General features: G+C 48.4%; 4 protein-coding genes across 6 annotated transcripts; 3 read left to right on the top strand and 1 right to left on the bottom strand.

Moving 5' to 3' along the window:
• Positions 1–5,846: 5,846 nt before the first annotated feature.
• On the bottom strand, positions 5,847–7,093 carry LOC131564902 (neuropeptide Y receptor type 2-like). The gene is given in 2 exon segments (XM_058815519.1): positions 5,847–7,039; positions 7,042–7,093. Coding segments are annotated over 2 exon segments (1,245 nt in total).
• Positions 7,094–24,027: 16,934 nt separating this feature from the next.
• Positions 24,028–29,707, top strand: LOC131564871 (zinc-binding protein A33-like). The gene is made up of 7 exons (XM_058815483.1): positions 24,028–24,072; positions 24,558–24,832; positions 25,455–25,550; positions 27,159–27,392; positions 27,769–27,788; positions 28,498–28,613; positions 28,710–29,707. Exons 2-7 carry the CDS (start codon positions 24,560–24,562, stop codon positions 29,252–29,254), a joined length of 1,284 nt encoding a protein of 427 aa, XP_058671466.1. The 5' UTR covers positions 24,028–24,072; positions 24,558–24,559; the 3' UTR covers positions 29,255–29,707.
• A 4,780-nt stretch (positions 29,708–34,487) lies between these two features.
• On the top strand, positions 34,488–91,575 carry FLT4 (fms related receptor tyrosine kinase 4). 2 transcript variants are annotated; one of them, XM_058815210.1, is made up of 30 exons: positions 34,488–34,555; positions 55,387–55,483; positions 61,393–61,664; positions 65,276–65,388; positions 66,290–66,452; positions 66,701–66,840; positions 67,540–67,708; positions 68,252–68,369; positions 68,957–69,108; positions 69,763–69,925; positions 71,678–71,816; positions 74,361–74,469; positions 75,510–75,869; positions 76,118–76,264; positions 76,917–77,048; positions 77,326–77,432; positions 77,737–77,872; positions 78,645–78,749; positions 80,145–80,258; positions 80,494–80,582; positions 80,816–80,963; positions 81,522–81,616; positions 81,948–82,070; positions 82,449–82,560; positions 82,925–83,024; positions 83,514–83,619; positions 84,537–84,676; positions 85,275–85,395; positions 86,144–86,229; positions 87,551–91,575. In XM_058815210.1, exons 1-30 carry the CDS (start codon positions 34,498–34,500, stop codon positions 87,768–87,770), a joined length of 4,134 nt encoding a protein of 1,377 aa, XP_058671193.1. In that variant the 5' UTR covers positions 34,488–34,497; the 3' UTR covers positions 87,771–91,575. The 2 variants fall into 2 exon arrangements, with proteins under 2 accessions (XP_058671193.1, XP_058671192.1); XM_058815209.1 differs by having other exon boundaries at positions 71,672–71,816.
• A 3,468-nt stretch (positions 91,576–95,043) lies between these two features.
• On the top strand, positions 95,044–137,957 carry RNF130 (ring finger protein 130). Of its 2 annotated transcripts, XM_058815305.1 has the most exons (9): positions 95,049–95,906; positions 105,731–105,925; positions 118,836–119,086; positions 122,569–122,640; positions 124,452–124,534; positions 131,282–131,378; positions 132,790–132,994; positions 135,019–135,112; positions 137,766–137,957. In XM_058815305.1, exons 1-9 carry the CDS (start codon positions 95,639–95,641, stop codon positions 137,779–137,781), a joined length of 1,281 nt encoding a protein of 426 aa, XP_058671288.1. In that variant the 5' UTR covers positions 95,049–95,638; the 3' UTR covers positions 137,782–137,957. The 2 variants fall into 2 exon arrangements, with proteins under 2 accessions (XP_058671287.1, XP_058671288.1); XM_058815304.1 differs by lacking the exon at positions 135,019–135,112 and having other exon boundaries at positions 95,044–95,906.
• The last annotated feature ends 887 nt before the right edge of the window (positions 137,958–138,844 follow it).

The raw sequence follows: 138,844 nt of genomic DNA, 5'->3' as shown, positions 1-138,844 counted from the left end.
GGCCCTAGGTTCAGCTGGTTTTGGAGATGAAGCTCTGGCTCAGGTGCTGTTCAGGAAGCCCTGGAACCAGCAGGCATTTGCTGAATCTAACAGGGGGTTCGTTTTAACAAATAAAAGGAAGTGCTTTTTCACATTGTGCAAGTGCACTTCTGGAGCTGGCTGCCCTGGGAAGCAGACAGAATTGTCAGAGTTAGGCAGCAATTAGACAAAATCACAAGCAAAAAGCCTAGACATGGTCACTAAATGCCCTAGGCAGGGATGCCCGCTTTAACATAGCTGATACAACAATTGTGGCTGTTGTTAGAGGAATGAGGGGAATGGACCACTAAAGTGGCCAAGCATGTGTGCTTTCCCTAAATAGCATCTTTTATTGCCTCAATCTGCAACAGAGCCCTGGACATGATGGATCCAGCTTTGCTGTTATTTCTTACTTGTCTCTAATTTGATAGAGGCTCCATTCTTCCTGCACCATGACAGAGTTCATTACCTTTGATCCTGCTCCCAGAAGAGCCAACAATCTACCCCAGCTTACATAAAGAACCATACAACCTCCAGGTTTCATCCAAAGGTTCATCTTCTCCTGAATATCTTGAAATCTTTGTCTGTCCCCTAATTTCCTTCCTTCCACACACCAGCAAGAAGCACCATGTGGCTGAGCTGCTAGTGAATCTTGAAGATGAGCAGTGTCTGAAAATTTGTGACACATTAGCAGAGCGACACGGTGACAACTCCATGTCTGTGCACGTCAATAAGCTAGTTATAAACAAGAGGGTTTCTCCTCTAATGTTCCCAGTCCTTGCTACCACACTGGAGAGGACTGGACTAATGAAGATTTCCTCCTGTGAGCTCCATGAGGCATGTGCACTATTCCTTCTGAACTCATTACAGCAAACAGAACATACAGCAGAAAAAGCATTTTTTTTTGCTGGCTATAAATCATGAGTGACACTAAAGTATTGCTATTAGCAGGAGAAAAATGCTTTCCTCCCCCAACCTCATCCAGCCCTGTGTATGTACAACACTATGGCAAAGGGTGATGGGGTGTCTGGATGGAAAATTAAATAGAGGTTGTGTTGTCTGAAGATAAATTGGTACCTCCCTTGACGTGAGTGACTTTGTCTTTTTCTGATTTGTCTTTTAACTTAAAAAACACTGAGACTAGAGATAAGGATGGGCTTTAAAACCCTAGCCTTTGTCCCCTCCCAGGCTCTCCTGAACAAGTCCTGTCTCTGAAATGAGCTCAAAATGAAGATAAATGTTCTGGCAGTAATATGCAATATTATTTTTGGCATTTGAAGAATCCCAAGCTAGATAAGGGAAAACTGAAAGGAAAACAAAGCTCTGTTTTTTTCAAATGCAAGCGACCAAATTCTGCTTGCCCACATGAACCCAGAATCCTTTCTTTTTCTTTTCAGATTATTGCAGTAATTCCTGATTTTCACCAGAGTATCTGATTATGGGGCCTTATTTAAAACCCAGCACATTCAGAGACCCTGGTGGAATCACACAATAACACAACTGAAAGTCAAAGGCATGAGAAGACAGTGCCAACTCTCCAGCTCCTGCCCAAAGGCTAATTTGGTTTTGGACTGTGTTAGCTGTAACAATGATAAGATTAACACCTGATATCAAGGGAAAGGCTGAACTGTCTGAGACCTCCTTCAGCAGCACTGAACTCACTCCAGCTCCTCTGGCACATTAGCATATGTTAGAGGAATGGCCTCTTTCCTGGACTGGTGTGTATTTCCCTATAGAGCCTTTGTGCAAAGCTCAGAGCAGTGTTTCTGCTGATACAGTTGTGGGCATGTTGAATAAAACATGTGCCATTTGACATTGTTTGCTTGGGCTTCCATGGAGAATGGGAGAGGGCACCTGTTACTGTAAGGCAGAGAGCCATGAGAGGCTGAATCTGGCCTTTCCAGGAGCAGGATGAAGCCCAGGCAAATGCAGGAGCATGTCATGTTTTTGATTCTGAGAGAGCCCTGACCAAAGGACACAGCTGACCCTGCATTGATTGGAGTGCCAGCTGAATGTGTTACCTTAACAAGGAAAAGTAAAAAGTAAAAAGCCAACAATACAAACCTTTGCTCTCTGTACGTGCATTGCCTCATTACAGACGTGTATGCTTTGGAAATTAAATGGGAAGGGATTTTCAGAATAAGCCAAGTGTTTTAGAGGCAAAATTTCTAGTGCTTAAAAGGCTCCTGTGTCCAAAGGACAGCCTGTGCTCTGCAAATTTCAATGTGCTTCGTCAAGACTGGAAGCTTGATAAGAGACTCTGGTTCTCAAGAGCTCTTAGGGCATCCTGTTCTAAGGAACAACAGCTATTGATGCTGCTGGTTTTAAACTAAGAAGTTGTCACATCTCAGCTGTTCTTGGATTTGACTGGCATGTGAGGAATGGTGGCATGGAATAGCTAGAGGCATTGCCACCTGTTGTGTCTACTCAAAGTTAATAATTTTCTAGGCAATTAAGAACTGTGCAGCGGTACATTTTATAATACAAGATTTGTATGATGTGACCAGAAGGAGCATCCTAGCATAAGAAATAGGATGCTTCTAAAGGAATTCAGAATCTCACTCCTAAAAGCTGTGAAATATTCTCAGGTCAGTTCAGAGAAGCAGCATATTGAGAAGGATGTCAGCAAGAATCAGGAAGAGCCCTAGGGGAAATTCGTTTGGCCACCAGGTACAACACTGTCTCCCAGATAAGCTTTGATGAAACACTTGTTCATTTCATTTCTGTCACGGTGTTTCCACTCTGTAATGAAATGCCTCATCCCTGGCAGCTGTTGTGCCGGTGACAGGAGTTGTTCTGTCCCTCGTCAGTGACACCAGGGCCAGCTCTGCAGACAGGAGAGTCCCTGGCCAGGCAGTCACGGATGTGCCTTTGGCAAGGAACAGGCAGCGGGAAGATGACTCCGAGGTTATCTGTAAGTACTAAAGGACGTGCCCTTGACACCCCAGAGCAGGGTCATGCCCTGCTCTGAGCCCTAAATAGTTCAAAAGCTGAAAGAGCTGCCAGTCTTTGGTTTCACTGAGCTGATCATGGCAGTAAGGCCATCTTTAGCAGGGTATTAATATTTGGGGAATCTTCATCTCCAAGAGATTTCTGTTTCATGGAAACAAATTAATTCTTGTCTTCTATGCAGTCACAATATTCAAAACATACTCTTTATCTACTCTGACACCCTTTGTTAAGCAGCTTTGCTTCCTTGCTTGCACCTTCTCTTGTTCAGTTTGGTACAGGACACTAAGGATCCTTTCCCTCAATAGAGGCATCACAGTTTTCCACAGGAATACACACAGTGTGCACCACTAAGAGCTGGTTTCCTTGCCAGCAGTGGGTGTGCAAGGTTGTAACTTTTTCCAATGGCAAGGACAAAACAGCAAGCTCACTGGCACAAATCTATCAGTGAAGCTGCACAAGTGTATTAAACAGAGCAAATAAGAACTTTGCTGTTACCTTTCAAGTAAATAGTTTCTCCTTCTCAGTTTGCTCCAGCATAAAAATGCCTCTGCCCTGTACATGCCACTACCAGTATTTCTTCTTTAAGAATTTGGATCTATTTATTTATTTATCCATATTTAGTTTAAAAGTCTGGGCTCAAAATTAAACAGTCATTCATAATGTCATTATCTGCCTTGCTCTGCAGTTAGATACTGTGTGTGGTGTCATAGGACAAAACCTTTGGCAAGGCCTCTAGAAGAGCAATTTAGCTCCTCATCCATCTTGCCTGGCAGCATGATTGGCTTCCAAGCTTGCACTGCTAAATTTGTTATTTTACTCTGACTTATATTATTGAGTGTTAAATCACTTTCTGAAGTGTTTATTGGTAATAGTTGAATTCTTTCCACCCATTTGAACTACTTTTAAAACATAAACATTTCCTTGCATCTTGGAGCTTGATGGAAAGGTGGGGAGAGTTCCTCAGGAGGAACTGTAGAAATGACCAGCTCTTTAAGTAGGGACAGAATTTACCAGTGCTGTGGAGGAGAATATCCTCCCCCTTCCATCAGGATAGAACAGGAAACTCCCACTGCCACTCCACAGCACTCACATGAGGAAGGTTAACTTGTGTCTTGGTTCTCCCATCATGGCTTGGCCTGTCAGGAAGCAGATGACCTGTTAACTGGAACCAGTGAGTTCCTGACAGGATCCTTGTAGATCCTGAATCTCCCTGGGCAGAAGGCCAGGCTGTGACCTGTAGGGCCAGGTGCTGAGGAGGTTATTAACACCAATATGCTTCCAATTGTGAAGTGTGGTCTGCAGCCCCTCCCTGGCACTGAAGTCTCTTGGGAAGGAACCAGAAACAACTTTCTTATACCTATTTAGGAAAATGGAGCAGAGATCAGAAATAAACAAAGAGCTTAAAATCTACTGTGGCAGTTAGAAGCTGAGCTGGAGAACAAAGGCCAGAGGCAGGTAAAGCTAGAGAGAAGGCAGAATTTCAAATAATCCCTCTGGCAATTGATCTCTTGAGGACCCAGATGTGACAGCCCAGCAGCCTGATCCAGCCTGGTGTACTCAGTATTGCAGGTCCTCTTACTTCTTGCCCTTGCTTCAGTGAAGACCTACAAATCAAAATTTTTCTTTTAATTTTATTTTTCATGAGGAGATCTGTTTGGTCTCTTTCCTGCATCTGGGAGTTACTTTCCAATCTGATGAACACTGACTTTTAGAGATGACACCAAGATCACAGTAGCAATCAAGACTCCTTTGATGGCAGAGCTAAAAATACACTCCCCAGCTGACAGAAGCCTTCAGGAGGAGAACATAGAGTTTGGTTTGAAAGAGCACATCTTCCTTACTCTCCATGTCTTCTGCAGAGGACACCAAATCTGTGAAAACCATGCAAGCAGGTTACATCTGAAAGGAAGCACCCATATACAGACCTACACTACCTTCAGCCTCAGCAAGGGGAAAGCTTTAAACCCTCTGAGTGCCTTGGAGAATGGTTTCATTGGCAGTTTTTTGCCTCTCTGGTCACGTTGTCAAGTTATTGCATGGCAGGAGCCACATCTTTATCTGCTTGCCCTTGACAATCCCTTAGGAAAGGGAAGATCTGGGGCAGCTGATGGACAGGACTGAAACTGAACCTACTTCCCTTCCTGCTCTCCTCCCTGCTAATCCCAGGGTGCTGGCACACAGGCCCTGGCTAATGAGGCATTCCCAAAGCCCTGCTCCTGCACTTGGAGAGGAGACTGTGGTAAGTAGTGCCACTGCCACCTCCTGGGCTTTGGGAGCACTTTGAGCACATCCCGTGGGTTGCAAATGCAGATTTATGCAAACGTTGGGCAAGAGATCATGGATTGCCCAGCTTCAATCTGTGCCAGCCCACTCTCTCCCCAGCTCAGAGGAGTGATGGCACTAACAAGCAGGAGCTTGCAGAACAGAGTGCAGGTCTCTCTCCCCTTGGAGGCATTAGCTAAGATGGATCATTACAGCTTTAGGGTAGGAGACGTACAGATGAACAATCACACACAATATCAGCTCCACATTTGTAATGTGTAATGTGTCAGGGGGTAAAAGGTTGAGCAACCCACTTTGTCAAATAGAAATAGCAAAAAGGGTGTATTTTTCTGGTGAAATAAAAGCCTTCTCTGTGTGTTATTTTTTCTTGTGTCTCCATGCATAACTTGAACGCAGTGAAAGGAAAAATTAATTTATTTGCTCAGACAAAAATACACCAGATTTATTGTTTTGAGAGATACAGGGGGTATTTCGTATTTCTACATGGCTGCTGTGGCTATAGTTGGCAGCACAATGTTCTCTCAAAAAAAGGCTTTCACCCAAGAATGTCTCTGGGCCCAGCCAGCCTCAATCCTGGAGGTGATGTCCCATCCCTAAACCTCTGTGGGCAGTGCTCCATTGCCAGCAGTCTGTTTGATGCTCCCATTTAGGGTGTTGGCCCTGAAGATGTAAGACCTCCCCCTAACTGAGCCTTCAGTGTGGATGCTCTCGGGCTTGTTCTGGCAACGGAAGAACATAAGGAACCCATTCCTGTAGTTCTTGTTCATCCATCCATAGAGCAGGGGGTTGACAAACGTAGAGCACATGGCCCCAACGTGGAAGACAGTGTACAGGAGTTTGTACTCATGGAAGATAAGAACCAGATCAAGATCAATGGCAAGCTGGAATATGTGGAAGGGGAGCCAGCAGACTGCAAACACCACAACCACCATCACAAGCATTTTGGTTGTCTTCCTCCTCCGGCACTGGTTTTCATTCCTAGAAGTGGGACTGACATGGTTTTTCAGCTTGAACCAGATCCTGGTGTAGGCATAACAAATAATGGCAAGAGGAAGAACATACTGCAGGAGGAGCATGGACAGACTGTAGATGGTGGCATCTCTGTTGTTAGCAGAGGGCCATTTTTCTGAGCACACAGCCATTTTGAGGTTAATGGACGGGATTTCCTCGTACCGGTACTCCCTGAAGATGGCCAGGGGCCCTGCTAGGACAGCTGCTGCCAGCCACATGACAGCTATGATGGTGAAGCTGAGCCTCTTGGAAATCCTGCTGTCCAGGTGGAAAACAATGCAGCGGTACCTGTCCAGGGCAATGACAGTCAGGGTGAGAGTGGACACGTGGACACTCAGAGCTTGAGCATAAGGAACCAGGTGACAAAGCACAGCTCCAAACTTCCACTCGTCCAGCAGGGTGTACACCAGGGTGAAGGGCAGGCAGAGTGTGTCCACCATCAGGTCTGCCAGGGCCAGGTTAGCTATGAAGAAGTTGGTGACAGTCCTCATGGTCTTGTACTTCACTATGATGTAGATGACCAGGGAGTTGCCGATGAAGCCCAGCAGAATGATGAGGGAGTAGGCAGCAATCAGGATGACCTGGACCCCCAGGATCTTGGTGCTGTCCATCATGACACTGCGGGACCCAGAGAGAGCATGGGTGGGAGTGACAAAGTCCTTGGCAGGCCAGCCCTGTGACAGCTTCTCATCTAAGGCTGTCTTCTCCATGGTGAATGAGCTGTTGGCTCCCTCCAATGGGCCCATGCCTGGCCTGAGACTTTCCATAAGGAGGAGAAGGGGGTCTGGAACACAGACATAGCAGAAGTGAGAGCACAGGTTGCACTCATCTTTGATGAGATTTACTCACCTACAAAAATTCCCTAACACCTTAAGAATGAGGAAAGGAGAGAAACACAGCACTCTCAAAGTCAAGGTGTTCTCCACCTCCCTGTGACAATTTATTTATTTCCAGATTGCACACTAGGTTTTTTTCTGTTTCTTATTTCTCACCTCTCCAGGTGAAAATATCTGTCTCCCTTGCCTCTGCATGTCTCTGCCACTGCTCCTGCTAGTGATGCTGCCACTTAATCCCCCCAGTACTGTCTGCTCTCCCTCCCAGTAATGTGGGTAGCACAGCTAATGACATTTCATGAGCCTCTCTCTGTGATCAAATGTGTCTCACAGCCATTCCCTGGCCCTCATTATCAGGCTCTCAAGGCCCTGTGGAACAACTTGACAAACCAGTTTTCTTCTTCCTTCCCCTGCCAGTCTCAGGGTTCCCAGGCATCAGGCAATCCTGTCTGCCTTGCTGGCTTTGAAGGGCACAGGCACCCAGCCAGGCAGGTGTGTCCCCATCACAGGAGAGGGAAGTGTGACAGCACTCAGAGCACAGGTACAAGTCCTAAGGAAGGAGCTGCTGGACAGTGACACCCATGAATCCTACGGCCAGGAGACATCTCCACCATCCTCTGCTTTCTCCAAGGGTTCAGTGAGTGGCTCATATTCCTTTATAGGATTTTTGAGTCTAGATTATGATTGTTACAATGATACAACAAACCATGTATTAGGATTTGGCCCAATCTGAAGAGGGTCCAGGTGATTATAAATTATAAATTGAATTATAAATTCTGTATTACTTAGGTGATTATAAATCATAAATTATTTATAAATTCTGCATTTTGCTATTTGTAGGTTGTACTAGGTTGATTCTCCTTGTAGAAATCTTGTGCTGTTTCAATCATAAATTCAGCTAATCATAATACCCTGATAAAGAAACAAATCTTTAACTGTCACCATGATTTAGAGCCATCTCCATTCTGCCCAGGATCCCTAAAAGAACCTCTCTGTCCCTCTCAGTGTTGGTGACACCCAAGCATCCTCTGGCTTAGCAGAGGAGGAAGCTCCTACAGGGACGTGCATGGGCAGGGCATAAACCCCTGAAGCTGTGAACAACCTCCCACAGAGCTGCTGCTGAGCACCCAGGCACAGAGAGGCCGAGAGCCACAGCCCCAGCATCCCTCAGCCTCCTGCCATGTGGGGCTCAAGAGTCTCTGTGGCAAAACATTGTGTTTTCTCTGACCTGCAGAGAGGGGAGGAAATGCCCTTTCACTAAGGGAGGGAGGCAAAGAGCTTAAATGAAGTGAGAATTAGAGGCAGACTGCTGGGTATCTTCTCAGGATCCTTGAGGAAGGAACTGGCTTTGTCTCAGAAAAGATGTGAGCACTGCTGGGTGCTGGTGGGCTTCCTGCAAGTCCCATGCAAGCCAGCCTGTCCTTGGGAAGGGAGAATGCTTTGCAACTGCATTTCCACCTAAGCTAAAGCATCTGCTTGTCCTGTCATCCCTCCTCAGGGCAAGGGTTGTGATTCCCCCCAGGAGCTGCTCCCAGGAATCTGTCTGGGCATGTGCAAAGCCAGGACCCTGCTGAGGCCCAGAGAAGAGCTGCCTGCACTAAAACCACCCCTGCTGGACCCTTTCCCTCTCCCTGCCCAGTGCCTGCCTAACATCTCACTCTGCAGACTTGATTTGTGCCAGTGGTTCCTGTAAATGAGGTTGTTGGGCTCAGACACTCTGAGATAGGGGACACCATGTAGCTGCTGCCAGGAGGGTAGGAAGCAGAGTGAAAAATGGGTGGATCTGCTAGGGTCAGGGTTTGTTTGAGGGTGATCTCAGACCTCCACAACACCCCTGCTCCAGCCTTGGAAAGACCAAGGGGAATCTCAAGTTCTAAGACAGGAGAGAGGAGCTCAGAGCCATGCCATGCAGTGGTGCAGGGGAAAGCAGAGCAGGGGAACAGGGCCCTGGGAAGGTGGCACAGCCACAGCCCCTTTGGCTGACACCTGGCCCTGAGCAAACCCCACTGCCCAGAGCCAAGGAAACAGAGCAAGCGCTGAGGACACTTTCAGTGACTGCACTTTCCCTGCTTGCCACTCATCTGGGATTTAAACCTTCTGGATTGTCCAGTATTATCACTTGTTATTGCCTTTTCTGTGGCTTGCCTGTTCCATTTATCTTCAGCACCAACTCCTGGCACCAGGCCAGTGGACACTCCCTTCTCTTTTTCTCCATCTCATCCACCAACTGGCTGCCAGTTCCTGTGCTCACATCTCAGCCCATTTCCCTTTGCTGGAGACTGGCAGCTGCCCACCATCTGAGAGGAGCCAGGAACATCATGGCTGCTGGAGCTGCTTCCCTTCCTAACAAAATGGCCTTAATGGAATCACTATTTGATTTTGTTTGTTTTGTTTTTTTTTTCTCCAAAGGGGAATGATTACAAATCAATTAAGACATTTTAATTAAGAGACAAAATGATTATAATAAATGTTCCCACTCCAGGGGCTGCCTGGAGGTCGCTGGGATGCTGCTGGGAGTGGACTGAGGTCTGTTCCAGCAAGTAATGAAGTACTGGCATATATGTAGGCTGCTGTCAGGCCCCATGCCTAACAGGCCTGCCAGACATGATGAAAAAATCCTTGGAGCTGAGAGACAACTGTTTTTGGGACAAGACAGCAGCAGGAGAGACCAGGAGGAGGCAGAAGCACTATCCAGGACCCTTCCTCTGTGCTGAGTTGTCATGAAGGGATGCAGAAACAGAGTGCTGCCTATTTCAAGATAACCCTCACCCTCACCTGAGGCAGGGCTGGGACCCAGGGAAGGCTCCCAGTGAGACAGAGCTGCCCCCTGTGCCAGCAGGACTCAGCCTTTGGGAAGAGAGGCACAGAGGGGCCCTTCACTGAGCACACTGCTGTCACTGACTGGACAGTGACCAAGTGACAGCTCCATTCCTGCACAGGGCCCAGAGCAGCTGCCCTGGGACTCATCCCCCTCTGCTTCCTGGGGCACCCCAGCTCCCTCCATGTCCCTGCTGCAGCCCCAGGCATTCAGCCAGGCTGGAAGAGGCACACCCAGACCTGGCAGAGCCATCTGTAAAGGCTGGCAGGGTTCAGAAAGCAAGGCTGGAGGGGTGGTCAGAGGGCTGGAGAAAACAGAGCTTGCTAATTAGAATTTCTCTTTTTTGTCCAAGCAGTGAGGCTGGAGTCCATGGCCTCAAAAGGAGGGAGTGAAGGGACTTGGGCCAGTTCTGCTCTTTGGTTAATGACAAACTCTTTCTACAGCAGTGCTGGGGTGTGAGGGCTGAGACTGATGGATACTTCCATGGCTTGGCTCACTGATTTATTCCATGCTCAACTCCACCAAAGCCCTCAATTTCCAGCAGCCCAGTCAGGAGCACCGACTCATCTCCTCCCCAGACCCATATCCAGACAGACATCCATGACAAGGAGGTCTGAGACCATCCCTCATCACGAGAAGCTGGTGGTCACCCTGGGACAAGCCACTTTCTACCACCTTCATGTTCCCTTCAAGAGGCAGCAGAGTTCAGTGTCCCTGCATCCCACAGCACTTAAGGGAGGACAACACAATAAATGGGGGTATGGATGTTAACCAGCCTGCCAGACACAACACAGCACATCCATGAGGGCTTGGGCAGAGCCCAAGGTTTCTAACTCCAGCCTCCTGGATTCACCAGCAGAGAGGACTCTGCATCTCAGCATAAAAGCTGAACATTGATCTCAGGAACTGCATGAAAATGCAAAATGTGACTGATGGAGGGGAATGAATTTTATCTTCTCTGTGCAATGGGCAGGTTTCAGGACAAACAGCAGCTCTGGATGATTTCCTGAAGCCAAAGCACAGACAGAAATTATCCCAGCTCCTTTTGTCTCCAGTGAAGGGATGATTGCCTTGTTATGATACTCCAGCAAAAGAGAAGACCCTCTGACCAGCCCACCATCTGCTGCAGCTTTGTAAGTTATCTATCCAACTCAGGGCCACTGCTGCAGAAACCTCATGGCATCAGACACTCACTGCCACCCAGAACTGCTCCTGGGGACCCCAGTGTACAACTGGCACTGGGAGACAAAGTGCAAGGATGAGGAACCACAAAAACACCAGGGAGTTCTTGTGGGTCCTCACACTAAATATTTTCGTGTCCCAGCCTAGCTGGAGCCATGGTAGACTCTGAAGGGGACAGGGCAATGAGGATGCCATAATCACCCAGCTCAGGACAGGATGAAAAAGGAGGTGGTGAGATCTGTTTGGCAGGCATACATGCTTTCTCATGGGAATTTATCCTACAGAAAGCAGGGAGGAGTAGTGCAGGGCCTTCTGTCCTGTGGGATGTGCCATGGGAGCAGAGCAAGGCTGGCTGGGACACCAGGATCAATGGGTGACACTGAGATAGAGACACACCAGTTGTTGGGGCTGCAGAAAGGAAGAGACAGCGTGGCGGATGGATCCTGGTTAACCTGGGGAACCTGTTACCTCCTGAAATTATGGAGTCTGGGATAGGTGAGGCAGTGGAGCAGAGGGAAATAACAATTCAGTGACAGAACAGAAAAAACACAGTATCCTGCTTTGGGACAGACCAGAAACTCTGTAGGTGAAATGCATCTGCAGCAGGACTGTAAGAGGATTTCTCTGTTCCAGGACTAACATGCAATGGGTGCTGAGAGAAAGCAAACACTGATTTTCCTCCTCCATATCCCCTCTGCATCTCCCTCTCTGAGGACCCTGATCTGTGGCAGAGAGCCGAGTGCCAGCAGGGTGTGCAGCCCCAGCACGGAGGAGCTGACGGGTTTGTGCCAAACCACGAGGAGGCAGACTCAGGAGAGATCAGGATTGCTCAGACAGCCTCACCTGCACCTCTGGAGCTGCAGCACCCTGGAGCTCTCCTGACTGCTTTCACTCAGCATCCTGCTTCCCACACTCCTGCTTCTGCTCAGGGATCTTTCAAAACTCTCCTGTCAGTATCTCGTTTGCTTTCTCTATTCCAGCTCTCAGGGCTGTCAGTCCCCAAATCCAGTTTCCCACAGATTCTTGGACCTTTTTTGCCCAAACCATCTGGCATGGACAAGACCTGGCCCCCTCTCAGCCCTGCTGCTCAGATGAGCCCCCCTTGACCCACCTGCAAAGGCCAGAGCTTCCTCCTCCTCCTCCAGGAGCCGAGCTGCTCACTGCAGTCACTGCCTCATCGCTGGCCAGGACGGAGCGCTTGGTCCTCTCCGCTCTCTGGAAGTCAACCTGTGGCAAAGGAGTGAAAAGCACTTTTCTGCAACTGTCCTCGGAGAAGAGAGGAAGTCAGGTGAGGATCTGGGCTGCTGGAGAGTGTTTCATGGCCAGGAGAAGCTCTGGCACCCCTCTCTGAGCAGGCTGAGCCCCTGTGGCAGGGTGACTGACAGCCCTGTCTCACGAAGCTGGATGCTGCCTTGGCTCCTGAATGAGAGAAAGGCAGAGAGCGTGTGTTTAACAAACAGCAAGGGAAAGGGGGAGGGAGCCTGCTGCTGCTGTTTATACAGTGTTCAGCCACTGAGGGGCTTCTTGCATCGAGCAGAGAGAAGCTTTGCCACCACATCCAGTTTCCTCTCCAGAGAGAAGCGCTGGGAGCTGGAGCTCTGCAGGCTCCCTGTCCATACCACGGACCTGGGCAAGTGTTGTCTGCCCTCACCCCACAGCTGTCCCAGATCCTCAGGCTTTGAGCTCATTGGGACTGGCACAGTCATGTCCAGAGGGGGATCTCCCCTGCAGCAAGAGCTCTGCAGGTCCTGCAGCTCAGCAGAGCTTTCACAGGCCTCTCTCCACCCTCCTCTGTCCCAGTGTTTGCACAGGGCTCAGAGCAATCTGCAGCTTTGGGATGGGACTTCAGGGACTCCTGAGATACACACAGAAGTAATACTGAAAAATTTTAGCCACTTTGCAGTGGCTTGGTCTGCTCCAGAGCCACATTCATTGTGGATGTGGAAACCACATGAATGACTTTCAATTTTAGGATGCTCAGCACTGTCCACATACCTGAAGTAAGAAATAGGGAGGGACAGAAAAGCAGCATCCTCATGTCCAAATCTGCAAAAGGAAAGAACTCTAAAGGAACACAGGGAAGAGATAAGCACAGATAAGCCCCACCTGTTCAAAGATTTTGCCCTCAAGGAGAAGTAGTGTATTCTTAGCATAAGATTTCCAACCGAGGCAATGTGTGAATTTGCAGCTCACCTGGGCTGGGAGATGCTCCCACAGGCTGAGGGGAAGGACAGCTTTCCTTGGCTTTGAGTACCTCCAGCTGGAATTTTATCAGAGAAGTCTTGCTCTTTACCCCCACAGTGAACTTTGGTCTCCTTTGCTTTGTGAGAACGGAAACAGGGAGGCTTTTCAAGCACCCCTTTGTGCCAAAAAATCACAATACACCAGGAAAAAGAAAACACTCTAATGGCTCAGCAGAAAAAGAGGAATGAGAACATTCCTGACATCACATGGAAAGTGACACTTGAACCCAAGACTTGGACAAGAGTCCTTATAAGTCCCATCTTCCCCCTCATCTCTCTATCTCCCCTTCAGAAGGAAAGGACTAGACATGAAATCCACCAGCTGTGCTAACTGGATTTTTGTGGGAGTTTCATGTCTTCTCCCCCCTCATTTCCCCTAAGGCTGTTGATTTAGCTGCTCAGGAAAACTGGGAGTGGAGGGAAGCAGGACAAGACAAAACTGCTTGGAGAGAGCCATTGCTGTCTCCCAGGGGGTGCAGAGAGAGGGAAGGAGCAGCAGTGAGTGGAGCATTCTGCTCCCCTGTTCCCAGTGCATGGACACTCCTCCTCTCCAGGGTCCTCAGCAGTGGATGGTTGATTTCAGCTCAAAATTATTTTTCCCTCCTTTCTCTTCTGTGTGAGATTTTCCTTTCTTGTTCCCCAGATTCCTTTGCCACCACTCCCCTCTTCCCAGGGCTGAAATGAGATGCCTGGGGAGAAGCAGTGATTGACAGGAGAGAAATTTGTGCAGCCTGGAGCTGTGAACCTTCATTAGGACCATGGGGTGAATTCCTGTCATTTTTGGCACGTGGTCTTTGCTGGATGATATCAAATGCAAGCTCTTAAATCATGGATTAGTCAGTGCAAGTCCCCAGAATGTCCTGTCCCACATCTCAGGGGTCCAGGGGAGCACCAAAACCTGCTGTGCTCCCAAGCATCACCTCAGCTCTTCAACCAGACAGAGCAGTGCAAAAAGGTGCAGCTGAGCCCTCAGCACACCTGGACTGCCATCCCAAATGGCACCCACCAATCTGGAGTTTGGTCCCCAGTCCCTGGGTGCTGCCCAGCCCTGTCCCTGGGGTCAGGCTCCTCTCACAGTGCCACAGACAGGGCTGCCTGCCAGTCTGCCTAACCTCACCCAACCACAGCACAATTACAGCAGCAGCAGGTGCATCACTGCCTAGCTCCTCCACAGGACAGGGACACCTGGGGGCTGCAGTGCCAGACCCTCTCACTCCTGGTGGCTTCAGAGGAGCAGTGGTGGCACAAACTGCAGCACCTGAACACCAAACAACCTCCCCACACAGCCTACAGATCCCAAAGCAGCTGAGGTCTTCCCAGCCCCAACCAGCAACACTCTGAAGAAGGAGGATGGGGGAATACAAAGATGGTGCCTTGCATTGTCCTGGGATGTGGAAGCTGTGCAGCCCCGAGCAGAGATGCCAGGACCCACTGCGTGCTCTGTTGTCACCTCCAGCCTGGGGTATTCTCACACACAGACTGCACGGGTGTCCCAGGAGCCTCATGTCCTTCCAGACACAATGGGATCATTCAAAGCATCTTTGCAGCTCAAAAGCCTTTCCCAGTGGTTGGGCTTTTATTAGGCAGTGAGTCTGCTCACCCGTGCTTCTGAGAAATACAACAATGAATTTTGTACTCCAGGGAGCAAAAATGATGTCAAAAGGCTGAGAAATGGGGCAGAGAAGAGAGCTGGCTTTTGGCCTGTAATCTGCTGTGCCTCTGTGAGCAGGCAGGTTCTCAGTCTGACCACCCTGCAGCTGTAAGCCATCTGCTGTGGCTTCACTTGTGTCAGAAAAGGAAGGTGGATTATCTGTTCACTCCCTGGGAGGAATCTCTAAGAAAACTGTTACCAAGGCTTCCAGATGCTCTGGTTCATCCTGCTTCATCTGGAGCAGCAACAGTGACATACTTAGAAAAGCAGCTTTTCATTTTTTAAACATCTGTTTAATTCCACCTGCATGTAACCAAAACATTTCCACTGCTCCTTCCTGAGGTGTCGTGCCTGTGTTTTCCTGAGCAGCTTTGCATCAGCAAGTTTTGGTAACACAAAAGCCCCTTTTCCATCTGAACCCCAGAGTTCATGGATGCAGTGGATTTGGGAGTCTGATGCATTTGGGAACTAAATCAGCCACAAAGAGACTCAGGGGTGGGAGGGCGGATGGAAGCTGTCTGTACCTTCTCTGAATTTAAAAACAGATTCTCATTTCATAACAGCTTTTTGTCCCTGTGTGAACATTCCTGGAACTAGTGAAGGAGCAGAGCCACCATCAGGGGCAAGGTTTGGCTAAAATATCTGAGTATCTGACACTGATAGTGTCAGGGAGAGGCACTGGAGAAGCAGGAGGAGAGATGAACCATGGGTTAGCCTGGGACTGGCCTGGGTCTGCCACAGCTCTGCTCACCCTCAGGGCAGGCAGAGGTCAGGGATGCTGGGTATGTCTGCAGGATGAGGGTCAGTGAGTCAGGAAGGAGATGGTCATATGGAAAAAGATTTATGGGATTTGTCCTGCTGAACACATCACACATCACCACACCTCCGCTCCTGCCCCACTAGGGGCAAACCCACAGGGCTCCTCTGATTAAACAATTAATGCCCAGGAAAGTTTACCCCTTTCAGCCCCTTCCCACCCCTGGATCTCACTCTGACACACAAAACCCCCTTGATCATCCTCACATCAGGACAGAAGGACTCCAGAGAGTTTGTCCAGGCAGACATGAGCACTGCTGAGCCCAGAACTGGCCCCTGCATTTAGCTGCCATTTCTGCAAGTCACTGCACTCAAAGCTTTGTTAATTTATTAGAGGGTTGCTTGTTGTTTGTGTACTGAGCCAGGTAGAAAACAGCTTCGGCAGAAGAGGATAATTGCAGTCAGATAAGCTCTTCAGAGCCGGGATTGCAAAAATACGATACGATGTAGACCAGCAGTTGTCTGGGTAAAACAGAAACATGGATGAGATTTTGGGGGGGAATATGTTTCCCCCATCACTCACAGACTCCCTGTCTACCTTTGGGCAAGTCATTTGATGTATATCAGTTCTCTGTACATAAAAAATGTTATAAAAATGCTTCACTCTGGCAAACTCACCCCTGGAACAGAGGACCTGGTGCTCGGGTGTGCAGCAGAGGCAGCTGCTTTCCCACTTTGCCCTGTGGCATTTCTTTCTAAGCTGCCCATCTCATTTAGGCAGCGTGTTCTGTTATCAGGGTCTTGCTCTCCCAGACTGGATACTCCTGCTGCACAGTTCCACAAAGACATTTTTGCCCAGGCTGTCACTCCTGAGATGACAAACAGCTCTATAAATGTTGGATTGTGCAATGAGAACAGCCAGAGCTGGATGGGCTGATGGCAGCCCCAGCCTAAACTCTTCCAAAGTGTCAAGACTGAAAGTGATGCAAGTGGCTGGAAAATTCAGAGCATGACTTGACTTCTCTGGGCTTGGTGTTGCCAAAAGGCACCAGGTACCCAGGAGCTGGGATCCAGGTCTCAGCACCACCGTGGCAGCAGCAGGATCATGTTTGCTCCTTCACTGCCTCGTCCCATCTTTTCTGGTCCCGTGGGGACCCACAGCAGCTGTGGGCAGGGAGCAGGTTACATGTGGGCTGGGCTGGGCTGGCAGCACTGTGTGAGCAAGGAGGGTCAGATCTACTCCTGATTTAAACCCAGGGTTTTGGCTGAAAATCCATTTGGCTGCTTGCTCCCCAGAAACATGACTCACAAGCCAGTGTGTGACACTCAGAGATAGGTATGACACCGAGTGCCCCACGGGGAAGAGCTGTGTCCCCAGGGTGTGAGCAGAGCACACAGAGCTGAGCAGAGACTGTGCTGGAAAGCACAAAGCCTTATAAAGGCAGAGCTCTGGCTTTGTCCCTCTCCCAGCTCTTCAGGCGATGAAAAGGACGACTCACAGCCCTAATTAACTGGAACATGCTAATACCACTGAGCTTCCCTGGCCAGCAAATTTGGCACAAGGCATATGGGACTCTTTCCAAACAACTGCTCAGGGGAGCGCGTGCCTGCAATTTATTATTGGAGGAGCAGTTTCCTCTCTGCCTTCGCTGAAGAGCTCACACCAGGCACGAGGGAGGTGAGTCTGGAGCCTGCAAATCTACTTTGAAAGCCATTTCGTGCTGAAGAGGGAAGAGACTTATTTCTCCCCAGGCATTTAAGATATTTAAGGTATCAAGGGAAATGTGGCTTTGCACAGCATTTCCTCTGGGAGCACTCAGTGCCTTCGAGTGGTGCAGCTCACAGAGCTCAGCTTCCCATGGGGAATACCACGCTCCTTCAGGGTGACATTCACTTTGGGCAGGAGAGGCAGGACCAGACAGTGTGCATTGTTATTTTGCAGAGTAAAGCAGAGGAGCACAGCCAGCCCAGGTAGCTGGAAAAAACTGGACAAAAGATAGCAAGGGCCCTGCTGCTGTGTCTCCAGCCATTCCCTCTTTTGACAACTGTCCTGGGCAAGGCAGTATCCCAGCTCATTGCCCTGAAAAAGGAGTAGGAAGGAGCCTCCTCATCTCCTATTATAAATAAATCAGTTTGTGAGTTTGGATGGGAAGCAAAAGGCAGGACTTTGTAAAAGATCAATTCATCCCTGTGGTAAGATCATCACTCTCAGTATTTTCTGTACTGCCAACACCAGAGGCAGGAGCTGCAGCCACCCCCCGTCCCTGTCCCCTTCAGCCTGGCTCCCACGGCAGCCCTGGCCCCAGGACAGTTCATGGCAGCTCTGACACAGGGTTTGAGTGGCACTGAGCTGCCCAACCAAGCACTGCCACAGCCTCACCCCACAGCCACTGGGAACAGCTCAGGTTTGTGCAATATTCCCAGGACTATGCTGGTTTGCCCCTCAGCCCTGGCATCCCCTGTGGCCATCAGCTGTGGGGCTGGGCAGGGACTCTGTGCTGACAAAGGGCACATCTCCCCTGCTCCCTCCCCACTGCATCCTTTGCAAACATTCGTTGTTATGGTGACAGCTCCAGAAGGAAAAGCTTTTTGAGGATTTTTCAGATTTTTTAACAAAGGTACAGCCACTTCAATTGTTTTCTTTAAGGGAGATGGTTATTTCTCTCAATGGCAACTGAATGTCTTCCATTTTGTTTCTGGTGACCACTTTGGTGATTGTCAGGCTCCAGCTTTCAGTGTGTGGCTGTGAGAAGGGGGAGAAGTAGAGCCAGGTTCTAAAGAGCTGCTTTCAAATCCTCTTGGGAGCACAGGAGGTGCCTCCAGGCTGAGGCTGCTGAGCTGCAGGCAGTGTGGAGTCTGAGTTTCTCCAAAATTAATGAGATTTGGGAGCACATCTGCATCTTTCTCAGATAGAAAAATGTGAAATGAATAGCAAGGGGAGACATTTATGTCCAACAACCTGTGCTGTGTGTGAAATGCTGCACTGAGAAATACTGTTCTTGTGGAATCTTCTTCTGCAGAAACGTCCCTTGGCTTTTGAAAGCTGTGTAATGGTAAATGAATTCTCTCTGTTTCCACCGAATGGGCAGAAGACTTTCATATGTGACATCAGGGAGAGGACTGGGCTCTGCAGATGTCTCTAATGCAAGTAATGAGTATAGCAAACAGCCTCAGCCCAGGCAGGAGAAAGCAATCTGGGTCTGTGATGTGACCACAGGCAGGGGTTTCGTGGCTACTGTGTTCTGAGCCTGGAATGTGGATCTAATGGACAAGACTCAGCAACCTGAGCAGCCCAGCCCGTTTCTGTAAGATGAAACAGACCACACCCCTCCTAGAGAGAGCTGAGGTCAGAAACCTAAAAAAAACATTAAAAATCAAAACCTGCAAGTGCTTCAGGCTCTGAAGGGGCAGCTTAGCACATCTATGAACACTCAGCACCCTGAATCAGAGATCCAAGTGAAAGGGAGGAGCATTCCAGGCATCCTGCAGGCAGTGACCAGCAGGATGGCTGGGGGCTGACACACAGCCCATCACAGGGAAGGCTGGGAGGACAAAGCTGCTCTGGCCAAGCCCATGCTGTGTGTGGAGTATCAGAGAGGTTTCACACACAGCTCAGAGTAAACAGGCACACAAGTGGCAGCCAGAAATGTTAATATTTGCAAAAATCTCCTGGTTTTGGCGCCTGAGTTTGGAGAGCTGAAGGATCTGGTGGAATGCAAACATGATGGATTCTTGGCTGCCCAGAGGGGTGGCATGGGGAATCTCACAGGGCAGGACAGACTGCCTGACGGGCCCGCTCATGATTGTTCACACGAGGAGTCCTGGAGAGCGACACTGGGCTGAGAAGTTCAGTAGCACATGAAACTGGTCTCCGGGGATTGAGTTATTTGAGCATCCCTAGAAACAAAAAAACAAAAAAAACCCAACAAAACAAACAAAACAAAACAAAACAAAAAAAACAAGAACAAAAAAAAAACACCAAGAAAACAAAACAAACTATGATTAGGCCATGTTCTTCCTCCTTTGCCTGTTTCAGACCTTGTTTCCCTCCTTCCATGTAGTAGGAGATGGATTTGTCCATGCTGATCCCCAACCCTTCTCCTGGATACAGGAGGGCAAAAATGACACAAACGTTCAGACTCCTGCCCTCACTTCACCTGGGTCCTTTCATGGCGTGTTTAGGATGGTTTGAACCTGCTCAGCACCACCTCTACAGGGCTTTCACCTGGACCATGGCTGCCACTTCATAGTCAGACAACTTCAGAGGCTCCAAAGCCTTGAAGACTCTGGCTTTAGCAAAACAGCAATATCATTTGGGACTGGGAAGAAAATATTGGCAAATAATGGCCACCTCTGGTCACCTTCCTCCTGCAGCTATTTATCCAAAGATACCATATCTCAGAGCATTGCTTCATTTCCTGCTCACCTTTCTAACCGAGGCCTCTAAATCACATCCCTGCAGCTGAGCTCACGGAGGGAAGTGTAATATCCATTAGCAGCGATGCTGCTGTTGCTTTGATTTACCTCCTGCCTTTTTCTTTCACTCTTTTCTTTCTGTTTACAGCAATCCCTTTCCACTCCTTCCCCCTCCAGGTCTCAGTGCAGGGAAGAGCTGGCAGGAGCCCACAGAAGCAGAGTTTCCTGGGATGCTTTTGGGGATGTGGAGAGTCTGGGGGTTTCCCTGGACCAGCAGCACCCCACTCCTTCCTGACCAGAGATGCCAAGGGCACTGGGAAGGGCTGGCTTCAAGCTACCCCATCCTCACCCCAATGGAGTCCTTCACCTGGGGCTTGTCCAGGTCAGCACGTGGAAAAGATCGACCCCAATTTACCCCTTGGTCCCTCTCCTGCCCCACAGCTGGGCACTGCTCAGGGAGAGCCACAGGATCCTCCAGGACAGACTCCAGGACAGCAGGATCCAGAGGAATCAAAGCCCTCGGAATGTATTTGCACTCAAACCAATGTGAAACAGGGAAATCAAAATGCAAAACTTCTTGTCCCCTGTGGAATTTCCCTGCCTGCATCTGGAGAGCCAACACCAGGGACTGACACTGGGATCAGTGGTTGCTTCCCCTTCCCCTCGCGTTTCACTGGCACCCAGGGAAGCTCCCAGACCCACAGCACTTCCCACTTCATCCCCCTCCTCCAGCAAGGCCAAACAGCTCCTCTGATGCCATCTCCAAGAATACACATTTGCTGTATGGGATGGAGAATGGTGAAGAGGTTTGGACCCAATCCATGTGCTTTGAGCCAAACCCTTCCCAATCCATCTTATCCTTCACCTCCCCAGTGCATAATCAAATTCTCCAAACACAGCGTTCTCAGGTCCCAGCCCAGAGCTTGGATCCCTCCAAGAGGGATGTGCTAAAAAAAGAAAGAAAAACATTACATTGCCAACTGAAGTGAGTGCTGAAAGGAAGGAGATGCCAGGAGCTCTTAAACAGGAATCTGAGACCGGGGCACGCTCGGGTGTGTTTTCAATCCCCAGAAGGGAGACGTGCTCACTGGGAAATGACTGCACTCACTGCTAGATTTAGCCCTTGTAGCTGATGTCCCAGAAAGTGAAATGACCATGACAAAGACATCCCCATCTGTATTAGAACTTTCTTCTTGGATTGATGGATTAGTGCATGGTAAATGGTGCCACTCCTCCTTTGGCTCCAAAATCTGCATTTGCAGCTCAAACCTGCAAAGATGGAAATAAGCAATTTTACATGAGTGGCAGGTTCTGTTGGCAGCAAGAGGAGTTATTTGGGGAAAGCTATACATCAGGGGGTCTAGGACTCTGCTGGATGCTGAAGGATGTCCTGCAAGGAGCCCAAACTGGCAGCTCCACAGCCTGGTGCAGAGCATCTCTTCCAGGAGAGCAGCATCCCATAGCCCAGTCCTGGGCAGGGTATGTGCTGGCACTGCCCAGCCTGGTGCCATGCCAGGGGATGCTCCTGCTGTTCCCACTGCACAGAGGGATCAGGACTAGGCTCCAGCTGGGGCTAAAAGGGGAAGTTCAACATCAACTGAGCTATCCCAAATTCTGCTGTTTCAGGGTGACACTTCAGTTATCCAGCTACAACCTCTCCAAACACTGGGCCCACAGGTGCCCCTGCGAGGCTGTCACCTCCTGGGCTCCATAACAGGAGAGATGAGCTCTGACCACAGCACAGATCTGATCCACAGGGACACCTCCCAGTGCTGTTGGCTTGGGCTGCTGGGGGAGTATAACCTTCCACAGCACAGTCCAGATCTCTGCTAAAAAGCCATTATTGACGCTTTTACCTGTCACAAATAAAGGATCACCTGGTCCTCCCATGACCATATGAGGGAGCATCCTGGTTCCCTCTAGACTGTGTGTGTGCTGGGGTCTTGTCTGTGTGTCTGTGCATAGTTTATAATGTCTCCTGGAGGAACAGTGGCAAAGCCAGGAGGACATGGATAACAAAGCCATTTCCCTCTCAAAAGGATGCACCTAAGCAGATGATTCAGCTCCCATCCAGAATCCATGAGCTCAAAGCCAGCTGTTCCTCAGGATTGCTGGCACGTGGCAGGAGGGTGGGAGGTAACACCAGCTGTGATGGGCTGGCACTGGCGCTGCTCCCCTTCAGCCCTGGCATGTTCTCAGGGTGAGAGCCAGCCTAGTGGAAGCACAAAGATCTAAATGTGGGGACAGGTTTTGCTGCATGAAGTCACAGCTGAGAGGGGATTGTTCAGGCACCCATGGAACCCAGTGTCATCATCCTAGTGATGCTCCCAGGGCCACTCTTCTGTGTTGTGCAGTGGAAAGGATAAAAGGGCAGCAATGGGAGCAGGTTCAGCCTGCTGGAAATAATCCCTGCCCAATGTGTTCTTGTCCCCCTGTGAGCAGGGGAGACTGAGCATCCCTGTCCCAGAGCCACCATGGGTACTGGAGCAGGAGAGGGCAGCCAACACCCACCTTGCTCAGAGAGCAGTCCTGAGCCCCCACAATAACTGTGTGGAGCTGCCAGCCCATTTGGCCATGGCCTGGCCCTGTTGGTGTCCATGGATGTCACTTGTTTGGCCACCCAGAGGCCGCGGGGTGAACCTCACTTGCCCATGGCCAACATCCCCCAGGACTGATTGCTCCTCATGCACGCAGTGCTGGTCCAAGCCCAAAGATCAGCACAGGCCTGTGGCTGAGCGTGTGAGCCCAAGGGGCTGCTGGGGACACGGCAGAGGCCTTGTCCCCATTGCCTGCAGGCAGAGCTGCTGTGGCCACATGCCAGTGACCAAGCACGCACAGTGTGAGAGAAAGCCTGGGAAAATCCCTCAGACAAGCAAATGAAGATGGGCAGAAACACTTTCTGCACTAATTGAACTGCTGTAACAAGCAAATAGAGCACCAGGAGAGGAGGGCAGTAGCTGGACAGTGCCTGGCACATTGCCCATTTGGGGGCATGCTCCGGTTCTAATGGTCGTGAGGAAGGAGACAGATGGTCCGTGCAGCTCTTGTGAGTCCCTGTGTCCCCTCTCCTCTCAGTTTTATTTGTTTTTACTTCCAGTATTGAAAGTTCTTGTGATTTTTCACATGTCCACCAGCATCTGCCACTTCCCACATCACAGGGCCAGCATCAGGTGACCACACAGGGATGAAAACCCTTCTTTCATTCTTTATTTTGCTACCAAGCCTGCAGCCCTCGTGATTTCCGAGCATTGACCAGAGCTGTGTTCTGAAGACACCGTGAGCAGGGGAGAGGGAGGGAGGCTTTGGCTGGAGCTCATTTCTGCTCTCTTTACTGAATGCAGCGGTGGGGCGGGAGCTGTGCAGCGCAGGGCGGTGCAGAGCAGCGTAAGGCCAGTGCAGGGGAGGTGCAGGGCCAGTAAAGGGGCAGTACAGGGGCAGCGAAGGGACAGTGCAGGGACAGTCCGGTCCGATCCGGTTCGGTCCAGTCTGGTCCGATCCAGTCCAGTCCGGTCCGATCCAGTCCAGTCCAGTCCAGTCCAGTCCAGTCCAGTCCAGTCCAGTCCAGTCCAATCCAGTCCAGTCCAGTCCAGTCCACTCCGGTCCAGCCCAGTCCGGTCCGCTCCGGCGCTCTCCGGCCTCGCACGCGCCTTCCCGCGGCCGGCGCGTGAAGCCTCCAAAGCTGGCCCGGGGCGCTCTCGCACGTGACCGCGTCACAGGCCGAGACCCTGCCCCGCCCCCTCGGCGGAAGCCTGCCCAATGAGCTGGCGGGTGCGCGGCGTGTCCGCACTGTGATTGGTCAGGACGGGCGTCAGTCCGCGGGAGGGGCGTGGCGTGGCGGAGGACCCGAGTTCGGGGGGCCGGAGGTGGAAGAGCGACGGGGGTGGACTGGACAGAGCTGGACTGGACTAGGTTAGACGGGACCGAACTAAGCTAAACTAAGCTAAACTAAGCCAAGCCGTTTCAGCACGGTGGGGGTCCTGGGGCGGCGGGCGGCCGGGGCTGCGCTCAGGGGAGCGGGCGGTGCGCGCCGTGGGGCTGGAGCCGGCGGGGACCCGCACGCGGCAGTGGCGGTGCCGCACCCGGAGCCCCTCGAGGTGCGGGTGGGTGCAGGCAGCCCTCGGGCCCGGTGGGGACACAAGGCTGGGCCCTGTCAGACTCACTAAGCAGTGTTGGTGAAGTGACGGAAAATTGAAAGTTGTTACTCCAAAGGGAGTGACCTTCGGCCGGGGCTGCTCTGTAACTCGGGGCTTTCCAGCCCTGCACACACCCGCTGTACAGGCCCTGTCTGGTAACCAAGGTCTGGTAACCAAGCCCTGTCCCAGGGCGGCGGAGCTTCGGTCTCCAGAGGGCTGGGGATCTGTGAGGGAGCTCAGGGTGGGACCGTGTGGCCGCAGGCATGGCCGGCAGCAGCCAGGAGCGCAGCCTGCGGGAGGAGCTGACCTGTGCCATCTGCTGCGAGCTGTTCAGCGAGCCCGTCATGCTGGACTGCATGCACCACTACTGCCGGGGCTGCATCGTGCGCTACTGGGACAGCTGCGCCCGCGGCCCCTCGTGCCCGCAGTGCCGCCGCAGCTGCCCCGGCCGCGCCTTCCGCACGCACTACCTGCTGGCCGGCCTGGTGGACAAGGTGCGGCGCTGCGGCTCCCGGGAGCACCGGCACAGGATGCAGGTGAGTGCCTCCTGCCAGGAGGTGCAGGTGAGTGCCTCCTGCCAGGCTGAGAACAAGGGGACAGGTGCCACATGAGCCCTGTGCAGCCACCACCCCTCCTCTCACAGGCAGTTCCCCCAGTGTGAAGCCTCATCTGACCCTAGTGCGCTGACGTTTGTGTCTCTTTCTTCTCCCTGTTTCCTTACAGCTGTCTGTTATATTTTTCTTTATTTTTCTTTCTTTCTTTTCTTTTGCATTTGTTTCCCTCACTGCTGTGTCTGATTCCAACCACAGCTTTGTGATTTCTCATTTAAGGATGTGTTCCCTAAGTGAGAGGGGGCTGAGGGCTGCTTGGGCCAGGTGCTCTGCTTGAGGGGATAGTCCCTTCACAGCATGCAGCATTTAAAGCTTGTGCAAACAGATATCCCAGGCTGGAGCTCCCAGTCTTAAAAAAAAATTGCATTCCTCACATGCACCGATGCTTAATTCTCAAGGCTGTGCATCAGGTGCTTGCTTCTCCTTACAGCCCTTATATGAGATCCTGTTGTATTCTCCTTCTGATGCTGACCGTAGGAATTGGGGCTGTTCCTGAATCAGAGCACAGTGCTGAAATGGCCTCCTTACCTTTTTCTTGTTCCTGCAGAAGCACCTGGAAGATGCTTTGCAGGCCCGTCAGAAGGAGCTGGAGAAGTTGCTGCAGAGGAAGCATGTGGTGCAGGAGGACATCTGCAGCCTGACGGTAACACCCTGTGGGAGCTGCTCCTCAGGCAGCTTCTGGGCAGTGTTCACAGAGGATGTGTGTATCTTCAGCTGAGGTCTAGCTCAGCTTCCTGTAAGAATCTAGATGAATAACAGTGGGGATCTACACAAGCTCTCTTGCATGAAGGCCCAAGCTCATCACTGCTGGATATCCAGCAGAGGTTTTGGGAGGAGCATTAGCACTCATTAAATGCAATGTTTGCAAAGTGCATTGGTGCAGCAGAGCTGAGACATGGTGAGTGGTGAGAGCTGTGGGCAGCCTGCTCTGGCCCTGCTGTGCTGCCTCTTTGGGACAGCATTAACTCCTGGCAGATCTAAAATCCTCTCATGTCAGAAGGGATGGCAGCAAAGCTGAAGGAACTGGGTCACTGGCAAGGTTGGCACTGCAAGAGTGGTGGCCTTGCCACAAGGACAGTGTTGGGATTCGCTGCAAAGCTCTGAGGTGAATGAGGAGCCTGAGTGCTCTCCATGGGCACTTTGAGAGGGACCAGGCTCCCTGTTGGTACAGATCCATGAAGTGAGAGCAGCCACAGGCTGACTGTGCTGCTTTCTTAGGTGGCATAATAGTGTTAAAACCAAGGAAGGGGAGTTAAAGGAAAATGGAAGTAGTTCAAAGATGAGTTAAAACTGACAGGGGAAAAAACCCCTGTCTTCTGACTGGAGCCTCTGGTCCCCCAGCCTGCTCCATTTCAAACCTCTGTCTTCTTGCCAGATGTGGAATAGACCTTTGAGATTAATGAAGAAGTATTAGCACATAAGCATGTGTTTTCCTGTTGCTGTGCAAGAGCCAAGAGGTGTCTCAAGAGTAAAGGAGCAAATCACTGATGTGAACAGGGAGGCCCTGCACCTCCTCTGTGGTTCTGGTGTGTCAGCACAAACACCTGCTAGAGCAAGAGGAGGCTGGTGAAGCTTCAGATCCCTTAGGGAGATGGGTTTCCTGTGAGGAGAAAGGGATGTGCACTTCAGGAAGCACTCCTCGAGAAAGTAATGAGGGCTAAGGTTGCACTTGGAGATTAAAAGCTTAAAGATTTAAGGAAAACAAAAAGTCATTGGCTGTCTCTTGTAAACAGGCAGAAAGGCAGTGAGAACACAACAAGGTTGGCTGGTGAGTAAACAACTGGAAAAAAGTGACCTCTGGATAGAGCTGAATGGGATTTTATCAGCCTTAATGACAGAGATTAGGTTGTGCAGCTTGCCCATCAGGCAGCTCTGCTCAGGGCCTGGAATGATGTGAAATAAACGCAAACTGACCTGAACAGCCGAGTCTGCAGCTCCACAAAATTTAAAGAGCACCAGTCTTGCCCACAGGCAAATTCCTGGTGGTGTGGGAGAAGGCTGTGGCTACATGTAGTTACAGTGACCACACCTTTGGTGGAGCTGGTTTTTTGTGTTCGTTGTTGTATTTTCCCTTGGCTCTGCAGCCTTGCAGGTTGTCCATGTGTCCTGTTCTCCATCCAAAAACTCATTGCTATGTCTAAACCTCAAATTTCCAGGGCTCTGTAAGCAGAGGAACAGGCACAGCCATCCTGTGCCCCTCCTTGTGTGTTCTATCTGTTGGCCTCACCTTCTGCCTCTTCCCTCTGCTCAGAAAGTGTCTGGGGAGCTGAACTTCAAGATTCGGGCTGAGTTTGCTCGCCTTCATCAAATCCTGGAGGAAGAGGAGAGAGCTGTGCTGGCAGGGCTGGGTGAGCAGGAGGAGCAGTCCCTGGCCCAGCTGCACAGGCAGGTTGGCCAGCTGGAGGAGGGGATGGCAGTGCTGCAGAGGGACATTGAGCACGTCAGGCAGACCCTGAGCAAGATGGAAGATGTGTCACTGCTGGAGGTGAGGTGCTTTGCTGACTCTGGCAGGAGGCTGAGAGATATTTCAAGAGCTCAAATTGGGATGGGGGTGTCTTAAATGACAGCACTAGGCTGTACCCCACAGTTATTCTCGCTGCCATCCCTCTGGATTATCTACCCCATCCCCTGGATACTGGAGATTTTAGCCACAAGGGATACAGTGGTATCAGATGTGGTGGCTCTTGGGAGCCTTCCTCATTCTCCATCCAAGTGCCCAAACAGTTTTCTCCAGGCTGCAGTTTCTGGTAGCTTGGTTTCCTCTCTCTGTGCTGTGTGGCAGCAGGAGGGAGGACAAGGAACTTATTTGTGCAGCTGCATGAATTAGAGTTGCTGCTAATTCTCTCTGCTTCTCCCTGCAGGTGGAGAGCCTGGATATCAGGTACGTGTGTGGCATGAAAGAAGCTGATTCCCTTTTCAGGAGCTTATCTTAGTCCCTGGCTGGGACCACATGGGAGAGGCACTTTATCTCAAGTTTTAAAAGCACCACAAAGTGTTCAGGAAGTTGCTGGTGCTGTACAAGGTGGAGGTTGGTCCCCAGCATACACTGGATGCTCTTCCTGGGGAGCCTCCTGTGTGTTGACATGGCTGGAAGTGTGGGTAGAGGAGAGAGTGGAATGGGTGCAAGAGCCATGTGTGCTGCAAGAGGGAACAGACTTTGGGTGCCTCATCTTCCCCCTGCCCTTCCTTACTACTCATGAGGCTGCCAGAGTGACACGGAGGTGCAGATTTGTCTGAAGTGGGAGTAGTTGAGGGCCAGAATTGCCATAGGGGAGTGTGTCCCTGTCCCCTCCCTCCCTGGGATGCAGCCTGACTCCACAGGCCTGCCCAGGAGTTCTGTTGGGTGTGCTGGGTGTGGGTTTGCCAGGAGTCACTGCTCCATGGACAGTGCTGCTGGCTCTGTCTTGGACACCTCTGCCCTGAGCCACTCACTGCACTGGGGCCAGAGCAAGCAGAGACATTTGTGTCCTGTCTTTACCGAATCTGTCACCTGCAGCACTGGCCTGCAGCCCTGCCCGTGCTTTCCCTGCCTGCACTGGCAGTGCCTCAGCAGACGGATGACCCTGCCTGCCTGCCTCTCTCTGCCCCAGGCCCTCGGTGAGCGTTGAGACCCAGCCTGCCCTGGACCTGCAGCACTACAGGGACAGCCACAGTGGGCCCTTGCAGTACTTCTTCTGGAGGCAGATGCTGCGCTCCATCTGCCCTGGTGAGCACGTCCTGGCAGGGATGGCTGTGGTGGGACAGGGATGCTCTGCACAGGGAGTGTACAGCCAGTAACATGTCACACTTGATGTCTCTGCAGCTCCTGCCCCGCTCACCTTTGACCCTGAGTCAGCCCACCCCAACCTGGTCCTGTCCAGGGATCTGACAGCAGTGACAGAGAGGGACCGAGCCCAGCCTGTCCCCGCCAGCCCTCGGCGCTTCCGCCAGTGCGTCAACGTGCTGGGCTCGCAGGCCTTCGACCACGGCCAGCACTACTGGGAGGTCTGGGTGGGCAGCAAAACCAAGTGGGACCTGGGGGTGGCTGCTGAGGCCGTGGACAGGGCAGCCAAGGTCAGGCTGTGCCCAGAGAACGGCTACTGGACGCTGCGCCTGCGGAACAGGACTGAGTACTGGGCCAGCGCCAGCCCCTGGGTGCGCCTGGCTCCCCGCCGGCCCCCGCGCAAAGTGGGCGTCTTCCTGGACTGCCAGGAGGGCACCGTGGCCTTCTTTGATGCTGGGGACATGTCCCACCTCTTCACCTTCCGCCAGGTCTCTGCAGAGAGATACTGCCCCTTCTTCAGCACCTGCTTCAGTGACGGGAGGGACAACGGGGAGCCCATGCGCCTCTGTCACCTGGCGCTGTGAGGGACGAGGGTGGGCTGGGGACACCAGCCTGGCTCCTGCCCGGGGCTGTGCTGGGGGCCAGCTCTGCACACACAAGCCTGAGGGTGTTGGAGGAGCTGGTTTGTTTTGTTTTGGGAGGAAGGAGGGTATGAGTCTTTTCCCAAGTCCTGTCTAACCTCCCTTCCCTGTGCCGTGGCTGTGGTTGCCACAAGGCATTCACAGGGGTTGCTGGCACCCCTAGCAGAGCAACCTCCCGTTCCTGAGCCCAGCAGAGTTCAGTAACAGCAGCCACGGGGCTGCAGGGCAGGGGGCTGTGAGTTGCTGGCACCTCCTGTCTCTCTGTGCTCCCACCCATCAGCCCCGTGGAGGAGGGCAGCGGTCCCGGGCACCATCGGGTGCCTCTCAACCCCACATCCCGACCATCCATCCATGCTCTGCTGGAAGGGCTTCCCGGGGCAGGGCTGCGGGCCGGCAGCAGAGGGAGCTCGGTGCCCAGCTCAGGGACTGCAGCGCGGCTCCTTCACCTCGGTTGCTATTAAAGCTCATTAGAAAGCCTCTGGTGCCTGCTGGGGCTGCTCGGGGCTTGTCTGCTGGGGGGTTCTGCTGCTCTGGGGGGTGGCACAGCCTGGGGCACCCAGAGCCCTGCTCCAGCCCTGGCTCTCCTGTGCCTGCAGCACAGGAGGCTCAAGCAGCCACTGCTCCCATGCATCTCCTTGGAGTGCTCCCTGCACATCTCACAGTGGCTTTTCACCATCTGCTGTTCGAGAACAGGGTAGAGATGCTCTGAGCCTAGCCCGGATCTTGGGCTACAGCGTTTTAAGATTTGGCCATTTCTGGCCTGGCTGGGTCTTAAGGATTTTTACATGTGGAAAATGCCAAGTCCCAATTCTTCCCAAATTCAGCAGGAACGTGGCTCTTTTTTCCTGTCAGCCCCCTGTGGCCCTGCTGGCAGTGCTGCTCCTGCAGGAGGGAGGGCAGCGTCCCTGTGGGGGCAGGTCCAGGGGTTTGGCTGCTGTGGTTGTGACCAGGAGGTGCTGGCAGTGTCTCTGCCTCACAAGTCAGCAGAGGTGCTGGGATGGGTCCAAGCCTGGCTGATGGAATGATGGGTGGGAGGGAGGATGGCAGTGCCTGGAGTGGGTGGACATGTCATGCTTTTCTCACCCAAATCCATTCCAGGCTCTAAGCAGAGGCCAGAGCTCCCCAATACTGTGTAGTCCCAGTGCTGGCTGGAGCCAGATACCTCTGGCAGAGGCTCAGCTTTCTGTGGCATGGGAAGGGCCAGGTGTGAGGCTTTCCAGCTCCCACAGCTGGGCACAGGCACGCTCCCTTCACTGCCCATCTGCCTGCCCAGCAGGGATGGCACAGGGGCCCTGTGGTGTCACAAGGGCTGTTTCCTCTCCTGCACAGCCCTGCTGCAGTGTGCCAGGGCTGGGGGTGCCTGAGGGCAGGAGAGGAAGGCAGAGGTGAGGATGTCCTGTGCAGGGCTCAGGCAGATGTGTCCTGTGCAGGAGGGCTGAGCACAGCCCAGGGCTGCTCCCAGTGCCTGGGAAACCTCTGCTCTGTGCAGCCTTGCTCAGGGGCTGGGTGTGGAGGGGATGCTGGTGTTTGTGCTCCCTCCTGGCCCCTGGTTGGCCTTTAGCCAGTGAGTGCTGAGCCCATAGGCTGGACTCAGCCTCCTCCCAGCTCTCATCTCCTCTCACTGCCCCACAGCCTCAGCTGCAATGAGAGTGGAGAAGAAAGGGCTGTTGGCTTGGAAATGCAGGGCTGTGTTACCCCCTGCAAGGGAGCCTCTGGAAAGGTGAGGCTGGTCTGATCACAGCAGAGAAAGCTGAAACCCATCAGCTCCCCAGCCTGCCCCAAGCTGCAGCCAGCTCTGGCTGGGCAGCAGCAGGCAGTGTCCCTGAGGTGTGACAGGTACTGGCAGGGTGAGCACAGCCAGGCTTTGCTGTGTGCCAGCTCCCACTGCCCAGTGCTGCTGTGTGCCCTGTGCCGCATGGGCCAGCGTGATGGCACTGCCAGTGTGTGCCACTGCCCTGTGCTGCATGGGCCAGCGTGATGGCACTGCCAGTGTGTGCCACTGCCCTGTGCCACATGGGCCAGCGTGATGGCACTGCCAGTGTGTGCCACTGCCCTGTGCTGCTGTGTGCCCTGTGCTGCGTGGGCCAGCGTGTGCCACTGCTGCCACCTCCCACACCCCGTGCCCAAGGCCGAGCTGGAGAGCAGCCAAACCCACTTGTCCCAAATGCTCCTGAGGGAGCACATCCCTTTCTCTCCTGCTGGGCTGTGTGTGGTGGCCATGGTGTGGCTGCTCCCAGGCAGAGCCACATTTGGGGTATAATGTCCTTGCCTGGCCCTGCTGGTGGGGCAGGGCTGGGGAGGCAGAGCAGCTCCTACATGCAGGGAAAATGCTGCTCTGGGCTGCCAGTGTTAGCCCAGTGAGGAAATGCAGTCTAGATGCTGCCTGAAAAACACATTTCTCTGAGAAACCAGAGCACTGTGGAGTAGGAACCATAGGCATGAATGCAGTGACTACCTGAGCTTGGCCTGGGTTCAGGCAGGAGGGGATAGGGATGGGAGAGTGGTCATGATGGGGTTAAAGCACCTCTCACCCCAGCATCCAGACTCTGCACCTGCCAGGACTGGCTCACACCCATCTTCTCCCAGGTCCAGGCTGTGTTTTTCTCGTGGGTTACCTCATTGCTTTGTCCCTGGGTGTTCCCAGAGCCACCCCATTGTCCCTTTCCCATAGTTATGCTAGGGCTGGGCAGTGTCCAGCAGCTCCTGCCTTGGCAGCCTTCTGTCATCTGTGTATGTCTTTATCCAGTGCTTTGGGGAAGCCTTTGCTTCCTCGGGTCCCCCCACGTGCTGGAATGGGGACAAGATTTTAAATTAAGATCCTTTTGTTTCCCAGGGCCACAACAATGGAAAGGTCCCATCGGTCCCACAGTCGCCCTGCGTTTGTGATGGAAAATTCCCCGCCGTGGCGGGGCTCGCCCTGCCCGCTGTCCTCCTGCCTTCACTGCCGTTAGATGGCAGCATGGACGGGCTGGCCCGCACCGTGCCACCTTCGGGCTGCGGAGGATGCAGGGTGCCAAAATCCCTTGATTTTGGGGTGCTAGAAGATGCCTCTCCCCTCAACCACGGGTCAGACCCTCTGCTCCTCTCGCACTCAGCGTCTCCAGGCACACTGTGGCTGTGCACTTCGGCAGCAGCTCAGTGGTGCCATGTGATTCATTCACTGTCCATCTCCAGCTCCTCACCGCTCCCCTCTCAGGGGCACTGACCCCGGTGCTGTCCCCAGCGTGGGGCACTGCGTGGCTGCACCGTCTCTGATCACAGCCCCTGACACTGGGGAGGGGTCTGATCACACAACTTCAGCTCTTCACTCCTTAGTGCTGGGCAGTGACACCCTTCTGTGACATTCCAGCTCTCCCTTGTCATGGCAAATTTTGGAAGTCTCTCTTCAAACTTGTAGGGCTTGTACACCCACCTGGGATGAAGGGACATGGCCACTTGCGGCTCTGCTGAGATTCAGGAGAGAGGTGATCCAAGATGAGTGTGCTGAAGAGTGATGGAGTTGGCTCTCTGGGTTAAAATTCACTAATCAGGAAGGGGAGAGTCGGGTAAAATAAATTCTGTGACTTAGAGTCCCTCTGAGGGTTCCAGTAGAGGAACAGGGTGATTTCTTCTGCGGATTTGGCAACGTGAGCAGTTGAGTGCACCAGAACTTTTCCTGCCTTTTTGAAGCCATGAGCACATGGCTTTCATTCAGGTTCTTTCTTCACTGCCTAAAAGTGAGCCTAATGAATAATCCTCGGGGGCGCTGCGCGGGCCGCGTTAATTTATCCGTCCAGCGCTCGTTGGGTGCACGGGCAGCTGGCCAGGGCTGAGCCGGCTGTGCCCCCGCGCTCCCAGAGCTCTGCCATCGCCTCCGTCTGTGCCGCGTTCGCAGCCAGTTCGCTCCGAGCCAGCGCCGCTGTCGCTGGCGGTGGCAGCGCTGTGGGGGCAGCGCCGCTGGCACCGCTGGGGCGGCACCGCTCGTCTGCCGGCGCCACGGGCTGGGTTCGGTGGGTACCCCAGAGAACCGTGCGGGGTTCGGTGTGTACCCCCAGAGAACCGTGCGGGGTTCGGTGTGTACCCCCAGAGAACCGTGCGAGGTTTGATGTGTACTTCCAGAACACCGTGCGAGTGCGGTTCGGTGTGTACCCCCAAAGAACCGTGCGGGTTCGGTGTGTACCCACCAAGCACCGTGCGGGGTTCGGTGTGTACCCCTAGAGAACCGTGCGGGAGTGGGTTTGGTGTGTGTCCCCAGAGCACCGTGCGGGGTTCGCTGTGTACCCCCAGAGCACTGAGCGGCTGCAGCACCGAGCGGTGCCGAGGGACAGCGTGGCTGTTCGATGCTGCTGGCACCGCACACGCATGGAGGGCGTGAGTGGGGGACCCTGCTGCACCCCCGCTGAACAAGGGTGCGAGTGTGAGCACACCCAAGTCCGTGTGTGTCTCTGTGTGCCCCGGGGAGTGCGGGAGGAGGGGGTTCAAGGGGTGTGTGCGGGACTGTGTGCCGGGGTGTGTGCGTACAGGTGTGAGGTGTGGAGCTGAGAGGGTGCACAGGCATGAAGGGATGTGTGCAGGCAGGTGCGAGATGCGTTCCATCGCATGAAGTGCGTGTGTGCTGTTGTTGAGAGCGTGTTTGTGTGCATTCCCTCTGCTCCGAGAGGCCGGGATGTGCACCCAGGCACAGACAAGAAACAGGCGATGTGTGGGCATTCTCACACAAGTGCAGGGAGACACACGGAGTGCACACAGGTGTGAAAATACACACAGGTGTGGGGGTGTCTATGTGCCCATTAGTCAGGGATGATGCAGAGCCACGCACACGGGTGGGGAACACAGTTTTCCCCCTGATGCAGGGGGTGCAGACTCACACACACAAGTGGAGACACCCAGGTGCGAAGGGATGCGCGCACCCCCTCTGTTGCGGGGAGCGCGGATTGCCCGTCGGTGCCCGGAGCCGCAGGTGCGCTCCCCCCAGCCCCCTCTGCCTCCCCGCCCGCCCCTCCCCGTCCCGCCCCGCCCGCCCGGCGCCCCGAGGCTCGGCGGAGGGCGGCGGGCGGCCCGGGCGGGCGGAGGAAAAGGAAGCGGCCCCGGTGCTCCCCGCCCGCCGCCGCCGCGCGTCGCCGCAGCTGGGGCGCGGCGGGAGCAGAGCTCGGGCGCGGGGCGCTCGCACCGCTCCGCATCGCACGGACCTGCCGGCAGCCCCGGAGATGAGGAGAGTTTGCACGCTGCCCCTCTGGCTCTGGCTCGGCATTGTCTCGGAGGCAGGTGAGCTGCCGGGGCTGCGGGCTGCGCTGTCCGCTCTGATGCCCGCTCCGCACCTGCGGGCGCGCCGGGCACGGGGCTGCTCCGGCGGGACGGGACGGGACTCGGCGGCTCCGCCCGCGTGTCGCCCAGACCCCGCAGGGACCCGCTCTGCCCGCCGCGGCTTCCCTCGCCAGGACCGGGATGTGCCGTGTCCCGGCGCTGCCCGTCCCGGGCTCCCCCATCCCCGGCGGGGACCGGCGCTCCCGGTCCCGGCGACCCCAATCCCCGACGGGGAGCGGCTCAGTCCGCCCCGGGGTGCCCCGTCTCCCACCGGCTCAGTCCGCCCCATCCCCAGCAGGGACGCACCGCGGTGCCCGCCCGGGTGTCCCCGACGGCGGTGACAGCGTACCCGCAGCGACAGGACGGGACGGGACAGGGGGACCCTGCCGCGGTCCCTGGGGTGCGCGGCCGCGGGGAGCCCACGCCGTGCTCCTGCCGCGGATGTGTCCCTGCGAGCGGGGAGAAGCCCCACGGGACACTCGCGGGAGGGATGCCACTGAGCGGGGACGCGCCCGGCCGGAGGGCAGGCTGGAGGCCAGTCCCGGCTCTGTTTATTTATTGTTTCACGCACAGAGCCATTAATTTGTGTGCGCCGGGGAGGAAGGCGCGAGGAGGAGGCGGGGGTCCGTGCGAGGCTGTCCAGCCTGCCTGTCCCTGCTCTGGTCCGCCTCGGAAGTCACCGAGGCAGATCCCAGTGAAATGCTTTCCCTTCCTATTGCACTTCTATGGCAAAAGGCTGTTCGGGCAGGGAGTGCAGAACCACGGCAGAGATTGGAGCTGCAATGCCCTTCTAGCAAGCAGAGCCCGTGAGACGGGGCAGAGCTGGGTGGGCGCTTCCAGGGCAGTGGGGACAGGACACCCCACCAGATACCCCCAAAGGAGCTCTTGCTCGCACAAGTAAAGCATTTATAGCCCAGATCAGAGCAAGACTGAAAGAAAGTTAGTAATGGTGGAAGCTTGCAACGTGGGGATGAATTTTGGGAGGATAAGTAGAATACTCTGTAGCATCAGCTCAGTGACTCGCTATCACCAGTGGCATTTGCTGCTCTCGTTGAAATGAGCTCACAGGAGAGCTGCAGGTGTGGCATCACCAGCAGTGTCACTGTCAACCTGCTCTGCCCAAAACCCTGCTGATGGCTCTGGTGTCCTGGGGCCAAAGAACACAACGGGTGGCCAGAGCTCAGGGGATGCTCACAGAGGCTGGGCAGAAAGGAACCTGCTGCTGGTAGCATTGCAGCAGGAGCAACTGTTCAAAGCTCTCTTGTTAGCTTTGTAATTTGTAAAGCACAGTGTAGCTGCGCCTGGGTTCTTTCATCTCCTGGAGGTGCAGGAGCAGTGCCTGGGAGGCTCTGGCCAGCGCAGCTGTGTGGCCTCGCCGGCACAGGGCTGAGCAGAGCTTTGAAGCTCTTGGTGCTGCCTGATTAGTGCAGTGATGAAGGGCGATGCGGAGCTCAACTGGGGGATGGTACCACGGGGATTTTCTTCCCCTCCTTCCATCCTATCAGTGAGGACAATTTGTCAGCGTGTAAAGGACCCACAAATTTCTCATTAACCATAATCCCAATGGGCTGCAAATATTTGGTCCCCTTGGAAGCAGGTATGTGTGTGTGAGACTGCTCCACCTGTGAAGGATGAAATAATCATCTCAGGATCATGAAAGGTCTGCTCTGGCACCACTGTTCTGGTGCCTGTTTAAATGGGCCAGCATTAGAGACTGCTGTGTGTAAGAGCACAAAGCTCTTATACATTCCAGCTCCATGGTGCTCTCAGGATGGAGAGGAGCTGGGGAGCTGCCCTGTGCAGGCAGTGAGATGGGGGCAGAGGTTCAGCCCCAGCATTCTAGATCATCTTGGCCTCTCAGGGTAACCCTTTGTGAATGGTGAGGGACCTGTGCTCCCCGAGCCACTATCTTCTGGACACAGAGCAGTGCTGAGCCCCCCACAGCCAAACAACCCCGCTGGGGACACTTCCAAGGGTGTATGGCTGTGGTGTGAGGGAGGGGCCCGTGCTTGTGTAGGACCGGAGCCGATTGCCTTGGCCGCTGCTGCCTGCTCCCCTCCCGGGTCACACCGAGTCCCGGCCGGGGCTCGGACAGCCCCCGCTGGCCGTGCCAGCAGCAACAGTTGCCTGTGCAGCTGGGATTTGAAGCAGTTGCTTTATTGCAAGTAATAAACATGGGCCATTTCAGCAACACCCTTTCATTCAATAGCCCTGACTGCACAGCAGCCCCAGCAGGCTCAGCCACAGCGATGAGCCAGGGCCTCCAAGGGGAGTGGGTGTGTGCAGGGATGCAGCCTGCGGTCCCTGGGGGCTGCCAGGGAGGGGACAGCCACAGCTCCTGTGCCCTGCTGTCTGCTTAAGGATGATTTCACATGAGTGAGCTGCAACTACCGCCCTGGGATTTGGCTTGGGCAAGTGAGGCCGCGGCTCAGTGCCTGCACAAACACCCACCAGGGCGTCACTGAGCTCACACTGACGTCTGGTCAGAGGGACACTCCTCCAGCAGCACAATGTCCCCAGCCAGTGCAGGCAGGGTGGCCGGGGTTTCCTCCAGTGTATCCCATTCCACTCTGCTGCCTGTGTCCCATGGGCTGCTCCATGCAGGATCGCTGTCCCCAGGGTTTCTCTTGGCCCTGCGTTGCTGCGGTGCTTTCCGGGGCAGGCGTGGGAAGGGCAGGTGCTCCCAGCCAGCCAGGAGGGAACAGGCTGTTCCCAGCATCCCGAGGCAGTTCCTGGAGAAAGAAGGGGAGAGCGGGATCCCACGGGAACAGCAGCAGGAGGGAGGGGACCGTGGCCAGGGAGCAGTTTCTCTAAAACCATGGGGGACACCCACCATGCTCAGGAGGTTGCCTTGCAGAGCAGGAGGGACTCTTGGTGGGTCCCCAGGTCTGTCCAGCTCTCAGCAGCCTTGGGGAGCAAGCTGAGCCCTGGGGATAGCACCTATCTCACCCACCTTTCCCTCAGCCACTCCAGCTGGCACAGCAGAGGTGACTTTGCCATTTAACCTGCTGGACTGAAACAGCCCACAAGGATGGGTGCAAGGCAGGGGACTCCTCACTCCCAGTTTGGGGGGGGGGGGGGCTGTGCATTTAAACCAGGTGGGGGGGAAAGCTGCAACGAGCTGGGGGTGATGGGGAGGTCCTGCAGGTGCGGGGAGAAGCAGAAAGCCCTGTGATGGCTGGAGCCCACAGGCTGCACTGCCCAGGGAAGGTGGGGAAGCAGCAGTGCTGGTGGTTTCCATGTAAGGAATGACTAAAGCTGCAGGGCTCTTCTGCTGGGATTGACAGGCTGGGGCATAGTGCCTGAGGGCTGCAAAATCACAGCTTGCCTGGAGAAGGCAGCTCCTGGTGGATTCCTGTGTTGGGAGGCTGGTGTATGGTTGCACACTGCTGAGCAGCAGTGGAGCTCACCTTCACAGGGCCTTGGGGGTATGAGATGTTTGCCTGGGTCTACGGGCAGTTGTGCATGGAAAAATATCGGTTTGCAATGGGTTTGCAAGGAGAAAATCCGTGGTTCAAGCTGAAAGCCCCCCTTTCCCACCTTGGACTGTGAGCCAGAGGTGCCCAGTGCCGTGTTTTGCCTTGACCTGCCCCAGCTTCTCCTGCAGCTCCTGCAAATCTCCAGCTGGGCGAGGGGCAGCAGCCAGGTACATGTCCCACTCCTGCTGTGTGCTGTGGGGGGAACATGACCTCCTGGTGCATGCCACGGTTTTCCGGGGAGACCAGAGCTGAGCCTTGCCCTGGGCCAGAGCTTTTGTCCTTCATTAGGAAAGAAATACGGCTGCAGCTGCACTGGCATCTAGTGACTGGTTAAATGAATTCCAGGGGTTTTATTGCCTCTGGCTATCCCAGACCTTTGTTTCTCGTTTCACGTTGTTAAAAGAGGGGGTTAGCCAGGTCCCAGGGGGGCTTTTTCTTTTGGTCAGAATAGTTCTGATGTTTTCGGCGCAGCATTATTGCCCATCTGCGGTGCCTCATTGTTAAGGCAGAATAGTGGAAGCGGAGGTGGCCTGTGGTCAAGTGGGCGAGGAGGCACAAGCCCTGAGCCCAGCGTGGCCGCTCCTTTTGTCCAGCAAATCACTCCATCTCTAGGTGCAAGTTCAGCAGAAGGAGGGTGAAAAACCTGGCCCTGCAGCAGCCGGTGCTGAAACTCCCACTAAGTTTTATAAGCTGAGGATATTAAGTGGGGAGTCTTGGAGTCTCTCCTGGAGTCGTTTCCCTGCTGAGGTAGCAGAAACAGGTCTCAACCAGTGACTTGTATTTCACCTTACAAGTTCTCCCACGAGTGAATTGTTTTTCTTGCTGTGTTTCTGCCCCCTCCTTCCAGGGCAAGGATTCCTTGCACAGCCTCTGCGGCCAAACCTGGAGGTGCCGTGGGACGGACGTCATGTGCTAATGAGGGAGGATCGGTTTAGGGGGTCAGGAAAGGCTCTTTCTGGGCAAACAGGGAGGACACAGTGATGGGGGAAGGCAAACTTAAGTGCTATGGTCTCCTGTATCTGAGCATGTAATAACAAGGCAGATGCTGCTCCCCTGCCTGGGTTCTATGCAGTGAAAGACAGCAAAGACTCCAGGGCTGTTGACAGGAAAGACCAGGAGAAAGGGGCAAGTGGATTGCAGGCTGTCCTGGTCCCTGTTACTGATGGGCACAGCCCTGGAGTGAGCAGAGAAAAATGAGATAAAATTTTACCTGTGTGCTGGTTACAACTCCTGGCAGAGCCTGGAAAACCCCAGTTCTGTTTCAGAGGAATTGGTGAAAGAATAAGCTTGACTCTTCTCCTAGTGTAGGTGCATGCAAAGAGGGAAGCGATGGAGCAGCTCACCGATGTTTCTGGGACCTGTTGTCTCTGTGTGAGGTGTAGCTGCCCACCCATGTGCAGGTGTGGAGGGCTTAAGCCTTCTCCTGGCTGGGAAAATGCCAGCCAGTGCACCGAGTGTGCCTGCCGTGGTCTGCAGTGCCAGCAACAGTGACACAGCGCCCAGGCTCTGTTCCACCATGGCCACACCGCCCTGCCTGGTGAGACCACCTGCTCAGCAGGCTCTGGGGGCCAGGGTATCCCAGGGAAGGGTTAAGCAAAGAGGAGCAGTGCCAATGCCAGGCTGGGTGTCCAGGTTCTCCCTTGGCAGAGGTCAGTGGTGGTTCATGGGAAAGGAAAAATTGGCAGCTGGGCCGGATGTCCCTGCATTTCCCCTCTTCCTGCAGCCGCCTGAACGATGTTCTTTATTTAGCTTTCCTGACGGACAGGAGGAATCTGATGGCGGAAACTGTCACTGCCTGATAACAGTTCAGGGACCCCTTTATGATGGGCGGCACGGCAGGGAACAGGGCAGCGCTGCCCTGGCTGGGAGGGGACAGCCAGGGCTGCCCTTTGCTCCGGGTTCTTGGGGACGGCCAGGCAGGGTGGGAAGGGCACTCACAGCCTTTCCCTTTATGCTGCTCTGTGTACAAACCTTCCCAGGGCTACTAAAAAGACTCTGAAGACCAAGAAATGATGGTGTGTGTCTCTATATCTGAAATACTGGCTATTTTACCTTCTTTTTGGTGAGGCATCTGAGCTGGTTGGAAGGGGCCATGGACAGGCAGAGGGAAGGCATGGAGCAAAGCCACCCTGCCAAGGTCTGAGGTCAGGTACTTTGTACTCACTGGCAATGGGGATGTGAAGGGCAGCTAGGGTTGGGATGCTTCAGCAGGAGCTGGGAGGGATGACCAGTGCCACAAGCTGAGCACACACATCAGTACTGGGAGCAGATCCCATACAGGAGTGTGCTGCCGAAGCAGATGAACACAGCAAAGGAGATGTTCCTCCATGTTTTGTCCCCAGCTTTTTCTCCATGGAAGATGGCATCTTCTCAGTGTCTGAGCCATTCTCTCATATGTGCCCATGGTGACCAGCCTCAAAACCACAAAAGTCCTGAAACACATCTTGTATGTCAATGTATCCATTGATTTTTGCCTTGCATCTGTTGGGGCCACCACTGCCATACCAGTAACAGCATTGTTTCCATGGCAATTAATGTACTTTAGAATGTACAGCAAGACTATTTACTCAAAGGCACACCCTAAGCACAGCAGCCCTTGCCACTGGCCAGGGCATTGTGCTCTCAGTCTGTGGAATGCCCAGGTTGGCGTTGCTGTGTTTTGCCTTGGGATGCAGGACATGGTGAGCTGGTTCAGCCAAGGCTGGATGGCACAGGGCTCCCACACACCTGTGCAAAGGCTGTGCCACAGCCTGGCACCTTGAGACCACCATTCCTCTGCTGCTCAGAGTTCTGTGTTCCCTATGGTGGTTAGAGCTGCACACTCCAAAGTGAGCCTCTGTTTCAGTCTTAGCTGAGGAATGCTAAAAATCTCACTGCAAGATGCAAAACCTCAGCAGGAACTCACAGGGGTTGTGTCAGTTCTCCCTGAGCCTCTGCTATCTGACCATGTCACCCACATGAGCATCCATGAGTTCAAGACTGAGGTTTGGATCATCAAGCCATGGTGGCACCTCAGCACCAAATGCTTCTTGCTTCAGCCGAGTGCAAATCCCTTTTGTGGTTGCTTTTTGCCACTAAGCAGCACAGGCAGGGAGACTGGTGCAAAGGGAATTTCTGTATCTGACTCTGTGTGCTCCTGTGCTGCTGTGTCAGTGTCACACGTGTGTGCAAGGCTGGCGGACTTGGCAAGGAAGCAGGAGCTCCTGCTCCAAACCCCAGTGCACATTTCAGATGGTGATGCTGAGGATGAGATACCCTTGGGGAATGACAGGGATTTGCATCCTCCTGGCTGTTTCGAGGCAGAAAAAGCAGCAAAACTCATTTTGCAAGTTATTTGTTTAAAGTTATATGTGTTTCTTATGGTGTCACTTTCTAGCATGTGTCATTGCAGTGAGATGAGTTAACTTCCTGCTGCACTTTCCTGGGCAGGAGTCATCTCACCCATTCCCTCACATAAGTTTGGTGCAGAGCCCAAGGCATTTGCTCTATGCTCAGCAGGGGGAAGAAAGGCTTTTTTGGAGATGCTCCAGCCGGTCCTCAAGGAGGCATTGAAAGAACTGGGGAGGTGATGGCACAGCCAGCTCCTACCCTGCACAGTGTCTGCATGCATCCATGGTCCCAATACTGGCTCTGTGCCTCAGCCACGCTGTATTTAACCCCACAATTTCCCCCTCTTCCTCACTGGCCAACCAAACTCCCTCCACCTCAGCTGCATGAGGGGACTGGCATGGTCTGGCTGAGGGTAAAATGAAAGAGCAACATCAAAACAAGTGACAGCCCCAGCCTCTAGAGACAAGGCCAGGAGGGGCTGGGAGGCAGTGGGATCGTGTGGAGTGAGCAGTAGACAAAGGAAGGAAGTTTTTATTACTGGGCCAAATCCTGAACTCCTTCAGTTGTATTTAGGCCAATATCTCAGTGACTTCAGTGGAGCTTGGTCTGAGTAGAGAGAAGGAAGAGCTTTAGAATCTGGCCCCTGAGTTATTGTGTCACGTGGGAAGTTTATAAAGAATTTGCAAGCTCATGGTGCCTTTGCTGAGCAGCTGGTGGTAGGCAGTGAGCAGTGCCCCTGGCAGCTTCCCCTGGTCACTGTCCCCTTCCTCTCTGGGTCCTTCCCCATCCTGCAGCAGGTTCTCCATGCCAGCTGCTGGCAGGGCAAGTTGGGTTTTGGCAAACCTTGCAGGGCACAATGAGGTGCCCCGAGCTGGGCAGTGGCTCCACAGATTTATGAAGGGCTGTCTGCACCTTCACAAGACTCACGAGTCCCATGGAGGGTTTTGGGGTCATCATCCTTCTGAGTTTCAGAGGCACTTGAGCTCTCCATGTAGCAGGGAAATCTGTAAAAGGTTTACTGGTTTTATTTATTCCACAAAAAAACACAGAGCCATGTAGCAGAGCCTGGAAATTTCTCCACAAATTTCTCAAATTGATTGGGGGCACCATATATATGTCTGCACAGACACACGTGTGTGCTGATAGTGAAGCTTGGCTCCAGGCTTAGCTCCTCATCTGTAACTTGTTTTCCCCATTTCTGAAGTACTGATGTCCACTGAGATGGATGTTAGATGTAGTGACCTAAAAAAATAAATACTGACATAAGTGTGGGTCAAGCCAGTAGTTTCCATGAATGACAGTAAATCTTGACATTTACTGAGGCAAGAATGTTGGGCACAAACAGTGGATTATACTCAGATTTGGAAACTGCCAGCTCAGAGTGATGGCAGCAAGTGAAATGGCACCCAGCAGAGGTGACGGCATCCAGCGCCCACAGAAATCCATCACTCACACCCTGCCTCGTCCCAGCCCCAGCAGAGTCCCCAGAGGGACATAACTGGGTCTGAGTGGCCATCAATCCCCTCCCCACACTGCAGCCTGGCCCTCCCTCGGGAAGCAAAGGGCAGAGGTTTAACAGCATGTCTGAGAGCATGGCAGCCAGCTGCACAGTGGGATGCTCCCACAGGAGGGGCACACATCCACACCAAGGAGATCACTCACCCCTGGGCAAGCAGTGCATGCTCCTTGTGCTGGGATGAAGCACAGGGGAAGAAACTGCCTTCAAAAGGAGTTACCTGGCCATGCCTTGTGAAGCAGTTTAGTTAAGAGTGTGCATCTGGGCCTGGTGCCTCCTCACAGGGTTTGTTGGCTGTTGCCAAACTGTCAGACTTGGCAGATGCTGGGCTGTAAGTGCTGGCTCTGGCAGTACTGCTGATGCTGGGATGGGATCAGGGCATATCCTGGTCTTTCATCTCCCCTCTGTGCCATGGCATCCCACAGTGCAAGGGAAGGGCAGCTGCAGCACATCCTGCAGTGCCCTGTTCTGGGCAGGCAGGCTCAGACCCAGGATGTGTCCCCTTGGGTGACAGTGTTGAAGCTGGATTCTCCTGACCATGTTTGCTCACTCCTGTGCTACAAGGACTGACAGGAGCACCACTGTTAGTGCTGCACTGGGTGTAGCATGGTGTCCACAGTTTAAACATGGGGATGGAGTTTGATATTCCTCAAAGCCCCTGTATTGTAGGGATCCAGGAACCTTTCCAATGACATCAGTCACACCAGGACTGTGTCCAGCCCAAGATGAAATCCCTGCTGCCAAGGTGCCTGTGCTGCCCAATCATGCCGCTCCACAACGTCCAGCATTTCACAATATTTATGGCTGTTCCTCACCCTTGGCTGCTTAGACAAATAAAGCTTGATGTAGTCTGAGGCTGTTAATCCCTGGCTCTCCAGCCTCCCAGCAATAACAAGGAGTGGGTGGCATTTGAAAGAATGCACTGGGGGAGAGGGGGAGTGCTGGGATCTATTTTTTATATGGAGGGGGAAATCCAAGCCTGCCTTCATTGAAGATAAGCGACGTGGCTGGGCTGAGCTCTGGCTCAGAGGTTTTAGTGGTGATAGAAGGCAGGAGACTTCGCACAGCGTTGGCCCCACCGTAACCTTTGCCAAAAGAAAAACACTTCTTAATACAATAGTGATTAAAAAAAAAAAAAAAATAAACAGGACCCCACATGAACTTAGGAAACCTGTTCTGGCATAAAGAGAGATGTGTATGATGAAATAAACCTGAGTGGCACTTGGAAGGACTCTGGCCTCCAGACACACATTTCTGGGAGTGGGGAAGGGCCAGTGTCTGTCCCGGCCCCTTTGGTCCACTATGGTGCCAAAACACCCCTACTCCCAAACAGCTTCTCCTGCATTTGTGGACCAAGCCAATGTGTTTTTCCTTCATCCACACCTTGAATTTCCAGGGAGCTGGAGAGGCCATCACCAGCATCACCCCACAGCTCTGAGCATCAAATGCCTCATGGTGACCAAAGAGGGAGAGCCGAGGAAGTGGCGTGTTGTTTCCTTAGCACCATTTCCCTGTTGGTGCTGGTGCTCCTTGGCTGGAAGTCATTAGCATGTGTAAACGCTTCCTCCCCAGCGCGTCCGCTTGCGTGCTCTTCCCACTGCGCTGCGTGGCAAGGGAAGCACCTTGGAGCAGGAAAACAACAGTCAGCCTCTGCCACTAACAGAGAGTAACTGCTTGTTTATGCAACTTGGTCACCCTGGGTGTAAGCTATTTTTAAAAAGCAGAAGAAGGAGGTTTAGCTCATTGGCCTTCAAAGAGCGTCAGAGTCCTCTAGTGCCATTTAGGCTGGGCCTTTCATTGTAGGAATTGTGCTGTGATATACAAAGTGTGACATTTCCAGCTCAGCCTTTCTTGGAAGGGAATTAAGTTAGTTTCATAGCTGCACAAGGGGTGTTATGTGGAGGTGGAGAGAGAAATCTGTGCAGATGTTAAACAGCCAGCTAATCTCAAGTGACGCGAATGCCCCAATACACTTTGGCTCTCAGAGATGATGATTATCATCTCCTGCTGCAGCGGGTCCTGGCTTGTGGTCACAGCTCTGTGCCAAGAGAAACTGGGAGCGTGTGCATCTGTGACTTGCCATCAACGCCCTGGACAGCCCCACAGGGCCAGGCCTTCCTCCACTGCCCTGAGTCTCTGCATCTTCAAGTCTCTGCCCAGCAAGGAGCAGATGGGATCACTGACCCAGGGCTGAGGTGCAGCCCAGCAAAGTCCTGTGTGGGGGGAGAGCTTTGCTGTGCTCTTTAGAGCCCATCCCTCCTGGGGATTCTGCAGAGAACAGAGTAAGATTTCATTAACCACATCAGGGAAGGCTCTGGGTTTGGGCAGCTCTGGCTGCTTTCAGGAATGGCAGAAAGCCAAGCTGAGCTGTGCAGCGGAGAGTTGAAATTTCTTATCTCCAACGTGCTGTAGGTGCATTTACCCCAGGGATCCCACCTCCCGTCCTGCTCGCACCGAGGGCTCTTAGATCTGCAGCGAGCGCTCAGAACTCCTCCGTCAGCGCTCACTGCTTGTGTCTGACCTCGTACCTGAGCCTTCCTTCCTCTGCCGCTACCTCTGATGACTAATTCTGCTTTGAAGAGTGTGTGCTGTGATCTTCCTGGCCTTCCTCGTGCCCACCCCACCCAGGGTCGTGCTGATGCTCATGTGTGCGTGTGCAGGTGTGCACGGAGAGGCTACGCAGGGAGGAGGGCTCGTGCTCCCCAGGCAGCAGCTCTCTCTATGCTCCTGATCACTCTTCTCTTTGCTTTATTATTATTATTTTTAGATTATACTCCATGCTTGAAGCCCCCTCTTTGATAATCAGGAAGTTTAAATTCCTCCTGCATTTTGCTTGTGCTTCCTACTTTCTACGCCCATCCTCATCTAACGTAGCTTTTTCATGTTGCATTGACTCTGGGCTAAATTAATTTTCTTTGTTCCTTGTGTACCTTTAATTAGAAAGAATAAGGATTCCTCCTTTCTTGCACCAGTAAACATTTTTCCAAGCCAGAGCAGCCCAGTTTCTGCTGCCCTTCCCTCGGTGGCTCAGGCAGGGATGGAGGTACATGGAAGCTGTATGACAGCCTGCCAGGGAGCCAAAAGCAGATGGGGAGTTGAATGCAGGTTTTCCAAGGCCAAGATAATAATCTAATTGCAAAACTATTTTTTCCCCACTTACTCTGTTTATCAATCAGCTTCACTTGCACCTCACAGCTGCAGATCAGCTTGAGGGTGGGTTATGCTGCAGAGGACAAGCACTGCCAGCTCCAGGGCAGCTATTTGGTTTGAGGGCTCTGAGTTGATTTCAGTTCACAGCTAAGTAGCAAACATCTGGATGAGACTCCAGGGACATGAAGATGGGGGAGCAGGTCTTTTCCACTTGGTACACTGTCTCCCAGCACAGCTGCAGGTCTTGCAAGACCCCTGAAAAAGCCCAGCACAGTCAGTCTGGCACAGCAGGCTGGGCAGGAGGCAGGCAGGGCATCCAAGGCTTTGCTTACAAGGGTGAAACCTGCCCTGGGTGGCATACAGGGTTTTTTCAGTGTCCTGCTTAGTTTGTCCATAATCCAACAGTCTTGGGAAGAGTTAAACTTCAAAGGCCAGCAATTAAGCCCACACACATCAAGGAAAAAGCAAACCTGTGATTTGTTTTTTTCTTTCCAAATGCTACTGCCCTTTTCTCTCTGTGCTCAGTGCCGACCCTCGGGCTCTGTCTGACTTCCCGGTCAGCTGCCTCTGCCTCCCCATCTCCCAGTGAGAGTTGGATGCTGAGGCCTCACATGGCTTGAACTCCATCTTCCCTCAACAGCACACCTGCAGTTTGCTTCAGCAGGAGTTCACCTGAGCCTCTGGAAATGGCTCATGATGGAGCTGTAGTTGATGATGTTGAATCTAAAAGTCTCTCTTTCTCAGGCTTTTCCCTTTGTGTTCAGGCAGCAAAGTCCAGGTGCTGTGGGTAGAAGCCTTTTCCCAGGGGCTGAAACGGGTCTTGGCTTTGCTGGACTGCCAGCAGCACCAGCAGGGGCAGCTGGAGCTCTGGTAAAGGGGATGTTGCCCTGGCATGGACAGGAAGATCCTTGATGTATCCACTCTGTTGTGGCAGTGGGTGGTTTAGAGACTGCTGGACCTGGATGTCCAGGACCATGGTGTATAAGAGCTGGTAGTGACTTCTCTTCTGGGAGCTATTTCTCTTTGGGAATCTCTCTGTGGATATCCCACAGAGAAAAATCTACAATTTAGCTGAGTTGCATGGAGAGGCACTTGGTCATCTGCCTCGTAACTCCACAGGTACAGTGTAAGAAGCAGCGGGTTGTAATTTCATTCCATCATTTCCCTTTAATCACTGATGGGCTGCCATTCCTTCTCAATGGCCAAAGATGTGTCCTTAGGGTTCCATGGGTTTGTACTCACTGCTGCCAGAGGTACCTCAGCCCAGCAAAGCCCCTGGGGTTGCACCTGGATAGTCACAAGGTAGAATTAACCTCTGAATCCTGCAATGGTCAGGCAACCCCCAAGCAATCCAAAGAAATGAACTGGAGGGAGCAGCAGTACCAGCCTTTCCCAAGGCACTCACCCAAAGATCCCAGACCCCCAGGGCCCCCAGGGGATGTCCTTAGCCCACCCTGGCCATGCATTTGTGCTGGCATTACCTTATGCCAAGTAGTGGACTTGGACCAACACTCGTTTCACACAAGCTATGGACCATCCTTTGCATCCCTTCAAGTCAGAGATGTAATGAACAGTGTTAATTGCTGATATCAGTCCCCTAAAGCCATCTGATCCCTCTGCTCCTTCTACACCACGTTAATCACACCCTGCTGGGGCAGAGAATGTGAGCAGGGCGAGATTTTGAAAGAAGTAAATTAAAACAGGAAGAGAAGCAACCTGACAGTCCTTAAGATGTGGGAGGATAATTTTAATTGAGTTTTGCAAGGGTTTAGCCGTGCAGTTAATAGGGGCCACTGGAAGAGGGCTGGTTATGTATGCAAAGCAGGACAGCTCGCCCAGTGCTCCTGCAGAGCCACGGCGGTGGCAGAGTGGGAGCTGCCACAGGCTGTTGGGTAGGTCTGAGGATTTCTGCCCCTTAGGGAGTGAATCCTGCGGACAGAATAGGTCCTGTTCCTGTCCGAAGGCGCTGGGCTCCCCCTCCCCTCCCTGCGCATCCCGCTGAGCTGGAGCTGCCCTCTGAAATGTCAGGGAGAGGAAGCAATCCTTGGCTTGTTAGTTTCTACAAGGAAATAAAACACACAGATGGCTCGAGCATCCTCTATCTCAAAGGCAGGAAAAGGATTCTCCGGGCAGGAGCAGGCAGCCAACAAACGCGCAGCGATCCGGGGAATGGAGGACCAAACAAAGCAGCGTCTGGCCAGGCCTGGCCGCAGCAGAAAGGGTGGGCCGGCGGCCACCGGGGGGAAGCCAGCCCTCTGATGTGCCGGAGCATCCCTCGCCGGAGCGAGGGCAGCAAACAGGCGCTCCCCTGGGGCCCGGGGAGGCTGCTGACAGCAGAGATCCTGGAGGAGGTCTGCAGGGTGGCCCCGGCTGACCCGCTGCCCCCGGCCGGACATGTGGCTACCTGACACGGGCTAACTTTGGCTCAGGACGGAGCCTCTCGGGGAGGATGGAGCGGGGAGCGAGCGCGGGGGGGCGCGGGCAGGGAGAGGAAAGACGGCAGGAGACAGAAATGCAAACATGGCCTGACAGCCGTGGGGCAGGGGGAGGGGAGGAGGAAAAAGCAGGGTAAACCTGGCAGGATGGAGCAGGAAACCGGGCTGGAGCGAGCAGGGCGATGGTGAGATAGTGCTTCCTGCCAGGGAGAGCGGCAGACAGATAAACGCTCCCAGACAGGCGCTCGCTGACCCCGCTTTGGGATGCTGTGGGATGACGTGGGGCAGGACCCTGGGGCACTGCAGAGTCCAAAACCAGGTGAGAGCATGGTCAGGCACTGGGTGTAGCTGTGCTCTGCTGCCCAGGGCAGCTGGCTCGGAAATGCCCTGATATAAATCCCTGCCTGGAGGCACCGAGGGACCGGAGATACACGGGTAACTGCTCCTCGGGACAGCCCGTCTCTCCTGAAAGTGGTTTCTGCTTTTGAGCTGCTCTGTTTCCCTTCCCTGACGGACACCCAGCTTGGAAGATGAAATGTTGAAGGAGCCCAGAGACCATGTGCCTTTTTTTGCCTCATTACCCATTAGTGCAGGTGGTTACAAGATACCAGAAAAGAACCAATTAATTAAAGTTTATCACCCATGAGAGGCTAAAGAGACCTGTTGGGGTGCATGCGGTGAGGCCAAGCAGATTTTCAGACTGAGGCCTGTTTGGCCAGAGCCACAGGCCCTGGGTGTGCAGCTGTGCCAGGGGCTGGGGAAGCAGGGAATGCCCAGCCTCAGGGTGATGCTGCTCTGGCTGTGGCTTCTGAGATGATGTCTCACACTTCTGGTGCTGGACAGGAAGGATCAGACACCCTGTAATGATGGTCACCTCTGTGTTTGTATTGACTGAGTTTCTATAATTATTTTTCCTTTCTGTTCCCTGAGAAAGGACACTGGTGCTTTGGGAACGTCCCCATAAAATGTTAAGGATACAATTCTACCCCACTTTGATTTGGTGGTGTTGCAGGGCTTTGAGGTCCATGGACAAAAATTTGTAGACCAAAGGACCAATGCCTTGCCATTGGCACTGCCCACTGTGAGAAGGGAAAGGAGCTGCCCAAGGCCTGAGGGAGCCCCTGGTGTGTGGGTTCAGCTGTGGGGTGTGTGGGACTGTGATGGGGGTGTGGGATCAGAGGGGCTGGTCCTGCACTGAGAAGCACAGCCCCTCTGTTTAACCCTTCTGAGGCAGGTCTGAACTGAGGGTCAACCCTGAGTTATGGGACAGGGAACATGAACCTGAAAAGGTTAATAAAAGAAGGGGTCTGCTCTCTTTGTCCTTGTGCACACACATAGTTTGGGGGCGATTTTCAGTTTTCTATCATGATCTTTTTTCATTTGTACATTTGCCTGTTTCCATCTCTGTTTTCCTCCCATCTTCACTGTGGGCCTGGGTGGCTGTCACCCTACCCTGGCAGTCTTTGGGCACAGGCTGCTGGGCAGAACCTGCTCTATTTTGGTGTCAGTTCCCCCCATTGTCTGGGGCTCACTTTGCCCACTGTGAGTTTGGAGAAAAGACACCTGGTGTTTCATCCCTACATCGGCTGGAGCCTGACATTTATTTCTCAGCCTCGTGTGATATCTCACCTCTCTGCAAAACAAGCCTTCCTCCCTGCTGGAGAGCACTGGGAGGAGGAAGAGGAGGAGCTGACAGCCCTACTTCAAATTTCCCCTGCTGCTCTGCCAGCTGCCTGCTCCTTGTGTGACGTGACACTCACGCTTTGCCGCTCCAACCCACAGTTGGATGCTTGCCCCGTGCATGAGAATGAGCTGCTCTATGGGGGAACTTCAGCCCTGTAGGTGGGAATTGGCCTGGCTCTGCCTCCAGCACAAGGACTTCCCACACGTCTGTGGGCAACCATGGGTCCTCCAGAACAAGGGCAGTGAGTTGTACCAGCACAGGGCAAGTGGGGAATTGTAACTGGAGTGGGGGGAAAATGGTACCTGAGGTGCTGGAGTTAGTTCCTGTGGGGCACATGCAGTTTTGCCAGAAAATGCTGCTAATTCAAACAAGTCCAGCTTGGAAAGCAGGAGAAGTCTGCAGAAAGAGCAGAGCAAAGCTTCTCCTTCTGTCCCAGTGCTAGCTACTGCTGCTCTTTTGAATAGTCCCTCTTGGCTGGAGAGGTACCAGAATTTTACTGTTGCCTGTTCAGGAGCAGAGTTTTACTCACATAGTAACTGGCACAAAAAAAATTTTCCTTTTTAGAAAGTGTCCAAATCTTGAGTTCCTGCATTGCTTTGTTGGACAGATGCTCATTGTCTGGGAGTTTTTTCTGAAAACAGCAAAGTAGAGGTGAGGCAATAGCAGGGTCAGGGGAGCTTTTTGGGGGAAAGGACGCTCTTTTCCCTTCCAGCCTCTCTTTTGCCCCAGTACAGCACTGGGGTGGGCAGGCTGGGCTGGGCAAGGTGCAGGGAGACAGGCTTCACCTGTAGCAGCTTTGCTTTGTGCATGTCATCTTGCAGCTCTTGTCACAGGACCCCAAGGTGGGGTGGCAGGAGCATGAGCTGGGGCCATGTGATGGCTGTGAGCAGAGTGATGCAGCCCAGTGCCAGGGAAGGAAGTCAGAGAGAAGGACAGAGTGTGAACAAAATCCCTGTCCGGAAAGGCCCCGTTAATCAGTCAGCAGGGCCGACTCAGCAGAGAGGGAGGGAAGGGGAAGCAGAGAGGGGCTGAGGTGGTGTGTGGGGGTTTGGGGGAGGATCCGGTGCAGGGCTTCCTGTGAGTGGAAGCAGATGGAGAGCAGGAGCTGTGATGTGCCATTCTGCACCACACCATGCTGTACCTTGTCCCACACACAGCCTTTGCTCTCTTCCCAAAGTCACAGCACGCTGTGGCAATGCTGGCTCTGGCACCAATGCTGCTCTGCAGGGATTTAGCATTTGCAGCTATTGCAAGGCAAAACCAGACCCCGTGCAGGACTTTCCCACATGCCCAAGGGTGGAGAGAAGAGGTCAGTCTGTGAGATGCCCTGGGATGGATAGTACTTTCCAGGGTGAACGTGACTTCCCCACGAGGCAGGGAGAGCCCTGGATGCAGGATGCAACTGAGAGCAGCAGTGGAGACAGGGTGCAGAAGGAGGTAGGGGGGCCTGAAAGTGAAGCAGCCATCAGTGATAAGAAGGCCCTCAGTGCAGCCTGGCCCCTTTCAGAGCCATGCTCTGCAAGATCAAGGCAAAGAAAACTGCTGGGAAATGTGCTTCTCTGGAAATAGACAAGGTGTGACTGGCTGTGGGATCCTGCTTCCTCTCACCGCATCCCATCAATCCCCCTCTGTTTATTTTAATATCCTGCTGCCAACTTGCTTAAAAAAAGCTGCAACCATCTTGAAAAAACAAAGCCAGAGCTGCTGCATGCCTTTTTAATTACATTAATGCTCTCCCTGTGCAACGGCACAATTGGGTGTACGGGAGAAAGCGGGAACTGCTTGGAGGGCTGAGGAGATAAAGCATCACAGGGGTTGGAGGTGGGGAAGGAGGGACTCAGAGGAGAGGAGACAATCCATGCTCTGGAGACATCTCCCTCGCACCCTGGGATTTGCCAGAGACACAAACCATCTGTGTGTCGGTTAGCAGAGATTTTATGGCCAAACCCAGCACCAAGTTCAGTGCTGGGGAGAGTGAAATGCAGGAGAGAGCCATGGCAGGGCACACGCTCCCTTGGGGAGGGAAAGGGCAAGGCCAGCAATGGGGTGGATCCATCTGGCAAGCACAGAGTGATAGAGAATTTTTGCAGGGAAAGCTGATGGCTTTGAAGATGATTTTGCAGTCTGGGAATGGGTCTGTGCATCCCTTTGCCTGTCCTGGATGCCATGGGTGCCTCTGGCCATCAGCATCCCAAGATGCCAGGCATCAGCGTGAGTAGTGAGTCCCCAGTGTGAGCCAGTGCAGGGAGTCCCCAAAGTTCCCAGCAATGTGGGGCCAGTGAAGAGGCTGGGTGGCAAGGAGAGCTGGCCCAGCAGTGCTGCCAGCAGCAGGAGTGTCCCCAGCCCTGCACCACGGTGCTTTCAGAGTGAGCAGTGGTTCCTTTTCCTGTTGTACTCACGGAGGGCCATGGACAGGATGCATCTGCAGGAATCCCACAGCCCCAACCTGCACAGATCGTACTTTTCCTTTCTTCCCCTCCACCCCCTGGTGTTGTTTGCTAACAGGTCACCAGGCAGCACGTGAAGGGAGGCAGGGGGTTATTTCTGCCACCATCCTGCTCCCCCCAGCCCCGGTGGTGAGGCACAGCATTGGCCAAGAGACTTCTGCCACCTTGGCACTTATTTAGTTGTTCAAGCAGAGGGACCATGCCAGTTTTAAGATCTAATTCAGTGCCTGCTGCAGCCAGCCCAGAGCTGGCCATGCCAGAGTTTTGGGGATTATCTTTCTGCTTGCTGCCCCAGGGCACAGACAGGATGAGAGGTTTTGCTGTCCCCAGCCAGCCCTGTGCAAGCCAATATTTTCTGCATTTTGGGCTGAGCACTGTGGGGGGACAGGCACCCCCAGCTGCTCCCGGGGACGATGGGCAGGGGAGCTGTGGCCATCTGGAGAGCAGTGTTTGCACGGGGATAAGTGTGTCCGGCATTAATAGGAAACGCAGCTTAGCCGACAGATTCCTTCCCCCGCCTCCTTTTTTTAATAAACCTTGTTACATTTTGAAGGGATTTTACAAAAAATGCGGTCATTTATTTTCACAGCCCCAGGGCACATTTTTTCTGTGTGACATCTGACGTCCCCTCCTCAGGGGAAGAGGAGGTTGGAGGCACATGGCGGGGTGTCCTCCATGGTGGCCGAGCACCACGCAGCTCAGGGACCACAGTGACCCGTGTGTTGAGTGACAAGTGATGGCTGTGCTGCTGCTGTTGTTGTTGAGGGAGAGGTGTTTGTAGATCAGGCCGTGGCAGGGGGACACATACACAGGAGGTGGCCAGGACTGCCCCTGGGCTGACGCTGCTTCGTGTGGGTGAGTGGAGGCGAGGCGGGAAATGGCGTGGGGGGGGGAGATGGGGAAATGGCTGTTGCCATGGGGGCAGACATGGGGACACCACCTCCGGGGGGGAGATGGCTGTCACCCTGCTGTTGCCATGGGGGCAGCCATGGGGACACCACCTCCGAGCCGGCGCAGGCGGGAAGGAAGTGGAGAACAATTGGGGAGAAGGAGGCCGGCAGGCCGGGCCTGGCAGGGCTGGCGGTGCCGCTCCGCACGTCCCTCACCGCCCTGTCCCTCACAGCAGCCTCTCCTGGTGGCACTCTGGCTTCTCCACGAGCCTGGAACCCACCCATGCCACTCCTGTGGCTGAGAAGCTGGTGGCCATTTCTTGTCTCCTGGGCCTGGGTTCCCCATAGAGAATCATGCCTAGAATTATTGGATGATTAAAGTTGGAAAAGACTTCTAAGATCATTATGTCCAGCCATTAACACAGCACCACTGTGTTCACCACTCAATCATGTTCCCAAGTGCCACATCCACATGTTTTTTGAACACTTCCAGGGATGGTGGCTCTACCACTACCCTAGGAAGCCTGTTCCAATGACTGACTACCTTTTCAGTGTAGAAATTTTTCCTAATGTCCAATATTAACCCTCCCTTGTGCAACCTAAGACCATTTCCTCTCATCCTGAGGCTCTCAACCTGTAGTCCTCAGGTCACAGCTCTGAAGGAAAGGTGTTAGTTATAGCTGCTTGTGAAACACGTGGAGACACCACATCCCTGAGACCTCTCCAACCCTGCCAGATCTCTCTGATACCTGGGTTTGAATGTTACAAGGCAAGGAAACAGACATACACAGAACACAGTTGCAAAAAACCTCATGTTTTTGTAGAAAGTCAAGCCAGCAGCATATTTTTGCATTCTTTTCTTCCTTAGCATTTAGCACCTACCTGAGTCACAGCCTCACATTCCATAGCATTTTTCCCCCTCTCTATTTCTAGTTAGTTTGCTTGTTTTTGCAGTCAACAAGACTTCTTTTGAATTATCTCACATCTCCAGAAGCCGGAGTTTTAAGATAAAGATCATGAAGTAATGACAGTTGGCAACACTGTGCTGACAAAAAACAACAGTAGTCTCTGAGGGTAACCGGTACTTCGAGATGTTTTGTCCATGAGGAGCTCACTCAGGTTGCATGTCTGGCATGCCAGAGATGCAAACACACAAAAAGTGGGACTCTCCCTGAAAAAAGCTGGAAGAAGAACATGAAAAGGTTTAACTGCCTGTCCCTGAGCCTGGATAATTTCACTCCTGGAATGCCTGTCTGGTGGTACAGGGAAGGGGCTGCTGCAATCCACTAAGGTTGGTCCTACTCAGGTGACTGCACCTGAGAGTGCACCACAGGAGAAGGGCACTCCATGAATGCCTCTTTGCTCTGGAGAGCATCTCACACAAACACATTCGTGGTATCTGGGCATCCCTGATTTGTGCCTCTGATTACAGAAAGCTACATGTGTATGGAAAATCTCCTGCCAAACTCCTTCTGGTTAGCAGAGAGAATCATTTCAGAGCCCTAGTCCAAGCAAGCCCAGTATCATTCACCTGGTGAGGAATGGCTACAGTTGAATTCCCCAGTTTCTGGTCTTCCATTCTTTTTCTGGCCCTCATCCGTGCTAGGCTGTCTATCAAAGCCCAGGGGCTGTCTGGCCCTGGCCCAAGATCTGCTCACTGGAGCCAGAGGGCTGCAGGCAAATCTCTTTTGTCCCACTGAGCCAGCATTAGCTACCCTGTGGGAGCAGACCCCAGGGAGATCGAGGCTTCAGGAGCCTCTGCCCCTCTCTGGGCCCATGGCACCAGGATCCCTGCTGCCCACAGCGCTGGGCCCAGGCTTGGGCATCCCTGCATCATCCCCTGTCTCCTTTCTCTCCACAGATCTGGTGAGCAGCTATTCTATGACCCCTCCTACTCTGAGCATCACTGAGGAGGAGCACGTCATCAACGCCAAGGACACGCTGACCATCACCTGCAGGTAGGCACCAGCAAGTGGGGCCCTGTCTACTCTTACCTGGTCAGGGTTGGAGCACCAGGCAAGGAGAGCCCGCCAGGGACACCATGGCTGCAGTACTCCAGCAAATTAGCATGTCTGACTACAAACCTTCCACATGCCCCAAGTGTGAATTCATCTAATTAATTGAAAAAGAAGCAAAAGACGTCTCAGAGGATTCAGTGATAACCTCTGCTCTAGTCTTTCGGAGAAGAAGAAAGATAAAGAAACATTTTGCGTGATTTGATAACTTTGCTATAAGCTCTTCAGGGAAACTGATCCTCCTGACTCTCCTTGTCTTTCTCTGATGTTGCTTATTCTCACCTCACTGGGGCCACTGAGATTGAAGTTCTGGTTTCTAAATCTAATGGGACATTAGGGGGACACTGAGAAATATCCATGGGAGAAGGCAAGGCTGCAGTTAGTGGTAGTTATGAGAGGGCTCCAGCATTTCTAGGAAGATGGGATTTAATGCTCTCCCTTCATATATGTGGGTGAAAAGAAGCTCCAGCCAGGCCAGGTGAATAGCTGTGAGAGGAGCTGGAGAATATCTGGTTGCTTTGGGCACTGTGGCTCTGAGAAGGTGGTGTGTCTGAACTGATTTATCTATGCTGGGACACTTGGCTGTGCATGTTTTCTGCACTGTCTCCTGTCTCAGAAAGCAGAAAAAAAAAAAAACATAAACAAGTGAGAGAATTGCCCAAGGTCAATTTTCCTGGAGTTTCCCTTCAGCTGCTGAAAACAGATCCATGCTTGGGATCTGAATGCTGGGTCCAGTGGGGATTAAATTCAGCATGGGCCTCAGATGGGTGTTTCTCAGTGTTATATATAACCACAGAGCAATTACTGCAAACACTTGGCTGGCATTGTGCTCATGTCTTGTCACAAACATATTTAACTTTTCCTGGAACAGATGGCATTGCTTTTCCTTTGTGAATCAGTTCATAACCAAGGGAGAAGGACAGAGGAAAGGTTGTTGATATTAATTACTGAACTGCTTTCACTTGGTCTGGGAATCTGAGTGGTTGTGGGCTTCTTTTAATCTGGTGACTTGAGGAGCCATCATGAGTGCTGAGATGTAGGAAATGTGTGAGTTGGAGATCTGCCCATGACTGTCCTGGGGATCTGTGGTCAGCCATAGAGCCATTGTGGGAGCACAGAGGAAGAGAAGGGAGTTTAGGGATTCCAGTGCTCTGCCATGGTACTTTTCCCCACAGAGGGATGTGGAAACTGACACTCTCTATTAAAACCTTGGAAGAGGTGAGACTCTCTGAGGATATTCTGAATGAGTTTAGAATCAGGACAGAACCTTTCTCAACAGGAGTCCAGAAGGAGACACAGAAAGCACTTTCAAGACTGTTGTCTGTAGATTGAGCCAAGTTTAAAGGACATGCTGAAGTTAGAGGTGTGGTAAAAGAAAGTTTCTTCTGCAGCTATGACAGACTGAACTGGCCAGCTGAAGTGCCCAGGACCATCTGCAAACAGCACTAAAACCCATATACCCTCTGCCCATGTTGTTCTTTGGTTTTTCCTTGCCCCTGCATCCTGCTGTCCCAGATGTGCTCCCTGGGGCTGTGCCGTGTCCTTCACACCATCTGCAGATAAGTCTCAGTATCTCCTGATGGCTCAGAGCATTCCTCTTTTCCTTCTGAGCTCTCAGTCCTGTGTTTGTCTGTCTTGAGGAGAGGACTTTGACTGCAGGACACTTATTCATTTGAATGAAGAGTAAATCTTTCCTGGTCCCTGGATCTCTAATTACACCCAGCTGCTTCTCCAACCTCCTCTGGACCACGGCCCACCCGGGGAAGACCTGGCTTGTGTTAATGGGAGCTGAAGGGAAAAACATGCAGACCACCAAGAGAACAGGCAAAGGAGAGGGTGGTGGGGCAGGGTAGGGCAGAAACAAATACAAAATCAAATCCAGGATTCAGGGATTTCCTGCTGAGCATCGTGTTGGAGGTGACTTCAGTTTGACCCTGGTCTTCCCTTGAGAGCAATGTCCTCTGGCTGCTCTTCGAGCTGCCCTGGAGCCAGGAGCGCAGGCTTGCTTGAAGCAGTGCTCCAGCAGAAAGATGAGCTCAAAACCCCCGTGTGAGACTCCCTGGAGACCTTTCAAGCTTCACCCACTGAGCGTGAGAGCCATGCAGCCAACTGTGCTCTCAGGCTCCCTCGCAGCAGCCTGGATCTCAGACACCCCCTGCTCCTGCTCCACAGCCCACCAAGCCTCATTGGTGACCAGAGCCAGACCATGGGACAAGCAATGCCTCTGGAGCTGGGCATGCTTAGCAGATACACAAAGGCACAACACACACAAGGAGTCACCAGATGCTGGGACTCTGCTTTTGCAAATGCCATCCCGTGCAGTCCTGTTCCCTTGTCACCCAGCACAAGGCACCCTTGAGAGGCCCAGACACAGCAGGGGACCAGTGCAGGAGCATTCCCCAAAACAGAGATTGTGCCAAGGCTGGCTGAGAGCCCATGGGATGTTTTGATCCAAGCATGTGGCAGAACAGGGAGAAGGGGCTGATGCCCAAATGGACAGTGCAGCTTTTATTAGCTCCCATTCCTAGAAGGAAAGAATATTGTGAATCTCTGCATTCATGCCCTCAGCAGCCTGCATGGGGGGAAAGCAGAGAGCTTGTGCTGTTCCAGCTCATGAGCATTGGAGCAAATCCCACAACAGCAAAATTGTATGGAGGGATCAACTTGGTCCTGTCTGTGCTATCCCATCCCATCCCATCCCATCCCATCCCATCCCATCCCATCCCATCCCATCCCATCCCATCCCATCCCGTCCATCCCATCCCATCCCATCCCATCCCATCCCATCCCGTCCCGTCCCGTCCCGTCCCGTCCATCCCATCCCATCCCATCCCATCCCATCCCATCCCATCCCATCCCATCCCATCCCATCCCGTCCCGTCCCGTCCCGTCCCGTCCCGTCCCGTCCCATCCCATCCCATCCCATCCCATCCCATCCCATCCCATCCCATCCCATCCTGCAGTTGCTGGGCACACAGGTGGGGAGCAAACCAGGAAAAAGAAGGGCAAGGATGTCCTTTGCTGCCCAGTGACCTGTTCCCAGAGCTGACTCACAGATGTGCAAACCCATCTGTGGCAGAGAGGAAATATTTGACCCCGGAGCCCTCTTGGCTCCCATGGAGGAAATGAGCAGTGTGGCAGTGCTGAAGGAGCCTGAGGATTATGTGAAGCCCCACAACCACTGCTCCAGAGCAGTGTCCAGGAACACACAACACCTGCTGATCTCTCCTACATGTGTTTGGCTGCTCTGAACATCCTCCATGGTGCTGAGGGGAATCTGGTTTATCCCAGCTAAGCCACAAAGCCACAATCAGCTTTGCCCATCATACCACGCATGGGAGTTTCAAAGAAGATTGAAGAAGAGTGGTGCCAACTCAAACATCTCCCTTGAAGTGCATCTATCCTGAAAAGATTGAGGAAAACAGCTGTGGAGAAGACTACAGTGCATTTTTTTCCAGCTGGCATCAGCAGGCTCCATTGCCAAGAGGCAAATTACCACCAAGCTGAAAGAAAACAGCTTGGGAGTAAATCTTGGAAGGTGGCAGATAAGAGAGAAGGAACTGTCCAAAACTGCTGCTTGGACCCTTCCCCAAATGCAGGGAGTAGATTCAGAAATAAATCCATGTGAGCCTGGCCTACCCTCATTCCTGCCTTCTTCTGGTGCTCTTAACACACCAGTGACACTAACTTGGACTCACAGTAATGTCCACATCTTCTGTGTCCCCCCAAGCCTAAGGATATATGAAAGGAAATGAAAGCACATCTGAAAGGAATGCCTGGGCTGAGCTGCCCACGGGCTGGTTGGCATTGGCCCATCCATGTTTATATAAATATGTGTCACTCAGCTACTGCAGGCCTTGATGGTTAATGGAACAAGTGGATCTGATAATGTGTGAAAATCCCAGTGGGTAAATAAACAGAAAGAGGAAACACTGGAGACTTTCACAATTACCCTCCTGCAAGTGGAGTGCCAAAAATGCCTGGTCTGAAGCTCTCAGCTCTGGGCTGAAAGCAGGGACAGCCCCATGGTCTGTGCCAGTGCTGTGGGGCTGTGGACACAGCAGCAACAGCTGTGGCAGAGGCCACCAGGTGGTTTAGTGATCAGTTTCACTGTTATTTTCTGAGTGCATGAATAGGATGGGAAAAACTCAAAATTTAGTTCTTATTTTTATTGAAGTGTTCATGAGACTATGGTACTTGGGAGAAGCTTACCTCTGCTTCATGAACACAAGCTGCCAGAGCTGTACTTACAGTTCTGCCTCAGGCACTGATGGCATTTTTAGTGAAAGCAGAAGTTTGAGCTGGGTAAGAGGGGCTGTGTGTCTGTCCCCAGGGGCTTGTCACTGCCTCCAGAGCCCTTGTGCTTGGCAACACGGGAAGAGTGCAGCACACTCTCTCCAAACTCATCTGCAGCGAGCTGGAAGAGAGCAAAGTCTGCTCTATCCAGGGAAGATAAATCAGCTGCTGAAGACAAACAAAAAGGGGCAGGTCTTTCCCCCATGCTTGGACAGAAATCCTGTCCTCATTGCATCTGAGCCATTGTGCCCTCTCTTCCTCCTCACTGTCCCTTTCTGTCTGGTGATGGTCACAGTCTGCCTCTGCTTAAAAGCATCTGCCCATGGAGCTGCCCTGGCAGAGGTGCTGCATGTGCCAACATGTCTATTCCCAGCTTGCATAATAGATTAACCCAGTTTCCCCTCACAGAGCTGATGGTGCTGACAAAAGGCCATTTTTACCCCACAGCTGTCTCTTATGATGGCTTCTTTTCTCCCCCGTTTCTTTTCTTTTTTTTCCACACGTGCTTAAGTGACTTTCAGCTATTTGGCAAACTTTCAAGTGGGGGTTAGGCCTTCCTCTGAAAGGGGCTCTGATTTCACAGAAGGAAACTTCCAGTGTGGAATAAAAGCTTGTTTTGTTTGTAGTAAACAAGTGCAGTTATAACAAGCTACGGTGGCACGTGTGTGCACATGCAAGGTCCCTCTCTGGAGATCCTCAGCTATATATAAATACACACGTGCGTGTTCTGTCTGCAGCTTTCTGGAGTTCCTGGATGGACTTTTCTGTCTGTCCTTGGGCTGCTGGTGAACAGGCTTTGTGGTCATGCCATCAGAGAGGTGTCTGCAGCCCAGGGTCTCTGCAGAGGTGGGAAGGGGAGGCAGCCCCAGGCCAGCTGGGGTTTTGAGGGGCTGCAGGGTGCAGAGCAAGGGGAACCCCCTCCCACAGCAACGGGGAAAGGAAACAGCTGGCAGCTGGCCAGAAGGCAGTCAGCTGAGCCTCCTCTTGTTTTCCCCTTGCTGTCTTTTATCCCTGACTCCCTCCTGCTTTTCTCTTTCTCGCTTTCTTTCCAGTCTGCTCTCCTTCCCCCATTCTTCTTCCCACTCCATTCATCACACAATGAGCCCCAGCCAGCAGCTACACTGAGCCAAGGGAAATCATCACATCTATGTGTTTCCCTAATAGCTCTGGACCCTTTTAATAACGAGAGGGAATAGAAAATAAATGGAACCTTTCCCCCAGGGCCCTGTGTGTTTCCTGGTCCTGGCATTCATACCAGTAGGACAGTGCCATGGGACAGAAGGGTCTGCTTGTGAGTAGGCTGATATCCTACAGCTTATCATGGCCAGAGAGGTGACCTGGGGAAGGGGATGAGCCTTTGCTTGCCCAGCACTTAGGGAATCTGCTTGCCATTTCCTTGTGCCTGTTTTTTCCCTTGGACAATGGCCATTTCTCCAGCCCCAGGCCCAGACTGGTGGCGGGCTGGGTGCAGGTGTGCAGACAGTCACACAGAGCAACAAAACCACCATGCTCAGCCCAAAGCTAATGCTGCTTTTCTTTTTCTGCCCCATGTCTAGAGGTCAGCACCCTTTGGAGTGGTCGTGGCCAGGAGGCAAGGTGGATCCTGCTGGGAAGGAGGAGACTGAGCTGGTAGCCTCAGCAGCCCCCAGCAGCGGCCGGGCAATCCAAGAGGAAGAGTGTGAGGGGACCGGCACCAAGCCCTACTGCAAAGTGCTGCTGCTGCCGGAGGCACAGGCGAACCACACGGGTTACTACCGCTGCTACTACAAGTACATCGAGGCCAAAATCGAGGGCACCACAGCAGTCAGCACCTATGTGTTTGTGAGAGGTAAGAGCTGTCACTGCTGTGCACCTGCAGGCTGCGGGCCTCAGGGCAGCCAATGCACCAACGTAATATCTGAAAGATGAAACATCTCAGTGTGCCTCCCAGGGCAGAGTGTGGCTGCTGCAGCTGGGAAGGGGGCTAAGGGATGATTCCCTACAAGTGCAGGGGACCAATATCCGTCCGTGGCGGCAGCGCCTGGGATTCAATTATGTCCCATCCCGGGGGCATCGATCCAGCCAGGCTGGAATGCAGGAATTCAAGGAGTGAGAGCCTGGCCTCAGAGGCACTCCAGCACTAAAAAAAGCACAGGAGTTATCTTCTGGGCAGCTTGGGGCTCCCTGAGGTGCTGGTGGCCAGGGGTGGTAGTGTTTCATAAAGCTGAGGCTGAGAGGGAGAGGATGAGTGGTACAAACACTCCATGTGCAGCCTGTTCCCAGACCTGCTGCTGGCCTGAGCTGCTCCACAGTGACAGATCCAGATGCCCCTCTCCACATTGTGCAGGGGCTGCCTGTGCAGGCAGGGTTATGAGGTGTATTTTGGCAGAGGAAGGATGTTCACCAGGCTTGGGGCTGGGCCCTCAGCTTAGGGAGTGGCTGCGGGGCCAATACTCAGCATCTCCCTGTCCCAGGGGTTCCTCCTCTGTCCTCTCCCCTACTGCTCACAGCAGGCTCCAGCAAGATAAATGAACTCTGTCCTCTGGAAACAGTTGGCTGAGCTATTTCTCTTTCTGCCCCCATTTATTAGTTGGTGCAGTTGTCATGAGCCAGGCAGGTCATGACATATAAGATGCATTTTTCAGAAGTCCCGGGGCAAAGCCAATTTTGCCTCTGCAGCTATACAGAGAAAAATGCAGGGGCAAATCAGAAAAGCTGGGCAGCTGTTGGAGAGGAATTGAAGTCTATTTAGCAATTGCTTCCTCTTTCTGTGGACTATGCTGCCCACCCTAAAACAGGACAGAGCCTGCCTGGGTTTCAGACATCTGTGAGTTGGACAGGGGTGTTCAGACACTCTAGAGGGCTGTATCAGGACAGAGGCAGAGAGCTTCTTAAATACACTGAAAATGAGTACAACCCCACAAGCTCACATGCAGGGAGTGCTTTTGCAAGAACTGATTTTCTTTGTGATCCAACAAACATCACTTTGCCCCCTGATCCACCATCTCTCACCTCCAGCCTCTGCAGCTCAGGAGCTGCTCTACTGTTTACCAAAGAGTGCACATGGTGCAGGTTGGGGGCAATAAATCCCACACTGTCAGGGCCCATGGGACTCACAGTGCCTGTGGACAGCGAGTGTGCAGCAGGTCCTGCCAACAGCCAACAGCACATGGCTGCACAGCACATGTTCATACTCAGTCCAATCAGGCTGTCCCCTCTTAGGGTTATCAAACACCTAGAAAACCTCAGAATCTGCCCTGCCAGACCGGCTTTCAGGCAAGAGAAGGGACATGTCAGGAGAATTCAGGCATATGGTAAGCACAGCCATTGCAGAGCATTCAGATAAAGCCTGTTCCTGCTGAACTGGGCTGCAATGTGAGACTGTCCCTGGAGAGCTTGGAAGGGCTGATGTAAGTGTTGGGGATGTTTGGAGACAGGATGATCAGACCACAGGTTTATCCATCAAGCTCATTTCTCATGTTAAGGGCTTGGTGAAATTGCCAGGAACAGAATATCTGTGCTTGCCTGGAAAAATGGGTTCTTCTGTATTTTACCTGCAATTCAGTGGTCAAATGAACTCTCCATGCATGTGTCTCCCTCCCATGTGTCCGGTTAGGTGTGTATTTTATTACAACTACAGATAGCTCTGTAGACACAGAATGCCTCATCAGGGTAGGACAGGCTATGCACAGCCCACATCTCATAAAGCTTAGCCTGTATTAATGAAGAAGATGCTAAATTATTCCCATCCGACTCATTAAGGCAGTCTTAAGGAAATTTGTGATGTTGTCAGAGAGGGGAGTTAGTGCATGAATCACAAGATCACTGGCAGCTGGACCAGCCCAGTAAATCAGTTCTTGGCTGCCATCTGAGCTTGAAGGGGACCTCATAGTCTCTCACCTCTGACAGCTATGCAGCTCCTCCTTCTCACATGCCCAGGGTTTGGGAGAGGAATGAGGAACTTCTTCACACTGGGAAACAAATCTGTGGTTTCAGAAGTCAGCAATCCTGTGGCAGCAAAAAAAACCCCAGAAGATAAAGAAGAACTCACTGGGCAATCCATGTTTTCTTAAGAGGTGACCAATACAGTTTTTTGAGTGTGGGTTGCTTCACCTACTCTGTAGAAAAAGTGCTCCACACACAGGAGAGGCCTTTGCAGCATGACTATCACTGAAGCAGCAGCTTTACAGATCAAAAATGAAAGGTTTATGCACTTCACAGGGGGAGCACTGGGTTGGATTGGGTTGAACACAATGTGACGTGAACAACAGAATCCTCAAGTGAGGATCATTTCCAAATTCATCTTTGACTTGTCCCTTTAGATGGGTCTCTTTAGGAGTTGGGTATCAGAGGGAAAGAATCTCAGGTTGTACAAATTGTTGTGCTCGTGCTACACTCCCTTGAAATCAATGGTTTAGCTGAAACACAGGTGAATAAAACTAAATGTAGTCCATTGGGATAATTTGGTCTGATTTCAGTGTACCAAGAACTGTAAAATCTCCCCTAACAGGATGCTGAGGCAGCCCAATGTCTCCCAGATGCAGACCCATCACCCCCTTATAAAGCCCCCTTCTCCCATGGGAAATTTCCATGAATAAAGCCAATCATGACCATGTGCTGGGCATTTGCAGAGGAGAGATGCTAGCAACACCATGCCTTCAAGACACCAGGAACCAGTCTGTATTCAGAGCATCCTGTGAGAGCAGGAATCCTGTGGAAAAGGGCAGGCAGGGGCTGATAGTAAAGAATAAATCATCTGTCACTAAGGCCACCAAGCAGTCTCACAATTCCCTGTGTCTTCCAATTTTGTCTTCATCCCATTTACTCAGCCTGGGTCACTGCTCTGCACAGAGTTTGGTGTAACATCCCCAGCCTTGCCAAGTCATTTCATAATGATTATTTCTGGGTGGTTTTGCTCTTCCTGTCAATATTTGTGCTTGCAGCAGTTGGGGAGCAGTGGGGTGGCAGCCCTGGAAAGCTCAGCTCATGTGTTTATCTGCCGGCCGGGATTCTGCAGGATGACATCTGCATTCCAGCGCGCCGCGGATCACTTCCTCGCCCGGCAAGGTCGCGCTGCCAGCCCTGCGCGGGGACACAGCCACCAGCTGGGCAGGCGCCGAGCCCGGGACACCACACACTGCTCTCACAAAGGGTCAGGCTCAGGCACAGACCTTGAGGGCTGCAGGAAAGGGGAGGTCATTTCCCGCTCTGCCCAAATGTCACACAAGTGTCGCTGTGCTGGTGCCGTGTTTGGTGCGGAGGAGCCGGCCGGCTTTGCATTCCCATCTCCAGGTGTCTCCTCTGACTGTCACATGTGGCAGAACAGCTCAACACCACTCCCTCTGAAATGCTTGTGCTGTGTTAAGGAAATTCAGGAAGCCTCCTTTTCTATTGGTGGTTGCCTTTTCCCTGTTTTTTTCTTCTTTGTTAGTAGTTGTTCTCTTTGTATCTTTTCTACAGATTTTGAACAGCCATTTATCAACAAGCCAGAGACCCTCCTCATCAGCAACAAGGAGAACACCTGGGTACCATGTCTCGTGTCCATCCCAGACCTTAACGTCACACTGACCTCGGTGAGAGCTCAGCTGCTGGGAGGCTCTGCACTGAGATGTATTGCATTTGTTCTGCATTTGTAATTGCCTGAGTGGAAGCATGACAGGCACTGCCAGGAAAGGAAAATGCATGGGATACATTTTCCATGGAAAGTACAAGCCACTGGCTTCCTCATTTTATTTGCTGGTTGTCCAGTTCCCTTGGGCAGATCCCACGGGTTTCCTGCCAACCTTGCTTCTCTTCCCTGGAGCTCTATGAAACAAAACAAAACTTTGTTTTAAACCCGTTTCCCCACAGCATCCCCTGTTTGCCTCATCTCTGTGATCTACACCCCTCTAGGTGGTCAGCATCCCCACAAGGGAGGAGGCTGCAGCTCTGGGGCTCATGACTAAAAACAGCTCTCTTACCAGTTTGCTTTTGCTTTTGCTTTCCCCCCTCCTCTTTTTTTTCTTTTTTTTTTTTTTTTTTTTTTTTACAATGCAAATACATCCTTCCAGGATGAGTGTTACTATTACTGTTACTTGTACAAAGGCCTCCAGGGACACTCTGGGGGCCAGGGGCCTTTCCCTTGCCCGGGAAGGACACTACCCAAGGTCAGCACTCATCCCAGTGGGGCTGATGTTTGGGACATCAGCATCAGTTTCCTTAGCTATCTCTAGAAATTTCCATTCCTGGAAGTCTCTGGCCCACTCTGCAGACAGGGAGGCTCATGGTGCAGGATGCAGCTCCTTGGGGTAGAGGGGAGGCCACAATTCCTAGATGGCAAACCCTTGGGGGGAGAGGGCAGGAGGCCAGCACAGCATGGGGCTGCATCATTTCTTCCCACAAAAGGGATGTGTTAGCCAGCATAAAGCCTGGGAGGGGTGGAGTGGAAATGTTGTTACCCTCTGATTTCAGTCGGCAAAATGTTGATTTTTCCAGCAAAATTTCTTCATCCACCCTGATGGGAAAAGCACCTTCTGGGACAACAAGAAGGGAATGCAGGTACCCACACACTTGATCAGGGACTTATTGTACGTCCACTGTGAGACTGTAATCGACAAGAAGGTCTTCAAATCCAATTTCTTCATCATCCATATAGCAGGTGAATATTTGGGAAGCTTCAGGGGAGCAGTTTGGGTGGCTCTGAAGTCCACCAGTGTGGCTCATGGGATTGTTATGGTCCTCTCTAGCTACACAGACTCTGCATGGTACTTATATCTCTTCTACTGTGTATTGGACAGAGATACACCATGCAGCAGGAGGTCATTCCCAAACCTCCTGTAACTGCACAGTCTGAGTCAAAGAGTTAACTAGATCAGAAATCTCTTTTCATTCCCTCTTCTGCATCAGGGAGTGAGCTGTATGACATCCAGCTGTATCCCAAGAAAGCCATGGAGCTGCTAGTGGGAGAGAAGCTGGTCTTGAACTGCACAGTGCAGGCTGAGTTCAACTCTGCCGTCCAATTCCACTGGACTTACCCTGGCAAACAGGTACCAGCAAGCCAAGCAGGTCCCCATGCACTGAACTGTGACCCTCTGAGTCACCCCCTCCTGACCCTTCATTGTTCCTCTTCACATCATTGGCAGGGCTCTGCTTCATACTCCAAACCATGCTGTGCCCTGGACCTCTTGTCAGAGTGTTCTCCCATTTTTTTTTCTCCTGCAGCAGAAGGCAGACAGAATGAAGACCCCTTTTCCTCACAGAAAGCTCCCTTCCTGCCAAGGTGTTACTGCTCTGGGGTTCTTGAGAAAACACTGGCTTCACTTTCACTAGTGCAAATCCAGAGCAAATTTGATAGGTTTAAAATTAACTATTCTAATCATAGAGCCCTTGTTACCAAGAGCCTGCAAAGTGGTCCCTTCCTCACTGTGTTTTCCCCCTTTTGTATCTTCTGGCTTTTTTGAATGGTGTGACAGGGGAGTCCCTTGAGAACACCACTCAGTTCATGGGCTCCCAGACTGGTTCCTGGGCTACAAGAGCAAACCATGCTAGAGATCTGAGCCCAGCCTCAGGCAGTCAGTATGCAGAACATGTGCCCTTCCACCCCTGAGGATGGCAGTGAGTAGTGCAGAAACCTGTCCAGGTAAAGGCCGGCACTGAGCATCAGGAACCACAGCTGTGAAGGGCCCATCCTCACAGCCTCATCCCATTGCTGTCTTTCATCCCCTTCTCTCTGTCACCTCCCACAGACGCAGCGAGCAGTGATCGACTCTGAGCGCCGGTCCCTGCAGACATACACAGAGCTCTTCAGCAGCCTGACCCTTCACAATGTCAGCCAACAGGACCTGGGGAAGTACACCTGCACTGCCACCAGTAGTGCCCAGATGCTGGAGGAGAGCACTGATGTCATTGTGCACGGTATGGCACTGCCAGTGCCCTGCAGAGCCACAGCCAGAGCCCAGCTGCAGCAGAGCCAACCCCTCGCTGCTTGGGCAGAGTGGCTCCTGAACCTCCCTCCACTCTGCTTTAGTGAAACCCAGCCCTCCTCCAGCCCCTCAGCCTCCTGTGTCCCAGCACCATGCTGGGAGCAGAGTCACGTTCAGCAAGGTCCCAAAAGGAGAGAGATGCCAACACCAAACTGGCCCAAATGCAGTAGAATGGCAGGACACACTCATCTTGCAGCCCTATGGCAAATGCAGTGCCCCTGTGGCATGCCTGGCCTGAGGGACACCAGCTGCTTTGGGTGGTCATTTCTTGGCAGTAGAAACTCTCAGGGCAGCCCAGCCTTCCTGCATTCCCAATGGTTCCCATGAAGGAGACAGGAGCTGCCAGGATCTCAGCTACATTGTCATAACACCCTCATGTCCTTGGTCATTTCTGTTGGGTCCTGTGGAGAGCAGCAGAGCTTTGTGACACCCTCTCTCTTTGAGTTCTCCTCCATGGTCCCTTTTTTGCTTGCAGAAAAGCCCTTCATCACTGTGGAGTGGAGGAAGGGCCCAGTGATAGAAGCCACTGCAGGAGACGAAGCTGTGAAGCTGCCAGTGAAAGTTGTGGCTTACCCCACACCAGACTTCCAGTGGTAACTCACCTTTCTTAGCTTCAGCCACCTTCTCCTTTCCTCCTTTCCTCTGTCAAATGGGGAAGCCTAGCCTGGCTTCCTTGCTGGTCCCTCTGTCACCAAGGTTGTCACAAATGTCACTTTTTTCCACCCATGGGGGCCATTTCTCCCATATCCTGGCTCTCAGATGCACAGCCTGGCTTGGCAGCTCTGCACAGCTGGAAGGGCCAAGTGGGGTTCCCACAGGAGTTGTCCCTCTTGTCCCTCTGCTGTGGCAATCACAGCTGCCCAGAAGAAAAAGGTAGTGGGATGGGTTGTGCACCTCATCATGCTGCACTTCCATCAGAGCTGACTGGAGATGGGAGCTTTGCACCCACTCACTGCTTAGGCAGAGCTACAACACCCCCAACCCCACACACAACCATAGCACACAATGTGCAGACCCATCACCTGGGTCCAGGGAAGGCCCAGGGGTCTCTCCAGAGAGGTCCTCAGTGCTAGCAAGGGGCACCTTGGCTGCACTCTTGTGGGGACCAGCAAACCCTTTGCCCAGCTGCCAGTGGGACACTTCCTCCCCATGGCTGCATTTTCTCTCTGCCTCCCTGCAGGTACAAGGATGGAAAGCTAATTCCCAAGCAATCTCAATCTTCAATGCAGATCAAGGATGTGTCGGAGCAGCATGCTGGGACTTACACGCTGGTTCTGAGGAACAGGCTGGCAGGGCTGGAGAAGCACATCAGCCTCCAGTTAATTGTCAATGGTAAGGGGGGGCTGGAGCTGGGGGGAGAGTGCTGAGCCTGTGGTCCCAGCCTTTGGGCTGCTCCAAGACCAAGTCCCCACTGCTGTCCTAAAGCAGTTGGTACCTACATCACCTCTTCCTCCCCCATGGCACAATTTTGTTCCTGGCTCCCTCACTTTGGGCAGGATATGTCATTGCTCAGGGGCCACTTCCCAACTGCAGTTGGAGATGCTGCTGAGGGTGACCCTGACTGATGTGGACTTGAGAGCAGGGCAGCTGCCACACAGATAAAGTCTTGATTGGAGTAGTTCCTCTGGGTGGGAATCCCCTATGGAGGTTTCCCACAGCTGGTCCCAGTCATGCAGGAAACAGATGCCAGCTAAAAAAGTGCTGGAAGGGCACTGCTGCCTCGAGATGTGTCTCCAGCAGGCTCTGTGGCCCTGTGCTTTAAGGCCTGCAGCATCCAGACAGTTCCACTCACCAGAAAAAGGAAAGACTATGTCCCTTGAATCTGCTTAGGTATGACCTGCTGTGCCTTGCAGGCCTGAGCTGCCCTGAGAGCCAGAGCTGTAGTGCCCAGGCTGTCCATAAACGGGCCTGGGGAGGGCTGTGCCAGGCCTGGGGATGCAGTGCCTGAGCCTGCAGCTGCTCACAATGTCACTCTGATCCTTGCAGTTCCTCCACGCATCCATGAGAAGGAGGCCTCTTCCCCAAGCATCTACTCCAAGAGGAGCCCCCATGCCCTCACCTGCACTGTCTATGGCATCCCAGCACCAGAGGTGATCCAGTGGCAGTGGAGGCCATGGATGCCCTGTCGGATGTTCTCCCGGCGTAGCCTGTAAGTGCCATTTCCTCCAACACTTGTGTCTTGTCAGGACACCCCCGTGGTGTTATGGGCTTCTTGTGACCATGGCTGTGCTCCCAACCATGTCTCACTTTTGCTCTCCCACCCACAACATGGTACCTTGTGGGAAGGCAGAGTGTCTCCAACACTTGTCGTCCACGTGGCAGTTTTGCCCAGGCTGGCTGGTCCCAGATACCCACAGCTTGCACAGCATCCTCTGCATCCTCAGTCACCTGCATCTGTCAGTGGATGTCCATGGCCCAACCACACCTCACAGCACCTTCAATGAAACCACTGATCACTGTGCTAATGGGGAAACTGAGGCAGATTGCAGGAGGAATTGTCACAGCCCCTTGGTAAGACCTCAGGACAGCAGCTGGGGTTCACACCATTTCTGCCCTGAGGTCCCTGTGGTTTTTCTGTCCTTTCTCTTCTCCTGGGAAGCAAAAGTGCTCATAGGCAGCTGCTGCTTGTGGGGAAGAATTGCTGAATCCTGGGGCAGTGCCAGATCTCTGCCAGCTGCTGGGATGATTTGCCAGCAGGGCAATAGGCAGGCAGGAAGGGTGCATGCCCACAGCCTCTGCCCTGGGAAGCTGAGGCAGCATCAGGCAGGGCTGCAGTGGCATTTTTAATGACAGTCTCACTGAAAGAAGGAAAAGGATGCTGTGGTGTCATAGCCAGAGCAGTCAGGGTGGAGGACATCAGGGTGCCTGGAGGAAGCCAGGTCCTGCAGCTCTGTGCAGGCTTTTGCCAAGCCAGGGACACCAGAGTTTCCATTGCATGCAAGTGCACTGTGGCCCTCTCAGGAAGCAGAGGGGCCCATGAATTATGAGCACTGTCTCCCAAGGCCACCATATTTCTGCCTAGCACAACTCCAGAGGATGCAGGAGGCTTCTTTCTAGCTTCCTGTTGTTTACACAGCTCACCAGTGTGTTTGCCCCGCCAAGTGCTCTGTCCCACACTGCCAGCACACACCTTTGCTACAGCTCCTGGGACATCAGCTCCCCTCTGCTTCCCTGTCACTCAAAGCCTCTCCCTTCTATCCCAACACACACTTTTGGGAAGACCCTCCCACCTTCCACCCCAACCCACGTTTCAAAAGCACCCTGCAGGCTGCAGCACCCCAGGTCCCTGACAGATTTGGCCACTTCTCCCCACCCATCTGTCTCAGCCTGAAGAGGTGCCATCATTCCCCTATGAGACACCAGCAGCACCTCTGTCTGGGGAGGTCTCCCTCCTGGCTTTTGTTAAATTGGGGGCAGCAGGAGCACCCCTGGGTGTGTGCCCTTGGGTGTTGCCCCACTTGCTCTCCAGGCCAGCACCAGCCAGTCAGTGACACCCCTGACTCTCAGTCCCAGCAGGGCTTTAAGGCCTTGGTGCTGAGCAAAATGACATCAAGAGTTGTTCATGGCACACATGAATCAATTTCACCCCTGCCTTTCTCCACCCTTAGCAAGGAAAGATGAAGCCCCAGGCCTGCAGGTGAAGACACTGCTCGTGACATCTGTATCTGTTCCCTGCCTCAGCTTTCACACCTACAAATTTCTGCCTCACTGGTGGTTGCAAGGCACCCTTATAAAGCACATCAGAACTGTATAATTGAAAGACCCTGAAATTTTGCAGTTATAGGAGGGGACCATCAGTTCTCTGACACAATGCTGCTTTTGCTGTATTTTTCCCAGCTAACCTTCTCTCTGTCTCTCTCCTCTTTCCCCTGCTCATCCCTGGCTGCTGGATTAGCAACAGCAGGCACCGGGCAGCAAGGCGCCACCAGAGGGACCGGATGCCCGAGTGCAAGGACTGGAAAGATGTGTCACAGCAGGACGCCGTGAACCCCATCGAGAGCATTGATACCTGGGTGGAGTTCGTGGAGGGGCGGAACAAGGTGAGGCTGCATCCCAAACCCATCCTGGGACAGGGAGCTGGAGACTGGCACGGGACTCCTTTGCAATCAGCCAGGAAAAGTGGCCTGGAAAGGGGCCTGGCACAGACAGATTTGGGGAGGGCTTCACACCTCTGCTTCTAAAGTAAACCATCAGTGGCAGTTCCCAGCCCTGGGGCTCCACAGTACCAGGCAGCCCTGGAGCGAGGGAGAGCTGTCATCCTTGAGAAATTACCCTGTGTCCAGAGAGGCCCCCACTGGGGCTGGCTGCACAGGAGGGATTTCATGGATTGCTATTGAACACAGGACATCCAGCTAGGGAAAACTGGAACAGGTGCTGTGGGGGTCTCATGGCCTTTTCTGAGTATTTTGCATGAGCTGTTCTGTAAAAATCAAGCCCTGCAGAGCATCCTGGGCAAGAAATCAAGAATCACAAACCGCCCAGGAAATCTCTGGCCTTGGGAAGGTGCCTGTGTCTGGTGGGGCATTTCATCCAGCTGTGCCCATCCTGGTGGGGTGAGGGTGGTTTGGAGAAGCTGGCATCCATCCGCTGCAGCTTTGTGAGTGGGAGCAATGCGTGCTCCACAAAGCCACTTCTCCATCACAGCATTTCCTCTCTGGAAGGAACATCTCTCCCTCACTGCAGTGTGTGACCTGCTTGCTGCCTGCTTCTCTCAGTCTCCCGGGTAGCCAGGAGTGTGAGGTCTGTGCCATGACGAGGTTCCTGTCCCCACTGGTGTCGGGCACCAGCCGCTCACAGAGGGATGCAGAACAAACAAATGGGCCCCTGCTTCCGAAAGTCACTTCCTGTTTTCCTACACACCTCTAAAGGCACTTCCCGTCCCCTGGCCTGGCCGGGAGTTCATCACTCTGCCAAAAGGGTGGCACGGGCAGATGATTCTCCTCCCAGAGCAGCTGAAGGGAGGTTGAGGGATTGGTGTTCCCCAGGGATGGAAGCAGGGGTGGGGGGAGCTCTTGGGTAAGAAGCCCCCACTACAGATGTGACACTTTTATTGGTCCTTTCTGATCTTCCCCTATTTTCCCCATTTTCTTCCTTCTATTCCTTAGCTGTGTCCTTCTCATTCCATCTGTTTGGTTGTAACTGTCCTTAGGTTGTGCATCCCCACAGACGTGCAAGAGCTTTGGGAGAAAAGAGCTTTTCCATTCACGGTGGAATGCTACATCCTAAAATCTGCTTTCTCTCTCTTTCCTTGTCCTTTCTGCCTGTCTTCTCTCACCATCCTCCTGGTTTTTATTCCATCTGTAAAGGCCAGAATGAGCCACAGGATACGCAGTGCACAGTCATGCACTGCAGGCAGCAGGATGATGTCAGATCAAGAAACCCCAAGTCAAACATAACACTGTAGATTAGAAGGAAAATCCCCAAGAAACAGGAAAGGCAGCACACAAAAGTGCCAGCAATAGGGTCACTCTGGTTGTATGAATAACCCCAAGAAACGGAAAAGGCAATGGACAAAAGTACCAGTAATAAAGTCACTTCTGCTGTGTTGAGTATGCACTGAATGAATGGCTGTTCCTTCTGGTTAACACAACCTCAATACATTGCCCCTCAGAACGGAAATGCTTCCCAGTCTATGGGATTATGGGATGTAAAGGCAAAGAAATTTCCCTGTAGGAGCACGTTAATTTTGCATTTTAAACACCATCTCATTAAAGGGAGTTTTTAACTTGTCATTTAAACTGGAGCCTCAAACTGCAAGTCTCCTCTAAGGGGAGTGCTTGCAACACTTTTGGTAGCTCACAAGTGTGCAATGTGAGCCAGGAGGAGGAGGAGAGCAGCTTTATTCCCCAGCTGCTTTTCTTGGCTAATTTGGAGGCAGCATCCCCTGGGTCCATGCTCCCAGGATGGCAGCCTGGCTGTTTGCCCAACCTTAGTCATGTCTTGCTGGAGGGAGAGAGGAGGAAGCTTTTAGGACCGTGTCTGTGTACACTTGGAATTCAATGAAAGATGACATCTCTTTCTGAAGGGATGAGAGCTGGGATATTTTCACAGGTTTGATTTCTCCTTATGAATAAAAGGAGTGCTTGCAAGTCTGTAAGTACCTGTAAATCCCACTGAACGCTGTGGGACACTAAGTAGTCTCTTAACTGCGGAGGGCTCAGGGAATCAAAGCCCTGGTGTCCTTTCCCTTTATTCCCACTGTTATAAATAAAGCTTGGCAGGAGCTTAACCATCCCCTCAGCTCTGTATCCTGTTACTGTCCCCCTTGCTGAGCACTGTCCCCATTGTGACCCCGGGGGCTTAATAAGAAATTTGCTCCTATGGAGAGGCATCTATGCTGACTGGGCTCTGTAAAAAGATGCAGAGATTGGGAATAAAATAATGTTATTATTGGTAGAGCCAACAGATAAAGCTTGAAATGCACAAAGGGCTGTAGGATAAGGGTCTTGTTTTGCATAACCCTTTCCTAGGGTTATGCAACAACAGCTATTGGGGGCTTTGCTACCTGCCAGAGAGCAGCAGTGATTCTACTTCTCTTCCCTGTTCTCTTCCTAACTCTTCCTTATGTTCTGTTCCCCCATCAGACAGTCAGCAAACTGGCCATCCAGGAGGCCAACGTCTCAGCCATGTACAAGTGTATTGCCTCTAATAAAGTGGGTCGAGACGAGCGGCTGATCTACTTCTACGTGACCAGTGAGTACTGTAAAATGCTCCCCACCTGCACCAGCCAAGCTCTCTGCTTGAAATAGGCAGGTCCCTAGACCTGTCAGGTCCTGCCATTCACACTTGGGATCTTCAACAATCCAGCAGGAAAGCAGGGCTAACCCAGAGCTCTGCTGGGTGGCAAAAGCCTGAAGCCCTGGCAGCAAATAGCACAGGCAGAGTTTGGCAGGCAGATCTGGGGATGAGCCAGCACTGCCTGTGCCTGGGTCCTGAAGCAGCCCTGGCAGGTCCTGGGCAGATCCTGGGCTGGGGATGTGTCTGGTCCAAGAGCATCCTCTAGTGGCACCGCTCGACCTATCCCAGGCCAGGTCCCACTGCCTCAGCCCCCGGCAGTGATCCCACGGGATTCTGGTGATGGCAGGAAGCTGAGTTTGTAGGAACCAGAGCCCCGCGATGTGGCCTGGAGTCATGGACCATAGGGGGCTGCACGAGCCTTCCGCCAGTGGTACCCAGTCCTGGCGGGAGCCTGTCCCTGTCTGCTGAGAAAGGGAGCCCAGCAAGGGCACTGCAAAACCTTATCCTATAGAGTGAGAATTCTATAATAAAATTCCCAGCCCAGAAGGAATAGCCCTTGTGATAGTACCTGTGCTGTCAGGGCCACCAGCTGTTGTGAAGCAAGATGAACACCTTCAGTCACTACTTCAGTAATGCTCTCTGCGTTGCTGTCCAGGCTGCTGTGTCACTGCCTGCACATGTGAAGGTGGGCATTTGTGCAAACCAGAATGCTGCAGCTGAGCTGGGAGCAGTAACAGCCTAATTCAAACCTCCATGGCTTGTTTCATTTGTGACCCCATCTTAATTTCACCCTGGGACTTGAGCATATCCCCTGGCACTCGCTGGGCTTAAGCTGTGATTGCCAGCAGTTTGCACGTCACCGTTCTGGTCTACAGTGGTTTCCTTTACTCTGAGGACAGGCGGATCTCTGAGAGCTGAGCCCAAGGAGACAATTTCATTGTGTCTGGCAGCTCAGCCATGAAAACTCATTCACATGTTCATTTCCTTCCTGAAAGCCATTCCAGACGGGTTCGAGATTGAGTCCCAGCCCTCAGAAGAGCCCATAGAGGGGCAGGACCTACAGCTGAGCTGCAATGCAGACAACTACACCTATGAGAACCTGCAGTGGTATCGGCTGAACCTCTCCAAGCTCCACGATGAAGAGGGCAACCCCCTGGTGCTGGACTGTAAGAACGTCCACCACTATGCCACCAAGATGCAGGGGGAGCTGCGCTTCCAGCCCGACTCCAACGATGCGACCTTGCTGCTCACCATCCCCAACATCTCCCTGGATGAGGAGGGGGATTATGTGTGTGAGGTGCAGAACAGGAAGACCCGGGAGAAACACTGCCACAAGAAATACATCTCTGTGCAGGGTGAGGGTCCACAGGGCTGGCGGGAGTGACACAGGAGAGCTGGTGCTCTTGCTGCCATCAGCTTCCCAGGCCATCCCCAGGGAAAGCCACACAAGCAAGCTAAACTCAAGGTGGCAAAGGCAGGGCACATGGGTTCTCAAGACACCTTCAGCAGGGGTCAGAGACCCAAAGGCCCCCAGGAACACAGATATTCTCTTGATCAATCAGTTTCCCGTTTTCCCCTCCTCCTCTTTGTGCTGCTCCTCCAGCCCTGGAGATCCCCCGCCTCAAGCAGAACCTGACAGACATTTGGGTGAACGTCAGCGACTCCATTGAGATGCGCTGTAAAGTGGACGGCAACCACGTTCCTGAAATCAGCTGGTACAAAGACGAGAAACTGGTGCAAGAAGTGTCAGGTACAGTGGGCTGGGGGTGGATCACAGGCAGGGCAGTTTGTACAGCAGCTGGAGAGCTGAACACTGCTGGGTTCTGGGACTTGCTGTCCCCAGATAAAGGCAGCCGTACTCTGAATCAGCCAGAGCCTGGTTTTAATCACATTCTGTCCTAATTTGATGCATTCTCACTGGCCAAGTCTGTGCCCTAGGGCCCAGCTCAACACTGTCTGTGCTTGTGCACATTCAGCTGGAGAGCAGGGGGAGAGAAATCATTCATGTTCTTACTCTCAGCCCAGTGCCTGGTGTCTCTGATTGTGCAGGCACCGACCCAGATTTCATGGAAAGGACATGCGAAGGATCCAGGCACATTGCAGAGGGAAAGGAACAGGTTCTGAGGGTGAAGCAGAACTTGAGACACCAACTGGACTGCCTGGGCACTGTCCCTATATTCAGCATGTTCAGTGGGGGATTTGTAACCCCCATACACTGCCTGGGGAGAGGCCCTCCAGGTTTTTTCTGGGGCCATCAAGAGAAGAGTCTCTACCAGCTGGTGTGATGTCATTCTGCCATCTAAAATGAATCAGCCAAAAAATGCTCATGGACTTGAGCCTGAGACCAGTGCACTAATCTTCCCTCTCTGTCAGTGACCATGACAACCCTCTGTGCCTTACAGGGATCGACCTGGCAGACTTCAACCAGAGGCTGAGCATCCAGAGGGTGAGGGAGGAGGATGCTGGGCTCTACCTGTGCAGCGTCTGCAATGCTAAGGGCTGTGTGAACTCCTCAGCCAGTGTCTCCGTGGAAGGTACCAGCAGCCACAGCTCCCCTGGGGATGTGAAGGGGTGGAACAGGAATTATGGCCAAGCTCCCATGCCTCTTCCCTGTGACAGTGGGAGGCAGTGAAAGCCCCCTGCCCTTGCTGGTGGCATGATGCTCTCATAGGAGAGCATAGTGCAGAGCATGTTTAGCTCAGGCAAACATGTCTCCAGTCACCCCACATCCTGCTGCAGGCCATAAGGAATGGCTGAGTTGGAGCATAGAATGGGAATCTCTGAAGCTGTGATTGCCTTTCCATCCCACAGGCTCTGATGACAGGACCAATGTAGAGATTGTCATCCTGATTGGCACTGGAGTTATTGCTGTTTTCTTCTGGATCTTACTTATCCTCATCTTCTGCAACATCAAAAGGGTACGTGACTGTCACTGCCCCAGGCAGGGAGGGTGGCATATCAGGGCTTGGGGCAACACCAGTGCTGTGATGTGGGGCTGCATGAGAGCACCTGGTAAAAGGAGGTGATTGAGTGATGCTTCCAGTGCTCTCACTGCCAAGGACAGGGTGAGTAAGGGCTGAGGTAAAGGAGGTGATGGGGGATGGCCTTTGCTTGAGGGGGTAAGAGGTCAAGGCAGGCAAGGAATCCAAATCCCATCTGGGAGTCAGCACCCAGGGCAAGGAGGGCACCTCCTCACCCTTGGTGTTGGCTGGTTTCCTGCAGCCAGCCCACGCAGACATCAAGACAGGCTACCTCTCCATCATCATGGACCCTGGCGAGGTGCCCTTGGAGGAGCAGTGCGAGTACCTGCCCTATGATTCCAGCAAGTGGGAATTCCCCCGAGACCGCCTGCGCCTGGGTGAGCCAGACCCTCCCTCCCCCTGCACGCTGCAGCCAGGGCTTCCCACCAGCCCTACAAACTCGCCCTTCTTAACACACCTCTGTGCATTTCATGCCTTCTCTCTGCCTCAGGCTTCCCATCCTTTTCCCCAGGCTGTCCCTAAAGCCCAGCTGTGCCTGGGAAATCTCTTTAGGACTGACTGTAGACAGGTCTGAACCAACTGTTATCCCACACAGATATTGGTGAAAACAGGAGACCCCCGGGCATAGTTTAAGACACATCCCCATATTTTCCAAGTGAGAGTCTGGACAGAACAGCCCAGTTTACAGCAGGTACCCCAAGTTCAGGACCAGGATTGCATCCATTATTTTCCTCATGTTGGGACACCTACCTGCAGCCTCTTCCCTTTAAAGAGCAGCAGGCTACCTTTGAGGCACAAAGCAGTGACATTAGTCCTGGCTGCTGTGCTGCCAGGGGTCATTTACCTTTCCCACACACAACAACTTGTTGCTTGAGGACAACAAACAGCCCCTCACTTCTGCATGGCCATTTCCTTCCTCTGCTTTGTTCATGCCAGCTCTGTCTCAGTTCCTCCCATCGTCCTTTCTCTTATTCTCACCAACACAGCAAGCAGCCACCTGAAAGGGCACATGTTCCACTCCTTCCTTTTCCTTTATGATGTTTTTTCTTTCTTCTTCCCATGATTTCCTGTTGGGATTTTTGTTTTCCTTCATTCTATTCTCCCTTTTCTGCATCTGCCTTTCTTCACATTTATTCTCCTTGTCCATAGGTAAAGTCCTGGGTCATGGTGCCTTTGGGAAGGTGGTGGAAGCATCTGCATTTGGGATCAATAAAAGTAACAGCTGTGAGACTGTAGCAGTCAAAATGCTGAAAGGTATGGGAACAGTGAAGCAAAACAGGCAATGTGTGTAGACAGCAATTAATGAGGCACCTGCCATGGAACATTCACCCTGTAAATGCCTGGAGTTTAATTAATGGCTTCTTGGCCTCAACACAGTTGATCCTCTTTGGCTCCATTCAGCTGCACTGAGGGGCTGAAGTGGCAGAACTGACAGCAAGGACTTCTGGAACTCAGCTTTCAAGGAAATTTAGCTGTCTGCAGAGGCAAAGAATAAAATCTGTCTCAAAGGCCTAACAAGAATCCAGAGTCCCTCTTTGGCATGCCACTGAAAGAAGTGTTGCTCCCAATTGCCTTCTTCCAAATTTGCCTGTATTTTGTGTTTATGGGCCAGATCCAGGGCTGGGTAAGGAAGTAGGTTGCAGCTCTTATCCAGTTCTGAGGGCTAAATTGGCTTTGCACCCAAAGCCTGGTCTATCTAGAGTGAGATTTTAAACTTTTATAGCCATGCTTTCAAACAGGCATCCAAAACATTATTCTGTAATCTGGCACCAAACAAAATACTGAGGCAGTCTCTGGCCAGAAGTAGCCTGTACATGGAAATCATGTAATGGCTCATCTGAGCAGTATTTGCTGTTGTAAGTGTACAGATCATCTGCACAGCAGTGGGGAGCCTGGGGAGCAAGGCTGCTTTACAATTTTTTGAGGCAAGGCTCTCACCTGGCCCATCAGCTGCAGCTCAAGAGGATACTTCTTCCAGGATAGTCTTCCAGGCTAAATTTACAAACTCTCAAGTAAGACAAAATGCGCATGGGGAGGGTAAGAAGTATGAAAAAGGCACACAAAACCAGAGAACACACCCTGTGTAAAACAGAGGTCAAGAACTGATGGACACTTGAGAGAAGATGCAGTACAGAGATATGGCAGGAGCATGACACTGTGTTTGCTACTGAAGAGAAATCATCAAAAGATATCTGGGTTTGAGTTGAGACAGCTCCTATCTTCAATTGTGATAAAAAGAATCAGATATCTTTTGTTCCTAATTTTCTTTCAAATTGTTTCATGGCTCGTTATCTCTGTTTGGAGGCCAAAAGGGCAGAGATTCAAACGGGTGCATACCAATGAAAGTCTCAAGTGATGTTTTTCACTGCACAACTATCATAAAGAAAAAATTTGTTGGACACAGATTATGTTGTTCTTTGTTCTGGGTCCCTGCATTTACAGAGAGCACCCCACATGTTACAGCAGGGATCCTGGGATCTGCAGACAAGGCTCAACATTTCACGTGGGAACATGCAATAACAAAATGTTCCGAGGCTTTGAGGTCACAGCCCCCTCAGCAAGACTCATATTAACATGCTGCTAGAGGAGAGTGGTGAGGGGGAGTGAAAAGTCTGAGGAGGTGTCATGACATGGTCTGTGTGTTTCCAGAGGGAGCTACTGCCAGCGAGCACAAGGCTCTGATGTCAGAGCTGAAGATCCTCATTCACATCGGGAATCACCTCAACGTGGTGAATTTGCTGGGTGCCTGTACCAAACCCAATGGTAAATATCCCAGGGCAGCAGGCTGTGCTGCTCCCAAAAATCAGAGCTTGTCCCTTGAGTGGTTTTGCTGTCCACGTGTGAAATCACAGGGACCTGGGGGAAGATATTGGTGTGTTTGTGTGCACTTAGAGCAGTTGTCACAGCTCAGTAGGGCTGCACATAACACAAGTTGTGGCAAATTCTGACCAACTCAAGCCCTTACTTCTAGCCTTAACCTTTGGTCTCTTCTCACCAGGTCCACTCATGGTAATTGTTGAGTTCTGCAAGTATGGAAACCTCTCCAACTACCTGCGGACCAAGAGGGAAGGATTCAGTCCTTACAGGGTGAGTAGCTTCCTTTGCCCCTAGGGACCTGTCCCATGTCTAGGGAAGGAAGGCATGCAGCCTAATAGATGATCTGACAAGGTGACAAAGAAAGGCTCTGTCCTTCTTTCTGCAATGGTAGATGCTTCCAGGCCAGAATTACAGTATAAGAACAGGAAGAGACTGTGCAGCTCATGGATGCAGGGGTTACAGTGTGCATTGCCTGCTGAGGGTTTTGGTTTGTCCCCTGGCAGGAGAAGTCTCCCAGGCTGCGTATTCAGGTGCAGTCCATCGTAGAGGCAGTGAGAGCAGACAGGAGGAGCCGCTCGGGGACCAGCGACAGTGCCATCTTCCACCGCTTCCTGCTGCACAAGAGCCGCCCAGCGCTGCCCATCCAGGAAGGTAACACTGCAGCCTTGGCACCAGCTCCCCACCTGGACCACCAAAACCATGCCAGACTTGGCCAGCTTGGGGAATGGGCAGGGAATATCAGTGGGGAGTGGGGCCCCAGCCTTGGAACTGATCACTGTTGGATGGAAATTCCCCAAACAGGGCTATTGTGTCATCTGCTGTGTCTTCTGGTGTCAAACCCAGAAGGGAGAATTAAATCCCTTTGGGTATTTTAGCCTGAAGAAAGGAGAACTGAGGGGGATCTTGTTGAGTCCTCCCTAGGACAGAAATACTGAGCTGACCTTCAAAGCCCCTTCCAGTCCTGTTCCCCACAACTCTGTCTCACTGACATGTGCTGGAAGCTGGACTCTTTCTCCTCACACTTGAGCAGGTTCCTGCTTTGTGCCTTCTGCCACATAAGCAGAAAATCTTGGAGTTGAGCTGATTACTCCAGTTAGGACTGAGAACTGTGTTTCACTGAGAATCTGTCTGTATCCTGCAGTCCCAGAGAGAGGCAAGGAGGACAACAGATTGCCAATTGTCTAATCATTTTCTATTACTTCTGAACAGTGGATGACTTGTGGCAAAGTCCCTTGACAATGGAAGACCTCATCTGCTACAGCTTCCAGGTAGCACGTGGCATGGAATTCCTGGCGTCCCGAAAGGTGAGTTCAGTTCAGCCTTTCCTTTGCTCACTTGATCTCTTGTGCATGCCTGATGAGAGAGACCTTACCACAGCCACCTTTTAGATGACACACAGAGAGATTCAGTGATCTGCCTCACACTCCTCAAGAAATCTGAGACAGATGTGTGTGCACAAAGTTGCATTTCAACCTCTTCTTAACCAGCCCTTTTTGAAATTTTATCTTTAGCTTCTTTCCATTTCCACAATTCTCCCATTACAGCTCAGGTTTATGAGGAAGGGAGGTGCTGGGCACTTTCTGATTGTGGTTTCTCTCTTTCTCATTTTGTCCCTTCCTCTTTGTGTTCCCTCAGTGCATCCACAGAGACCTGGCAGCTCGCAATATCCTGCTGTCAGAAAACAACGTGGTAAAGATCTGTGACTTCGGCCTGGCCAGAGACATCTACAAGGACCCTGACTATGTCAGGAAAGGCAGTGTGAGTGCCATTTTCTCAAACCCTTTACAGTTTAGGGACCCTTGATGAAGAGATGAAAAAGCAGGAATGGAATTACTTGCATAGCTGGGACCAGAAGCCATTGGACCAATGACACAAGTCCTGTCCTCCTTCATCAGCAGATCTCTGTCTCCTTCCTTCTACCCCTCAGCCTGTCATTAACTTACTCTTCCTTATACTCTTTCAACTCCTTTTCAGTGTCTCTGTCCCTCTCTCTGACCAACCAATTCCTCCATGGAGAGAGGAGCAGGGCTATTGGCTCTGATTTCCTTTCATCCATTTCATCCCTTTGCTACCAGAAGGGCTGTCCTGGGACATGTTCCCAACTGAACATTTTTGCCTTGCCTCTCCCTCCTGCAGGCCCGTCTCCCACTGAAGTGGATGGCTCCAGAAAGCATCTTTGACAAGGTCTACACTACCCAGAGCGATGTCTGGTCTTTTGGGGTCCTCCTCTGGGAAATCTTCTCACTAGGTGAGTCCTAATGAGGGTCTTGTGCTGCTCAGGGAGACACCTCTACCCACGTAGCAGTTTGTGGGTGAGTCTGTGCATGACAGACATTCTGAAGCACATCTAAGGACTCATGGGAAGTGACACAATGTAGGCAAAAAAAATGTAGAGCTATGTCCACCCATGAACAGAGTGATGGGGACACAAGGATGCAGAGGTGGCCTCCAGCTCACTGAGGCAGAGAAGCCTGACTCAGGCAGCACCAAGGATTGGGCTGTGTATGAGTAGTGACCACACCTCTCAGTGTTCTGGGATGAAGGGCAGTCTCAAAAGGACTGGTTTCTGATGGCACATTTCATGTTCCCACCTTTCTTTGAACCTTTTTTAGGGGCATCTCCATATCCTGGAGTCCAGATCAATGAGGAGTTCTGCCAGAGGCTCAAAGATGGTACCAGGATGAGAGCCCCAGAGTATGCCACAGCAGAAATGTGAGTCAGAAACCTCAAGGATTCCAGCATTGGTCAGAGCAGGGGCCTCTGTGGGAGGGCAGAAACCTATCACATCCCAGCACAGAGAGAACAGGCCCCTCTCTGGGATGCCTGACCTTTAGCCAGGATATAGGATGAGCCAGCACATCCTTCCCTCTAGGCCATTACCTGGAGAGCAAGGCAGGTGGGTTCTGATCAGGGGTCTCTAGTGTCCTTGCATGCCTGTGCTGGGATGGGTCTGTCAGTGTGCACTGTGCTTTCCTGCTCTGAAGGGCATCAGAGGGGTCTGAATTAGCTCCTTGCTCCCTGTTATAAGTGCATAACAAACCAACACCCTGCCAGTAATTCCACCTGGCCAGTGTGCTGGGGGGCCAAGCTTTCCTCACAGTGCAGGAACTGGCAGTGCCAGTGGACACCATGTGGGTGGGAGCTGTGGAGTGGGGCAGGAGGGGATTTCTGTGGTGCAAAACCAGCATCTCTTCTTGGCAGCTACCGTATAATGCTGAGCTGCTGGCACGGTGATCCCAAGGAGAGACCGACTTTCTCCGACCTTGTGGAGATACTGGGGAACCTTCTTCAGGAAAATGTCCAGCAGGTGAAAACCTCTCTGTGTCCCTGCTCTGCTCCAGACAGCTCTTTCTTCTGTCATCACCAGCTCCCTCACTGTGCCCTCAGCTGACTCCATGGTCAATGCAACACATTTGTGTAGGCCAACAATAACACAGAGATTCCAGGGTCAGAGGTCTATTTCCCAGAGCTGTTAGAGAAGTCATTTATGCAACAGCCTTTTAGCTGCATCCTCATAAAACTCTGCTCCTTGCAGGGCAGAAGTCCTCTCAGTCGTCATTCTAGTAACTTCCATCCTAATCCCCAGATGATTATTTGAAATTCTTCAGCTGAGTCAAGGCCCTCCCACACGCCTGCATAATGAAAACCAGGACTTGACCAGGGTTTCTGAAACTCTGTCCTCAGATGGAAATGTCAGGGCCATGTGAAGCAAACAACTGGTACATTACAGCAGTCAGTAATACAGATTTCTTTGAATGCATTACTAATCACTTCCATGTGGTAACTCACCAGGACATTTAACTGTGATGAGCGTGCAGCTCTGATTTTAAGTTTTTCTTGATGTTCTCTTTCAGAAAATGATAGCTAAATGCTTGTCTCATCCTGATGTTCCTGACTTTAACCTTTCAGCACTGGTTCCCAGCACAGACATGACTAAGCCACAAATGACATTGCCCTGGAGCACAGTACTCTGCCCATGTAAACTGGAGAATTATGGGATTATTATGGCAGTTGTTCTCCTGCTCACACACACCTCCATGCATCACTCACAGCTACTTAACACAAAGGTCATAAAAATCTTCAGGCAGATATTTTGTCCTAGAGAAATAAAATTTATAAACCAGAAATTTTCCTTCCCAGCTCTTACAGCTTCTGCCTGTGGAGCCTTTTCTTGTGGGAAAGTCTTCCCCTTCTAGTAAGGCCGTTTACTGTTCTTCCTACCAGGAAGGGAAAGATTACATCCCGCTGAACGACTCTCACAGCTCAGAAGATGATGGTTTCTCCCAGGTGCCTTCCTCTGCCCAGCAAAACTCAGATGAAGAGGACTTTGACATGAGGATACGCTGCCACAGCCTAGCAGCAAGGTGAATCCCCTGCAAAAAGGGCAGAGAGAGCCCAGCAGGCAGCAAGCAGCCTGGCCTGTAAGGGAGCCAGGGGGATATGGGGAGAACCCAGATGTTTGGAAAATCCCAGGTGGTAAGGTGTGATCCAAGAATTTAGGCCATAGCTTCTTGTTTATAGAAGCAAAATTACTTTATTTTGCTCATGAGGAAGTGCTGGTTTGTAAGCCTATCACATTCCTTCTTCTCCTCCAGCAATGCTGCCAGTGTATCATGTAAGGAGCTTCATCCTATCTGTTCCTAACTGACCCAAACAATTAGTCCCAGGCCTCTCCTCTCTGATGAACTATGAAGATGTGATGCCTGGGATCTATATGACATTTTCTCCTTATCGCATGTGGAGAGGTTATTGGGGCCTGATTCAGTCAGTCTAGTCTTCACTGCAGAAGTAGTATGGGGTTAAGAGGTCTAAGGTGACCTCATTACCCTCCCCACATCCACCACTTGGGTCATCCTCCTCCCTGCATACTTTGGTTGCCCAGTGAGGAGGTTGAGTTCAGGTTCTGTTCATTCAGGACATTGACTCTTGCCTTTACTGAGTCCTATGTGCTTCTGTTGGCAGATACTACAACTGTGTCTCGTTCCCTGGTTGTTTGACGGGAGGAAATCAGATCAGGTGTCCATCCAGGATAAAGACATTTGAAGAGTTTCCCATGACACACACAATGTACAAGGCACACCCGGTGAGTAGGTGTGGGGATTTGAGTGGGGGGCAGTCTTTTCTGACACCTTTACGGTTAAGACTGTGGAGGGAAGATCACTTCTATTTTATGTCAGTCTGTGTGTCATTCCTGTTCGGTCCATCCAGTCCTATGCACGTTCATTTCTTCATCTGGCACACAGGGGTTTCTCTTAGTGGGGAATAGGGAAGTTAGATATGCAAATGGGGGGACTATAAAGGACCTCAGAGAAGAGCCTGCTCTTCACCCTCTCAAATCTGTGAACACAGCCTGATTAAGCACACTGAAATCCTGCCAGGACTTAGGAAACCCAGAGTGTTTATCTGCAGCTCCAGTATCTTGATCCATATGGCAGTGAGCAGTAGGGACCCTCCAGGTCTCTCTGGACTGGACTGGTACTGATATCTCCTCTAGCAGCAGAACTGAAGTCATAGCTTTTGTCTCAGAGGAAAATATCACCTCTCGCAGATTTAATGGTAATACATCTTACAGACAGGTAGCACTCTTTTTTTATTCCCCAAAAATGGCACTGAACTATGCACACAAATCTTACCTTTTTATGTTCTGCTTTTAAGAAGGTACCTAAGAAAATCAGATACAGCAAAACTATGGAGCATGCTGGTAAAGTGCTCCTACCCCTTTTTCCCCATCACACATACACAGGATCTCATCTCCTGAATGATTTCTCCTCCCTTCCCATTCTGATCAGTTGACAGGGATGTTACTGATAACTCCTGTTGCTTCCTTCCAGGACAATCAGACAGACAGTGGGATGGTTCTGGCATCTGAGGAATTTGAGAGGATAGAAAACCGACACAGAAAAGAAGGTGGATTCAGGTACTCCTTAAGCCTAGCCACTGCTGCCAAAGGCAGTGAGACCAGGAGGCAGCTCCTGGTATCTTCCCATAGGCTGCACTGCTTGGAACTTTCAGCTGTGGGCCCTGAGCCAGATAAGTCCATGCACTCCTTAATGAGAGGCAAAACACAGGAAGAGCAGACAAGCCTGCTGTTTTCTAGGGTTTAAAAATATAAACTGTGCCCATCAATGAGAATGTGCCTGTTAAGATAATGAGGCACAGCAGAGTGATGGTGTTAATGAGACTGTTAATGCTTATTGACATTTTCTGGTGAAATTTATTAGGGCTTGCTCAAGCAGTGGCAGATGGGATGGGCAGAAACCCTCCTCCCTCAGCTCTGACCCATGGGGTACAGGGTCATGATGTGATGGTGCAAGGATGGGGCAGGTCTTAGGAATTCCCACATGCTGACATGGAGTCTGGTAGGTTGAGCTGGCACTCTCAGGGCTGAGGATGTTATGGATGGTTATGTCCTTGACCCAGGCTTTGAAACTGGGTGAGAACCTGTACAGCCCATCTCTGCCAGAGCAGGCTGAGACCTTGTCTCTGTGACAGTGTGTTGAGCAAGCCATGTCACCTCATATGTAGACAAGGCCAGTCCCAAGACTCTTCCTCACCTCCTCTGCCTCCCAACATCAGATTGGACTGGTCATTGTCTTTTCTCTTAGCCATAGCCCTGTGGCCTGTCTGCTCTTGTATCAAACCGTCTCCTGCTTCTTGTCCTTGTCCTCTTTTCCCTAAGGCATGTTCCTGTTGTTTCAGACACTTGGTATCCCATCTCCTGGAAAACACTAGCCTTAAACTTCTTGAGTGTGTCCCTGCCCCTGCTCTTGTGATTTCTTGACAGTCACCTGGTATTGGCAGGCACTGAGATGGGACATAAGACTTTCGTCCACATCTTCATCATCTTCCTTTGTTTCCTTTCCCCCATCCTGGCAGTTGGTTTGTATCAATTTCTGTTATTCCTGCCAGGTCTACAAGCAATTAATGTAATGTCTCTTGTCTCTCCCTACTCATTGGGATCCCAACCCTTCCCTGTATCTAGAAGGTATCACAAAGGTATCTGGGACAGCTGAAGTAAGTGTTCCAGGATATGTGTAGATTTGTCACAAAACAAACAGGCTGTGCTTATTGGAGCAAGGCCTGGTTTTGTGCTTTGAAATGGAGGTGCAAGTCCATTCCCGACCCTGTCTCTGCTGCATGCATTAGAAGATGAGATTTTCAGAAGCTGGGATTTCTCTAAGCAGGACAGAGGCTTTCTGGGAGTGCCCAGGTTAATTCTGTGTCTCTCTACCTCACAGCAGTAAAGGGCCCAGTCGGACCATGGAGCTGTCAGGGGAGCAGTCAGACCTGCGGGGCAGATGTCGGCCGTCGTACGGGTCCCAAGTCGGAGGCCAGACTTTTTACAACAGTGAATACGGGGAGCTGTCGGAACACTCTGAGGATGGCAGCTGCACCCCGCCTGGAGAGGGGGCCAGTCCCCCCACTCTCCACGCTTCCTTCTTCTCCGAGCAGTACTAATGGCACCAGGCCCTGGAGGCAACTGCAAGGCCCTCCAGGCATGTCATCAGGGTCACCCAGAGCTTCTCCTTCAACCTTTGCCCAAACCCAACCGGGAACCTACCCCAAACGGACGGGGAGCACCAATGTCCTTGGAACCGCAGCATGAACCGTGCAGCACCTCCAGCTGCAGCTTCCCTGTGCCACAGCTGGAGAGAGCACATCACTGATTCCTCATATTTCTTTTATTGCTGCACCTCAGACAGATGCATTCTGCTGAGAGTGGGTGCCTGTGTTCAGCACTATGGCACCTTCTGCCTAACATCCAGCCTCCGCTCAGATCAGCTTCCCATTCAGAAAGCCCATTTCAGGTCAGATATAAATAGATCTGTCTTAGTCTCAAGTTTCTTCCTGGTGTGCAGCCTGAATGTTTTTCCTTGGATTGCTTCCTCCTCCCCTCATCATGATGTCAGCTGCTGAGCTGTGGAGCAGAATCAAAGGGAAGAAATCCCTAGTGGTATTAGCAGCAAGAGCAGGACATTTTACAGAGGTGTACAGAAAGATCCCGAGGGATCTTTGTAAATGTTCATGCATGCTGCTCATCCTGAGTAGGTGTCAGCCTCTCCATCTCCTCTGCAAGCAACACCCACACCCCTCTCATATCTGCTGGGGGGAAATCTGCCTTATCACTCGGATTATTTTAGCCATCTCAACACAGCTAGTGCTGAGTAGGTCATCAGCAGATGGCTAGAGTGCTGCAGGTGAGATAAACAGCAATTTTTTTGCAGGCTGTGTGCAAAACAGGTTCTTTTATGATCTCTGCTGGGAGCAGGTTACTCACAGGTCTGCTGCTCTTGCCTTCTCCTTCTCCCAGATTGGTGCTGAGATCATTTGTTGCTCAAGTGAGAAATTAAAGCAAAGCTAGGTTAATTTGAGCTGACTTCTAAACATAGAGTTTGCTGGGAGGAAAAAGATCAAAAGGGCAGGGAGTGAAATGTTTATTTTCAAGCTGCTGCAAAGCATTTTGGAAACAATGGAAGGAACAGTGCTCCAGCAATAAGGTGCTCTGGGCTGTATCCCCTTATGTGTTGACATCACTGAACACATGGAGCCCAGCACCTTGCCAGGGTTCAAGCCCTGATTCTCCTGGATGGACAGTTTGCACCATGATTTTTCCTCTCTCTCAAGTTCCCTGACTCAAAGGAGGCACTCTCTATCCAGTGGGCTCCTCTCCAGTTTCTTTTGCAGAGCTTCCAGCAGAGCACACCTGACTCCAGAGGATTAAGAAACAGTTATTTGCTGAGGAAACATCTCCTTACTTTGTTCTTCTATTTCTAAGAGATACCACGTGAATTCAGAGCTCTGGGGAACCTCCACAGCCCCTCTCTATAGATTTCTGTACTGCTGCCTCACCACTTCCCACCTACTTCTTTCCATGCTGCTCCCAATCCAAGAGCTCAGCCACAGAGCAGGGTTACATCACCGCCTCAGGAGTCTGGGTGAAAAGGCTCCTTGGAACAGCTTGTCATCATCTCTTCTCCCACATGCCCGTGGCTGGCAGAGCTCTGTGCACCAGGGCATCTCAGCACCAGGGAATTACTGCTTGTGGGCCACACCTCTGTCACAGAGCCAAGGGTTTGGACTTGTAAAACTGTGTTTCCTGTCAGATGCACAGCTTTCCCAATCTGTATTTCTTTCCCAGCAGAGGGTTTTACGCGTTTCCCGACGTAAGCCTGAAAGTCCTTGTGGATGAAGTTGCCAAGTCTTAATTATAGCTCTCCACACAAGTGTAATGGGGAGATTTATTTAGCACATGGGAAAAGCATGCCTGTCATTCAGGTTCTCTAAGCCTGTGCAGCTTGTTCAATGTTCCACTCCCTTTTTGTGTCAGAAGGATGACATGGCTGCAATTTCCATGGCAAAAAAGAGGCACAAAACCAGACCAGCTTGAGCCAAACTGGCTCAGGATGTGGAATTGGAAACTGCATATTACAATGAATTCCCTGACTTCTACTGGTGTCCCCTGAAGCTGCCAGGAATTTAAGCATCTTTAAGTAATTGTTACGACTCAGTAAGAATCCTCTGGCAGGAGCTGCTGGAGAGCCAGGACAAGGAAGTAGGACAGCCAACAGGGTGTAGGCCAGATCAAATTCTCCTGCCCTCATCTTGCCCTGCTTTTTGAACTGGTGGTTCCCTTGGCTGAAGGAAGGCTGCATGCAACTAGTGATGCTCCTAACTGGCATTGGCAGGGGTAGAAGGTGACCAGCTGAGCTAAATTCAGGCTACTCACTGGGTGATGTGCATCCACAGGACCCAGACTCTCTTGTTTCCAGTACTCCATGAAGAATTCTCTGCCTAGAAACAGCCCCATCTGAGAGAGACCCCAAGAACAATATAATAGCTCAAAAACAGAATTTCAAAGTAGCTGTTAGTCCCTGTCCATATGTAAGGGATAGGTATGTGCCAGCAAAGCATGACATTTGCTGGGCATGGCAGGATTCCTCAGCAGAAAGGGAACAGAGGCATCTTAGTGCCCAGGCTGGTCATCAGCATGGACATCCAGCCAGTACAGCTGCACTTTTTCTCTAGGTGTAGCTCTAAATTGCTCACAAGTATCCTTGTGGAGAAGGGCTATGTTGTTAGAACCATTGCTAATGATCCCCTGCATCACCCTGGAAAAAGCACTTCTATGTCATCTGATTTTTGAACATTCAACTCCACAGAAGTTTATTTTCTCTCTCTTGCACCACCTAGATGGGGGGTGGAATCAGATCCTATTGTGTCTGTGTCAACAGTATTGCATGAACAATGCAGCCTGATAGGAGCAAAATCTGGCTCCTCTTCAGACACTCCTGCTGATGAAGAACAACTGAAGGGTAGGATATTGAAGAGCTGTTGAGAAAACTGTACTTTTGCTCTCTAAAGGTATACTAAAATTAGATGTGCAAAGTTGATAGCCCTTCCCATTCTCTTGAATTATTTCTGGCTTTTTATTTTTACAGTCTCCAGATAAGCATGAAGTGAAGCTGGTCTGTTTTGGTTTTAAGATGTGAGAAAGAATGTCTTGTGTTGTCTCTCTTTCCACAGCAGCAAGGGAGTATTTCAATGTTTAAAACCCAGGGTTTGATATTTGTGCCTGCTCTATTCAAAATGCACTCTCTGTTTCATTTTGTTTGGGCTTCTTACTGGAACTCAACGTTGAAGCTAAGCTATTTATCATCATCACCTTCCTTTAAAATGGCTCCTTCCACTCTGTGTTCAGTCTCACTTTTCTTTACAAAGTGCTGGTGTTGAGAGGACATTCCTCCCTCCTGAAAACAAAGTGTGGGGTCCCCTACTTGCAAATACACGTGTGTCTCTGAAGAAAAACCTGTGTATCAAGTAACACTACATTTATATTGCAATATTTTAACCTGGTACCTGTTGTTGCTCTAGCAGCATTCAATGTTTCAGTGGGCTGCCTTTGAAGCAAGTAGGCTAAAACAGGGGTTTTGTGTGAGTACAAAGCATGGTCTGTGTGTGTGTGAGTGTGCTGTGGGTGAGTGTGTGGGTATTTGCACGTGAGATTTCCTACCAGTGAGTGTTATGTGAGTGATTGTAACTCACGTTGAGTCCTGTCTCTGGAAGTTCACAGTTATATATCAAACCAGTTAGAACACTGCTTCCTTTCCTCTTCTCCTATAGTACTTGTTATCCTTTGTCATTAAGAGTTTTGTTGTAATATCTAAATGTGAAAATGAATAAAGTCATAACTGGCAGCTGCTCTCTGGTTCCTGGGGCCACCTCTGCCCCTGGGGCAGCCCAGCCCTGGCCCAAGCCTTCAGCATATTTTGGGTTTATTATTTTTACTTTTGTGTCCGTTTGCATTTCCCTGTGTCCTCTCAGAAACAGCTGGATCTTGTGGCATTTCCATCCAGGATGAAAGTCTGTATTTTCTCATGGTGAAGTCAGATTCTCTTTGGTGCAGCTTGCTGGCCGAAGGAAACACAGCACCCTGCCCTGTCCCCAAAGGATCCACGATCGTCTCCTGTCCCCTTGGCCCTGGGGGTCTCAGCCCTGGGGGTCTCCAGCCTTCCTATCCCCATTCACCACACCAGGGGAATCGGACACTCCCTGAGCCCCCTTCTCAGGGAATCGAACCCTTTCCGGACGCCTTTTCTCAAGGCACCAACACCCCCCGACCCCTCTCCTTCTCCTCATGGTACCAAAACCCCGCAGACTCCTCAGCGCATCAACACCCCCTCCCCAGGACCCCTCTTCTTCTACGGGCACCCAACCCCAACCTCGGTCGGTTCTCCTTATGGCACTGACCCTCCGGACCGGACCCCCTTGTCATCATTGCACCAAATTCCCTCGCAGTCCCCTTCCCCTCACAGCACCGACCCCCCGGACCGGACCCCCTTGTCATCATGGCACCAAACTCCCTCCCAGTCCCCTTCCCCTCACGGCACCGACCCCCGCCCCGCGCGGGCCCCTGGCGGTGCGGCCGGCAGCCCGCAGGTGGCGCCTTGCCCCGGCGGCCGCGGGCCCCGCGGGAAGATGGCGGCGCGGCTGTGGCTGTGTTACAGGCGAGCCGAGGGCGGCACCGCGGCTGAACGAGGCTTTCGCTGGGAAATGGGACACGAGTGGATTCATGAGCGTTCCCTTAGAAAACAAATCTCCGGGAGTTCAAGGAACGCTCAGGCACAGCTCCCGCGTTACCCCTGGTGGAGCTGTGAAGGCATCAGCACCATTTGTCTGAGTAAAATAATGTCCCCTGAGGAGCCGTCAGTGGCAGAGACACAGCTGAGGGGACAGAAGGGGGACATCTCCACTCCTCTCCATCATCACCCCCTCATCCAGCTCCACCATGGGGTGAAAGCATCCAAAAGGACCTTTTAATTTTCCTTACCCCATCCAGGGGCCTGCCCATCTGGGCCATAAGGAGATTGAAGCTGTTCTACTGATGAAATATCCTATTTTGGTGCATCCTGGAGCAGTGCTTGGCTGCTCCTCTTCTGGGGCCATGAGCGGTCCCCTTGGCTGCTCCTCACCTTCTTTCCAGCCCATCCACAGGACAGGCTGGGAGGTGAGGAACAGCTTACCAGCCGTGTGTGTGGGGATGGGGATGGGGATGAAGATGGAACCAAGAAAGCAGCCTTCACACAGGCATTGGAACACCTCTCTCCATCAGAAGCACAGCCCACAGGAAACCAGACAGGGCAAAATAAAAACCAGCCATTTCATGCGGTTAGTAAAGAACTGGGGATGCTCTGGCTGGGCTCCTTGTTTTGCTTCTAACATGGCCAGTGAATCCTTCTTCAATGCTTTTCAAAAGTGCTTTGACATCCTTCTCTGAAGGTCAGCACGGTGATGGCAAAAGCTCCTCAGGCTCCTGGGACTTGGCCCCTTCTGAGGACATTTCAGCAATAAAGCACATGAGTTTGCATCAGAATGATGCAGAGCTCTTAGTGCTGAGAAATCAAAGCAAGAACAGCTCCAAAACATGATCTGCACACTGCAGTGTGTCAGCCCTCTGACTGGGGTGAAAGTTTGGGTGAAATGAGGAGACAGTCAATAGCATGTGGTTCCTCACCCAGCATGTACCAAGAATGGCAAAATTAAATTTAAAAAAAATGTAAGCAGAACATTCAGTTGCTGCTTCAGAATAATTTCCTGGGTTGTATTGACATTTCTACAGAGCTTTGCAGAAGCAGCTTCTCAGAGGATTTTACAGAGCCACACATGTCTTTAGCAGAGCTTGTACATCCCTTCTGCTCCAAGATGCAGGTTTGGAAGCGTGCTGCTTTCCTTGGAAAAGGAATAGGTTTCTCCAAGAGCAGGATAAAATTACTTGTATCTCAATGAAATAAACAGACTGTGCTTCAACAGTGTTATCTTATGTGTGTGTGTGAGCAAGTGCATCACAAATGAATAAAATACAAAAGCTCTCAGAAGAAAACAAGTTAATAAGATGCATAGGTTAAACACCAAACTTATCTGAGGGCCTTCCCGTGCAGCTGAGGAAGTCACCAAGGAGACCATATCTCAAAAGAACAGCTCCACAGCTATTTTTGAAGAACTTAGAAAATATCCTAACAGTCTTGCAGTAATTGTTCTCTTTGCTGTAACTAATTTTCAGTTAGTTTGTCTTCCAAAATCCAAGGAGGCCATTACACTATTTTGTTACATCTCCCAAGAGGCTGAAATCCTTAAAACTATGTTAGTTGATCATTCATCAAACCCTGTTTTACAGTATTTCTGGGGATTAATATTTATTAACAATACTTGAGTGTTTGTACAATTTCCCATTTTAGTACGTCAGAAGCAAGTAACACCAAATAGGGTAAGAATGAACTGACACAGAGGCTGTGCTGTTCCTGCCCCAAAATCCCATTCAGTTCTACCTGGACAGACTGAATACATCCCACCTAGTTTTCACACACACAGCTCTTCCACCCTCTATTTCTGACGTGCTTTAAAACTCTGTATCTTTTTGGCCATCAGCATTCCTGAACTGGAAATATTTTTCTGAGAAGATGCTGAGGAGCCATGGGAGCCTGTATGTCTGTGTGTCCCAACATCTTAAACTGCCCCAGGGAAGGTTTAGGTTCGACATTAGGAAGACTTTCTTCACGGAAAGGTGATTAGAATGGACTGCCCAAGGAGGTTTTGGAGTCGCCGTCCCCGTAGATGTTTAAGGACAGACTGTATTGCCATGGTCTAGTTGACATGGTGGTGTTTGGTCACAGGTTGGACTCGATGAGGTCTTTTCCAGAAGGTGGTTCTGGACGCTGTGATCGAACTCCTCGGGAGCCAGGGGTGACTGCAGCCCGGTGTCGCCAGAGCCCGGTGTCGCTCAGACCAGTGTCACCGCAGCCCGGTGTCGCTCAGCCCGGTGTCGCCGCAGCCCGGTGTCGCCGCAGCCCGGTGTCGCTCAGCCCGGTGTCACCGCAGCCCGGTGTCGCTCAGACCAGTGTCACCGCAGCCCGGTGTCGCTCAGCCCGGTGTCGCTCAGCCCGGTGTCGCCGCAGCCCGGTGTCGCTCAGCCCGGTGTCGCTCAGCCCGGTGTCGCCGCAGCCACCCCCGCGCCAGCTCCCACCGCCGTCTGGCCACGCGCACAATGACATCATACACTATTGCCCCGCCCTTTGTTCGGGCCCCGCCTTTAGAGGGCGTGGTGGAGGCCGAAGCTCCGCCTCTCGCCCTCGTGGCGCGGGGCGGGGCGTGCGGCGCCTGCGCAGAGCGCGGAGCTGCAGTCGAGGCGCGGGCGCGGAGCCGGTGGCGGAGCGGCGGAACGGTGCGGGGCCCCCGCCGCCCTTAGGGCGAATCGGGCATGAAGCGACGGCTGCCGGCTGCAGACGCCGGGCTGGGCATTGGCCTGCGCTGCCTGCCGCACTAAGGCGGCGACGAGCCCCGAGGCGAACCGAGGCGGCGCGGCGGGCCGAGTCCGAGGCGAGCCCCGCGGCTGTTCGCGAGCGCGACTGAGGCGGCAGCTGCGGCTTCTGCCGGCAGCCTCCCCTGGGCTGGCGAGGGGCTGCGCGGGGAGGGGGCCACGGCACCGCCCCCGCCTTCTCCCCTCCCCTCGCCCGGCCGGAGCTCCCCCGCGGCGGCGGGCGGGCGGTATGAGCGCGGCGCTCTGAGGGACCGGCCGAGCTCGGCTTCCCCCGAGCAGCCTCCCCTGGGAGCCGCGGCGGCAGATCGGACTCGGCTGGGACCTGCCATGACTCCCCTGGCTCCTCCCATGGCATGAGCCCGTGCTCTCCTCCCCGCTCCGCCTGCTTTTGGTCTCTCTCCGCTCCCGGGCTGTCAGATGGGATAGGACACACCCGGGCGTGCGGGGCTCGACGCTGCCGGGGGGGAGCGGCGGAGGCAACCGGTGACGGCCGTCGGCTCGCCTGGGGTCGAAGATGAGCTGGCGGTGGGCTCGCCAGCACTGGAACGGCGGCTCCTCCGTGCTGCTGCTGCTGCCGCTGCTGCTGTGGCACGGCCGGGTCCGGCCGGCCGGCGCCGACAACGCCAGCCAGGCGTACTACACCGCGCTCATCAACGTGACCGTGCTGAGCCCCGAGCGCGGCGGCCCCACGCTGCTGCGGATCGACCGCGGCCGCTACGGGCAGGACTCCCCGAAGGTGGAGGTCAAGGGGCTGCTGGTGACTCCCGTCCCTATCAACGGAGGTAACGCTTCCCTCGCTCGCTGCCGGGTGGTTGGTCCTTGCCTGGGCTGGGCAGGCTTTCCTAGAGAGCTCTGACAGACGAGGAGGAAGAGCTTGCCCAGAGGCAAATAAAATAAATCCGTGATCTGAGAGTGTTGGCTTGAATATCGGCTCAGCAAAGCATAATGTGCTTTCCAGCATGGATCCCAGTAGATTGGGTGCATTGAGCGGTGAAGGTGTTATTCCTTAACTAATTACAGAGAGTGTAGCGATAGTTGACAGTATTTGGTTACAGCGTTGCCTTGAATCTCAGAACAGCTGCGTAGCCATCTCGCTCTGCATCTGGATACCTTTGCAACTGCATGAAGTCACAGGTTTTCACTGTGCAATTCCTAAAACACTGTTTAAACTGCCCATCAAGACTTTGAAGGACTGAAGCTACTAAGCTGTTGCCCTTACATAGCCTGCCCAAAATGTGGTTGCTTGCAGTACTGAACACTGGCTAGAGTGTCCAAATCAGTTTTCTTTTAATTAAACAAAGCCATTGTCCATCAGTTTTTCTTTTGATATATGCTGGGGTTTATAGAGAACAGTAATTTGAACAGCTTAGAGTATTGTTATGATTTTTGCCTGAAGTGAAACCAGTATCTTCAGTAATAGTGATGTAGTTTTAGTAGTATCTTATTTTGAAAATACATTCTTGACATTATCTAAACTGCCATCTTGAAGAAATGGACCACTTGATGGAATGCAGTGGTCCCAACCTGCCTCCTGGACAGTAAACATCTGAATAATGTATTAAGTGAAATACTGTAGTCAGTTAAAACTAGAGTCTTAAGTGGTGAATACTAAGAGCGTTTTAGAAGAATTGATAGCACAAAACTACTGTGTTATTAGAAGCTTTAGAGAATTTGCCAAATCTTAAGATCAGGAAAATACTTTGATGCTTCTTCAGAGCAAATGCATTCTGCCAGGCAGCCTCTGTCAGCTGCTGGTCGGGATGGATCAGGTTGTGCCTCAGCAGGTGCTTGCCAGTCTCAATGAAGCTCTGCAAAATATAACTAGAATATATTAATGGGGTACATTTTGGGGAGGAAGGGTGAGGAAGCAGAAGTTGTTGAGGAAGTCTGCTCTAAAATGATTTTTATTTGTACTTCAAATCCTGTCCATCAGCTAACATTAAATATGTTGCAGTCGTTGTGCTTCCTGATATTCTTCACATCCCCACACAGCCCCCTTGAAATCAGGAGTCTGTCCTGAAAGTTTTAGGCATGTAAACACACTGCTACTGCAAGTAGTATTTTAACAGGTTTTTAAAGGTATCAAAGCACTTTATTTTTTTTTTTTTTTTTGAGCTGTGTTATTTGTCAGGAAAAACTTCTGATACTAATTTCTTTTAATCTGCCTCTGTAACTTTTTCTGCTTTCTTTTGATATGCCTTTACTAAGGTGCAGTTTAAACACTGAGGGAGGCTTTGACAGCATTTTCACAAGCAGCTGATAATGAGAAGAGCTAAATAAAATTATGAGCAGTCTATAAACAGTATTTTTATACCTACTGCTAAGTACTGTGATGAATAACTTTCTTGAGAAAGCACAGCAGGATGTGTGAAAATGTCAGACCTGACATGGTTTGACATAGTGCAGTGGTTAAAACTCTGTTATCAATTTTGGGGGAAATTCAGTTTTGCTTTTCTGTTTCATAACAGACAGCTTAAAGCAAGCACAACAGCAGTTGTTTTCCTTATTCTTAGATACTCTGAATTGTTCTGTGTAGATTGTTATATATTTACATTTTATTTGAATTTTGCTGATGTGCCTGTGGTTTAAAAGCGTTTCATTTAGTAAGGAGGATTGGAATATTTTATGCTTTTAGTTAAGCTGTTCTTGAACATCTGCTTTTTTATATTCAGATTTGATAAAAGATGATGCAGTCTTACTGAAAGTAATTGCTTTCATGTTTTTTTAATCAGCCTGTTAATATTGCTGGTGAACTTGTTTGCAAAATTTTTTCTAATAGCTCTAAACATGAGTAGCTGCCAGCCACTGCTTAGAGCAGTAAATGCTGTTCCTCAGTTTTCATGTATCCTCAGAAGAAAATGACTCTACAATTGTTAGCAGCTTTATTTGAAGGTACCTTGAATTTGAAACTGCTGTGATGTCAAGCATTCACCCATTTATGGGCTATCTTTGAAATTTTCACAAATGTGGGTGATCTGTTAGCACCTTGATGGCATGGACTGTTTTAGAGCTGAAGTGTCCTTAATTTCACAATTTTGCATGCTCTGTGAAGAATCATAGAATCACAGAATGGTTTGGTTTGGAAGGGACTTTGAAGATGATAAAGTTCCAACTCCCCTGCTGTGGGCAGAGATGCTTTCCACTGGACCAGGCTGCCCAAAGCCCTGTTCAGCCTGGCCTTGAACACTTCCAGGAATGGGGCATCTTATCACATCCCTTACTCATTGCCTGCAGGGAAAGAAATGAGTTTACTAATTGAAGATTCAGGGCCAATGATCTGCTGCTGACCACACAAAATTTGTAATTTTAAGTGTTTTGTGGTGGTTTTGACTTCTATTCTTGAATGCCTAATATTTTATGTACTGCTTTTTGAAGATGCCAGCTCCATGTGGTCACCCATCCTTTAAATCTCTGTGCAGCATGATAGGCAATCACTTCTGTTTCTTTAGCAGGATTTCTCTAATGAAATTCAACCTTGTCATGTTAATACATGTATTAAAACCCTTTCTGTGTTCTTTTTATAGGGCTTGCATGAAATTGATAGGGGCTTTCAAAGGCAGTGCTCCCCTGGGAGTGGGGTGGCAGTAACTGGCGTGACCGCCTGTGAATGTGACTTGTGAAAGTGCAGCTCCAGCGAGCTCTTGGTCACAGTTGGCTGCTGCCTGTACATTCAGCAGCTGTGTGGGGGTTTTTTTCCAAGCACATTAAATGCATGATAGCAGCATAGTTTCTTTATTAATCTCTCTTCCACTGTTCTGCTTTGAGTTGCTTTTCTTACCTCCTCTAACTTGTTCATCTCTTGTCGTGACTTAATTTTTTATTAGAAGAGCATTTTAAACCATTGCTGCACATGAATGCTTGCAGATTCCAAAAAAACCCTCCTTTTGTTGTGCATGGAAGGATAAAAGTGAAATGTGTCTTCACAGCTTGATGCAGATTTTCTATAATTTAGTTCAGGTTTATAGTATTCCTTCAGTGAGGTTCCAGAATACTTCTCAGTCCCTTACTCTGTTATTTGTGACTTTGTGCAACCAGACATTTTCAGAGAATCGTAGAGTGGTTTGGGTTGGAAAGGACCTTAAAGATTGTCTAGTTCCAAGCCCCTTGCCTTGAGAAGGGACACCCTCCTCAACCAGTTTGGTCAAAGCCTTGTTCATCCTGGCCTTGAACACTTCCAGGTCTTTTCAGCCCAGTCCTCTCCCAGCAGCTGCCTGAGTGCTCCTGGATGTCTGTACATGCACCCTGCAAGTGTTCAGCCCTGTGCCCCTCCAGTGACCTGTGCTTTTACTCTTCTTTGCTACTGGGTGCCTGACCCCAGTTGTGGTGCAGACCTTCAAGTGTCATGGATATTCCCCTTGCCATGGCAAACCAAGCTAGAAGCCACTGAATACTCACCTTAATGGTTCTTGGGAGAAACTGCAGTGCTTTGTGGCTTAATTCCCTCAAAAACGTTCTCCATGGGGAGCAGGACTCTTTGTGGCTGTTGAATCTGGGTTATTGCTTTTGGATTCCAGTGTGAGGACTGGAAATTCAATTTTGTGTGCTCTGAAAAGTCCCCTTGCAGGACTTGCTGGGTTTTGTGCACCTTGGTTGGCTTGGGAAGCAGGCAGGATGACCAAGACTGGCAATGGAGCTGATAGGAAGGGAAATTACAGCAGAGTCAAACTTGAAATGTTAAAATTCACTGAGCCAGTAGGTCAGGAATGAGTGGGTGAGGAGGGGTGGAAAGGGATGGAGCCTAAAGGGCTTGTAGGGAGGTGGTGGTTGTACAAAAGCTGCTTTGGAGAAAGGGCTCACAGAAAGGAGAGCTCTCCAAAGGGATTTAAGGGTCAGGGCTTGGCAAGGAGACTGGGAATGTGAGGAAAAACATATGTTAGAAAAAGGTGAAAGTGTGGAAGAAACAATATTGGCTCAGTGTTAGGAAGGAGGTATATCTTGTGCATAGTGCTGTAACTACAGCATTCTGTAGCATCTGGCACTTCATAAACATGTTGTGTGAACAAGTTTTAGCTACAGAAGGTTTGAAATGCCAGTTTCCTGGTAAGTGTGGAGCTTTAGGCAGCATTCAGACAGAAATTCTGGCCCAGAATCCAAACCAGTACGGCTTATGAAAATGCAGCAAGCAAATATATCAGTAGAGTAGGGGAAGAAGGATCCTGTAACATGCTTCTGTCCTTCATGATTGATCTTTGTATTCAGCTTAATTAGCAGTCATTAATTGATAGCAAAAGTGGAGGTTATATATTGGAGTATATAGCCATAATTGTAGAATACTTACTGAGCTAACAAGATTAAATCTGAACTATTATAGGACTCTTCTAAGCTTCAGTGATTTTCTTTTGTTTAACTTCCTCCTGAAACCAGATTACCTCTTGTTCAAAGAGTTTCTTTTCATACTAAAGCCAGCTTTAGTCAAAGCAATTACCTGAAAGAGCTGTTGAAAGGAAAATGTTGCTGTACATAACTCATTGATTCAATGGCACCACCTTATAAAGTGGAAATTACAACTGGCATGAATAAGGGCTATATTGATAGTAACACCAGTAGTAATGCATGGAAAGAAAATATGTCCATTGCATGTATTAAGCCCTAATGGGATAGAAAATAACCAGTACCATTCCTTGAAATAATCCATCAGCACTGCTGAGTTGCCTCTGTGAATTTCCCAGGTGAATTCCTTTTCTGGAAATTTTATCACAGGATTGTAATTAATGTGTTGCACAAAGCTGTCTCGTTTTACCAGTCAGGTGTTCCACATAGCACCTACCTGGGCAGCAGAGCTGTAGGGAGGGAATGCTTTGGGGTGCAGCCTGCATGGCCCTGCACCTTCCTGTGTTCCTCTGTGGTTTCTGTACCAACAAGCCTCTTGATGTGCTGTCCCTCAAAATACTGGTGGTGTCTCTCCAGCTATTGTATTACAGTGATTGAAGGTCAGACTTTAAAATGATTTCTGTATGGGTAGCTGAGACAGACCAGCTCTGGCAACTGGTGCTGGATTTACAGAGTACAGTATTAGCTAAGATGAAATCAATAGCAAGATATCTGACCTTTTGAGGGAAAAAAAAAAAAGAAAAAAAGCCCTGCATGGAATCAAATGGTTAATGCACAGAGAGTGGGATATTTCTGTGAAAAGGGGACAAAGTCTGATAACAGCCAGTGCAGCAACCTTGGCTGAAGTGGGGGTGTCACAGTTTTGTTCAAAGCTGTGCAACAGCAGCAGGAACACAGTGTGAGAAAGAGCAAACCCAGGCACAGGTCAGAACCAGGGGACAGTCTGCATTCAGACAGGTGTGCACTTGTGACAAAGCTGCTGGGAGCTGCCCTTTTTGTTTCATTTTTGCTCCACAAAATGGCTCCCCTTCCTATAGGGAGAAGGCTAAAACATGGTCAAGCAATTGGAAAAGGAAGGTGCTGTGAGCTTGCCACTACTTCTTCAGTAGCTGAGGAACCTTGGTCGGATCTAATGCATCATTAACTATTTTTTCCCATGAATCCCTAAAATGCTTTCACAAACCTTAGTCCTTCAGCAGAAAGGGGTCTTGAATTATAAAAAATGCTCAAAGAACAACAGTTCTACAAATTGAGCAGCCCTGTGTATTTTGCAAAAGGAAACTGAAGCTCTCCTAAAGCAAAAACAAACATGAGCCTAATGGTAGGTACTTAAATCACAGCTGATTCTTCTGTAAAGAGGCTCTTCTGAGGTGTTGGGACTTATTTTAGGAAGGGAGATATTTACAACAACATTGTACATAGCTCTTTAACCCAGCAGGCTGCCACTTCTAAACCTTCTAAACCAGAAAATTGGGGTTTTGCCAGCACATGATGCATAGATAAACACAGAGCCAGGCAGGGTAAATAGTTTATATTTCAAACAAGCCAGAACAGTAGCACACCTATAGGGAAACTTACTTAAATGGCTTTCTGTATGCTTATATCCTCTGAGCTTCCATGAGTAGCTTCTGATCATATCTTTCTCTGTGCAAGTGATTTGTTTTAGAATAATTTAATATGAAGTTGCTTTTCATTCTTGCAAGTAACATCAGTTTTGGGCATCTCACTACAAGAAAAACACTGAGATAGTGGAACATGTCCAGAGAAGGACAAAGCAGCTGGGGAAGGGGCTGAAGCACAGGTCTGATGAGGAGAGGCTGAGGGAGATGCAGAAAAGGAGGTTCAGAGAGGATCTTGCTGACTAAAGCTCCCTGACAGGAGGGTGGAGCCAGGTGGTGTTCAGCCTCTTCTCCCAGGTAGCACAGTGAGAGGAAACTGCCTCAAGCTGTGCCTGGAGGGAGTTAGATTCAATATTGGGAAAAATTTCATCACTAAAAGAATTGTCAAGTGCTGAACCAGACTGCCCAGGGCAGTGGTAGAGTCACCATACCTGGAGGGATTTAAAAGTCTTGTAGATGTGCTACTCAGGAACGTGGTTTAGTGTTGATCACAACAGTGCCAGATTACTGGTTGGACTCGATGATCTAAAGGTCTTTTCCAACCCAAACAATTCTGTGATCATCCAGGTAATGCTTGCAGCCCATGTGTTGTTGATTCCAGCTGAACTTTGGATAGCAGATCATCGAGGGCAGGGTAGAGGGGAGTGGCAGAGGTGATTCTGGCTGACCCTGTTTGTGTGTGTCCCTTCAGTGCCCACTGATGTCCCTGACACCTGAACTAATCAGAGGATATTTTCTTGTAACCATCTCACTCTTCTAGAAGGGTGACTGTGATTTTAAGACTTCCACGCTTTTTGGAGTATCTTCAGTCTATTGAAAAGACAAGCAGAACACCCCACATTTTTCACTATTGTTTCTGAATTTTATTTAGTTAAAAGTGAAAAGATTACTTAACATTTGTGTGGTGTAATAGAATGCTAATGCAGAGAAAAGTGGGTTGTGACTTTTTATTAAATCTCAAGTGACTTGCAGACAGTTCAGATTTATCTAAACCAACCAGATTTTCCTCAATGTTTTTGCATTACTTAAATAGTACTGAGCTAATGTTGTCAGCTGTTAAATTTTCATCAGGATATACTGAAGACACCTTGTCAGGAATAACATGCTGTAAGCATTTGAGTGGCGTTTGTTGGTCTATATCTGGAAAGCTTTAATCTCTTAATATCTTGTTTCCTAATTCTTTTCCTTTATCCAGTAACATTTCATAGCTCTGTCCACAGCTGAGAGAGACTTTGATCTCTACTGTGGTAGAAAATTTTGTACTGCTTTTCCCACCAATGCAGTTTCTGTTATCTCTCACCGCTTTTTCTGTTGCTTTATAAGCTAAAAATTTTCAAGCATACAAATTTCAAGGTGCCTGTATGAATTTGCAGAATGCTTCTTCCTCATTCAAGGTGCTCTTTGTTGCTTTTATGGTTTTTTCACTGTAATAACTCAACTGAGGCTATTTTTGTTTTCACTTCATATTTTAGTTTTGATCATGATTGTACTGAAGGAAACAGTCCATAATATGTGGGATTGCTGTTTTTAATATTCCCATATATTTTAGGTAAATTTATGTTTGCCTTGTGTCCACTTTCAGAGTTATTTTTGGCTGTTTGAGGGGATTCTGTGGAATTGTGGCCATTTAGAACATGGTATTTTCCAACAGATGTATCATACCTGAAATTCTTGAATATGATTTCATGGGAGAAGGATGGGATTTTTCACTTTCAAGGCTTGAGTAACTTCCTATCACAGTCTACTAGTGCTTTCCCCCTTCCATGTTTATGAGTGGAAATGTTCAGAGCAAGGGGGAATCGTGCATTAAACAGCTTTTGTCATAACAGAGGGCAAAAAGGTTGATGGCACACGTGCTGTGTCGTGATTCTTTGTTTTCAAAAAGGACTGTAATTCCTTTCAAAAATACATACTGTTTTCAAGTTGAAGATTACAGAGACAAGTTGCAAAAGTGCAGTGGGCATTAATTTGCCCTTGTGTGATTGCTGGTGTTTGTGATGGCCATCACCAGTGCTGCAAAACACGTGTGGATCAGTGCTAGCTAGCAGTTTCCACAAGGATTGGAGTAATGATGTCAGGGTAATGGAAGAAAACACTCTATAAAACTTGGCTTCAGGCGTCTGTATTTCAGATTTTCCCTGATGCCTGGATGAAACAAAAATACAGCAAATAGCCCTCCATGTCTGAGATGTCTAATACAGGCTTGAAAAACAATTGTGAAAAGGATGTGCTGGTATCTGGCTCCCCACCCTCCTTCCAGGGGAACAGGGAGAGGCACTTCTTGTCCAAATTAAGAGATGCAATAACTTCCTGTGTGTCTGCACAGTATAGATTCATCTGCACTAGCTTTCTTCAGGCAGGCAGAAGATTTTCTTTGTTTCAGAAAACATCTTTAGCTCTTTGAATGTCCTTTGTTACAGATTTTAACCTCAGCTATGTTAAACTGAGAGTGTTTAAAAAGACCTTTTGTTTCCAGCTAATATATTAAACTGGATATTTTTGGTGGTAGATTATTTTGCTGAAATCTCATAGTTGTGCTGAACTCACTTCTTGAAAAGGAAAAAAATTATGGGAGACTTTTGCTCTTACATTGCAGAACTGTAATGTTTTCTGAGCTATTATGCAAATAGATTGGCTTTTTGTCTTGGAAAAAAAATCACTGTTTATCCCAACTATTTTTAGTAGCCAAGCCAAAGATTATTATACTCTTGGCATTCAAAAGGATAAATATATTTGCATTATAAACTATTGTTGGCTCTAAATGAAAATCCTTTAATGATATGACCAGTGTGTCAGACTAAACTGTGTTTGCAGTTGTGCAGACAGATCTGTCTTTCATTGGTTTCAGCTGCTGGGAAGTTCCTTCTGCCTTGGATTTTGTGTCTTTTGTACACAGCTCTGTGGCTTTGGGTTGTTCCAGGATGTGTTACACCATCAGAAGGGACAAAAGAGCTTTGCACACTGTTGAATTCAGACATCTGGCATTTGCCATTTCTGTTACTCTTCCTTTATACCATCTATACCTGTTTAGCTGACAAGTGCACTGTGTTTGCAAACCCATTTGTTTCTCTATGAATTTGAATACATTTCCTTGTAGACAAAATGTGCATATGTAAAAAGCTGATGTTGGCAGCTGGAGTTTTACAAGATCAGCTTTTAATGTTGTCCTTTCTTACAGTAGCCTGCACATGGCAGATAACTCTGAAATCTTGTTTTCACAACCTGCTTTGTTTAGTTGTACTTCCCACTGCAGTGATCTTTGTGGCTGCATTAGGAAGAAAAAAAAGACTTGTACTCCCCAGAATGACTGATAAACAGCTGTTTTGTAAATGCCTATAGCAGATGAACCATATTCTAATGTTTTTCAGCCTCTAGGCAGGTATTGATTTGAATGTGAATTCATTATTCTTGCTGCACTGGAGTTAAAAATAGCTTGTGTTAGTGAGCCTAATTCTTGGGCACATAGTCACAGCTTTCAATGCGTGAGACTTCTTTTTTTAAAATCTTATTTTCATAAGAATATGGTTATCTTTAGACTTTCTTCACAAGAGAATAGTGGCTTCCTAGTACATAACATTTAAGTACTTCAGCATTTTGGAATTAGGATTTTTCTTTTTTTCTTTGTTATGCCTGTGTAAATTTGTTTCCCATTTCAGTTGCAGATCGTCTGGGCTGTGACCCTCGAACACGTTTCCAGGTGCCACCAAACACCAAGCAGTGGATTGCTTTACTACAGAGAGGAAATTGTACATTTAAAGAGAAAATACTTCGAGCAGCTTCACATAATGCCACAGCTGTGGTCATTTACAACAATGTATCCAGTGAAGAACCTGTCACAATGACTCATCAAGGTAAATAAAATGTAATCTCCTTCACTGTAATACTTTTGCCATATAAACTATTGCTAAAGAGCTCTTGGCATTGGAGAGATGGTATTGGAAGTAGCCATTCTCTAATGATATTTGCATGCATGCAATATAGTGAAATAAGCCAATAATTCTGCAAAGTTATTTTCCTTTAGCATTCATTTATCCAATGAGGAACACTTTCCTCTGCAGTGAGGATGTGGATGTGTTGGAGGGAGGAAATGCCTGTAAGAGCTGAGGAGCAATCTTTCAAACCTTTCTGCAGAAGAGAAGCTAAAGTACAGATAAAATGGGAGAGCTAGAATTTTACAAATCTGAGCCTGAAGAATCCTTAGCAGCACGTCTTCAACCCACTGCTCTGATGGGGACCTTCAAATGTTAACAGCTGTGTTTTGGGATCTGAGCTTGCATGCTTTTTTGATGACAGTTTACAGAGGATTCTCTTTCTACAGTGGAAGTCTGAGTGCCATGCAGGATTCAACAAAACAATGATTTGGATTTGCCTCTGTAAATTGTCCAGAACAATGCTGGAAGTCTGTTTTTCTAGAGACTTCTCTTGTTTTACAGATGCCTATGTGTAAAATTTTACTGTTCCTTGTGACTTACTTTTGTTGCTGGAAGCTTCATGTGTAAACATTTTCCTTGGTTAAAATTATTTTTGCAATTCTGATAACTACCTTTTTCATTTTCCAGAAGATTTCCTCTTTTTGGAACTATTTAGCTTAATCAGAAAAGGCATTTCTCTATATTTGGTGGTGGTACTGCTGGCTGATTTTTGATTTTTTTGTTAGGATATTTTCAGTCTCTTTTAGCATAGGGGGTTGCTTGGAAACTAGAATTTCTTAATTATTGTTCTGCATATTGTCACACAACTAGAACTGAATTCCTTGACTAAAGAAATGCTATGGTTCTTTCTTTCTTTTTTTAACAAGGAAAATGTTAAAGAGGTTTGACCTTCCCAACTCTGTATCACAGGAATTTTGCAGGAGGATTTTGACCTCCATGTAGCAATTCAAAGCCTGTTGACAATTGATTTTTATCTCAGGTACCTTGCTTAGACATTTTTATAAGCAATCTGCAGGTGAGAAGTCCCATATTCTAATGAAACATTTTTTGCCAGCTTCCTCGTTTTTGTTTTGGGTTTTGTTTTTTTTTAATATCCCCCATTTCTCTCTATAGTTATAGTGCTCTCTTAAACCTTCTACTCTGGACTCTTTGAACTACCTGTAAGAATATTTATATAAATATGCTCTATTTAGCAATGCTTGTAGTTTTCCTGTGGTGTGGAATATCTCAGTGTGTGAGGAAAAAGGCTACTGATACAGCTTTAGCATTGTTGGCTCTGTTACATGTTAAATCATATCATGAGTTTGATTATAACTTTAATACTCTCTTTCTCATAATGTGTGTAGATTTGGTAGTTGCTTTACAGCACTAAGATGGGGTCTGTCTTTTATTAGGAAATCCTTGTTCACTCCCTGTTTCAGCTCAGAAGATCAGTGTGTTGACTTTGAAACTTTATCAATAGGCCCAGTAGTTCTGGTAGGTTGAAATACCATCTAAGATGTAAAATCTGAGAACTGCAGCTGGTAAAAGAGTGTCTTGTAAGGTAGCCAGGCAGCTGTTTGGGTAGTTGATATTTGGAGAAAAGACCAATACTGTCTTCAGCATGTTGAATTCCAAAATATTTACTCTTACTTATGGCAAGCTTTGAAAAAAATGCAGTTGATGCATATTTTAGCTTTGTGTATTTGAAATATTGGGGTTTAGGTGCATGTGCTCAGTAAACTCTGGGATCTGCTCTGGTTTGGGCTGAAGGCTCTATCTCAAAATTAATGTTGGATTTGAAGTGTTCAAACTACATGACAGGCTAAAAGGCATTTTTTAGAACTGAAGTAGCACCTGGAATGAAGAGAAATGTTGCTCCACTGCCTTTGTTTTGATTGTTATGGACATGTGAGGGATTTCCTCAGCAATCACTTTGCAGAGCTTCCTGCAGATAACTTCCTGGTGGGCTGATGGAGGAACTGTAATTGTGTGTAATTGAGATGTAGCCTAGTCCTTTGGTGTTAGCCTCAGTACAGGGAGGGTTTGGAATCCAGCATTCCCCTTCTTGAGAGTTATTCCAGGGGGGAGACAGATTCCTGAACCTCTGCTTACAGGATGAGTCTTTTCTAACACTGTGTAAAGCAGATCTGCACATATTCAAGCCATTCCCTGGTGTTCCTTTTTCTGCCTTTTCAACTATAGACTGCTTGTGTGCTTTTTAGGTGGTGAACAGTCATCTCAGAGGTCTCTTCCAACCTAATTGATTCTGTGTGATCAGCTAATTAGATATTCCAGTGCACTACCTCACTTCTCTTTAGTGTTTTCTGTCCCTAAAGGTTGGGAGGAGCTGACCCTGTGTATTTGAGAGCTGTTCTGCACTGATTAAGTTCATGTGTTGGAGCTGATAGCAGGTGAGGATGGAGGTGAGCCACCAAGCTGGTGTTAGCTCCATAGGATGTCTATTGCTGTGCAGTATTCCTCTTTTCTTTAAAAATACAGTCTTCACAAAACAATTTGGCAGCTGTGTTGATGACCAAGTTGATGACTCTATATTTTCTTTCCATAGACCAAGGAGAAAATAGACCTTGTGTTATTTTATATATGTAACATAATCTTTGTACTGCTCTATATTAAGCTTTAGAAATATTCTGTCTTCCTCGTGAAGCAGAGAGGAAAGCAGCAACTGCTTATAATGCACACTATGAGCTGCAAGCTTTCCTGCTTGGATATTTCCATGAATTCCAATCACCCTCTTAGACAGTGTCTGTGGTAAAAATAAATAACACATTACACAGATTTTTGTGTGTTGCCCACCTGCAGAGAGGTGATTCCCTATGAAAAGAGCTTAGGAAGCACTTTTCACCTGTAGGATTAATATTTTATCCAAGCTATTTTATGCTTGAATACACATTTGAAAATTTTATTCTTATGGAAATTTGTTCATACTGAAAATGTTACTTAGCAGAATGGCAATTCCTTCTGGTGGCTGGATAACAACTGTCACTCTGCAATCAGTCTATCATCTCTGTGTCAAATGAACACTTTCTGCTCTAATAGCAGAATTTGCTTTCTCTTGTGTCATAGTCCACCAAGTCTGTGCCCTTTCATTTTCGCCTTTGAGTTTTAAAGTAGGTAATGACCTTCAGGAATTGGTCAGCTTTTTTTTATAAATACCTGTACTTCTGTTGATGCTATTTGCAAGATTATTTTCTTTCCTTTGTGCATATCCTTGTATATGTCAGTGTATACTTATTTTGCACAATCCTGTAGATGTCTTCTATCAGCCTAAGCAAAGGACACCCTTCCCAGCATAGGTTATGTTAGACCATGACATCACTGGCAGGAAGGCAGTTTTATGAGTGGTTTTGCTTGCTGCTTCTGTTAAAGCAAAACTGATGCTGTCTAATGTAAAAAAGAGCCTGTGTGGTGAAGAAAATATGTGGTAGCTGTCTCCTTTATAAGCAGTTATGGGAAAAGGAAAAAAATTCAGGTTAAATAACATTTGGATTTATTTTTTTTTTTTTTTTGTTTATGTGTGGTAGAGACAATCCTATTAAGTACAAAATACTTAAACATGGGGAGGTTGGAACTGGGTAATTTTTAAGATCCCTTCCAAGCCATTCTATAATTTTATGATACTGAATTTCTCTCTTTAAAATCTAGACTTTTATTTTGATTTATAGAGAAGAATATATTCCAAACAAGCCTTTAAAGTTCAAATTTCCTACTAAGAATTTATGGAAAAAATATAGACAGAAAAAGAGAAACACATTTATAAAAGACATGAAAAGAAATATAAAAGAAATGAAGTTGCTGGATTCCAGTAATCATGGTTTATCAGCATGTAAAAATTTCCAGAAGTTTATAAACAGCTTTATCGGATACAGGTAAATCTTTTAAGATCTTTTGAACCAAGATGCAGACATATCATCAAGATCAGTCCTCGTTGCTCTTCTAAAGAATCACCTCATTAATTTTCTGGAGGAAGGTGTTTGTGTTCCATGGTGAGCACAGGTGACATTCTCCTGCCATGGCACTGTGCAAGAGCTGTCCAAGATGGGCTCCCAGACACAGGTCCCTTCCAAGGGAAGGATTTTTCATGGCCCTCTGTTTGCTTAAAAAGCACACTGGTGTGGGAAGGAAGGGCTGTGCTTGCTTTGAACTGTGCTAAATCTGCCTGTGTGTTCTGTGGGTTGTTTAGGTCAGTGGGTCAGAGGCAGGAGGGACAGGAAGCAATTTGAAGTTGTTGCCACCTAATGGCTGTTCCCCGTTCTTGCCCTCATTCCTAGTGGGTACAATAGAGCTGGCAGTCGAGGTGCCACTGTCCTCTCTTGTGGCACTGATCCCTGAGCACCTCATCTTTTAACTCTGCTGCTTGCCTTTTTCTCACAAATGTCTCTTTATGTAACTCTCAGCTGAAGTGATGCATGAAAGCTCTGGTGGGGTGTGCTGCAGATTATCTTGCACAAATGTGTGCTGATGAATGTTTTAGCTCTACACCAAATCCACTTGCCCTGGATTACTGAGACCTACTTATAATTCACAGGTCCAAACTAATTTTATTTTATATTACCATATTGTTATTAAATTGTATTATTAGTAATTTATCTTAGACTCTTAGTGAAAAAGAGCTGAGTCATTAAAGCTGAAGCCTTTATAAAAGGCAAAGTAATTAATAGTTTAAGCTTTGTTTACATCTATTTGATCTTTTTTGTTTATGTTTGCTAATTGAAAATATTGAGGATGAGTGTCAACAACTTTGTTGTTGATGCCATTTCCCACTAGATTCCTTGGAGGTGTATCAATAAGGCAAATCTGTCACACAGTAGATGGAGGTGTCTGACACTTAAAGGTGTGGAGTGTTTGGGGTGCTGATTGTGGACCATAAGGAAGCCCTTGTCTCTTGAAGGCAATCCAGGGAAACCCCTTTACAGAGCCATCATAGCCTTGGTGCCTTGCAGAACTGCCTACCAGTGTTTCTGTGTCATACATGCCTCATCCACAACTGAAATAACAGCAGTCAGGCTCATTTTAACTCAGCCAGCTGAAAGGGTAATTAGTTCTGTGACTGTGAAAAGGCCCACGGGACTGTTAGTGACTGTAAGTAATTACATTCTTCTTATCCAAAGTCTGAGCTGCAGCAGCAGAGTAATTCCCCATATCTATGGACTCAGTAGAACCAAATTTATGATATTAATCTATGAATATGCTATTTATAAATCTCTCAAAGTGTTTTGTAGTGTCCTTGGGTAAGGCTATCTTGCCATTTCTCTCTGGTGCTTTGCTGAATTTTTTTTGAGTGACTATCCATGTCCAGATTGAGAGATGTGTACAGAAGTCTATAGAAGAAAATACATGAGCATGACAAACTGCCCTTTTTTAGAAATCCCTGGGTTTTTTAGCTGCACCATCCATTAGTGGGAATACAAACTGCTATCCAGAAATGGCAAAATGTAAGCCACCTGCTGGCACTGGTCGCACTATGGAATGCAAGAGACAGTTACCAAAATCCAAGTGTGTCTTACATTGATGAATGGGTCAGTGAGGTCTACACTGCATTAATACTATTGAGGAATCAAGAATGTAACACTGTAACAGATTTTGGACATTGTTTAGAAATATAGAAAGTGAAGAAAAGCTGTTTTCAAATCAGCAAAAATATCTTCTTCAGATAGGCAGACATAGATACTTCAGAAATGTGTTAAGCTGTGACACATTTTTTTCAGTGGTGTGTAATGTGTTAGGATTACCCCATTTCCCTAGTCAAAACTTAAAGTGATCCTTCAGCTTTTTATTCATTTGCATTTGTTCAAGGTTTGAATGTAAAATTGGGTCTCCTTTGCTAGCATACTAATACCTTAAGAATACAAGTATTAATGCCTTGAAAGAGACTGCAAATCAGTTTACTTGCCATAAACGTGGTTAAATGCCATGTAAAATGTGAGTAAAAGAAAAAAAATCTCTGCACAGATTGTGTAAAGGGGATGATCAAGTGATACATTTCTTGTGCCAAGCTTTTTTTATTCTTCTGGCATTATTTAGGTGGAATGTCCATTTCCTTTAAGAAAGATAAAACTGTAGTGCAAGCAGATGCAAAGAAACATTGCTAAGAAAATGTGAAATGTCTGTAAAGGTCTCTGCAACATCTGTCTGCTTTTCCCATTCCTAGGCTTGGTTTTTCCTAGTGTAAAGAACCCAAAAGGTCACATGCACAAAAAGATATCTATATATATATTAATGTAATTCCCAGGAGATAAAAGTCCTTCCACAGAAAGGGAATATGTGATATATGTGGAATTATCACAGTGATTCAAAGGAGGGGAGCACAAGAAGCCCCAGGTCCCCAAACCCAGTGTCCCTGCTATTCTAAGGGAACTCTGCTGCAATTCAAATTCCAGGAGTTTATAAAGTCTCTCCCCTTCTTGGCCCAGCCATGGGTCTGTCCTCCTGCTGCCCATCAGAAGCATTGAAGTAGCATGTTTAAAGACTGGGCAGAGATTCTGGGACTTGAGGGACTCTAACAATAAAGAGGTGGGTGCATCTTGTTGCTTTATAGAGGATCCTAATTTTTCTAGCAGTGCTTAGTGTCATATGACTTGGGATGGAAGGTAGAGGAGCTCCTTGGGTGAGGAGGAAATGATCTTCAGAGAAGCCAAAGCCCAACACCTTTTATACATTCTGATGTTGTGTTGGATCTTTGAGAGGCTGTGAGTGTTGGTTTTCTGGAGTGGGTTGGGTGTAGGACAGAGACAGCTTGACCTTGACAAGGCTGAGGAAATCAGGGGTGTGGCTCCCCAGCTCACGTGTATCAGCAGGATTTGGACTTGTGAATGAATCAGGATGTGGCTGTGACTACCTGTTTTGATTGCATGCAAATTCCTCCTTAAGAAACGTTTCCCTGAGTGTCAGAACAGAGCAATTGGGTTATGAAATAATGTGTCAGCAGTTGTCATCTAAATACAGCCCAACCGTTTTCTCAATTGATTTTGCTATTTGGTTCTCCTTTTAGGAACTCTTGGTCAGAGTAGATTATAAAGCTGATCAAAAATACAGCAAGGACATTATACTGAGGCATTGCTTCTTGTTTAATGAAGGTGGATGGGCTTATAAGTTTATTATTTATCACTTATGAACTTAATGTGCTACAGACTAGCACAACATGAATCTGATTAAGCTTTAATATTTGTTTTGAATTTAATTGTGTCACACCCATCTTTGCAAAGCTGCTCTTGCTGTCTCTGGTTTTCTAATCATAAGCCTCAATCAATGCCTGCTCTTCTTAAAGGAGCAGAGCTTTGTGATCCATCATGTCTGCAGTACGGCAGTGCCTGGCATGTTGCAAACACTGAAATGTCTGTAATGATGTTTAGAGGGCACAGAGCAGGACCCTCTCTACCTGGCAGACTGAAATCTGTTGAAATTCTTCTTGCTACAGAGAAGAGTTTTGAGTGTTCTTCAGATTCACATTGACAGTATTTCATAGAAGCCTTTTCCTCACTGAACTTGAAATATCTACTTCTTTGCCCTCTTGAGCTGGGAGAATTCAAGTTTTAATTTTAGAAGCTTTTTTATTTAGGTTATTTTGCATAGGTTTGTGCAGCAAAGAGACTTTTGATTTCTGAAAATACCTGCTCAGTGTTTTGGGATAGAAGGTTGTTCCACTGGTTGTATTTAACTGAGCACCTTGTAAAAGTCTGACTTTTGGGTAATAGTTTCAAATGCTGCTGCCCTTCATGATTTTTCTCATGGTAATTTAGTAAAATCTGTTCTGGTGTCTGAAACTACATAAAATAGGCATCCTAAACTAAATGTTTACATACAGGAAATAATTCAACATTTTCAATATTATTAAGGCAACAGGAAGACAAATGTTTTAAAATGCTACTAGTCTCATTTTAAAATTAATGTATATTCTTGGCATTAAATTCTTGTCTTGTTTAGAATGCAATAACTGTCAAATATTATGGTCTTTTTCTGTTTTCAGAAGTATTTGATTTGGGACATCTCAAATAACATATTCTACTCTTGAGATTGCTCATGTGTTGACAGCTTGGATATGCTCTTGTTTACTTTCTGATTAGATCAAAATAAAAATATGTGCAGCTAGACCGGTTTTAATGACTGAAGATATGCCAAGGCTCGTCCTCTTGGTGTCTGCTTTCCCATAAACCTGTTTAGAATGCAAGAATTATTCTTCACAACACATTTCTTTCTTTTGCATCAGACAAAAATGTTAAGGTACCGGATAAATGTGTGGGTTTCCCCACTGTTGTGCCATGGAATTTTTATTTGAAAGCAGTTCTCCCCAAGCCTGCTTTTTCTAGCAGCACAGCTTTGCACACAGGTCAGATGCCTTTCCCTTACCCTTTATCTCACTGGTTCCGTGGATTTTATCCTCTGTGGCTGAATTCCTTCCCTTGTAGAGGTGATCTTGATTCCACCTCTGCTCTCATGCAGCTCAGATATCTTCTGGTGTCTTCACAAACCTCACAACTGGTCTCAAAATTTCATATACAGCCCTAGCTTTCATTAGTGTTTTCCTGCTTTCTTTGTCATTTTCTGGGATCCCAAATTCTGTTGGAATGGTTTCACTGTTAGTTGATGTTATTCCAAGAAATCTGTCGCTCACAGTAATAGGACTGATCCCTTTCCTGGGTACTGAATAGTAGGTGTTGCTGTCATTTTCTTTCTGATACACTGCATTCAGAAATGCTTAGCACACAGCTGCAGGATTTCAACTGAAGAATAGAGAAGTAATAAAAGAGTAGGGAAGTCTGGCTTTTGAGGATGGGCAGTTCTATTTCCAATTACATCATGATGATCCTATTGCTGTACTCAGAAAGGCAGTAGCATTTCACTGTGTGAATCCATCTTTTAAGTGACTGCCTGGACCAATCTCTACCTTTATCAGGGAATGGGAAATTTGTGTTTTCTAAGGAAGTACTCTGAAATTTTCACCAGCAGAATTATTCAGGTAAATGTGCTATGTTTAGGTTTTTCAGAAAGAAGTGATGAAAGGACTCAATTGTAGTTAAATTTTCTCTGCTATTTAAAGAGAGGACAGTATTCTTTCACAAGCATGAGATTAGTGCAGTCTGTGTGCTTCATGCTGTGTCTGCAGCATCAGCAGCCACTATCAGAGACTTATTGCAAGGACTTTAGCTTAAAATATCAGCCATTAGCAAATCACTGACCTTTGTTATGAGTATCTGACTTAATCCTCAGTTCTCTGCAAACCTTGTTGCATCAAATCACAGTAGTTCAGTGCTTCTTACAGGTGGTCTGACACTTTGAACACTCGAGGTGGGATCTAAGGTTTTGCCCTCCCCATGTACAGAAGGCAGCTGGAGCATTGCAGCCCTGGTTGGCAGCTGCATTTTGCCAGGCTGCCATTCCCTGCACCCCCAGTGGATGTTGGGAGGATTGAAGGTGTCTGAATTCTGCTCTTTGAACCATCCCTATCTTCAGCTTCAGCCTGATATCCTGGACATAGTTAACCATATTTTAACCTTCAGATGAACATTTGGTAGTGAAGAATTAACAACAACAAGATGATAAAAAAACCTACCAAAAATCCCAATCCCAGAAAAGCACCACAAATATTTGCCTGTGATGACACTTGTAACATTTCTTTGAGATGACTTTTTATTGACTTTCTGAGCATGCTCTTTTAAAATTGCTAGGGGATGTGAATAGGTCAGTGAGAGAGCAAAGCAGTTTCCTTATGAGCTCTACAGGAAACTCCTGGATGTTGCTGGTTTTCCCATTGTCCTGTTTTTACTGTCTTCTAAGCTTTTAATTTTTTGTGACTTCTCCTCTCACAATGTAACATTACACAGATTTAATGATTAGTCACAACTTCATCCCTTTTCATACACAGAGTTGTATAACTATCCTAATTAAACATGCACATGGTAAAATTGCAAGCTAGAAAGAGCTGCCTGGGCTTGGATGATAGCAATTAAATGATTTATGTTTACAGACATCAATATTTGTCTTATGCCTACCGTCTGTCCTAGCTTGTCATCTGTGGTTCCATGTGTAGTTCATTGGCTTTAGTAAGCAATCCAGATTCTTTTCTCTGGACACTGTGTTCTTGGCTGAGGAGAATATTGCTTTTCATAAGATCATGGAGTAAGACCATATTCTGAGTTTCACAAACACTCTTAGTCTTTCTGTCTTCACCTGAGGATTTTTTCTGCTAAAGTTTCAGAAATACAAGGTTTCAAGGTGCTTAAAATAAATGAGTCACTGTCTCCTCCTGCCCCCAATTGTTCTCAAACAGGGAGTTCTTGCTAAAATTATTTAGGGTGATGCCCCTGACAAAAATATGGATGAACCAAGTCCCAGTTTCCACTGAGCTTCAGTATGTTAAACAGACACAATTTATTTTTCTTTTCTGCAGTTCTCCTTGGCTCTGGTGGGGTCAGAAGCAGCAGTAGCACTTTGGCTGTTCCCAGTTGAGTCATTTGGAATGCAAATCACTTTGCAGTGATGCCAGAGGTTCCCATTGTGCTGGGCTTTATATAAAACACGTGACAGATTGTCAGCTTTGTCACATTCCCTGGGCAGCAGGGAATAGGTAGAGCCTTCAGCTTTGGATTCACATAGAGCTGGACTAGTATCAGAAGATCTTTGTCAGCTTTGCTTTGCAGATAACTATAAATCATGTTACAATATTACACTGAGTGCTTTAGCTTGATATTTTGATACTAACATAATTTCTCAGTGCAAATAAATTCCTACTGGGGAAGCTTAGCAGAACATGTGCTCTGGGGAATGCAGTCTTCCTGTACCCTTCCCTGCTTTTCTTCCCTGTCTGAACTAGATATGAAGAGCAGAAGTGAAGTCTGGGGAAAATATCAAGCAATATAAATTATCTGCTCTTGATGGATCTTGCACTGTCTGAGCTGCAGGGATTTGGGGTTGCAGGAGCATGTGCTGCATCTAAATACAGGATCTTGCAGGAAGGATATCTCTTGTGCTGTAAAAATGTGCTGCAAGTCTGGGCAGGAACCATCTTCCCAACCAGACAAATAGGAATCTGGGTAGATGTCCATGAAAATAAAGCTAGTGATGGACTTTTACTCTAAGATTTGCTGGCTATTAAATATCTTGGTTGCTTTTGCATGAAACCAAACTTGGTACTGAAGTGTCTCTTGAGAGCTGGATTAAAGTTGATCTTGTGTGAATCTGTGCTATACTAGAGATTAAATGCATTGTGTTGAGTTTTCATTGCTATTCAAAGCTTTTGAATTACTGTGGCACTGTTTCAAAAATATTCAGAAGGAAACACTTTCTTTTCCTATTCAGTCCCATGTTAGCAGGACAAGGCCTGAATGACTTTGTCATTTCAATTTTAAATAAAGTTTAAATTTCTAGAGGAAAGCAATTTGAGGGCTGTGGAAGGTTGGAAATTTTAATTTCTGATATTATCAGTTTTGATTCTTTTGAGTAGTTCTGTCAGCACAATCCACATCACCAACCTTAGTGAACTTAATAGAAAAACTGATGATAGTGACTCTTAATGTTACTATTTAACATGGTAAATTCAAAGAGTAACAAGGGAACATTTAAGGCTCTTGCACAACTGTATTATAAGTCCCCATTTTGGAAAATTATGTAGCTGTCAACCTGAGTTATTGTGCCCAGGGTTTCAAAGGTGCTGCTCTTTTGGCTCTTGAACATAATTTTGTGGGTACAGTAGCTTCTTAAAAATTAAGTTGTGATTAAAAGACTTTGAACAAATGCCTTGTGTTAAAATAGGACCTCATGTTCTCTACTGTCACACTAGGTTCTCTGTACTTAAATCCACTCTAAATCCAGAATCTTGGTGCTGAAGTCGTTTGCCTTATGCAGTTCCTCTCTGAGGGAATGTGAGTTGGAGCAAGCAGATGGAACAAGCAGATGAACAGATTTTGCAAGCATTTTGAAAATAGGTCTTGAAACGGTTTTTAGTATTGGAAGCAAATAAGTCTGGATGAATAAGAATGAAACTTCACAAGTTTTTTTTTTCTTTCTGGCTTTGGTTTTTCTAAAACTTTTCTTTCTTTTAACTTAGAATTACCCTGTGTTCAAGATCCTCTTTTTTTAATGAGGTCTTTGCTTTAAAACATAGGTGCTCTCTCTGCTCTATAGGTGATTTTTGTTCTTTTTCAGCAAGGCTTATTGTTTTCCTATTATCCTTGTACCAATAATTTTCCCTTTGGGACAGGAAATAGTCTAGAGGCAAGACACTATGAAAACAGATGGGCTGCACACTGAAAATGGAGCTGATGAAGCTGACAGCCTCTTTGAGATCCTATCAAGCGTGTCTTTGTATGGGTGATAAAATCAGCAGCCAAACTTCTGCCAAGTTTTTTCAATTCTCTTCTACTTTGCAGCCACGTAACCACACAGGGAACTTGCATAACTCTCCCCAGCAACATCCACAGCACTGCCTATGCTGAGGGTACTCAAGCAATATTCTCACTCATTCCTGAATGTTTTTCTGAGAGTTGCCTGTTTAGGTATTCACAGCTTCAGATCTGGAACAAATGTACTTTTGAAAGCTTGTTCAGACTGCACACAGTAATGACAATGTGGGAAGTACTGTGTACCAGCAGTAGAGATCTGTTACTGTGTGTGGAGCTGCAGAGGGTTTAGGGCAAATGTTAATGCCCTAATTTGAAAATCTGGGTTTGAAGGACAAGGCATGAGTAAAGTGCCCAGTAGCATGTTCATGTGCCACAGATGGCTTAGATTGAAACCTCTTGAGTTGTCAAATGGCGTTGCATTTGGAAAATCTTGTGAGCAGCATGCCATGTTAATTTGAAATAGAAATTAAACTTTTTTCCCCTTTTTATAGGAACTGGAGACATTGTTGCTGTCATGATTACAGAGTCGAAGGTTAAGGAGATTCTGAATTACTTGGAAAAGAACATCTCTGTGCTGATGGCCATAGCAGTGGGGTCCCGTGTTCCTCCAAAGAACTTCAGCCGGGGCTCTCTAGTCTTTGTGTCAATATCATTCATTGTTTTGATGATCATTTCTTCAGCATGGTTAATATTTTACTTCATCCAGAAGATCAGGTACACAAGTGCACGTGACAGGAATCAGGTAAGGGGTCTCTTCTCTTAAGTTATGGAGATAATATTTCAGTATACAATAATCAATAGGGAACAAATAAGGAATGCCAATCAAACTGCTCCCAGAATCTCTTTGTTCCAAGGCAAAGCATGTTGCCAGAAAAGGATTTTTATGCAGCAAAGTGTTTTCATCCTGAGCAGCACTGGTATAGATCCTATTATGTGACAGGAAAGAATCAAACTGAAGCAAAATATTTAAGTTTTAGTTTGTCTAAGGCCAAAATTCAGAGGGATTCTGTGTTGGCTGAGTAATACATACTGGATGTATGTTGGGAATGAGGAGGAAAGTTAAATTAAATCAACTTGTGTAGTTTAAACACTGAGCAAATGTTACAAATTCTCCCCATGCTCTTAAGGATATTTTCTGTAATGGTTAACATAGTTCAGAAATTGTACAAAAGTATTCCCACACCATAATCTGTTATGAATATTAGGGTAAAAAATCTAAGGTGTAGAGCTGCCTAGTGATATGTGTTAACTTTCAACTTTGTTTAAGATCACCCTTGGTAAGGAGTGCCTAATTCTCCTGGTCATGTATTTTAACAAAAATTTTGTCCAATATGCCTTTCTTACATTTTTTTTCAATTCTTAATTTGTTTAAGTACTGTGTTATATATGGCCATACTCAGAGATCTAGACTAAATCAAGCTGCCAACTAAAACACAAATAAACTTTAGAAATAAATGTTTTACTAGTGTGGATTTAATGACCTTCCACAGTGTGCCTTGGCTTTTATTGAGAAGGGTCAGTAAACCTCAGGAAATGCACAGTGCCCTCTTTGCCCTGTCTCTCTGTGAAGGCTAACTTAGAAACCTCCTGACCTCTAGTCACTGTTACCCCTTCCCCCAAATTACAGCTGATACACAGCAGCTGACTGTGGGCCAGTTTTTTTTTGTGTTCTGTCAGACCTAAAATAAATCCAAACTTACAAAACCTTGGCTGTGGCACAGGATTTCCTTTTCAGTTACTATTAATAGTGTCTGATGCTGCAGGTCCCATGGGCATCCTGTAGATTTTCTTAAGGATGTCATTCTTAAATGACCACACTGTAGCCAGTACTTAGTGTGGTCCCTTGGGATGGTGAAGTTTAAATATAACTCTAACTTAATGAATGTCTGTGGAATACTAAATTGTGCCTTCTCTATCCCCTACATGGCTTTAGGCTCCTTCCCAATGTCCACGTTTCAAAACAGTTGCTCCATTGGGAAAGGGCTCTTATGACCTTTTTTCTTTCTTTAGATTTTTACAAAGGTCAGGAGAAACTTGATGAAAATTTTATGTGGTTTAAAAAGCTGAGCTTATTAAACTTTAATAAGAAGGTGGCGACAGCTACAGCTTATTTTTAAAGAGCTTTGAGAGCTTTCACAAAGACTGTACTGTTAGTGATGAAATAACTTGGTTTAGACTATGATCTTGTTTTTAAGTTATGTCAAGGCACAAGTTTTTCTGGTTTTGAAATCAAAGCCATCAAAAACTTGCTGTGTTTTGTAGATAGCACAAGCAGATATTGGTATTTCACATCGTCGTTCTTGCGCGCTTCCGCTGGAGGCGTGAAACTCTTTTGCATGTGGAAGTGACCTTTTCCATCCAGACAGTTGTGGGCTTTAAAAGCAAGCATATGCTGTGTGCCTGTGCCCTAACTTAGCAAAATAGCAAATCCTGAGCATTTCCAGTGTTAGCATGAAAGAGTATTTGTTAAAATTAGAAAATGGAAGAGGTTGACCTCTCAAATGGAAGAGATGGAAGTTATTATTTAGCAAATCTATTTACGTAAAAGAACTTCAATATGTTGGAAGAGTTCTGCTGAAATATTATGCTTTCAATGGGAAAGTAATCTTTAAAATTTCTTGTAGTGCATATACAGTCACATGCATATACAGTAGAAGGAAATACAGATACTACCCACATTTACTTAGCTGGTGGAGTTGAGCATTTCAGTTAAATGCCATTTCAGCCTTGTTCCTCTCTTAGTAATCATGCTTTTGGTTATGCAATGGTTATCTACTCCAGCAGTGTGCCCAGTGTGTTCTGTGTCATTCAGTACTCAGGCTAATATGCTTGTTCTGGAGCATGTAATTTAGATCGGCTTAAATTGACCAAATTCTTGCATATTGAAGTTAGGATGAGATTTCTGACTGTAGCAAGCATATAATTTCCCATCCCAGCTCTGCTTCTGATGCTGTGCTTCCTACATGGATGTACTTCAGTAGCTGAGACTGTATATCTGATTTTTTCAAATCCTTGTTCTAAAAAATATAAAATAAGAGCTGCTGTTCTGTGAAAATCACAAGGAAGAAAAGTGCTTATGTAATTCTAGAATAAGTGGTACAGTCAGTTGTGATACAGACTTCTGAGGTCGCTGTGTTTCACAAATACAAGTAACTTTCATTGCAGTTTGCATGTGGGGAAATGTGTGATACAGGAGGCACACCCTATGAAGGATTTGGGTTTCAGTTTTATAGAAGGTGGGCACAAACCTCCACACATTCATTGCAGGCTGCAGGAGAGGTTTTGAGAGCTGCATTCTGAGAAGCAGCCCATCTCTTTCAAGGGCAGAGTACTTAGTACAGGTTGGAGGGGAAAGAGAAATTACATCACTTCTGCTTTTTAAGTCAGTTGTAAACCAAGTCTGAAGTCTCATGTCCCTGAAGGAAGATGATGGGATCTTTGTTTCAATCAGTGCCCATCTCTGGGACCCCAGTGGGAAAACAGTGACAAACAGCTGTTCTTTATGAGCTGGGCATTTCAGTAGGAATCAGCACTTGGATGTCAGTAAAAACTCCTTCCATCCAGCTGTGGTGGTCATAAAGCAGCATAAACAGCAAAAAATTTGGCCTCTGCATTCAGATTGAGGTTATCTTCAGTATTAATTTCAACTTTATTTAAGTCTGTGTTGGCTTATTTAGATTTCATGACCCATCATTTTTTTCTTTTATGAGATCCTGGTGGTTTTGGGTAATAGCAAGAGAGAAACTAGGTTACACTGGAAGATTTTTGCATCTCAGAGTAAGATCAGCCTGCTCAGAGTGGAATACAAAAATAATTCAAGCTTAAGAGAACAAGCAGTATATTACAGCACACTGAATAAAAACCAGTATGAACAGAATATAATGGAAATAACTGGGAGGGGACATTGCTTCAGCTTTTGTCCTGCAGCCTGGGTTTGATTAAGTTTGCACATCACTGTTGATTCACTTCTGTGGATTTCTATACAATCCATGAGTTTGATGTCCATGCTTGTGGGAGAGCATTTGAGGATTTAACTGTTGGCTATTTTTCCCTCTCAACAAATCTCTGTGCTTTGCTGTGTTTGCATTTTGTTTTATGTGTTGGCCTGCTGCCATAGTGTGTATTGCAGTGGTATTATTGAGTCCAAATAAGTCATTGTAAAGGACACTAATGAAGCTTGTTTATCAGGGTTAATTTGTGTTCTCTTCTTTATCACTTTATTAGCGTCGTCTTGGAGATGCTGCCAAGAAAGCCATTGGTAAATTGACAACCAGAACAGTAAAGAAGGGTGATAAGGTATAATAATAAGATTTCAACATGATAAACTTGAACATCATGTTTATTTTTTTACCGGGGAAACAATCTCATTTTTTTCTTTGTGTTTCTGATTTATGACTTTGCCTTTCTTGTTGGAGGCTTACTTTGTCCTGTGGCACAATATTTTGTGTAACTGTATTGATGTGTGCTGTATATTTCAAAGAAGGTTTTCATGCTTAAATACTATTTACACTCCATCTGGCAACTGTGACTGAGGGTGGTTCTGTGTGCTGGCTGACTGGGAGGGTGTCCTGGCATGAGTAGATAGGACTGGCATTTTTTATGTGGAATTTTAAAGCTTAGAGTCTTATCATATGTAAGTTCTGTAAAGGAAAAATAAATTTAAAAGACAGGTAATTGAAGATAATATCTTAAGTAAAATACAAATATTCAGTAAGTTAAGGGGGAGAGTAAAGAGGTATTTCAGTCAAAGTTACTCCAAGAATATTTCTTGCTAGTATACACACTAAAATATATGGTATGTTATATCCTAAGCTTTTCCACTTTTGAGAGCAGTATTGCTTTATTTTTGATTCTGAAAGGAAAAAAATAGTCATTTAATCTTGCTCAATTTTTAGCTTTAATTTTCAAAAGGCAGGGGAATTCTGGCTATGGTTTGATTTTTAAAATATTATTTCTTAGGGCCTTTTTATTGTGATTCCTTTTTTCTTTCTTATCAACACTATCAGCAGTGGGAGATTAGGAAGTGATAGGAAAATTTGCTTCCGGAGAGAAGGCAGAGCAAATGTCTTTCTGTTCTTCCTCCCTCCCTATGTAGTTCTATTTCAAAACAACCCACTGCACTAAATCTTTTGTGGAATGGGAGAACATAAAAATTAGAGGAACCTTTCCATGTAAAACAGTGCTGTTGTCTTGACAGCATAAATTCAGAGCTGGCAAGTGCTGTGTGGGTTGCAGTACTGACAGCATGAGGTGCACATGCAGGTGAACAGAGTGGGAAAAACCTTTTCTTCCTCAGAGGAGCCATCAGGATTCTCTGTGTGCAGCCCTGGCTGGTGCTGACCAGGGGTGGCTGGGGCTTTGCTCTGGTCCCTGCCTTGGTGTCTGGCTTGTAGCTGGTTGGCATCAAAAAGAATAATGAAGTTGAGCTAAGAGAAGGCACAGCCTGTTTTGTGTCACAGGCCCAAACATTTTAAATATGTGTTGTTGATGCCATATCTATATATAAATGAAGTCTCCCCTTTTTTCATTTGAGATTTTAAAATCTCATATTTTAAAATTTAATTTTTAAAAATCGTAACTTCTGGAAAACAGCAAAGAGAGGAGAGCTGGTCAATCAGTGATCCTCATTTCATGTCATGAGAATTCTGCAAGTAAGCAGCAGACGTAAATATGGGACTATGTACTAAGTAAAATATGCTCCTTCTGGCTGTAAAAATGAGCCCCAGAATTTTTATTCTGCCAAAACAAACAAACAAAAAAAAAACCCTGGATAAAATAGAAACGTTTGCTGTAAACTGGATGGAAAAAAAAAATGAAATCTAGGAAGGTCTGTACTATATTTTATAATGATTTCACTGAACATTAGAATCATCTTAGGCCTGAGCTTATGTATGAAATTATGATTTACCAGCTCCAAGAAAGGGCAGTTTTGCATGTATGAGATGCTTTTCTTGCTTAAGTCATGTTGGAATATAATTATCCAGTCATTGGGTTTATGGTTTAATAACAGCCACTTGGCACAGTGCTGTTCATGTACCAGTCACAACTACTTTGACATTTGTCATAGCCTCAACTCTTGACTTGAATTCTCATTCTGTTCATTTTAGGAAACAGACCCAGACTTTGATCATTGTGCTGTCTGCATTGAGAGTTACAAGCAGAATGATGTTGTTCGCATTTTGCCATGCAAGTAAGAGAATAAAGTTGCTTTGTTTGGAAACTGTTCTCTTTTGCTTCATTTAATGTAATGGGTGCATTGTAATTCACAAATGCATTTGTTGGATGTTTCCAGTCCTAATTACAGACACTTTATTTTAGACTGTGGTGCCAGAAGGTGTGAAGGTGGGTGCTGGCACTGTTAGGACAATGGATATTAAACAGAATTATATTAAAGATATTGGTAATGGAGCTATTGAGGTTGCATTGAGGTGTAGGGGTGTAGGTTTAGGGACCAAGTGATGGGCAGACTCAAAAAACTTCAGTATAATGAGCCAGGTACAGCTGCAGCATTCTGCACTGTAGATATGCAACAACTGGCTACTGGTTTTGGAAACTGTAGGGAATGGAAATGCAGTCTTTGCAACCTTCATACCTCCTGACATTAGTCAGCCACTGTGCTGTCATCTGTCTTTGGTCTCTTCAATGCAGTGTGATCTTGGCTTGTGTCTGAAGATTTGTACTTGCTGGTGATTCTGCATTACTGCGTAAAATGTAACAACTTCCTCCCCTTTTTATAGCATTGTGTTGACATTTACAGGTTTTTAGTTTGCTTCCATTCTTGAGTTGTTTTGGGACATTTTCTCTTTGAGATGCTTTTAAATACTTTTCCACCTGGTGGTTGATTTTGATGAATCATACATTTTGGTGGCATTAAGCATTACCAAGGACATCTTTCCCTTGTGTTCTAAAATGCAAAGTGTTCTCCTCATCTCCAGGCACAAAACCCACATGTAAATTAGGTTGTATATCTGCAGCAAGATCCAATAACTTGGCTTGTGCTTGGTACATAAATGGTTCTGCATGATACTCCAGAAGAAGCAAAGTCATGTGTTGGAGTTGATCTCCAGTCAGGCAGCAGCACATAAGGGCTCATTATAGTCTTCTAAATCCTCCTGCAGGCTGTTCTGAATAGTTTGAATATCTTCTAATGTGCAGGGTATTTCCATAATCATAAAAGGAAAACAGTATTATTTTATTTATTATTTTCTATCTTACTGATCAAAATATGTGTGCATTATACTTCTGTAGCCAAAAATCTAATTTGATTTGCTGTTCTCTGTGTTCCTTACCTCTTGGACAGCAGGAAACAATGACCTGTTTTAGATTCTCAGTGTTGTTTAGCTAAAATGCCCTACAACTGATTATTTAGAAGCTCTCAATAAAATATTTAGGAATAGAAGGTCTCATATTGGAAAGATTTAGGAGCCTTTGGTCATGTGGATGTATGTGCATTTCTTTTTTACAATTCAGTCATTTTTACTCAAAGTTGATGTCCTCTTGCCCTGAAAAATGTACTCCCTAGTGTAAAGTAAATAGTTCAGAGTTACATCATTTATTGCAATCTCAAGTGAAGTTTGTATAGGTGAATTAAGCCCTGCTCTTTTGATATGTTATGCAGAAGGTTATTCAGAAATTAGAGGAGGAACTTCTGGAAACTGCCCACCAGTTTTGGACCACTGAGATGATTGTTTTGTAAACTGCCTCTTAAGAAAGCTTCTCTTGTGTAGTTCTACTGTGAGGCTCAAGGACATGGAATGAAAGGTCACAAGTCCCACTCTTCTGTGCCTTTCTCTTGGTACGGAACAGAGGGCAGGAGGAGCCCTTGCCAGTGAGAGAGAATGACTCTTCCCTCGCAGGAAAACAGCTGTTCCCACTGAGCACAAGGCAGAGTTGGGATTAAAAGCCAATTTCCTTAGCTAAACAGCTGCCCCTTTGCAAGCAGTGGAGATGTTGCTGATATCCACAGATACAATACAGACCCTTTGAACAAGGTGATCATTGATTTATTTTTTTAATTATAAAAAAATATAAGAAAAGTCCTTTTTCTTCAGACACCTTTGTTGAGCTGCAGTCCTGCAGCCAGGAAGCTCTGGGCTCTCAGGGGTGCTTGGGGCTGCTCAGGGAGCTGCATGCAGGTGCACCTGGCTGCCACCTCAGCACAACCTGCCCCAGTGCAGTTTCCCATGTAAAGGCGAGATCAAGGCTCTTGTGTAGATCATTTTCTGTTCTTCACAAGAAGGTAAGGTCAGCAAAGACTCAGATTACATTGCTGCCAAAGGCTGTATGACAACTTTTATGTTCGCTTTCTACTTCATTTTTACATCTCAATTTTCATTTGCTGCAGCCCAGCTTTTAAGTTAAGTGCAAAACCTTCTAGGCTAGACACAGTGAGATGGATGATTTCCACAAGACATTTTTATATTTGTAGATGAAAAGCCAACTAGTACCTTCAAAGATGGGCCCAGTAAATTTCAGATTCCATGTGAAATTTTTCAATCTTCAGTAACTGAGATGCTTCTCCCCAAATCTTGTTATGGAGGTTTAACTCCTTTCTGCTTCCTCATATTTCAACCTTCTATTTTAGTGCAGCATGCAATGTTTGGTAAAAAAAAAAAAGAAAAAAACAGCACACAGACAATAAAACAAAGCCTACAAGAGAGTTTCTAAGACAGATGACAAAATAGATTGCAAGGAAACCATGGAGAAAATCACTTGACCAAGAGGAAGCAAATAAAAGGCTAGAAGTTCTCACTGTGCTTGTTGTAATCATTAGACAGTAGGAATCACTGACATGTGACATCTTTGCTGCTTTCATCAATTTAAAAGTAGCCTTTCCCTTTAGTAGCACAGTTGTTCTCTGCAGTTAAGTATGGTCTGTCACACTGTGCTTCAGCAGAGGAATCTGCTCTGGGCAGACACACAGCAAGCAAAATCTACCAGCAGCTGAGCAAGTTGCACCTAAAATTCTGTAGTGAAACACCACATTTGTGATATAAAGGTTAGTGACATGTGGGAAATTGTGGCCAATTTAAAAATAAACTAAAGTGAAATGGTAGAAATTCAACTGCATTGTTTGCAGTAGTACATTTTTGCTTCAGAGAGAGGTGTTCAGTACCAGCAGCCTGTGGACATACCTATAGCTTTAGTGCAGAGAGGGACAAGCAGCCATCTGTTTTAGGCTTCCAAGCTTGAGGAATGTGTCTTTTGTGAATGTCATTATGTAAGTGAAAAGTGAGTAGAGGAAACAAATGTGAGAGGGATCCTAGCAAAAGACAAACCTCATGGACAATTTTCCTTATTCAGATAACTTTATTCTGCCATCACACTGTTGCACCTAGGGGCTGAACAGGCACTAGGTGAAAAGTGATCAGGAGTGGGTAGTGTGAAGGATTAATGAGAGATAAGGGAAGGGGAGAGCAAAGTGACAGGTTAGAGAAGAACAAAAAATGACATTGGAAAGGGCAGAAAGATGGCCAAGAAAGGAAGGAATGAATTAACAAGATAGGAAAATAATTAAAAGAGTAGCAAATACTATAAAATAAATGGCTTTTGAAAGTTTTCATTCCTGTCCTGGGCAAGAAGGAGGAAATTGACAAAAGTGACTAAACTAGATTTTCAGATTTTCATATTTGATTCTGTGCTGCTGCAAATAGCTGCCTTTTTAAGACCAAATTAACATAGAGTCCTGATGGCGTCCTTTCTGCTTCCTGCAGTGCCTTGGACCCCAGAGCCAGGAGAGCAGCTGCCTCCAGCAGTAGCCAAAGAACCTGCTTTGTTTGCAGCAGCAAAAGTCCCTTTGGTGGGATGCTGCACTGAGAGCAGGGAAGGGTAGTGAGCTCTAGGGAAACAGAACTTGTAAATCATTCAACCCTTCTCCTTTTGTGATGTGTGGATTTGAAGACCTTACACCACCAAAAGAGGTTCCTAAGTCACTTTCTCCCCCGTGAAATGCTGCAAAGAAGCTGTGTTGTACAAGAGTCAGTGTTCTGGTGTTTATTACCAGCTGGAGGGCAGCTGGATTGGGTGTGCTGACAGAGTGGAAAAATACCTGCAGGTCACCTGCCTGGAGCTGTGCCTGCATGGGAGACTCCGTCAGTGCTGCCAGCCTGGCAGCTGGCCCTGCTTCCTCCAGCCCCAGGCAGTGTCACCCCTGGCTCCCAACGTGTGGCTCCCCAGGCTGTGTCACCCCTGGCTCCCATCCTCCAGCCCCAGGCAGTGTCACACCTGGCTCCCATCCTCCAGCCCCAGGCAGTGTCACCCCTGGCTCCCAACGTGTGGCTCCCCAGGCTGTGTCACCCCTGGCTCCCATCCTCCAGCCCCAGGCAGTGTCACACCTGGCTCCCAGCTATGACTCCTCAGGCAGTGTCACCCCTGGCTCCCAGTGTGAGGCTCCTGGGGAACGTCAGCAGCTGTCATGACCAAGAGCAGCTGGCTGGGAACTCGTCACGTTTATGGTCTTGGAATACCAATTACAGAAGTAGGAAGATGGAGGAGGTTTATGAGAGCAGAAATTGCAAGGGCTTACTTTGTCAGGGTGAGGTTTTGAAATAATTCTTGTTTGCTGTCGTCATTGCTGTATAACTGCTTTTTAACTCTTGCAAACAGAGAAATCCAGACAGAGGCTGAGCCACAATGATGCTATCAGCAAACTTTTTAAGAGGTAGAGAAACTGTAAGTAGTAGCAGAGCCATGCTTTCTACATCAATAACCTTTGGAGAACTGCACTTCTTTGAAACACATTAATAAACATCCTTGAAGATTTAGGAACTAAAAGCAAAGAATTAGGAGGTCATAAGAACAATTGGGCTGTGTATATAAATATATCAAAGTGCTAATGACTTTTTAAAATAACTCATAATATTTAGTGGATACATGTTGGCATCTATATCAGTCTTGATCTGAGTGCTTCTACAGCACTCATTAGCCAATAATGATGTAATAAAGCTGTTTTCATATTTCTGTGGAGTCTTGATGTCTGCTCTTGCCCAAAATACTAGATTTTCAGGTTTGTTCTACTTTAAAAAATAGACTCGGGAGACTTCAAACATAAGTAAATAAAAGTAATAATTTACCTAACTTAGAAAAATAGTATCTCTGTATGTTTCAGAATATTTCAAGCCTTTATGTATCACCCAGAGTTTCTAAACATTGTTTCCTGTAGTTTTGTGAGTGATAAAGGGAATGCATTAAGACTTAATAATAATGGAAGTGAGTCTGTTTAGGGTGATAATTTAAACAGAAGGCCCTGTACATACCCTGATTTTGGGATTACCAGCTTGCTAGAGGACACAGACCAGCCAAGTGGCTAACTGAGGTCCTTTTAAGTTTCTATTCCTGCATTATCTGGGATAGAGATGAGCAAAATTATTTTCCTACCTGTCCATCTTCTGTTAATTATTTTACACCCTAATTCTGCATCTTTAGTTAGTACAGGTAGGACATACAGCTGTAGCTGCTTAGAACTTCATTACCTTGATGTTCTTTAGTCTCTCCATCAGCCTGAGTAGACATAGACTGTTATATGATTATATACTGTCTTTTGTCATGTTTAACAGTTTCAGAAGGCCTTTCAGGTTGCTTTCCAGAGATTTTAGAGAGAATTATCTGGTAACATGTCTTATTTGGTCTTAAAATCCCAAGGGATAGGGAGCAAAGAACTCCCAGATTCCATGATGAGCTTTCTCAGGCACAGAGCATAAGTGTAACCCGAGCAAGGAGGGGACAGAGAGAGTATCTCAGCTTTTTGCTGCCTTGGGGCACACATGGCCACCTCTTCCAGACCCTGCTGATGCTTCAAATAGATGCCAAGACCTTCTTGTTCTTCCCCTGCCCTTTCCCTGCTGGCTCCAGAGCACAGCTCTTTGCTGACTAAGCAGCCCTTGTAATTGCTGATCTTTGTCATGATCACCAGTCTGTCGTGTTTGGGTGTGCCTGCTCTTACTGGCTTCTTGCTCTGAAATCAGCACCACTGGAAATGAAGGACCAGGGCTCTTATCATAGGAATTAATATAGGCAGTTACTCAGATTGGGTTATTATGCATATTTGCTAAAGCTATATTGGGTAGACAGTCTTGTGATACCCATTCCTGCCATGAATGTGCTCTGAAAAGTTCTTTGCCTTTTGAAAAGCTAAGAGGGCATTTCCTTAACTTCCTTTCATTTGTATACCTTGTTTTGGTCTTTGCATAGTCCTTTCTTGTTATACTGGTTTATGTCAATCCAACATTTACATTTATATCCATGGATGTTATTAAGATTTTGAATGCAATGTAGGAGGCAATTCAGACTGTTGCCTATTGCAGAGTTCCCTGCTTTGCAAGTAGGAGCCCAATTTGCCTTTCCATCTCTGAAAGCCCAGTTTGCCTTTCCTTTTATTTTTATGACAACCGTATGGTGATGGACATGTTTTCCCTCTTGATATCGAGAAATACGGATGGCAGGGAAAGGCTTCTTTCTGCTTCAATGTGATAATTATAAAAGCCTTTTCAAAGTCAAGCAGGAGTGTGTTTGGGTTGGTTCCACTGACTTGTGAACAAAATTGACAGCTGATGGGTCTGTGCTCTTCCTACCAAGTTTATGCTCAAGATTTTGCATCAGAACTGAGAAAGGACTGTAGGCAAGGTTATGGTGGAAATGGCATTACCTTCATTCTTCTACTTTACATCCACTACTCATATCCACAATAAAATGGGGAGAGGGGTGAAGGGGGAATGAAAATCAAGTGTTTCCTCCTATTAATAAAGAGAGAGACAACAACAAACAATATTTTTAATTTATTCTTTAAATTACTGCAATTAGCACAGAATACTGGCAATTCTAAGAATTGCATGTATTTTAAAATGAGAAAAAAAAAAAACAACTATCCAACAGTTTGAGTAGTTTTCATTGTATTAAATAGAATTGTTTGCAAATTATGTATGTGCCTTCTCTGTTCTAGGCACGTATTCCACAAAGTCTGTGTGGATCCATGGCTCAGTGAGCACTGTACATGTCCAATGTGTAAACTGAACATTCTGAAGGCACTGGGAATTGTGGTAAGTTGTTTGGTTGTGAGCTCTTCCTCCCATGTCTGAGACCCAAAATAGAAAGAATAATTGTATGGAGAGTGGGGGCAGGGTGTTCCAGTAGCCTTACTCAGAAAATATTTGGGGGTTTTTACATTTCTTTGGTGCCAATTTGTTGTTTTTCCTTCTTTCCCTAGTTGGTAGTTGAGAATATATTGTTATATTTGCATTTATGACAAGTATCTACCGGAAGTATGTTAGATTCTCTGTAATCTTCCTTTTTCTTAAGTCCTTTCAATTTTTCTTTTTAAATTTACTCTCTGAAGTTCTTGTTCTTGTGGCTTCCTGTAGGCAGTCTTAAATTTGCACATTAAAAGCCCTGCCCTAGCCAAGGCCAGTGAGTTTTCCTCAAGCAGCTCATGTCCGTAGGGATCCCCGAGGACTTCTTTCATTGACCAGTTCACAAAGGGATAGCAGTAAAACCTCAAAGCAGATATTTTTAATCTTTCCTGTATGAAGGAAAAATTACAAAGTGGGAGTGATGCTCTTTTCAAAGTAAGAGAAGACCATATGGAGAGACTGTCTAAAGTGGCTTTTTCTTCAAGACAGTGAGAATAATCAGGCCTCCATTTTTAGCTGTGTCAGTCGCAAGTTTGCACATTTCCTAAGAAATAGTAGCAGATATTTTGTGGATGACCTGTTTTTGCAGTTAATAACATCCCTGGGTTTTTAGAAGATGATACAGAATTCAGAGTTTTCATAGTTGTGGTGAATCATACAGGCACAGGCTATGATATAGGTATATTTGAGTCCCTTCCTTTTATCTCAGTCCTTTTTTCTGCTTCTTCCTTCTCCTCTTTAAGAGGTAGTATTGTATATGCTGGGAATGCCCTGATGAAGGCAGGAATGATCAATCTGACTCCATGTTCTCAGAAGACTAATTTATTACTTTATAATACTCTATTATATTAAAGAATACTATACTAAACTATACTAAAGAATACAGAAAAGACACTTACTAAATGCTAAAAAAATAATAATGAAAACTCATGACTCTTCCCAGAGTTTCAGCACAGCTTGGCACTGATTGGCCAATGAGTCAAAACAACTCACACCCCAATCCAATGAAACAATCACCTGTGGGTAAACAATCTCCACATTCCACATGAGCAAAACAGAGGAGAAGCAAATGAGATAAGAATTGTTTTCCTTTTCTCTGAGGCTTCTCAGCTTCCCAGGAGAAAAATCCTGGGCGAAGGAATTATTTCAGAGCATGTGAATGCCACAAGGTAGAAGTTGTTCATTCATGTGTTTCTCACCTGTGTGACGTCAGAACAGCCAGAGCAGCTGAACAAAGTGTGTGTGTGTGGTTCCATTCAGTGTGTGGGAGTGCTGCAGGTAGAACATTCCCCAGTGTAACGCAGAGCTGTGTTTTTCCCAGCCCAACGTGCCGTGCACAGATAACGTCGCCTTTGACATGGAGAGGCTGACGCGGGGGCAGCCGGCGAGCAGGCGCTCGGCGCTCGGCGACTTCGGCACCGACAGCTCCCTCAGCCTGGAGCCCCTGCACACCTCAGGCATGTCACAGCTGCCACAGGACGGGGAGCTGACACCAAGGTCAGGAGAGATCAACATTGCAGTGACAAGTAAGTGTCCTTCGGCTCCCGCACCGTCTACAGCATCCGTGGTGTGTGTGTGTGTGTGTGTCCCTCTGTGCTGCAGGGCCCTGGTGATGGATGTCCCTGCAGGGACAAAGGTGACCTCTGCGTCTCTACAAGAGGCATATGCTCCTTATTGGAACCAATAACTCTGGGTATGACAGTGCCAACATTTCCATTATTAATGGTATATCCATTTAGATCCGCGTACAAAGAACCCAGGATGAACTGAAATGGCACCAAAATAACCTTCCTGAATTCGGTAACCAGCACAAGAAGCTGGATTGCCAAAACTGTTATTTATCCCTTCAGAATACTTTACATGCCATAATTTATTAAATATAAATATTTTAGCTGATAGCTATTTCTGCAGACATTTTTTCCCTTGAGAACATTTCTACTGGAATTCTGACATCACTTAGCAGGTGTTTTTTCTTACAAAATTTGTGACTTAAAAAAGCGTTTGATGTGCCAACATTTAAGTACTGTCCAAGTGTTTTATAACATCAGAAAACTGTTCCTGCACTGCTTGAAAGCTCTTATCTGTTAGAGTAGCATGGAAAATTTCCACTTACTGGAATTTACCTAGGGTTTTTAATGTACAATAGCACTATAATAAATTCCACAAAGATTGGGTGGAATTGCATCAGTTTTCCATATGCTGTACAGTCTCAAGTTGATGCATGTATGGTTGTTTTTCTGGCTGAATTGAAAAATAGAATCCTTGCAGTACAATAGTCTAATTTTCTGTTTGTGTTTTGTTTATGTGCATCTGTGATCTAGATTTTGAACTTAGTGACACTGGTTGCCACTGATACATGTATACAAGGCAGTGAAACCAATGCAGTTCATAAAAAGTGTTTCTTTAGGTGATGTAGCTAAGTAAATGTCACATTTAAAAAAAAACCTCATGTCATAAGAAACATAGTCCATATCTAGAAATGCCCTGATCTGAGAGGGAAAAATCCACATACAAAATCTGGATTCTCCACAAAGCCAGTAAGTCACTTTGCCATCCAGTGTTCACCTTGTACTCAGTTGTGTTGAGGAAGAACAGATCTGTTCTGTGCTGCTTCCTTGTCATGGGTGGGAGAACTGTAGTTTTCACTTTTTACTAATTGCCTATTCAGAAGGTGTTTTTTACTGTCTTTCCCAGCTGTAGTGCTGCTTGTGCACAGATGGGATGCCAGGGTAAAACAAGAAATAACCACCAACAGTTCATTCTGACAATGTATATAAAGTAAAGCCTTAGAAAGGGCTCTTGAAATGTTTGTATTTATGGATGACACATGCATTCTTTGGTGCATCAGAGTTAAACCAAAAGCTGTTCAACAGCAGAGTTTGTATTCTGAACTGTTACTGTATGCCAGGTTGATCCTGGAGAGAATTTGGAATAGTGAACACTCTTTGATAGACTTCTTTGTATTACTTTCTATTTAATATGTGTTTGTGTCTACCCTAGTATTGAATTTATTTTTCCGTGGGTATATCGGTCTCTTAAGTAGAAAACTGTAGTTATGTTTTACTGTTGAGCAATCTATCCTGATTTTTGTTGGGTTTTAAATAACACTATAACATGAATTCAGGAGGGAGGGGGCCAAGACACAGTTGAGGTGTGACAGTACTTGGGGTGTGCTTGTGTGAAACACTGCATCTCACCAAACCTAACCCAGCCTGACAGTCGTCTTTCTGACCTGGGGATGGACAGAGTTCTCATTACATCTCCCCTTGATCCTGCATTTCACTTTACATTGTTGAGTAACTTCTTTATCACTAACCCTTGGGCTCAGGCAGGAAATACTGTTTGTGCCATGCTTTTTTTCTGCACCTCTCTCCACTTCTTCTTTGCTAGCCTTCTCCAGTCAGTAACTCTGTGGCTTAACCTCCTTCTGCTTCACCTCCTGGGGCCAGTCATGGCTTAGAAGCCTCTTGCCTTCCGCCAGTGGTGTTTGAGGGAAATATTGGCATCGCTTTCTCCCACGAGTGATTTCCTCCCTTTCCTTTGTCAACAGAAGAATGGTTTATTATTGCCAGTTTTGGCCTCCTCAGTGCCCTTACACTCTGCTACATGATCATCAAAGCCACAGCTAGCTTGAATGCTAATGAGTAAGTAAATACTCAGATGTTTCTGTGCATTTCTGGTGGGTGTGTGTCATGGACAACGTTGGGAATAAAAACCAGCAGAAGGGGGAATATGGAGTTTTCAAGGAATCAAATTCATTTCCTGCTTTTCTCAAATAGAATGTCTCTGTTAACAGCAGGTTTCAGGGTGACATGTAAAGGCCCTCTTAATTTATATTTAGCTGGGTTGTCTGAGGAAATCTCTTTGCTAAGCAGAGACATGAAAAGGGGAAAACAGAATATTTATGATCTATGTTCTAGGTAAACATTAGATTTCTGCCATTAAATTCCTATGTTCAAAATTCACCTGCCAGAGCCAAAACTTACTACCAGCAGTTACCTTTTACAGTTTCCACCTCAATTTTATAGTCAAATTTCATATTAAAAAAAAAAATAATCCTGTATTCCTAATTTGCACATTTTCAACCTGGAAACCCCCAGCCTCCTTTCAGGCAGGCTGGACAAGAAATTACCCTAGCAGATGACTTTCAGTCTTCTTTTTATAATTCTGTGTGTGGCCAAGTATAAATCTATTTTGCAGATCTGTTGACCAGGTACATCTAGTCATTTTTATGTAGGTGTACATGGGCTCAAGATGTATGTTTAATCTTAATTTCATTTTTTATTTGGGAAGGCAAAGTGTCAACATCTTTCTTTGTCTCTGAACATCTTGCCACAGCTGAGTTTCTATTAAAGTGCTGATCTCTCTACCAGACATGGGGTGAGATCCAAAGAAATGCAGCTGGGAAACGCAGCTTTATAAACATTTTCTTTGTTTGTTTTTTTTTTTTTTTTCTTTGAGATAAGAGAAGGGGCTTGGATTTTTTTTTTCCTTTTTTTATTTGGAAAGTATAAGGTGTCCTCAATAAGATGGAAATATGTCTAATAGTCTCCAGTGTAAAATTATAGGTATCAAAGAGTCTCCAGTGTAAAATTTTAGGCAATCTCAAGCTAATGATCTTCAGGAGGGTCCATAATACTGGTCATCATGAATTTTTGATTACCACTAATTTGCAAATCTTCCTCCTCTTTTCATATGCTGATTCCAAAAGGGCTTCATGAAGAAAACTTTAGAACTTCAAAAATCCCTATCAAGTCTACTGATTTTTTTTTTCCATTTGTCAAAATCTTGAAGTTGCAGCCATCAATCAGCAGCTTGGTGACAGAGCTGCAGCTGAACATAGTTAATCTTTAATCTGCCTGGAAAAGCAGCTTGGGAAAGCATGGGGCAAGATGAGGTGCAGAACAGGAATGTCTGCATTGCTGGGCACTTGCACGTCCTTGGGAAAGGAGGAGAAGCTGGAGCCCATGAAGTCTCATCCAGATATGGGCACTGATAGCAGCTGCATTTCTGCCTTTCCTTGCAACTCTTCTTTTTGTTGCTCAGTGGGATCTGGGACTGTTTTTACTGCAAGGACAAGCTGCTGCACATTGGCAGGGACTTTGGGCCTCCAGCAAAGTGTTTTCACAGTGATGTTCCCTCAGTACAAACAAAGGGTGTGCTGATACAAGGAGAGCTCCTGTTCTCAGTGATAGGAATTGAAATGCAAGCACATCAAGTGTGTGCTTGAGACAGACTTGAGAAAACTCACAACCCAGCAGCCAGAGCTTCAAAAATCACTTATTTGTGTAACTGAGGTTCTTGGCTATGGCCTTTAACCTCAGCAGCTCTTCATCTGAATCCTTTGGGATCTGAGCAGCCTCCACAAGTGCTGCTGGGTTCAATTACTCATTTTAGACTCTTTAAAATGACACTAATGCTAAGATTTATTGTTTCACTGACACCTTCCCAGTGCCAGACAAAGAATTTCCTGTGCTGATTATCATGCCAGATATATGGCAGCTCCTTCTCATTGCATTTTCTATTAAACAGCATACCTGCTTTTTATGCTGCTCTCCATGTAAAAAGCAATGCTGGCATATCCTGCCTTTCTTATGGTAGTGTTTCAAGAGGACTCTGAGGGGGTTTTCTTATTGAAAAACAACAGTAGCAAGAATGTGGCCATGTAATATGCTGATGCAAGTAAAAGACCGGAAATTCTGCTTTAAAACTCACCTAAAAACATATCCTGTACCTTTTCTTTACTGTGTCCTTCTCACAGCTTAAACATAGTTATTTAGAGCATTAGTTCTGGAGTTGTGAGTATATACATATTTAACTGTGAATATGTATGTTTGTGTGTGTGTATAATTATACACACATGCATTTTTAAATAGTTGTGATAAAATTAAACATTGTCTAAGTGATAAAATAAGGAACAAGCTGCTTTCTTTAGGTCTCAAAATACCCTTACAGCACCAGTATAACAAGTTTTAGGCAGTGTTTGAAAGGAACAGAAGCAGCAAAGTTTACCTTGCTTCCTAGGGAACAGTCAGAAATTACTGTGTGAGTGTGGGTTTGAACCCAAAAGCCCAAAGGTTGGATAGCACCACTTAGAGAAAGTTTTCAGTAGCAGATGGAGTGTCCTCAAAAGCTTAGAAGTGCTCAGACCTCTTGATAGATGCAGACATCTCTTAATGCTCTGGCTTTGTATAATTAGTCATTTTTCACTAACTTACTTTTACAGGATTTTTTTTTTAGTATTGGCACTATTAACTTTAACATAAATATTTTTGTTCCTTTTTTTCTGCCCTGCAGAGCAGAATGCTATTGAAGAAACGCTTTCCGGCCGATTGCCTTGGAGAGAGACACCTATTTTTATGCATCATTTATCGATCATGCAGCACAAGCAATTATTTAGTACATTCTATTTTTTCATAAAATTTGCTGATGCCAAAGCTTTGTATTAAAGAAAAAGTGAAGAAATAAAAAAAAACTTTAATTATGAAATCTTACTCTGTGAGAATTTCATTTTTCTTGGGCTTTCTGTGTTAGTACTCAAGTCTGAGAGCATTTTGTAAATTTTATGAGGTGCTTTATTTCCTTTGAATGATTTTGACTGTGCAGATCTCTATTATTCTCCATTCATTTGGGACACAAGCTAAGTAGTGGAAATCTCATGCAGTGCCCTTGTTATGATGCCAGTCAAGTGACTTAACTGCCACTGAAGTGACTAAAAAGTGTTGTTAGCAATCATTTGACATCAACTTGTTCAGGAAAAAGCTGGGTCAAGCCGTCAATTCTGCTATAATGGACTTACCTTGACTCCAGCTGAGAATTAATTTGAAATAAGAACATTTTCTCAGTTTCTCCTCCTGTAACACTCCTGGTTGCCCTGGGAGCAGTGCAGTATGATTTTTGCCTTGAGGCCAGGCATTGCTGGAGATTTGCAATGCTGTGGTCTCCAAACACAAATCGTAAACCGTTTCTGTATTTTACTTTCACCCTGCCCTCCTTTTGATAAAAGTGAAGCCGCTCTAAACCACTTCTTCCTTCCAAATAACAAGTGAAAATGCAGCATTTCCCCTGCTGCCATGTGTGAAGCCTCCTTTCCTATCATTGGCAGGGGTTAGTTTTGGTTCAAATTCAGATCATGGAAGATTGATAACACTCTTTAATGTAGAAGCTCTGTGCAAGCATGTCCTTTCTTGCCACAGCTTCTGCACTGATGAGGAGACAGACGGAAAACATCTCCCCTCACTGTCCTCACTCTGGGTGTTTCATGCAAGTTATGCAAGCGCTGTGTGAGTAATTTCACAACAGTCAGTTAAAACACAGGCCTGAGTCGCAGCCAAATGCTAATGCTTGGCTTAATGAGATGGGTAAATGAGGGTAAC

This window comes from Ammospiza caudacuta, chromosome 16 (assembly GCF_027887145.1).
Source record: "Ammospiza caudacuta isolate bAmmCau1 chromosome 16, bAmmCau1.pri, whole genome shotgun sequence".
NCBI lineage: Eukaryota > Metazoa > Chordata > Aves > Passeriformes > Passerellidae > Ammospiza > Ammospiza caudacuta.
Note: the sequence above shows the minus strand (reverse complement) of the source record. Positions and strands in the feature narration are given on the sequence as shown.

Excerpts from the sequence above, each read along its gene's own strand:
- LOC131564871 (XM_058815483.1), top strand. The coding sequence starts at position 24,560 with ATGGCCGGCAGCAGCCAGGAGCGCAGCCTGCGGGAGGAGCTGACCTGT. Across the intron at positions 24,833-25,454 it reads AGCACCGGCACAGGATGCAG|AAGCACCTGGAAGATGCTTT; the intron begins GTGAGTGCCTCC and ends TTGTTCCTGCAG. Across the intron at positions 25,551-27,158 it reads AGGACATCTGCAGCCTGACG|AAAGTGTCTGGGGAGCTGAA; the intron begins GTAACACCCTGT and ends CCCTCTGCTCAG.
- FLT4 (XM_058815209.1), top strand. The coding sequence starts at position 34,498 with ATGAGGAGAGTTTGCACGCTGCCCCTCTGGCTCTGGCTCGGCATTGTC. Across the intron at positions 77,433-77,736 it reads TCTTCTGCAACATCAAAAGG|CCAGCCCACGCAGACATCAA; the intron begins GTACGTGACTGT and ends GGTTTCCTGCAG. Across the intron at positions 86,230-87,550 it reads AGAAAAGAAGGTGGATTCAG|CAGTAAAGGGCCCAGTCGGA; the intron begins GTACTCCTTAAG and ends TCTACCTCACAG.
- RNF130 (XM_058815304.1), top strand. The coding sequence starts at position 95,639 with ATGAGCTGGCGGTGGGCTCGCCAGCACTGGAACGGCGGCTCCTCCGTG. Across the intron at positions 119,087-122,568 it reads GTGCACGTGACAGGAATCAG|CGTCGTCTTGGAGATGCTGC; the intron begins GTAAGGGGTCTC and ends TCACTTTATTAG. Across the intron at positions 132,995-137,765 it reads GATCAACATTGCAGTGACAA|AGCAGAATGCTATTGAAGAA; the intron begins GTAAGTGTCCTT and ends TCTGCCCTGCAG.